The 144,179-nt window shown below is 31.9% G+C and overlaps 9 protein-coding genes, 2 long non-coding RNA genes and 2 pseudogenes across 14 annotated transcripts; 7 read left to right on the plus strand and 6 right to left on the minus strand.

Annotated features, from left to right (window-relative positions):
- Positions 1-11,846: 11,846 nt before the first annotated feature.
- LOC145947351 (acyl-CoA Delta-9 desaturase-like) lies at positions 11,847-15,071 on the plus strand. The gene is made up of 6 exons (XM_083057153.1): positions 11,847-11,972; positions 12,834-13,013; positions 13,912-14,042; positions 14,128-14,333; positions 14,424-14,603; positions 14,729-15,071. Exons 2-6 carry the CDS (start codon positions 12,857-12,859, stop codon positions 15,060-15,062), a joined length of 1,008 nt encoding a protein of 335 aa, XP_082913279.1. The 5' UTR covers positions 11,847-11,972; positions 12,834-12,856; the 3' UTR covers positions 15,063-15,071.
- Positions 15,072-30,135: 15,064 nt separating this feature from the next.
- Positions 30,136-44,272, plus strand: LOC145947359 (zinc finger BED domain-containing protein 4-like). The gene is made up of 3 exons (XM_083057159.1): positions 30,136-31,021; positions 31,162-31,172; positions 44,180-44,272. Exons 1-3 carry the CDS (start codon positions 30,136-30,138, stop codon positions 44,270-44,272), a joined length of 990 nt encoding a protein of 329 aa, XP_082913285.1.
- Positions 44,273-45,216: 944 nt separating this feature from the next.
- Positions 45,217-52,190, plus strand: LOC145947360 (uncharacterized). Its single transcript, XM_083057160.1, has 6 exons — positions 45,217-45,493; positions 47,703-47,964; positions 48,759-48,904; positions 51,283-51,400; positions 51,770-51,871; positions 52,050-52,190. The coding sequence occupies exons 1-6, from the start codon at positions 45,336-45,338 to the stop codon at positions 52,188-52,190; spliced, it is 927 nt and encodes a 308-aa protein (XP_082913286.1). The 5' UTR covers positions 45,217-45,335.
- Positions 52,191-55,372: 3,182 nt separating this feature from the next.
- On the minus strand, positions 55,373-57,350 carry LOC145947354 (uncharacterized). Of its 2 annotated transcripts, XR_014427154.1 has the most exons (4): positions 57,261-57,330; positions 56,889-57,066; positions 56,442-56,616; positions 56,032-56,252 (listed from the first exon to the last, which is right to left on the minus strand). It is a non-coding gene; the product is annotated as an uncharacterized LOC145947354 (long non-coding RNA). The 2 variants fall into 2 exon arrangements; XR_014427153.1 differs by having other exon boundaries at positions 55,373-56,252; positions 56,889-57,350.
- Positions 57,351-64,989: 7,639 nt separating this feature from the next.
- On the plus strand, positions 64,990-67,870 carry LOC145947352 (juvenile hormone esterase-like). The gene is made up of 3 exons (XM_083057154.1): positions 64,990-65,321; positions 66,302-66,501; positions 67,600-67,870. The coding sequence occupies exons 1-3, from the start codon at positions 64,990-64,992 to the stop codon at positions 67,605-67,607; spliced, it is 540 nt and encodes a 179-aa protein (XP_082913280.1). The 3' UTR covers positions 67,608-67,870.
- Positions 67,871-69,923: 2,053 nt separating this feature from the next.
- Positions 69,924-103,687, plus strand: LOC145947361 (esterase FE4-like; annotated as a pseudogene).
- LOC145947355 (uncharacterized) lies at positions 90,944-94,907 on the minus strand. Its single transcript, XM_083057157.1, has 6 exons — positions 94,822-94,907; positions 94,055-94,213; positions 93,860-93,975; positions 91,813-93,774; positions 91,353-91,426; positions 90,944-91,240 (listed from the first exon to the last, which is right to left on the minus strand). Exons 3-6 carry the CDS (start codon positions 93,957-93,959, stop codon positions 91,118-91,120), a joined length of 2,259 nt encoding a protein of 752 aa, XP_082913283.1. The 5' UTR covers positions 93,960-93,975; positions 94,055-94,213; positions 94,822-94,907; the 3' UTR covers positions 90,944-91,117.
- Positions 95,373-97,093, minus strand: LOC145947365 (uncharacterized). Its single transcript, XR_014427156.1, has 3 exons — positions 96,251-97,093; positions 95,929-96,153; positions 95,373-95,564 (listed from the first exon to the last, which is right to left on the minus strand). It is a non-coding gene; the product is annotated as an uncharacterized LOC145947365 (long non-coding RNA).
- LOC145947353 (uncharacterized) lies at positions 100,489-102,823 on the minus strand. Of its 2 annotated transcripts, none has more exons than XM_083057156.1 (4): positions 101,555-102,823; positions 101,177-101,475; positions 100,951-101,091; positions 100,489-100,625 (listed from the first exon to the last, which is right to left on the minus strand). In XM_083057156.1, exons 2-4 carry the CDS (start codon positions 101,447-101,449, stop codon positions 100,611-100,613), a joined length of 429 nt encoding a protein of 142 aa, XP_082913282.1. In that variant the 5' UTR covers positions 101,450-101,475; positions 101,555-102,823; the 3' UTR covers positions 100,489-100,610. The 2 variants fall into 2 exon arrangements, with proteins under 2 accessions (XP_082913282.1, XP_082913281.1); XM_083057155.1 differs by having other exon boundaries at positions 101,543-102,823.
- Positions 103,688-131,668: 27,981 nt separating the features above from the next.
- On the plus strand, positions 131,669-133,458 carry LOC145947362 (uncharacterized). The gene is made up of 2 exons (XM_083057162.1): positions 131,669-132,195; positions 133,305-133,458. Exons 1-2 carry the CDS (start codon positions 131,669-131,671, stop codon positions 133,456-133,458), a joined length of 681 nt encoding a protein of 226 aa, XP_082913288.1.
- A 791-nt stretch (positions 133,459-134,249) lies between these two features.
- On the minus strand, positions 134,250-135,891 carry LOC145947358 (juvenile hormone acid O-methyltransferase-like). Its single transcript, XM_083057158.1, has 4 exons — positions 135,531-135,891; positions 135,225-135,360; positions 134,723-134,867; positions 134,250-134,587 (listed from the first exon to the last, which is right to left on the minus strand). The coding sequence occupies exons 1-4, from the start codon at positions 135,602-135,604 to the stop codon at positions 134,367-134,369; spliced, it is 576 nt and encodes a 191-aa protein (XP_082913284.1). The 5' UTR covers positions 135,605-135,891; the 3' UTR covers positions 134,250-134,366.
- A 479-nt stretch (positions 135,892-136,370) lies between these two features.
- Positions 136,371-136,893, minus strand: LOC145947363 (juvenile hormone acid O-methyltransferase-like). The gene is made up of 2 exons (XM_083057163.1): positions 136,770-136,893; positions 136,371-136,645 (listed from the first exon to the last, which is right to left on the minus strand). Exons 1-2 carry the CDS (start codon positions 136,891-136,893, stop codon positions 136,527-136,529), a joined length of 243 nt encoding a protein of 80 aa, XP_082913289.1. The 3' UTR covers positions 136,371-136,526.
- Positions 136,894-138,951: 2,058 nt separating this feature from the next.
- LOC145947356 (juvenile hormone acid O-methyltransferase-like) lies at positions 138,952-142,665 on the plus strand (annotated as a pseudogene). The gene is made up of 7 exons (XR_014427155.1): positions 138,952-139,037; positions 139,637-139,840; positions 140,720-140,932; positions 141,048-141,219; positions 141,390-141,525; positions 141,896-142,040; positions 142,167-142,665. The product of XR_014427155.1 is annotated as a juvenile hormone acid O-methyltransferase-like (transcript).
- Positions 142,666-144,179: the final 1,514 nt, after the last annotated feature.

Below are 144,179 nucleotides of genomic sequence, written 5' to 3' on the forward strand. Positions count from 1 at the left end.
CGTAACTCGCGATGCAAGTGTCGCGAAAGTTTTCAAATATATCTGCCAACAACAAGACATCAGTTTTTAAGTACAGATCGCTGTATTCACCCAAGGTTTGAATGGAGAACTGCTGCCACACGTTGACGGCGTGTGCGTAGTCGCTCTCGGATACAGTGTCACTGGTTAAAGAACTGTAAAACGATTCGCGTGGTGGTAAACGCGTGTCCTGCAGCCTGTCCACGCAGTCAATGTACTCGTACGGAAAGACACCTTTTCGCGTTAATAATTCAAAATTGTTAGCGGATAATGCGGAAAAATTGGAACGCAAAATTTTTAACTTATCCTTATTCAAAAAAGATGCCAATTTGTCAAGACTAGCATTGAGAAATTTGTATGAATCGATGAATCGTAATTTCATGCAAGCTTTCCGATCTTTATCGTCGTCGGTACTATTGACAGTCTTCGTAAATGAAATGTATATTTCTTTTGTTATTGGAAGCACATCTACGCGTCCTTCATACGCGGTAGCTATTTCTTTTATGATAAAATGTGCGTCATAGCCGGATAGATTATGGAAAACTACAGGAATGACATAAGAGTCTTTGTAGTTTAGATTACAGTTTGAGTGCGCGGGACCCCTGTATCGCCCGGTCAGATGACAATGATCGCGTACGCGTGTATCATCCGGCGCAAACGGTTTTTCGCAAATGTGACATTGCGTGACGCTATGAAATTTTTCCCATTCATCTTGCGTTAATTTTGTCATGTGGACATTATCAGACAAAATACCCTTTACGCGATGCGCTAAATTTTTAAGTTCTTCGGCGAACCATGAAACGCAATCGATACTACGCGAGAATTATACGCGGATAACGAGTTGTCGTACGAACATTGCACGTAATACCCAACGCTAAATACCTCGTGATGTTGGGAGTATGACGCATGTTCCGGCGTCTTCTTCAGCACACACTCCAAGTCGGCGTACACCACGAAGGGAAGTCACTCCTTTCTGTTGTAGTTGTCGAAGTCGAGCCACTTGTCTTTATCGCTTGGTAATCGGATAGCGCAGTCGTTCATTTCTCGACAGTCCGCAATGTGAGCCTCCAATTTTTCGCTCAAATTAAAGAAGTGCAAGCATCTGTGAAAGAAAAAAAAATTACAATTTTATTTACAATTTTATTTACAATTATTATATAATTTGCAATAAATATACATATCGATCGCAGATATATTTCTTGTGGTCATGTTTGCTCAGTTGCGTGCTGACAAGCCGGGATAGATTTTTTATATACGCGAAATGTCCAACGCTGTCGTCCTCCTCCACATACAGCATATTTACATGTTTTTCTCTCTTCCGATCGGTGAGCTGTATCGGAAGAATAGATAATTCCTTGTTTCTCTCAATGCCGTAGACGTTGATTGAGATGTTATTTGCCAGTTCAAACTTTTTAATTTGGTTTAACGTCATCGGAAACTCAATGTCCTGAAGATGTAACACTGTCGTGTAATGGGGATATGAAAATTCTCGTTCCACATGTCTTTCTGCGGGGTACAGAGCGGCCACCACTGACCATGCGAAACATGCATTGTCCGTTGATCGCACGTTCACCACTGCTCTCTTCGTAATAATTTCTCGCGGTAAGTTTAGATAACACCCCGCGCGCATAGGATTGCACTTGTTGACGTTGACCGTAAGATCAAGGATTCGTGACAATGCCCATCCGCTATCACGTTCCTGAAACTCTTCGAGAGACGCCAATGTGGATTCGATGACATGCCGCTCATACCACTCGTGTAAATCGGACGTGCGAAAGAGTTCATAATTTCGCGTGTTAATGCTTTTGTTGGAGCGCTTATCACCTGTCACAAAATCACCGTTGAACACGGTATTTACTTTTGCACAGTTGTGTATTTTTATAACATCTTGCACTTGCTCGAGTACTACACTACTAGCGTCTTCCAAAAATTGTCGCGGTTCGATATAGTCTGCGTTAATCACCGCACCTGTCAGTATCCGATTTTCGAACGCGGTATCGATCTCTCGCCAAACGAGTCTTCCCGTGTTATTATCGCCACTGTAATTACCACCACTGGGTATAAACTGTCTCTGCAATCGAGTCTTTGCACCCTCGAGTCGCGCGATTCTAGCAACCAAAGATTGTCTATATCCAATGGAGAGTCGCGGACGCTTGACACGACTGCGTTCTTCGAGCAGTTTGATAAAGTCCTCGCAGCGCAGCGCCCATTCAAAATATTCGCCCAAGGTGGTGATTTGATGGGACCGCTCCAACAGGTCGCGTTCGTTCTGCTCGATGTTTTCCATTATTTCTTTTATTCACTATTATACCACTAACACTTCTAATACAAGAAAGTAACCACTAAACTTTTTTCACCGCTGCATCTATGCGCTTTCAAATCGTACTATGGTTTGACGCGCTCTCATCCTCCTTATATATATTTCACCTAATTCTATCTTCTTTTCTAACATTTGGCGTATCTCAAAAGATTGTTTCCCGAGATATCGGTTTTATGGATAGAGGAGTAAGGACACAAGTTGCCGAACGTTGGCGCCGATACGTTGCATTCTTCCTTAAAAAATATTAAGAAAAATGTTTCGCTCTCGTTTTTATGGGAGATTTTCCGCGAGGATACAAAGCTGCCGAACGTCAACGCAAATAGGTAGAGGCCTATTAAATCACGTTTAGACATGTTCGTCGCAGCGTCGGCCCTAAAATCTTCATTCCTTTCGTAATGATAAAATGTCCATAAAATGAAAAACATAGTTTTAATGAACTCTAGAACGCTCCGTTGACAAGTTCGAGCAGCCGGACATCGGCGCTTCCATAATAAAATTATATTAACGAGGGTATAAAATTGTTAATCATCGGCGCTTGTTCTATACCTTTTTGGGGAAAATGTCTAAGAACCCTCATAAAAAAGTCGTAAAGATACCATCTACAAATATTGCGCTCAGAAAACTCCCCCTCCTTTGTCGAAACATCCCCCTCCACCCGCGTGACGTCAGCCCCCGCGCCAACAAGATACCTCCGCCCTGCGTGACGTCATACCCCTCGCCAAGGAGAACCCCCCGCGCCCCACACCCCCCTCAGAGCACCTGGGTTAGAACCGGCATAGTATTACTACTTAGCTCAGCTCCTAGGTACGATAGAGCAATATGTTTGTTGTGCAAAAGAATTTTTAGGTTATATACACTCGTCAAAAAAATTATCGCAACACGTAATTAATATGACAATTTAGCATAAATTCAAATAAGCGTATCTCCGCGAAAAATTGTCGTATTTCAAAAAATTTTTTTTTGTTTTAAAGGGTAAAGTTTCTACTTTAAGGAACTTTCGTTCGATTTTGGTTTTATTCTCTCCCCCTTTCTCCATCCCTTTAAAAGGAGGGACGTCTTTTTTTTCAAAAAATTGCATAGTTTGACGAACTCTACGGAGTGTACTAAATTTTTTTCGCAAATATCATCTTAACTATCGTAAAATATGGACTTTTCTCTACAAATTAAAAAAAAAATTGAATACCGTACGATTTTTTTTCGCGAAGTTACAGCATATCAAAGTTACATATGCATTTTTGCCTATATATTCAATTACCGCCAACATTAGCATTATCCGATGGGCACTACGGGAAAGTTGCTGGTCGGATTTTGCCCATCGTGTTTGTGTGTGTGTGTGTGTGTTGGGGCAGGGATATATGTTCGTATTTAAAATTGTATATTTCTGCCTCGTCTTCGGATGACCTCTTGCAGGCGCTCACACATATTAAAGCAGGCTCTAATTGTGGCTTGCAGAATTTCGAACCATATTCGATGTAGGGCTGCTTCCAATTGCTGGAAATTGGCTGGAAATTTTTTTTACAGAATGGATTAATAAATTAATTAATGTGTTTTTTGAAAATAATACTACCATTTTGAGGCCGCCATATTGGATTCTACTAAAATAACACATAGCATTATAAAATAGATATATTAAAGTAATTTTTCCGGCCAAGAGGGAATTTTTAGCTAGACCTCAATTTTGGTTGTAAAGCTGTTCCGTTTGACGCGTAACATACCATATGTATAAGGTATGATATATAATAAGATGGTAAAATAAGGTTTTGAGTATTATAAATAACAATTTTTTCTAAAAAAATAATTATATTATTAATATAATAACTATATATTTTTATTATACAACACTTTTTGCCACGTGAATTGGATTCAATGCACTACTAAAACATATAATACGAACAAATCCGATATACAAAAATGAAGAGAGACGATTCGACACCGACCGACACGTTGTTAAGAACAAAAGTGGCTGATGCAATTCTCTTGTGCCGGCACGCACTAATTGATTGTCGTGCATAATTGCGTAGTCACAAATTCTATACAATTGAGCAAATATTGAGTAAATATAGATAAGAAATAGTTTTTGAATAAAAGAGTTTATAATTGTATGTATAATTGACAATTTAATAAGTACAATAATTGATATACATTTGAGAAAGAAATTACTTGATGTTATAAAGCAATAATTACTCGAGATACGTCCGCTTATAAGATCAATAATTAATCTCTATCTCATTGACAAATTCAAATTTTAGATTTCATTGAGGATTAGTATGTTGTTTCACTTTTAATAGATTTATATTGATTAAAAATTGATAAATGATATTGTTTTCTTCTTGTTTACAGTGTATTATAGCCTATAATTTCCAAAAATATCAAAAAATAATTTTTTTATCCATTATCGAGATTACATGTATGGATAATATTGTATTCAATATTATATATTCAAGAAAAATTTATGTTTTTATAAAGACATAAATAATTGTATCCGAAGTTACATATCCAATATATGTGTGGTTTATTTAAGTCTGTTTTTTCTTTAGTAGTGTTGTTTCCCTTTTACATGATCTTTATGTATATGTATATATAATAATATTATAGTATAATATAGTATATATATAATATAGGTAGAATTGCTTCTCTTCTACATGATTTTACACACACACACACAGACAGACAGACAGACAGACAGACAGACAGACAGACAGACAGACAGACAGACAGACAGACAGACAGACAGACAGACAGACAGACAGACAGACAGACAGACAGACAGACAGACAGACAGACAGACAGACAGACAGACAGACAGACAGACAGACAGACAGACAGACAGACAGACAGACAGACAGACAGACAGACAGACAGACAGACAGACAGACAGACAGACAGACAGACAGACAGACAGACAGACAGACAGACAGACAGACAGACAGACAGACAGACAGACAGACAGACAGACAGACAGACAGACAGACAGACAGACAGACAGACAGACAGACAGACAGACAGACAGACAGACAGACAGACAGACAGACAGACAGACAGACAGACAGACAGACAGACAGACAGACAGACAGACAGACAGACAGACAGACAGACAGACAGACAGACAGACAGACAGACAGACAGACAGACAGACAGACAGACAGACAGACAGACAGACAGACAGACAGACAGACAGACAGACAGACAGACAGACAGACAGACAGACAGACAGACAGACAGACAGACAGACAGACAGACAGACAGACAGACAGACAGACAGACAGACAGACAGACAGACAGACAGACAGACAGACAGACAGACAGACAGACAGACAGACAGACAGACAGACAGACAGACAGACAGACAGACAGACAGACAGACAGACAGACAGACAGACAGACAGACAGACAGACAGACAGACAGACAGACAGACAGACAGACAGACAGACAGACAGACAGACAGACAGACAGACAGACAGACAGACAGACAGACAGACAGACAGACAGACAGACAGACAGACAGACAGACAGACAGACAGACAGACAGACAGACAGACAGACAGACAGACAGACAGACAGACAGACAGACAGACAGACAGACAGACAGACAGACAGACAGACAGACAGACAGACAGACAGACAGACAGACAGACAGACAGACAGACAGACAGACAGACAGACAGACAGACAGACAGACAGACAGACAGACAGACAGACAGACAGACAGACAGACAGACAGACAGACAGACAGACAGACAGACAGACAGACAGACAGACAGACAGACAGACAGACAGACAGACAGACAGACAGACAGACAGACAGACAGACAGACAGACAGACAGACAGACAGACAGACAGACAGACAGACAGACAGACAGACAGACAGACAGACAGACAGACAGACAGACAGACAGACAGACAGACAGACAGACAGACAGACAGACAGACAGACAGACAGACAGACAGACAGACAGACAGACAGACAGACAGACAGACAGACAGACAGACAGACAGACAGACAGACAGACAGACAGACAGACAGACAGACAGACAGACAGACAGACAGACAGACAGACAGACAGACAGACAGACAGACAGACAGACAGACAGACAGACAGACAGACAGACAGACAGACAGACAGACAGACAGACAGACAGACAGACAGACAGACAGACAGACAGACAGACAGACAGACAGACAGACAGACAGACAGACAGACAGACAGACAGACAGACAGACAGACAGACAGACAGACAGACAGACAGACAGACAGACAGACAGACAGACAGACAGACAGACAGACAGACAGACAGACAGACAGACAGACAGACAGACAGACAGACAGACAGACAGACAGACAGACAGACAGACAGACAGACAGACAGACAGACAGACAGACAGACAGACAGACAGACAGACAGACAGACAGACAGACAGACAGACAGACAGACAGACAGACAGACAGACAGACAGACAGACAGACAGACAGACAGACAGACAGACAGACAGACAGACAGACAGACAGACAGACAGACAGACAGACAGACAGACAGACAGACAGACAGACAGACAGACAGACAGACAGACAGACAGACAGACAGACAGACAGACAGACAGACAGACAGACAGACAGACAGACAGACAGACAGACAGACAGACAGACAGACAGACAGACAGACAGACAGACAGACAGACAGACAGACAGACAGACAGACAGACAGACAGACAGACAGACAGACAGACAGACAGACAGACAGACAGACAGACAGACAGACAGACAGACAGACAGACAGACAGACAGACAGACAGACAGACAGACAGACAGACAGACAGACAGACAGACAGACAGACAGACAGACAGACAGACAGACAGACAGACAGACAGACAGACAGACAGACAGACAGACAGACAGACAGACAGACAGACAGACAGACAGACAGACAGACAGACAGACAGACAGACAGACAGACAGACAGACAGACAGACAGACAGACAGACAGACAGACAGACAGACAGACAGACAGACAGACAGACAGACAGACAGACAGACAGACAGACAGACAGACAGACAGACAGACAGACAGACAGACAGACAGACAGACAGACAGACAGACAGACAGACAGACAGACAGACAGACAGACAGACAGACAGACAGACAGACAGACAGACAGACAGACAGACAGACAGACAGACAGACAGACAGACAGACAGACAGACAGACAGACAGACAGACAGACAGACAGACAGACAGACAGACAGACAGACAGACAGACAGACAGACAGACAGACAGACAGACAGACAGACAGACAGACAGACAGACAGACAGACAGACAGACAGACAGACAGACAGACAGACAGACAGACAGACAGACAGACAGACAGACAGACAGACAGACAGACAGACAGACAGACAGACAGACAGACAGACAGACAGACAGACAGACAGACAGACAGACAGACAGACAGACAGACAGACAGACAGACAGACAGACAGACAGACAGACAGACAGACAGACAGACAGACAGACAGACAGACAGACAGACAGACAGACAGACAGACAGACAGACAGACAGACAGACAGACAGACAGACAGACAGACAGACAGACAGACAGACAGACAGACAGACAGACAGACAGACAGACAGACAGACAGACAGACAGACAGACAGACAGACAGACAGACAGACAGACAGACAGACAGACAGACAGACAGACAGACAGACAGACAGACAGACAGACAGACAGACAGACAGACAGACAGACAGACAGACAGACAGACAGACAGACAGACAGACAGACAGACAGACAGACAGACAGACAGACAGACAGACAGACAGACAGACAGACAGACAGACAGACAGACAGACAGACAGACAGACAGACAGACAGACAGACAGACAGACAGACAGACAGACAGACAGACAGACAGACAGACAGACAGACAGACAGACAGACAGACAGACAGACAGACAGACAGACAGACAGACAGACAGACAGACAGACAGACAGACAGACAGACAGACAGACAGACAGACAGACAGACAGACAGACAGACAGACAGACAGACAGACAGACAGACAGACAGACAGACAGACAGACAGACAGACAGACAGACAGACAGACAGACAGACAGACAGACAGACAGACAGACAGACAGACAGACAGACAGACAGACAGACAGACAGACAGACAGACAGACAGACAGACAGACAGACAGACAGACAGACAGACAGACAGACAGACAGACAGACAGACAGACAGACAGACAGACAGACAGACAGACAGACAGACAGACAGACAGACAGACAGACAGACAGACAGACAGACAGACAGACAGACAGACAGACAGACAGACAGACAGACAGACAGACAGACAGACAGACAGACAGACAGACAGACAGACAGACAGACAGACAGACAGACAGACAGACAGACAGACAGACAGACAGACAGACAGACAGACAGACAGACAGACAGACAGACAGACAGACAGACAGACAGACAGACAGACAGACAGACAGACAGACAGACAGACAGACAGACAGACAGACAGACAGACAGACAGACAGACAGACAGACAGACAGACAGACAGACAGACAGACAGACAGACAGACAGACAGACAGACAGACAGACAGACAGACAGACAGACAGACAGACAGACAGACAGACAGACAGACAGACAGACAGACAGACAGACAGACAGACAGACAGACAGACAGACAGACAGACAGACAGACAGACAGACAGACAGACAGACAGACAGACAGACAGACAGACAGACAGACAGACAGACAGACAGACAGACAGACAGACAGACAGACAGACAGACAGACAGACAGACAGACAGACAGACAGACAGACAGACAGACAGACAGACAGACAGACAGACAGACAGACAGACAGACAGACAGACAGACAGACAGACAGACAGACAGACAGACAGACAGACAGACAGACAGACAGACAGACAGACAGACAGACAGACAGACAGACAGACAGACAGACAGACAGACAGACAGACAGACAGACAGACAGACAGACAGACAGACAGACAGACAGACAGACAGACAGACAGACAGACAGACAGACAGACAGACAGACAGACAGACAGACAGACAGACAGACAGACAGACAGACAGACAGACAGACAGACAGACAGACAGACAGACAGACAGACAGACAGACAGACAGACAGACAGACAGACAGACAGACAGACAGACAGACAGACAGACAGACAGACAGACAGACAGACAGACAGACAGACAGACAGACAGACAGACAGACAGACAGACAGACAGACAGACAGACAGACAGACAGACAGACAGACAGACAGACAGACAGACAGACAGACAGACAGACAGACAGACAGACAGACAGACAGACAGACAGACAGACAGACAGACAGACAGACAGACAGACAGACAGACAGACAGACAGACAGACAGACAGACAGACAGACAGACAGACAGACAGACAGACAGACAGACAGACAGACAGACAGACAGACAGACAGACAGACAGACAGACAGACAGACAGACAGACAGACAGACAGACAGACAGACAGACAGACAGACAGACAGACAGACAGACAGACAGACAGACAGACAGACAGACAGACAGACAGACAGACAGACAGACAGACAGACAGACAGACAGACAGACAGACAGACAGACAGACAGACAGACAGACAGACAGACAGACAGACAGACAGACAGACAGACAGACAGACAGACAGACAGACAGACAGACAGACAGACAGACAGACAGACAGACAGACAGACAGACAGACAGACAGACAGACAGACAGACAGACAGACAGACAGACAGACAGACAGACAGACAGACAGACAGACAGACAGACAGACAGACAGACAGACAGACAGACAGACAGACAGACAGACAGACAGACAGACAGACAGACAGACAGACAGACAGACAGACAGACAGACAGACAGACAGACAGACAGACAGACAGACAGACAGACAGACAGACAGACAGACAGACAGACAGACAGACAGACAGACAGACAGACAGACAGACAGACAGACAGACAGACAGACAGACAGACAGACAGACAGACAGACAGACAGACAGACAGACAGACAGACAGACAGACAGACAGACAGACAGACAGACAGACAGACAGACAGACAGACAGACAGACAGACAGACAGACAGACAGACAGACAGACAGACAGACAGACAGACAGACAGACAGACAGACAGACAGACAGACAGACAGACAGACAGACAGACAGACAGACAGACAGACAGACAGACAGACAGACAGACAGACAGACAGACAGACAGACAGACAGACAGACAGACAGACAGACAGACAGACAGACAGACAGACAGACAGACAGACAGACAGACAGACAGACAGACAGACAGACAGACAGACAGACAGACAGACAGACAGACAGACAGACAGACAGACAGACAGACAGACAGACAGACAGACAGACAGACAGACAGACAGACAGACAGACAGACAGACAGACAGACAGACAGACAGACAGACAGACAGACAGACAGACAGACAGACAGACAGACAGACAGACAGACAGACAGACAGACAGACAGACAGACAGACAGACAGACAGACAGACAGACAGACAGACAGACAGACAGACAGACAGACAGACAGACAGACAGACAGACAGACAGACAGACAGACAGACAGACAGACAGACAGACAGACAGACAGACAGACAGACAGACAGACAGACAGACAGACAGACAGACAGACAGACAGACAGACAGACAGACAGACAGACAGACAGACAGACAGACAGACAGACAGACAGACAGACAGACAGACAGACAGACAGACAGACAGACAGACAGACAGACAGACAGACAGACAGACAGACAGACAGACAGACAGACAGACAGACAGACAGACAGACAGACAGACAGACAGACAGACAGACAGACAGACAGACAGACAGACAGACAGACAGACAGACAGACAGACAGACAGACAGACAGACAGACAGACAGACAGACAGACAGACAGACAGACAGACAGACAGACAGACAGACAGACAGAGAGAGAGAGAGAGAGAGAGAGAGAGAGAGAGAGAGAGAGATAGAGAGAGAATTTTTTCCAAAATCAGTTTGATGTCATTATGTCATTATGAGTGTTATGTTCTACCTGGGATATGTATTAATATTTTGTATAAAAAAGTACATGTGTTCGTAAGAAGTGGAAGAAAAAATGAAAAGTTCTTTTACTCTACTTTTGATGTAAACGATGCAATCAATACATTTTTTAAAATACACATAAAGAAATGACTCAATTATCTAAAGTTTATTCAAACTATTTACTTTTTGTGATATTAAATAATAACTTATATAATACATGTGATCGATCCAATGCTACGTGCCAGTGTCGAGCCGACACTGGTTTCCGACATTGACTTGTCATTTAAAAAAAAATTTTTGTATATCCATTTCGAAATTTTATTACTTTTTTTAAACTCAATTTGTTTCTTAAGATAATTTTTGAAAAATTATATTTGTGCTGGTTATGACATATGCAGATATAACACTAATATTAAATTAAAAAGTAGTCTACCACGTAAGGCAGTTGGCTCACGATCCAGAGGTCCCCAGTTCGGAGTCCCACCAAGGTAAGTGTGTTTTTCAAATACGAGAAAACATTTAATCCATTATAAAACGCCTAATTTTCAGATAGAATCATTATATAAGTTGCATGTAGTTAAAAACAAGTTAAAAAATTTCGAAATGGATATATGAATATATCTTTTTTGGCCCAAGCCAAAATTTGTACGCCCATATTGGCCCAAGTTTGGAAAGCAATAAGGGCCCTAGATAAAAGAGCGTGACATCTCGAGATTGGGCCAAGATGGGCGTCCTAACTCGCGCCTCAAATAAAGTTAGGAAACCTTTATACGGCCCGGTTATAGCCTATATAAAATTTCCACACGGGATATGAAATCAAAAATAAGTCATCAAAACGTTGCTAAAAATGTATTAAATGAGATCATTATGATTTTTTCAAAATGACATTTTAATGACGTCATTATGAGTTTTATGTTCTACCTGGGTTATAATTTATTTTATAGTTCGAATTATTATCTGAACTTTGTATGCAAATAAGTTTTTATATACTTGATAAAAAATTCTCCTGGTATGGTGGAGCGAACTGTTAAATTACCTTTACGCAGAACGTAATATATGTTTATTAGACAATTTCAACTCTAAATAACTTCAATAACACGCTCTTAATGTATGAACCTCGAGTCATGAAATAACACACCCTATATATTATATATATGCGAATTTATAATAGCGATAAGTAGGAAAATAATAATAATAAATAATTACGGTTTCATCATAATTGTTTTAGAAAATTACTATGCGGTTTGTCATGATAAAGAAAGATTACACTTATTAGCAAAAATATGTGTTAGATATTTTTAGCGTGATATTCGAACTTATTTGACGTATCTATTATGAAATCTGTGCAGAAGGTTCTAATAACCTGGTATCAATGGAGGTATCAATGAAAGATTCACAAAAACAACAAATCAATTACAAATGGACACCTGTTTGGATAAAAATAATTACATTAATGTACATTCATCTGGCCGGCATCTACGGATTATATTTGGCTTTCTTCTACGCTAAACTTTGGACAATTATTTGGTGTAGATATTTCTTATCTCTATTATTATTATTATTATTATTTAAATATATATATATATATATTTTTATCTAATTATTATTTATATATATTTTTTATCTAATTTGAGTTATATACATTTATTTTTATTGACTTTATTACCAAAAGTCCTGATGTCCTGATGTAACTTTAATATAATATACAGGGTGTTTCAGGACGAATGGTCAACATTCTAGGACATAATTGTATACATTATTTTAAGCAAAAAAGTTTATATAACAAGATTATATAATATACATGTGGCCCTATTCTGGACGGTTATAAAAATACAATGTATTTAGTTTTAAGAACGAATACATTCATTAACTTATTAGAACCAAATTCAATGAAACAATTACATGAAATTTTAAGCTTATGATATATTTGAATAATTGATATTAATAAATAAACAATAATTTCAGTTAATTAATAATTTTAGCATGAATAAATTTTAATTACATCAGAAATTAAAAAATTTAAACACAGAACTTATCAAACGTGACCTAAATTTAATATAATTGTTTCATAGCATTTGGTTATACTTACAATAAGTTAAGAAATGTATTCATTCTTAAAATTAAGTTGCATTTTTATAACCATCCAGAATAGAACACATATTTATATAAACTTTTTTGCGTAAAATAATATGTTCAATCATGTCCCCAGCTAGAAATGATTGGTCGAATCGACGTCGATTCAAGCATCATTTCTCACTGGGTACTAGAATACTGACCATTCCTCCTGAAACACCCTGTATAATATATTCAAGAGAATTATGTAGCGAAAAAATTACTATTTAAATTATTTATAATATATAATTTTTTGAATCATTAAAATTACATTAACTTATCGGCTTATGTTGTTATCGTTCTTTATAATTTCAGCCTTCGCCTTTTATGTCGCCGCGATGGTAGGCACCGTAGCTGGCGGTCATAGGCTATGGACCCATCGAACTTATAAAGCAAAATGGCCGATGAAATTAATTCTGACAATCTTCCAGACCGCTGCTTTTCAAGTAAGTACGATTCTAATTTTTCTTTTTGTCCTTTTCTTCTCTTATCGCGGTTATATTCATTTTTTTCTACACTTTTATGTTTCAGGGTCCTATTTATGCGTGGGCCAGAGATCACAGAGTGCATCATAAATTTACGGACACCGATGCAGATCCATACAATGCGCGCAGAGGATTCTTCTTCTCACACATTGGCTGGCTATTGATTGCCAAACATCCGGATGTCCTTAAAAAGGGTGCTACGATCAATTGCAAGGATCTCGAACAAGATTGCTTCGTCGTCTTTCAGAAGAAGTATGTCGATCGAAACTTTTTGCGAAAATAAGAGCTATTGTTATCTGTTAATGTTTTATTAATCGATTTCTCTTTATTCTCTTTATTCAGGTATTACGCATTTTTGGTACTCCTCTGCTTTATTTTGCCAACATTGATTCCTTACTGGGTGTGGAATGAAACTCTGTCGAACGCATGGCATCTCATCAGCTCTTCGCTCTGCTTAAATCTTAACATGACCTTTTCGGTGAATTCCGTTGCTCATATTTGGGGAACGAAACCATACGATGGGTACGCATTTATTTTGTTAAAAAAAAAAACCGCGAATAAAATTTACGTCAATTGTTTATGATCATCTATGGTCTTGTAGATATTGTGTGTATTCCTGTTTATAAATATACATGTTTATTATATAGTTCAATATCGCCCGTCCAGAATCCTGGAATTTCTTTCGTGACCTTGGGCGAGGGCTGGCACAATTATCATCATACTTTGCCTTGGGATTACAAAGCCGCGGAGCTGGGACCTTACACTCTGAATTTTTGTACATTTTTTATCGACCTTTTTGCCTATCTAGGTTTGGCTTATGACTTAAAAACCGTACACGTTGACGTAGTCAAGAAACGTATTATTCAGAACAATATGCGATTAATGAAATTCGGTCAGTCCAATTTTTCTGATACGATCCCAACAGGGAATTCAGATATTGAATTGATAGTTCAAAAATCGGACAAACAAATGTCCAAATAAAAGGAAATTGCTCATTTATTATATTATTAAGACTGGTTTATACATGTTTATCGTTATATATTATTTCTTTCATGTAGTGAGGTTAACTGAAACACGTATGGTTTTGGAATTAATAAAGTTTCTTGTATTTTAAGACGAATGTTTATTGTTCGTGCTTTTACCCGCGCCAGCTCTCAATAGCCAGTTTTTTGTTTTTATTTTTTAAAACATTTATTTTTGTGTGTTTCATAAATGATAATTTTACTACGCTCATTTTTAATTTATAAATAAAATCTGTATTATGACTTTATTTTTTCAATCTAAATCTCTAAATATCAGCATTTGCATAACTGAATAAAGGTTAAATAATTGCATATAACGCAACAATAGACACAATAATCGATCAATAGACTTCACTTCCTTCGTCACCTCCCCCACCCCCCTTTCTCACACTCTTTGTCGTCTCTAACAACTCTTTCCACTTTATCATGATTAAACTTTTTTTTATTAAACTTTTTTAGTAATATATTGTATTAATCGAAGATCTATTATAAAAATATTTATCAAGCGACGCGGTATAGCGGCGGTCGCCAAGTATATAAAATGAGACTAACGTCAGAGGTATCGCGCCGCTACCAAGTATCTTATCCGGAATTTTTCTGTTAAATGATTTTTCTGTCAAAATATTTTTAGAAATAAAGTCTTAATCGAAAATCTAACAGCACTTTGCTTATATAATGTGAATATAAGCTTTCGATTGCGACCAATTTGAAAATGATTGGTGCGATCAATCCCGAGAACTCGAAAATTTTTACCCAAAAACGCGAAATTTTTCACATTTTATTTTAAGACTTTCAGCTTTAAAAGTAAAGTTTTTTAAAGTGCAAATTTTGATTAGTCTATTAATTAGTTTCATTATATTACATTCTAATCTATCCTTAGTTTTAAGGTGAAAATTGAATCAGCGAATGTATGTATGTCAATATGATAATCTTTATTTATAAGAAAAAATTTTTCAAACTTTTTCCTTTTATAGAATTTCAAAATTTATTTTAAAATTATTTAAGTAAATTTTAATTATTTAATTAACAATAACGTTTTAATAAATGTATCTAATTAACATAATCTTCTCAAAATCTTGCATTATAATAATTTATTTTTAACTGCATATTAATATTTTATAAGATTTATTATTCTATATTTATAAATTAAATTTTTATTGCGATGTTAATATTGCATTTTTAACTTTGTGATTTCTAGAAAACACTGTAAAATCTTCATTAAAAAGTTTAAAAATTAATAAATATAATAATTAATAATTAATTTTAATCATATAATAAATTTGATATTTATATATAATTATTATAACTTTATTATATTTATACTTCGAAAAATACATTTTATAATAAAATATAAATACTATTGATTGAAGAACTTCTTCAGAAGTACAGCGGTATCATCTGGATATTGGTTTGCTAGATTCTCATTTGGTACATAATAAGTACCTCTGAATCTAGAAAAGTATTGTCCTATTTCTATATTACTGATCGGTTTTGGTGAACATTTTCTTATACAAGCTAAAAAAGAATATAGCTTACATTTTGAAGAAAAAAGTCATATAGAACATATGTGATTTATAAAAATGCCACAAATATTCACCTTGTCGCACATAACATAATCTATTATTCTCAGCAAGAATTATGTAATGCGGTTGAATTGAATTATCTCGATGGCCTTTACAACTGTGACAAGTGTAATAATATTCGTCCATATTACAATCGTTACAATTGTAAAAATATTCATGCAAATATGAAAACCTAAAATTTCTGTTGAATGAATATCTGCACAGAGATTCACATTTAAAATACCATCCTATTATTACGCCATCTTGTTGATGTCTTTCTCGAGCAAAATAATATATGCCTGTTACAATCATTCCAACTGCAAACTTAATTTTTCTTTTCCTTCTTTTTGATTGTTTTCTTTTGTCAGATCTAATCTGTGCGTGTGTGGAAAATAAAATATAATAGAAGTTAATTATAATTAAAATAGTTTCTTTTCATATTATTATATAATATTAAAATACATTTTACGGTAATGTGTAATAAATTACCTGTATTCTCCTTGTAATATTTCTGTATTCAGTTGTAATATCCATATACTTAACTCCTTTCGTTAAACATTGGTTTAGAAGATTAGCAATGAAATTGACATTCCACTTGCCATGTATATTATGCTTTTCCAGTTCTGTTTGGAAAAAAGTGACCATGCAATGTGTTGATTTTATCTAAAAAAAAAAGTTTTGAGAACAAAATTTTAGTTACAGACAAGAAGGTTTATTAGTTTAACTCATTGCTTATAAAATATATTGACTTATTAACGTATTATTTACAAGACATGTAATATATGCTTGTTATCTTCTAATTTATATATGTATATATCCGTCATCGCATGTGTAGAATTAGAATTAGAAACGTTTATTGCTGCCCCAATTGGGGATTACAAGGCGCTTTTTCCCTTAAGGAGCGGTCCCAAACCTTTACACACTTTTTACATCCACTTATAATCTATCCTTAACCTATGACTTAGCCTATAAAAATATATAAAAAAATATAAAAAACGCCACGCAACTCCGCCTTATTCTCGCCCTATCTCGTCGCACCATTTACCTCCCTCTCACCTTTCTCTTTTCGCTCTATCTACCCCTACACACACACTCTCACCCTTCCCCTCCTATCTTACGCAATCTTATTACTAGCTTAATTTAATGTGGGACCTCCGCTTCCGGTTACTTCCGCCTTTCCTCCTCCACTTTCTCTCTCTCTCCCTCTCTCCCTCTCTCTCTCTCTCTCTCTCTCTCTCACTCTCTCCCTCTCCCCCTTTCCCCTCACCTCCTTCTCCGTCACCTCTCGCCTCCTCCAACAGTTTCACCCACAATTCCCCTTCTCCTTCCTCTCCCAGTACCTCCCTCACCATTTCCTGCCAGCTTTCTCCCCTTCCCCATTCCATACATTCCTCCCATACATGTTCCCATGTCTCCATCCCTCCACCATACATCCTACACCTCCTTTCCTCCTACTTCTCCCAATATCTATTTCCCCTCATCCCATTCCCCAATCTGTACTTCGCCATCCTCTGCCACCTTCCTTCCGTCCACCCTTTCCTCAGATACTTCGGTACTCCCTCCCCCTTTACCTGCTTGTACCATTTATTATATACCGAATTCTCAATCTTTTCCCATCTCTCCTCCCTCTGTCCTTTCTTTTCCCATTCCTCAACCTCCTCCCACCTAAATTCCCCTCTTTCCCTTCTTTCCTCCACCTCCCTTAAATTCATCCCTTTACCCTCAAAAAACTCTTTTCTTTCTTTCTCCCACTCCGATATTTCCCCTCCCTTTTTAGCCCTCTCCTTAATTTCCTCTAAACATACTCTCGCCAACCCCCCTCCCTTACCCTCCTCCAACCTCTTCTCATATCCCCACGCCCTTCTTCCCATCCTTGATCTTAACTTTTCCCTTTGGAGCTCCTCCCTTATCATATACCCCGGCGTTCCCCAATCCGCTCCTAACATCCATCTCATATACCTTTCCTGCACCCTTTCCAATCCCTCTCTCTCCTTCCACCCCCATATCTCAACTCCATACCCTAATACCGTCCACACTAACGCATCAAAAAGCCATAATCTCCGCCCCCAATTACCCCCAAATCTCCTCTTTCCTATCCCCCATACTTGCCCCAATACTGCTGCCCCCCTCCTCATCTTCTCCCTCACCTGTCCATCCTGCCTCCCATTCCTTTGTACTACATAGCCTAAATACTTGTACTCCTTTACCTCCTCCAACTTCTTTCTCTTCCAATACCAACTAGCTTTCTTCAGCCTCCCTCCCCCCTTCCTACACCTCATCACCTTCGACTTGCTCTCATTCAACTCCAATCCCTTCTCCTCCAAATATCTACCTAATCTTTCCATCATACACCTCATTCCCCCCTCATCCTCTGCCATCATCACCACATCATCCGCGTACGCTAGCGTACTATATATTCTACTATATATTCTATCCTCTCCCAACCTCACTCCTCCCCATCTCCCTTTCCTTATCTCCTCCTCCAAGTCCGCCATCATCCTGCTTATCTGTCTATTTATCAGGTAGTTTAAAACGTAAATATTATCTACTGTCCCCATCCCTCTCCTGAACCCCGTTTGATTCGGTGGCACCATCCCTCCTTCCTCCACTTCGCCCCTCAGCCTCTCAGCTAACACCGTCGCATACACTTTGTATAACGACGGTGCCAGCGTTACTCCCCTGTAATCTGAGACCTCCCTTCCCTCTCCTCTTTTCAAAATTGGTATCACCAACCCCTCACCCATTCTCTAATCCACCCTTCCCCCTTCCATATCCTATTACATAATTCCCACACCCACTCTTCTAGCCCCTCTCCGCCATATTTCCACACTTCTCCTGGTATTCCATCCACCCCCACCGCCTTCCTATCTTTTATCCTTCCTATCGCCCTCCTAATTTCTCCCCTTTCTATCTGGTCTTCCTGATCTTCCACCTTCTCCCTTATCCTCCTGCTTCCTCCCAACACCACTCTCGACTCCACCCCCTAATACATCCCTAAAATAACTGTTCCATTCTTCCATCTCAATCCCTTCTCCCCCCACCTTTCCCCCTTCTCCTCTCTTTCCTAATTACCTCCCATACCTGCCCCTCCGTCCTCGCTTCCATTGCCCTCCTAGTCCATTCCTCATTCTCCTCCTCTTTCTTCTTCCTACATAATCCCTTGTACTCCTTCTTTCTTCTCTTATATTCTTTTCCCTCCCCCCTTTCCTCTTCCATCTTTTCAACTCCTTTGCCACCTCCCCCTTATCTTTTCTGCACTCCTCATCAAACCACCCTCCCCTTTTTCTTCTCTCCTCCCTACTTTCCCCCTCATTTCCCTTACTTAGAACTTCCTGTATTTTTCTCTCCATCCTCTCCCACTCCTCCTCTACCCCTCTCTCTTCTTGTTCATCTCCCTGCCTCTCCCCTATCACTCCTAACCTCTCCCTGAATTCCTTCTTCCCCTCGCCCGACCAGTTCCACCTCCTTTCCCTCTTTTTTACCTTCTTCTCCAATCCTCCTCTTTCCCCTCTGATCCTTACCACTACCGGCATGTGGTCCGAGTCAATCCTATCTCCTATCTCTACCCTCATAATTTCTTCCCTCACCTCCTCCTTCGCTAACACATAATCAATGACTGATCTCCCATTCGGCCCCATGTACGTCCAGCTCCCCTCCTCATCTCCTGCTACCCCTCCATTCACAATTGCCCACCCTATCTCCTCTAATCTTCTCACTAACAATTTCCCTTCCCCATTTACCTTTGCATCCTTCGACCTTCTTTTCTTTCCCTCCTCTTCTCCCTCCACCCCTATCCTTACCCTTCCCCCCAATTCTCCTGTTCTAGCATTAAAATCCCCCCTATTATCGTTCTAATCCCACCTCCCTCCTCCTCCATCCACTTCCTCATCTCTCCTAATTTTTCTTCTAAATCCCCATTTACGTACACACCCACCAATCTCCATCCCTCCCCCTTTTTCCTTATCATCACCTCCATCATTCCTTCCTTATCCGCCCCACCCTTTCCTTCTATTCCTAACCCTTTTCTTACCCCTACTATTATTCCCCCCATTGCCCTTCCTTTCCTATTCTTCTTCCTCGCATATTGCACCTCCCACTTAAATCCCACAGGCAACCTCCCTCTTATCTTCTCCCACCCTTTTTCATCTACCCATGTTTCTAACAAGAACATTACGTCCCATTCCCTTATCGCTTCCCAGAATTCCGCATCCTTATTCTTTAGCCCCGCTACATTCCAAAATGCCACTTTCCATCCTTCCTCCCTTCCCTCTTCTTCTCTCTTACTTTCTTCCCCTCCTCTCCCCCACTCTCCATCTCTCCCTACCCCTCTCTCTCTACCTTTTCCCTTTTTCACCTTCCTTCCCCTACTCCACTCTCTCCCTTCCTTTTTTGCCTCCTGCAATATGTCAACCTCCATTTCCCCCTCGTCCCCACCCCTCCTTTCTACCCCCTTCCCTTCTTCTCCCCCTTCCTCCTTCAGCTCCTCTCTCACCTCATCCCACCTCCACCACTTACCCCTCATCCATATTCTTCCATATCGTACCCACGCCCTCCCCCCTAGCGATCTCTCCTAATCACCACATCATCCTTCTTTCTTTCCACGTAAGATCTTCCTCAATCCTCTCCTCTCTACCCCTCAATCTTCTTTTCTTTTCCATTATTTCCCTCTTAACCCACATATTTCCTACCCTTACCAATGCCATACTAGTCCCATCTCTCCTTCCCTCCCCTATTTTCCTCACCTCCCCCACCGGCCCCTCTACCCCTATCTCTTTTAATATTCTCTCCACTTCCCCTTTTACTCCTCCTTCCCCACCCTTTATACCTTTTACTATAATGTTCCCTCTCCTTTCCTCCCTTTCCTTCCTCTCCCACCTCCATTCCATCATATTAATCCTACCTTTCATCTCAACCATCTCCTCTCCCTTTTCCTCCCCCCTCCTCTCCCCCTCTTCCTCAGCTCCAATTCTTCCACTTTCATCCCTAATTCTAAAATCCTCCCCTCCAACCCCTCCTTCTCCCTCCCCCACCTTCTCTCCTTCTCCTCCATTTCTTTCTTCAGCTCCCTTATCTCCTCTCTTATTTCTTCCTGTCCTCTTATTCCCTCCTTAATCTCCTCTTTAATTTCTCTTCTTATCTCTCTCATCTCTCTGATTATTTCCTCCTTCCATTCCCTCCCCATCTCTCTTATGTTCTCCCCCATCCCTCCTGCCTCCTCTCTCCTTTCTGTCTCTGGCGATCTTATCACCTTTTTACTTTTCCTAAATATCCACTGTATGTTCCCTTTCTCCTCCATCTCTTTTCTCAATCCTATATCTTCTAATTCATCCCTTTTCCTTTTCAAAACCTCTTCCGGCGTCCCCGTGCTACCCCTTCTCTCCCTCTTCTCAACATTCTTTATTCTTTGCACCTCATCCATTTCCCTTCTATACTTCTCTTACTCTGTGTCTAGTGACTTTTCTCGCGCCACCTACCTCTTTCTCTTTCCCTATACCTACTACCTACTACACCTGCTCTGATCTCTCTACACCTGTTCTCACCTTTCCTCTCCCCCTACGCCCCTGACCAATCTCCCTAATTGCTGACTCACTCCACCTGCACCACTTTACTCTCTTCTCACCGCTCTTTTTCCTTCTCTACCAACTCGCCTGCAATCCCCCAGCATGCACTCACTCCAGACTCTCACTGACTCACTCTCTCTCACCTCTTCTCCTCCTCCTACCTCTAATAACCACTCAAAACACACTCTCTGACAGCTCTTCAACCTTCTATCATGCAACCGGAAACGGAAGTTCAAATCATCGCATGTGTATTGGAACCGCTATATGGTTTTTTGACAATGTTTGACGGATAAAGAAGAAGATGTTCTTTGTTCATATGTAAACATACTGTATATTTGGAATTTGTATTACTGAAATATAATGAAAAATTAAAAAATAATATACAAAATATAAAAAATATACATTTATGTACATACATACATCATACATATATAATAAGTGTTAATTGTAATCGATCCACGATTACTCTAACATTTGCAATAAACTGTTTAAAAATATTGTTTGTAAATCTGTCAATTGAGGAACTAATTTCGCTTTTAAAATTTAGCAAAGTTAATAAAAAATTAAGAATAAAGAATTTTTTATATAAAAAGTAAACAATTACCTAACGTTTTTCTTTAATTTTAATTCTTTTTAAATAGATTACATTTATAATTTAGCATATAAAGTTAATTTGTTATTTTGTATGTGTTATCAGAGTTATCAATAAATTAATAATATTTATCAATAAAATGTAATTTATAAAATAAAATTATTTATTAAAAAATGTACTAAATCTTTTTGAAAAAAATTAATACAATCGATTAGTAATCACTGATCACATTCTTATACAAACCTAATATTGCCTTAGAAATGTGATATTGTACATTTTCTTTAATTCATACGCATATGTACGTTCAATTCCTTATAATATTTTTTATACAAATAAATATAATTTATTATTTGAAATTAATAGATAAACGGGCTAATAAGAGCCGAGCGCGGATAGAAGCGCGACAAAAAAAGAAACGAACTTAGAGTTACAAAGTTAATTTATTCAAACGTTTCGGTCCCTGATTCGGGCCATCCTCAGTAAACTGTACAAACATAAAATAAAAATAAAAGGTAAAAAATACAAAATTGAAAAAATGGCAAAAGTTATTTAACAAAAAACGGTGAGGCGATGGTAAACAGAAATTTAGTATAATTATAATAAAAAGGAGGACCAACATGAGATAAAGAATAATTAAAATTAAAGATAGAAACAATACGTACATAAAAGAAAGAAAGAATGATTCATAAGAATCGTGCGGCAAAAAACGGCGAAGAGCCCCGCAGCCAATGTATAATCGCAACAGCGTCACCTCTCATCGTTACCAACGGAAAGAGAACGTTTGTGAGTGCATATTATTGCAAACCTGTGTTGATTAAAGAAAAGTTGATCGAGCTAACAAAGAAACACGAAAGAAAGAGGCAACTTACCGATGCTAGAAAACACAGAGGCCTACGGGAACGTAACATATAATCGCACTTGTTGAACGATACATCGCGACTGGTCTTTAAATGGAAAGATGAGATCGAGACGTTAGATCAGCAATAATCGGTGACAGCGGTGAGCCCATGGGGGTGCCAAATGTTTGTCTATAGTATACGTATTTAGTCGTGCAATTCGAGATTTGGATACAAAAATATCATATACCGGTATCAACAAGCTTAACAAGTTTATTAAAGTGCATAAAGATAGCTTGCCGAAAGACCTTCACACGAACGTTGTATACAAGATCTCCTGCAATAATTGTGACGCTTCTTATGTCGGTCAAACGCGCCGTTTCCTAAAAACGAGAATAAGCGAACACCGCAACCACATCAATAGAAACACGACGCAGCGCTCGGTCATAACAGACCATAGACTTCTAAACCATGAGTTTGATTGGAACAGCGTGGAGATCCTGGATGAGGAGCCGATTCTAAGGAAAAGACTCGTGTCCGAAATGATTCACATTAAATTACAAAAAAATAGCATCAATTTACAAAATGACACGGAGTGTTTAGAGCATATATATTTCCCGATGATAGAAAATATGTATAATATCTAAAGCCAAGCGTGCGCTCATTTATCATCTGTTTTCGGTTGACCTCATTTCTGTGTTTATATTATTGTCTCGATCTCATCTTTCCATTTAAAGACCAGTCGCGATGTATCGTTCAACAAGTGCGATTATATGTTACGTTCCCGTAGGCCTCTGTGTTTTCTAGCATCGGTAAGTTGCCTCTTTCTTCGTGTTTCTTTGTTAGCTCGATCAACTTTTCTTTAATCAACACAGGTTTGCAATAATATGCACTCACAAACGTTCTCTTTCCGTTTGGTAACGATGAGAGGTGACGCTGTTGCGATTATATATTGGCTGCGGGGCTCTTCGCCGTTTTTTGCCGCACGATTCTTATGAATCATTCTTTCTTTCTTTTATGTACGTATTGTTTCTATCTTTAATTTTAATTATTCTTTATCTCATGTTGGTCCTCCTTTTTATTATAATTATACTAAATTTCTGTTTACCATCGCCTCACCGTTTTTTGTTAAATAATTTTTGCCATTTTTTCAATTTTGTATTTTTTACCTTTTATTTTTATTTTATATTTGTACAGTTTACTGAGGATGGCCCGAATCAGGGACCGAAACGTTTGAATAAATTAACTTTGTAACTCTAAGTTCGTTTCTTTTTTTGTCGCGCTTCTATCCGCGCTCGGCTCTTATTAGCCCGTTTATCTATTAATTTTGAATAGTCAGAGCCTTGATATTATATGTTTATTATTTATTATTTGATATTTAAGATTTATTAAAATAAACACTTTGTAGATAAACATTTGTAAAGTATATAAACATGATAATATAAATTAATAAATGTAAAAATAAATTATGAAGTATGTCAACATGTCAAAATAAATTATAAGAAATATCAAAAACTATTAATTTTTACTGATTGTAAGTTTACATATGAATGTGTGTTTATATACAGAACAAACAAAAAAATACTGATTTGTGTACAAAAAATTATATTGTTCTATTTAAAAATGTTTAGATTTAATTTTTGTCTGGAAAAAGGAAACTATGATTGTTATTCTGTGTATGTGTATTTACTATATATATATATATATATATATATATGTTGTTTTCTTTTATCAGATCTAATCTGTGCGTGTGTGAATAATACAATATAATAAAAGTTAATTATAATTAAAATAGTTTCTTTTTATATTATATATATATATATATATATATATATATATATATATACATATGTGAATTTTTATATACCTATGTACATGAGAAAGTCTGAATACATTAAGATAAAAACAAGAAAGAGCCCGTAATCTAAAATTATATTTACTAATTCGGATTCCATAAGATACAAACACAATAATAACAAAAACAATTTAAGAGTGCTGTGTATGCCAAGTCTTCTGGCAATAATGTGAAATGTAATAGTTAGAAGAGATTCCTTCGAACTAATTCTGAAATCTATAACATGTATTAAATTAGAAAAATTATATTCAATATTTAAATGATATAAAACACAATAGTTATGCTCTCGCCAGCGCATAATAATAATCTATAATTATAAATTATAATACTTGACATAATTCGAAATAACTTACGTAATTTATATATTTGTTTTCTAAATTTAATGTATTCAAAAATTGATAGAAATCTAAATCAGAGAATATGAATTCTTCAAGTATAAACATAATTTGCTCCACTTCTGTTAGATTCCAGAAATTGTCATAGATATTGTAGTCTCTCCAAAAAGAAAATTACTCAAAGGACGTCGAGAATATTGAATGCTTCGGATTTTTATCTCTAAGGCGACATCGTATTTCTTGAGCAATATCATTTAACCACATATTAATAATCGAATAGGATATATGTGGTTGAAAATATTGTGCCACTATAGTAAGTAACTGTTCTAAAAGTTGCTTTTCTTTTGGCATATTTAAAAATTTGTTTAGCTTGTATATAAACCGATATTGTTTTAAAAAATGGGAAATTAGGTCAAAGTAATATCTACTTGTCAAATTGGAATTGTATTGCCTGAAATAATTTATGTATTAAGTGTACGATTACACTAAATTATAATGTTAATAGCAATATAGATTATTGAATTCTACTATTATAATCGTGCAGATACAATTCTATTCAATTCATCCGATACATAGTAGTACGTCATTGACTTTTCAGCTATAAAACGCAGAAAACGTTCCAAATGATTTTTGTTACTTATCCGAAAGTTATTATTCGACATACTGGATGCAAAATACTTTAAATTTTTGATACACCATAAACTTGTTCTTATTTGTTCTGTAAAATCTAAATAGTCAAAAATTTTCTCCCGTTCCTCTGTTATAATTTTTTCTCGCAGAAAAACACCTAAAATTCAAATAGAAAATTTAAAAAAAATTATATTAAACAACATCATATTATTAATAAATTTTGAACAATATACTTTTTAAAATATATATACAATTTTTTTAATTACATACACTTTAATATTAAAGAAATATATAATAATATGGATTTTAAGCTTAATTGCTTATCTTTCTCAATGTGATAGCTTAGGTACGGAGTGCCAAATATTACATGAAAAGTACACAAAATAAATCTATTAACGTCACCCATCAACGGATCGCTTGAGAAGAAAAACAAACATTGCGGCATTCGAGTGAAGTTAGCTGTGATACAACAGCGTTAACACTTTAAAATTTTAACTCTGCTTAAGAAATACAGTAGAGATATGATGGAACGAACGGTACGATTTAGCATATTCTTCCATATATACACAGGGTAAGTCTGATAAAAAGTTTACCATGTTTTTCTCGAAAACGGTTAAAGATAGGGGAAGACATTCATTATCAAAATTGTAGGATTTGAAAAGATTTTTTACTAATCTTATAACTTTGACTCTGGATGGTGTTGCTAAGATCAGGGCAAGATCATCTTGAATTTTTTAAATAAAACCACATTATTTTTTTTATATAAACTGATTCTTCGCAATATTCTAGCATAAAAAGTTATAAGGGTATGATTGTCAAAAAGTGAATAGTTTACGAGATATTTTATTATATTATTATATTAAGAAAAAATAAATTTTCGCTATAACGCACCAACATCCGCGTAGAGCTCTTATAGATAAAAGAAAACACATAGTTGTTGTAAAAAATGTATGCAATTTGCAACATATTTATTTTAAAACAACTATGTTTCTTTTACACCAATTGATTGGTCTTATTATTCTGTGCATAAAAGTATTACAGTAAGATTACCAAAAAGTGAATGTTTCACAAGATATTTTATATTTTATGTCAAAATACTGTAAACTTCAAGTCTCATAACTCGAAAAGTACTTAATAAAAAATAACTCATGTGTTTTGGAAAGCTCTCGAGATAAGCTACAAGAGTATGTAATAAAAAATGGGGGGTTCCATTTAAAAAATTCAAGATGACCTTGCCCTGACCTTGACAACGCCATCCAAGGTCAAACTTGTAAGATCAGTAAATCGATTTTTTTAAGCCCTACAACTTTTATAAGAAACATTTATCTGTAAACTTATATTTTTCGAGATTTTTCAGGGTTTCCATACTTTTTCCCCACACTGTATATATACATATACATATATGGTATATGTATATACATATACGGGTGTCCGGTAATAGTCGCATCAACCGTCGTGTGCAGGTAGAGCTAGTTAAACCGAGTAGAAAAGTCCTCTACCATTTTGCGATATTCTCAATAATAAGAGAGAAATAAATTAAAGAAAATCAGCCAATTCGCGCGATGATAAGCGTGCGGCGAGAAGAGACAGCCCACTCGGGGGTCCAGAGTTAGCGCTACTCGTATGGAGTTACTGTCTTTTGTAAAGCGCTCCTCCCCGCTTCATCGCGCGCTTAGCAACCGTGTAACATTATACTGTTTCTTTTCGCCGCATGCTTAGTAACGACATAAAACTGGGCTGTCTCTTCTCGCCGTCGTCACGCGAATTGGCCGATCTTTATTAATTAATATCTCTCTTATTATTGAGAATATCGCAAAATAGTAGAGGACTTTTCTACTCGGTTTAACTAGCTCTACCTGCACAAGACGGTTGATGCGACTATTACCTGACACCCGTATACATATATACAGGGTGTTCCATTTTAATCTCCCCAGGCAAACATCTCGAAAAATATGGAAGATACGGAAAAATGTTTCAGACAAAAGTTGTAGGACTTGAAGGGGGACAGACGATGAAAATATGGATTTGACCATGAGTGACCTATTGAAGATCAGGTCAAGGTCATCGATGTTTTCTTAAATGAAACCCCCTATTTTTTATTGCATATTCTTGTAGCCCTTGTCGAGACGTTTTCAAAACACTACCTATTGATGTCTCTTACGCAAGCCGTTCCCAAGATACGAAGCTTCAAAGTTGACATATCATCGGCATTCGCATTATCTAATGTACACCGCGGGGAGGTTGTTCAATCAAATTTGTACATTAAGTGGCCTTAAAAAGGACAGACTTTGTGTGTGTATTAGTGATGTAACGAATGTGCGATTTTGGATATTCGCGAATGCGAATGCGAATGCGAATATTTGTTGCCGACATTCGCGAATGCGAATGCGAATGCAAATATTGACTTGCGCGAACCTGCCGGTGCTAGCTGTAGCCGGTTGGCCCGCGCGTAAGATTCGTGGGACGCGCGGGCGACACGGGGGGCGTGACTTTGTTTACCGTCGTGTCATTTCGCGTTCATTCTTATTTAGTTTATTTAGAGTGCCCGCGAGTGGCACATGTTTTTAGTTTTTACGAGTTTTATTTCTGTTTGTGTACTATATTATTTATTTATTACGTAATACTTATATTACGTATAGTGCCTAAAGTGCTTATAGGTAAGTTCTTATAATTGTTACGTATTTAATAGGTGATAAACCTCAAAGTTTTACCTTAAAGTAATTTATTTCATGTATTTATTTATTTAACTTTTAGGATACATCATCGAAAATGAGCAAAAGTAATTCGAAATCCAATTTGGACTTATTTTTTACTCTCTGATACTGATTACGCGAAATGTAAAATTTGCAACAAATTAATCTCGCGCAAAGGGCGTACAACTAGCGCAATGAGAAACCATATAAAATCAATACACAAAGAAGAGTTTAGCAATCTAAAAAAGATCGAAAATAAAAAGCGAGAAGAACTTACTATTTTGTCTATTTTATCACCCCATCAGACGTCGAGAAAGAATGAATTTAAACAAAGTTCTATTGTTGAGTGCATAGAAAGGATAAAAAAATGGGATGACAAGAACTCGAAGTCTCTTCAAATTGATCAATTGGTCAGCGAAATGATCGCATTGGAAGATTTACCTTTCAATTTCGTCGAAAGTTTAGGATTTGGTAGATTGATACAGCATCTTTGTCCTCCGTATAACCTCAAGACACGTCAATATTTTACAACATTTTTGTGTGATAAAATATATTCGAGAGTAAAAGAGAAGGTGAAAGAACTACTAAAACAATTCGAGAAGATGTCATTTACAACAGACTTATGGTCGGATTCTTCTTCTGGGGTGTCCTTATTAAGTTTGACTTGTCACGGAATTACACGCGATTATGAAAGAAAATTGATAATTTTAAAAGCAGAGGTGTTCAATGATGGTCGCCACACAGGCGAAAATATAGCCGCGAAAATTGAGAAAATGTTATCTTTCTGGGGTATCCCTATGGAGAAAGTTCTTTGCATAATTAGAGATTCGAATATGAAAAAGAGTATGTCTTTATTACATGTAAAAGATATAGATTGCACAGCCCACCAAATACAACTTATAGTTAAAGATGGAATAAACGCACAAGAGACGATAGTTGACTTAATAAAAAAATGCAAAAAGATAGCGATGCATTTTCATCATTCAAACACCGCTCAGGATGAATTAAAAGCATTGCAAGAAAAACTTGACCAGCCAAAGCTCCATGTATTACAGGATTGTTCTACAAGATGGAATAGCACATTCTATATGATACAGAGAATTTTGCAAATTAAAGACTCATTATGTCTTTACGCATCTTCTAACCATAAGATCCCTCAGCTTACATCGCATGATTGGGTTGTTCTAGAAAAACTGATTAATTTATTAAAACCATTCGAGGATATGACAAGGGAGCTCAGTAGTGCTAATGTTTCGATTTCGTCTGTGATTCCATTAATATCTTCTTTGAAAAAAATAATTGACAGTCTAGATGAAATAGATCAAGAAATTGGCAAAAATATATGTGTTTTAAAACATGAACTAGTACGTAGATTTTCTCATTTGGAAAATGATGTTTTATTCACAACAGCAACTTTATTGGATCCGCGATATAAATCAAAATTTTTTGGAAATCACGCTTACGTTAAAGATCATGTTATAAAAAATATTCTTGACATGTACAAAGAAAGGGAGTTTTACATGAATTCAGTTCAGGAGCCTATCGTTAAACGTAAAAAAGTAAGTAACGAAGAACCCCAACCATCTACAAGTACGGAAAATCTAAGAAAATGCACATCTTTAAAAGAGTCAATGGCTTTACTAATGGATTCAAGCGATAGTGAAGACAAACAAATTACCAACGAAAGCAATCATTCTGAAGTTTTGTTAAAAAGATATATCGCGGATTACTTATCAGAAAAACGCATAGACAGTGATGTAGATCCACTACTGTGGTGGAAGACTAATAAAAAATATGAATTTTTATCCGATATAGCAAGACAATTGTTATGCGTTCCACCCACTAGCGTCCCTAGTGAGCGATTTTTCAGTGGGGCCGGTCTACTTTACACGCCCCACCGTAACAGATTGGATGGAGAAAAAGTGTCAAAACTTCTTTTTTTTTAATTTGATATGCCTTTACTTGAATTTAATTATTAATTTTTTTTATTACAGTTCATTGGAATGTCAGTAAAAGTCAATTCCAAAAATTAACCTATATAAATGTGCTTGTGACTTGAGTATCAGTACAAAAATTATTATTTTGTGTGTTAATTTTATTACAAAGTTCTGTAAAATGATCAAAGACTTTATCTTTTAGTTATTTATCAAGAGCTATAAATATTGAAACGTCAGATTATTCTTTCTTCTGACTTAAATATTAGTAGAAAAATATAAGTATCTCATTTATTTCATTATTTTAATCAGAGAGTAGGAGAAATAAGATAATTTTGTTTTTGTAAGATAAGTTTATTTTATTACGGAGTTTCATGAAAATTGTTTAAAGACTTTGTTTATTTATTATTCAGAGATAAATATGAAATAGTATAAAAAACAATATTGAATAATTTAAACTCAAAAAACTGCTGAATTGTTTAGTTCCTATCCTAGCCAAATAAGATCTAGTCAATTTGTGTAAGTAAAATAATGTTTTTCGTTTTTGGTCAACAAAATTATTAATACATTGTAAAATTTACAATGTAAATCCTTAAGGCTGGCCAACTTAATAAAGAAAAATTATTTAATTGTCTAGTTTTTTTTACAACATTTTATATATTTTTTCCTCTAAAGAGACAACTTTTATTAAAGTAATATTCGCAAAACATTCGCATATTTTCTGCGAATACGAATACGAATGCGAATACTTTGAAATCAGCGAATATTCGCGAATGCGAATGCGAATACGAATATTCGTTACATCACTAGTGTGTATGTGTGTATGTGTGTGTGTGTGTGTGTGGTTCTTTAGTAAAACTTTTCTCTAATTATTTTTCTTCTGGTTATTTTAATGTAAGGGAAAGGATAAGAAAATGGTAGAGAAAGAGAAATAAAAGTTTTACTAAAGAAGCACACACACACACACACGCACGCACACACACATACAAAGTCTGCCCTTTTTAGAACCACTTGATATACAAATTCGACTGAACAACCTCCCCGCGGTGTATGTATGTACATACATACATCGGTAATGCAAATGCCGGCGGTATGTCAATTTTAAAGCTTCATATCTTGGGACCGGCTTGCGTAAGAGACATCAATAGATATTTTGAAAACGTCTCGACAAGGGCTACAAGAATATGCAATAAAAAATAGGGGGTTCCATTTAAGAAAACATCGATGACCTTGACCTGACCTTCAATAGGTCACTCAAGGTCAAATCCATATTTTCATCATCTGTCCCCCTTCAAGTCCTACAACTTTTGTCTGAAACATTTTTCCGTATCTTCCATATTTTTCGAGATGTTTGCCTGGGGAGATTAAAATGGGACACCCTGTATATGTATACAAGAGAGTGTGTGCTTCTTTAGTAAAACTTTTATCTCTCTTTCTCTACCATTTTCTTATCCTTTCCCTTACATTAAAATAACCAGAATAAAAATAATTAGAGAAAAGTTTTACTAAAAAAGCACACACCCACACACACATACACACATACACACACAAAGTCTGCCCTTTTTAGGGCCACTTGATGTACAAATTTGACTGAACAACCTCCCCGCGGTGTACATTGGATAATGCAAATGCCGATGATATATCAACTTTGAAGCTTCGTATCTTGGGAACGGCTTGCGTAAGAGACATCAATATGTAGTGTTTTGAAAACGTCTCTACAAGGGCTACAAGAATATGTAATAAAAAATAGGGGGTTCCATTTGAGAAAACATTGATGACCTTTACCTGACCTTCAATAGGTCACTCAAGATCAAGTCTATACTTTCATCACCTGTCCCCCTTCAAGTCCTACAACTTTTGTCTAAAACATTTTTCCATATCTTCCATATTTTTCGAGATAATTGCCTGGGGAGATTAAAATGGGACACCCTGTATATATAATCATTTGACATCGATTTTTTAAAAATTATGGAAATGCTTGGCTTTAAATTTTGTTTAATAAATAAGATTTTTATACATAGTGATTGTATGATTAAAATTAAAATATGTTAAAAAGTGGCCGATTTTTGCCTCTAAGCCGACATGTATTTGTATGATTGCTTATAGTATTTGACTATAGAATGACGTGATGACATTCGTTTGTTGTCAAAGTATGAAGAGAAACCTCAAAAATGGGCCATTTATGACCACTATTTTTCTTTTTTATTACAACATAACTTGCCACAAAAATAGATATGAAGGTATGTTGTCAAAGTCGCTGAATACAAATCTGGCTAATCTGGCGTCAGAATTACAAATTTCAAAATGGAAGATCCATAATAACAGCCATTAATTAGTTAAAAAGTAGTTAAAATAGGTTATTTTACGTATAAGATTATCTAATAATTCTACTTTACACTTTGTATATTAGAGTATTTCAAATTGAATTTGGCTTCTACTGTATTAAATATTATTACATTCTACTGTATTAAACAAACTTTACATGTATAATTAGATATACACATTTACATCTCTAAAATTCGATATTTTCTTTTAATATGATACAAAATTTCTAACATTAATCCTTCTGTCAATACAGAATTTTTCACATTTTTTACATAATTTTTTATCAATGTAGGATACCATCTATTTTTTTCTACACATTGGTCTATGATAATTAAGGCCATGGATGGAAAAAGGGCATAGACTTATGTGCTCTTTTTCTCTAAATCATCTAAATCGATTCAGGTATGTTTTATATATATATTTATATATATATATTTTATATGTTTTATATACACTCGTCAACAAAATTAACGCATATGTATTTTAAGTCAAAATTTCGCATAATTTCAAATAAGCATAACTCCGCTAAAAATGATCGGATTTGAAAAATTTTTTTTCACTGTCAAGCTTGAAGTCTCTACTTTAAAAACCATTCGTCAGATTTTTAATTTATCCTCCTCCCCCGTTCGCCACTGCTTCAAAAGAAAGAACGTGTTTCGTCTCAAAAAAATTGCATACTTTGACGCACTCCACAGGGTGGAATACATTTTTTTCGCAAATCTTATCATAACTATCGTAAAATGTGGACTTTTTACTACAAATTTAAAAAAAAAACGAAGTTCGTACGATTTTTTTTTCGCGGAATTATTACATATGAAAGTTACCCATACATTTTTTCCATTTAATGATTCCAAACCCTCTCTGCTGTGTGTGTGTATGTGTGCGTGCGTGCGTACGTGCGTATGCGTGCGTGCGTATGGTTAGGAGAGGGAAATATAGGAATGTTCTCATTCAAAATTGTATGTTCCCGCCTCGTCTTCAGATTACTTCTTCTATACGTTCACGCATATTAATGCATGCTCTAATTGTTGTTTAAGGAATTTGAACCCAAATTTACACGCACGCAGGCACGCGTGGGCGCACACACACACACACACACACACACATGCACACACACACTATGCGCCAAATCCAACCAGCAACCTCGTGGTGCGTGTCGGATAATACTAATGCTGGCGGTAAATGGAAAAAATGTATGGGTAACTTTCATATGTAATAACTCCGCGAAGAAAAATCGTACGAACTTTGCTTTTTTTTTAAATTTGTTGTAAAAAGTCCACATTTTACGATAGTTATGATAAGATTTGCGAAAAAAATTTATTTCACCCCGTGGAGTGCGACAAAGTACGCAATTTTTTAGAGACAAAACACGTCCTTACTTTTGAAGCAGTAGCGTACGGAGGAGGAGGATAAATTAAAAATCTGACGAATGGTTTTTAAAGTAGACTTCAAGCTTGACAGTAAAAAAAAAATTTTTCAAATCCTATCATTTTTAGCGGAGTTATGCTTATTTGAAATTATGCGAAATTTTGACTTAAAATACATATGCGTTAATTTTGTTGACGAGTGTATATAATATACAAAGGACATTGTTTCTTTAATGTAACAATATTATATAATAAATACGAGGCGCATTTTTAAAGTCCGTTTTGAAATAAAAAAAAGATCTTAACATATAAAAATAATTTATTATGGCCAAAAAACTTCTACAAGCTTACTTTATTTTTTTACATAATCATCATTGACTTCCACTCATTTTTGATATTGGTTCAAGTTTCAACAGCTTCCTAATTCCATTGTTTTAAAAGTCTACCGCCTGTGTCTTGAACCAGTTAGTAATGCTGTTGTTTAGTACGCTTTTCTTTTTGTTTTTTCATTTGCTTTAAGAAATTGAATAGACAATTCTGAAACCATAAACCGCTAATTTTCAATAATGTTTGTATTTACTTCTTCCATTAAACCTTTTATCATCATTGTTGGGCGATCGCTACGCTCTTCGTCATGAACATTTGTTCGTGATGTATGTGTCCTTCTCTAAACAAACGACACCATTGCCTAACTTTACTGTCACTCATAACATTTGGTCCAAAGACCTCACAAAGTTGTCTATTAAATTTCCTAACGGTGAACTAAAGAACGGCGTTACTATAACTGGTTCAAGACACAGGCAGCAGATTCTTAAAACAATGGATTTAGGAAGCTGTTGAAACAATATCAAAAATGGGTGGAAGTCAATGATGAGAAAAAATAAAGTAAGCTTGTAGAAGTTTTTTGGCCATAATAAATTATTTTTATATGTTAAGATCTTTTTTTATTTCAAAACGGACCTTACTTTAAAAATAATAATAATTATATACAAGAGTAGACTGAAAAGATTTGAGCCTAACATAGAAACAAGTATTTTTTCGGTTAAATTCAGTTTTATTTTTCAACATAGTCTCTTTTTAAGTCGATACACTTTTTTCAGCGATGCTCCAATCTCTTTATATTAACCTGTCCTAATAGTAGTTGGCGTCTTGCTCAGCAAAATAGGCTTCTACGGACGTGATGACCTCGTTTGATGAAAATCTCTGACCTCCGAGCCAAACTTTGAGTTTAGGAAACAGAAAAAAGTCGCTGGGGGCCAGATCTGGTGAATACGGTGGGTGATCAATCAATTCGAATCGCAATTCGTGAATTTTGGCCATAGCGACCGTCGAAGTATGTTTTACAAAAACACTGACATCGACTAACACAAACGACTGTCAAACAATAACTGAGCGTCTAATTTGGCTGAAATTTTCAGAGGTATCTTTCAAAGCATGTACAATTATAGTATCAGAATAGTTTTGACGAGTAACGACATTTACATGTTGAGGCTCAAAACTTTTCCGACGACCTATGTATATGATACAATATGCAATGTATATACATATATATTACATATATCGTATATATATTAAATATATATGTATATTATAATATATAATATATTATATAAAATATATAATATATTATAATATTATATAATTATTTTAATATTTGTAACGGAGCCTTTCGCGAGCTCGGGATAACGCAGTCGGGATCAGGGCTCGTGAAGGGTGAGACAACGAACGCGGTAATTATAATTAAACAAATGAACTTTATTTCATGTATGTGTAATTATGTACAAGTGTGCGTGTATGGGTGGTGTGAAGGCATATGTATACGTCGCACGCGTCGGTAGATATTTGGCGATCAGCTGACAGCTGTATCTCGTGCTTTAAATCTCTGCGGTGTGTGTGTGTGTGTGTGTGTATGTGTGTGTATCGGTTTGCATTGATTCGTACGGTGGTGTGTATCGGTGTCGGCTCGCGACGCGGTTGTGTTTACACTACCGCTAGGCGCGGGTGTCAGCGCGACGCGAGGGGCGGCCGGAGTTTTTGCTGGTGCGTGCGTCAGCGCGTACAGAGAACCGCGTCGGGCGAGAGCGGCCGCTCTCTTCGATATATCGAAGAGAGCGCGGTCGACCGGCACGCTTAAAATGCGAGGCGGGCGTCGCGCGGTGTGTTCCGTGGTGCGGGGATCCGCGGCGGTTCGCGGCTATCGTATGGACGGCGTTCCACGGCCGTCCACTTATGCACTTGTGAACGCGCGAGGCGGGAACGCAACGGCGGTCGAGAAATCTCGGCAAAGGTGGCGGAGCTCCACCTAACTGTCGCCGATGCGCTTGGTGCGAGAGACGGGATCTATGTATCTCGAGACAATCTCGGGAGAGGCAGCGGACTCGTCTACCTCGGATACATAGGCTCGTAGGTTTTTCGGAAACCGGAGTTTTGAGTACGAAGACTATCTTCGCAGAGGCAGCGAAAGCGTCTACCTCGATCTCTATTCTTCGGTGGAGAGGATTCGGTGATACGGCGGAGTCGGAACGGTATCTGAGAGAGCTCTTATCGCAAGCTCTCTTTTTATACGGATCGAGTAACGGGATCGGAGGCTGGATCGAAGGAGCGGGAGTAGGGGTGATAAGACTCGGTTTCTTTCGGCGTGCGTCGGGCGTTTTCGGTGAACCGTGTTTAACGGTTTGATTAATTTTTGGCGCTTGGCGCCTGCTGCCCTGCCCGGCCGGTGTTCGCCGGGCGCAGCCTTCCAACGGGTGGGCGGTCGGGAAGGACGCGGAGGTGTCGTTACATATTTATTTAAACAATATATAGAAAGTTATAAACTAAATAATTATCAGGGTAGTTAAATTAATCGACCAAAACTAGCCAATAAATTTGTCTATGTTACGACTTTTTCGACCGTATGGTTGTGATCCTTTTAAAGTATAACTGAGATATTAATAAAATTTTTGGTCGATTAATTTAACTATCCTGTTGATTAATGTACTAGCGATATAAAAATAAAAAACATTCATAAAATTTAAATTTGCTCCTGGATCTAATTATGGAGCCCACCCGTATAGATGAATTTTCCAACTGTTTAGTGTACGCCGGCGGATAACAAGGCGTTATTTATAAATAACTATACAAAAGCGAAGGGGAAAAGTATTGTTTCGAGGAGTCTGAATAGCTTATTGTTAGAGGTAAGAGCAGTCGCCCGGCAAGCGAAAGACTCGGGTTCGATTCCCGATTCAGCGACTTTCGGACCAATATTTTTCTCGCTTAAAAATTTAATTAATATCTCAGTTATACTTTAAAAGGACCACAACCATATGGTCGAAAAAGTCGTAACTTAGACAAATTTATTGGCTAGTTTTGATCGATTAATTTAACTACCCTGTTGATTAATGTACTAGTGATATAAAAAATAAAAAACATTCATAAAATTTAAATAATTATATTTAATTAAATAAAATTATATTTAATAAATTTAATTATATTTAATTAAAAAAGATATCATTTTTTTACGATTTTATTCTATTTATGGAAAAGGAGCACACATAAATCAATTTTTTTAAACTCATAAAAAATCATACAAATATCATCTTCAAATCGTGATCTCTGTTTTCAGAACGTTTAAAGGATATATTATACATCTTTAAAAAAAATTGTTTTAATCGCATTATTTTTCATTAAGTAATATTCTAATGAAAACTTTGAAGTCGATTTTCTCGAAATAGTATTTTGGCGTATGTGCCCTTTTTCCACATTCATGGCGTCCATTTTACTTATAGAAATTGTTGAGCATCGAACAGACGTTCCATTTATGTTTTACGAAATTTTCGAATACAAAGGCCTTTCAAGAGAATTTTGTTTTAAGCGAAGAAAACATCCGACACAGTCTTATAACATTTAAAGACGCTTTGTATACTGAGGTATCTATCATTGACACACAAACACACACACACACAGAAGGGATAAACTGTGATAATCTTTATATTTATTACTAAAATAGTTTATAAAATCATTCTGACTAATGTATCTCGAATAAACCTAATATAATATACATATATTTTGTATGTTTATATTATGACTATTTACTAATGTATATTGAAGGAACCTACTGTATCTCGGCGAATTTATCACGGTAAAAAAATTTCCGCTCTCTTTATCTTCTTTGTTTACTCATGTATGATTTATGACTTCGAGCAATTGCTATTGTCATGATATGATGAATCATGGGTTGTTTATATTTTAAGATAGCCTTAATTATTGGTAAGAAAAAAGACAATAGTGTTTTCTATGTATAGATATTCTGGTGAATAAAAAAGTATTAAATAATAAATAATAAATTATAAAATATAAATAACAATAAATAATAATAATAATAAATAATAGCAATAATTAATAATAAAAAATATTGCATGAAAATTGTAATAATGTTCTAACTGTGCTTATTTCGAATTATCATTAAAAAATCGGTAAAAAAAGAAACAAGAAAAAATAAAAAAAAAAATATTAGTAATAGTAGTGATGGTAATAGTAGTAGTAATATATAGTAGTAATTCTTAATATTTTTTAAATTATAGGTCAAAGTTAAAAGTTATAAATTATATCTTTTTATAAAGCAAATGAAAAGCAAGAGAGAGAGAGAGAGAGAGAGAGAGAGAGAGAGAGAGAGAGAGAGAGATCGGCTAATCTAACGGGATGTTACATATAGGTCTCGATGTGCCATTGTGAAATTGTGGGAATTTACGCGGACATTCAACAGCAGCGTGAAGTGAATTTTGTCTGTAATTCAGTACAGCATTATTTCATCGTTGTTTAAGACTGACCTATGATAAAGACAGTGATGATGTTAGCGGCGATAATAATTCTATGTACGTTTTAAATCAGAAATTAATTTTTTATTATAAAGTTAAAACTCGTTTTTAGTCTTTTAACTTACTCATTTATTAGATATACAATTGTGACAGAAGATTTCAAAGAAATCTTTGGCAAATGTTTCTTTAAAGTTGAAACTTTGTCTGTACATCAGTGTACATAATGAGAAGTTCTATGAGTCTTGAATTTTTTACACTTATTCTATTGTATTTATTAAATTTTATAAAAATTTATACCTATATTGAAATTTATATAAAATTATATGATATAATAAAATTTATGATAATAAATATTTAATATTATTCTTATTTTTATTTTATTTTTAAACAAAGAAACATTAAATAGAACAGTTCTAAGAAAACATACATTAATTTTTTATTAAAATTTATATAATTTTACTATTATAAAAAAATAATAGTAAAATGCTTTGCTTTGATTGATCAATTCGCTAATGTCAACAGTAATTCTACCTGCAAACAAGTCCGAAATCGTTAGTATAGTACGATTTTTATCCAACGTTTACGATAATGCTCCACCCATAGACATATAATATGTAGACCCGAACGTTGCCTATCTCTCCCGTAGTGAAATCGTATTGACAGATTAGAAAGAGACGGATGCTCAATACCGTAGATCTATCTTTGTCTAAAAACGCAGTGGAAGAGAACGAAACTTGCGATCATTGGTGAAATGGTCCCTGATCCGCCCCTAATCCATTCCACTCTTGAGAATACAAAAGATTGCAAAAGAAGGACAGATCTAAGGTGCTAAGCATTTGTCCTTTTCTAATTTATCAAGACAGCTTCGGCCAAATGCTCGGTCTATACATATATTATATGTCTATGGCTCCGCCTAATTGTAAATATTCTGTTGTCCATGTGTCACAAACATATGAAAACTTTCTCTTTTCAAAATAAAAACTTTCTATTGTCATTTGACAACTTAAGTGACCCGTAAACAGACAATAGCTGAAAATAAAGAAAAGTTTCTTTTTTGATTATATTTGAAGCTTTACAGGATTTTGGTTTGTATACTGCAACTTGTATACTGCAACTTGTATACTGCAACTTGTATACTGCAACTTGTATACTGCAACTTGTATACTGCAACTTGTATACTGCAACTTTCATACTGCAACTTGTATACTACAAGAATTTAATTTATGACCTCCAGTGTACATAGACCGGAACAAATCGAAACTTCCGGAGCGAGTCAAATCATTTTTTTAATTAAAAATTGCTATATTTCGTAAAATATTCGTTATTGTATATTTTATAGTACCTAAAAATAAAGTTTATTGTTTGATATATAAAGTGTTTTTGTTTGTGAGCTTATCGTGACGTATGTTTAGAATTTAGAATGTCCCATACTGCGAGTTCAAAACAGATATTTTGAAAAGACGTGAAAACTTTTATTTCATTCTCAGATAGCTGACAGCGTATAAGGTTAATATTGGTCATTAATCATTATTATAGGGAATTGGATTATAAAAAAGTGGCAGATTATAAATTCAAAAATAGTAATTGGATTTAAAGTTATAACGTTTTAAGTGAAATGCCACGAAATATCGGAGCGAGTCAAAACGCTATATAAGTCGAAAAACCTAATAAAATTACTACTACTATTATATATATATATATATATATATATATATATATATATATGTATATATATTGTATACATATACAAATAATTATAAAAGTAATTTATTGTCAATTTCAATATAAATTAGATATTTATATAAAAATATTTTCTATATTTTAATCACACACATGTATTTTTAAAAATGTATGAAAATGATCGGATAACCAAATGTTCACGTGATGGTGTAATATGATAAAGATTATTCCACCTTCAAAATGACAAGAAAAAGAATATTTTATTGTGCCACAACTGTTAAATTAAAATTATGTTAAAAATGTATAACTTGGTTAAAAAGTTAATAAAATATATAATTTAATTTGTTATTATATTGAATTTACATTAAAATTTTTTCATTTAATAAATTTTGTTAATAAAATTTATAAAAGTTAAAAAAGAAATTTTTACCCTTTTGATCTCTCCCAAAACTTTTTACATGAAAAAACAATTTGGAGTATTGTTTGTATCTATATATTATAGTATAATAATTAAAGAGTATGTTCAAAAAACGCATTTTTCTTAGCGTAATAACTCAGTAACAAACCATTTTAGAAACATACATATTTAGAAAACAATTTTTGTAAGGAACTTTAAGCTTTTATATTGGAAAATCAAAAATTGTCGCAGACTTTATTGAGAATATTCGCGCGCGCGAAATATATTAAGTTATACATTGAATTTTAAAAATAGGTTAATTATTTATTAAAAAGTTAATAATTCGCACGAAACTTATCCTTACTTTAATTATTGTTTACTTTTAATTACTATTCTTTACTTTTAATTACTATTTTACTATTATTTTATCATTTTATTACGAGTTTAATATCCGAAACATATCGATATATGAATAATAGAAGTTAATGACAATTGCTACTTGGAAAAGAAAGAAAGAAAAGATTTTGTGACAGAGAAGAAGAATTAGCAAAAAAGAAAAAAAAACATAAAATATGCCATTTTTCTCAAATTTAAAGAGGTTTGGTTTACAATACAATTACAATTACAAATATATTTGCATGTATACATTATAAATTATAATTTTATATTATAACCTGAATTATATACATATATTATAAATTGAAAATCGGAAGATAAACAAAAATTCATTAGAATTGTCGTCGTCATAATTGTTTAATTTTAAAATATGAAATTGTATTAACAATAAGTTGAAGAGTATTAAGTTGAAGCGTAAAAAAGTTTATATTTTATAGTAATAAAATCTTATAATAAATATACACCGCAACACTAGTGTTTATATATAAATAACATTATAGATTACAAGAGAAGCCATTTATTTCTTATTTAATAATAAATAAATTGAATCAGTATTGACAAGAAGTTTATAAATTTCTTTTGTATAATTTTAATAATAGAATTTTTTTACTAATATTTTGAATTTTAAATTAGAATTGTAGAATTTCAAAGGGGAGATCTCACATAAGCATAATCTTATTCTAAGTATATGTGCATTTCCGTGATTTCGAGATTATCATTATTTTTTTTAACGGAATCATTATAATTTTTTTACATAAGTCGATTCCTCGTAATATTTGGCAAAAAATTGTTAGAGTTGAATAACTGAAAAATGAATGGTTTTATGGAGATATGGTATATTTCATTCTGACACATATTTTGTCAAAACATATGAAATATCTTGTAATATATTCATTTTTCGATAATTTGAGGTGATGACGTGGAGGAAAGAAATTAACACAGTTTTTTTCCTAACAAAAGATATTTATTCTGTATAACTAAATTAAGAATATAAAGAATTCGAATGAGTCTTAGTACTGCTTCTTCGTACGATCGAGACGAGAGCTAAACCCGGAATGTCTCTCGGTTTCTTCGCTTGTACTTTTAGCGAAAAGAGAAAGTCACAATAATGTAGGCAATAAAAATTGGGAAAGGTCTGGGCGAAAGGGATGGAAACTTTTTCGTATAGAACGTGTTGAACATATGTGGAAATGCCATTATTTAATATGCAAAAATTTGCACGTTCGGGATTCAAGATTTAAACGCCATAAACCTTTACCCTTTTCTCGCTCGGACCTTACGTTGCACATATGTACGCCACAAATCTTACCTTAATAATTTTCTACATACAATGAGATAAATCAATCAGTGCAGAAGAAACATACTCTTGTGATTAAAAGTAATTTGCAATGTGCAACTGCATATTTTTCTGTTAAAATAACACTATATTTAAGGGGTAAAACCACTCTAGGATTTTCAAAAAATCGATATTTTTTTTTTTTGCTTAAACGATACTTTAGGGTCATAAAAACAATATGCCATTTGATTTATAGTGGAAAACAAATTTTAAAAGGTTCAATTATCGATTTTGCCGCAGCGCCTCAGAGCGCGCGCTGAGCACTCACGCGGCGCGCTGTGATTCATCGCTTTTGTACTACTTTTACCTTTCGAAATAATAAGTTTACCTGTTACTTACTAAAATACTAAAAGCATCTAGGAAGGAAGAGGAAGAGGCGAACATCGACCTGGTTGGCCAAATGTATGGTGCAGGCATCGCAGATTAGAGGTAAACAAAAATTTCAAGGATTAAAGTGCTCATAAAACTTTAAACGCGTTTTTCTCGAAACCACTTTTTTCAAACTGGGAGGACGGATTTCTCGGAGACTATTGCATGGATCGATTTGAAATTTTTACAGTAGCTTCACAACAATATTCTCTTTGGAAGTACGTAGCCGTTTTTTGATTGAATGTAAACTTTTTTTTTTATAAACAATTTAATGCTCATTTTTAGGGCAAAAAATTGATTCATTTCTTAAAAAGTGCACCATTTCCACAAAAATTGATTTAAAAAAAAAACCCTACGTACTTCCAAAGCCAATTGTATATAGATTATAAATTTTTTTTGTTTTTTGTTCCAGGACTCATACATGCCGAGAAATCCGTCCTCCCGTGGCGGTGTTTTCAAAAAAGCTGTTTTCGACGACGGGCTCTGTCGCCGCCATTTTGTATGAAAATGACAATAAAAAAAATTGTTTTTCGTACTTCAATATGTGTTAAATAAACCCTCTGAAAAGAAATTCTATTCCGTTTGTCATACTCCCAAAATAAATTGTCAAATTTAGGTCTTTTTTTCTGCCTCTAGAGTGGTTTTACCCCTTAAAAAAAAAATTATAATGATTCTGTTTAAAAGGTAATGATGACCTTGAAATTTCAAAAACTTCTTCACCTGGAATAAGAGTATGCTTATGACTAGATGTCGCAGTCCTACAACTTTTGTATAAAACATTTTTTGATAGAAGCCTTGGTTTTCGAAAAATTGCAGTGCATTACTTAAAATGGACAATAGCTTATAATGGCATAGAATTCGCTGCAGACAAAAATGCAGTAAGTTTATAATATAGATAAATCAATAATGCAAACAACTAGATGAAACTAAAGAATAAAGAAGCATCTACCCGAAAATGTAAACTCAGAATCGTACAAATTATAACGTCACAAGTGACATCATGTAATGGCACTAAAATGTTTAATTAATTTTTTTTTCAGTATCTGAAATAATCTCGTTTTACGCATTATTTTATATTATTTTACATACACCATTCACATTTTTATATCCGTGTCGTCAAATCTGCCACAAAGTATGACATAGTCGACATCCCTCACTCTCAAAAAGCCAGCAATTACCCTTTCCTATACTCTTTATTTAATGAATGAGATATGAAGAACGCATAGAGAATGTGGAAATTCTTTGTTTTCCTCCAATGAAAAAAGTGGGCGTAGCCAAAATCCGAATAGACACGATCGAGAATGGACTAAAGAGCGTTGTGGAAGCTCGAATGAGAGAAAAAAGAAATATATATTGTATCTTTATTTCTTACTTTTTTCTCTTTTTTTACCCCCAGTCCAAGCATTGTTAGACGTTGTTTGAATACTCAGTCTCTGACTACCCATGGTGCAATAAGCCTCGTGCTCTCTACCAAACGTAGTTAGTGCATAGAATATCAATCGATTCGTTAGGAACAAATTAAAACTGCAAGTTTTTTTGTGTATTGTGCTATATATTTCGCAATAATAATGGTCAAGATAGAGAATTTGGCTAATGAGGTAATTTGGACAATTCTGGCAAATAAGGATATTAGCATCAAGGACATCATAAATTTTAGTTCCACGTGCAAACAATTTCAGTACATAAGCGGAGACAACATTCTCTGGAAGAGAAAGATTACTCAGATGTAAGTGTTTTATCTGTAAACTTTTTTGTTATTTCACATGATTGGTACATCGCATAAAAAGAAACATTGCAAAAATCAAAAAAATTTACGCGAAAAAATCCTCTTTTGAAACATTTAAAATGATATCTGGCATTTAAAAAATTTCGAAATATGAATGTAATTTAAGAAATTGTATGATTAATTTGTACCATTAGTTTTTTTCAAAAAATTCACAAAATTTTTGTTAATATTTAAATAAAACTTTCTGAATAAAATCGCGTAAATTTTATTAATTTTAAAAACACAAGATGATAGAAAGTCTGTTATAGCTTAAAAGATTTATGAAAACTTAAAAGCTGTATAAAAAAATAATAGATTAATTTATTTGTCATCACTATCAATAACTATTTGTGCAAGATGTAAGAATAATAGCACAACTGTTAATGAGATGATTTTTCGTGCGAGAATAAATAAAAAACAAACTAGAAAACGCAAGAAGTAACTATTTTATACGAACTTTTGAGATTATATTTCAATTAAATAAGAAATATTAACATGCGTAAAATATTTTATATTATTATTAGTTTTAATAGATAATATATACATTATACATAATAAACACAAAAACCATGTGGTTAATAAATTATTAAGCCCACGTAGAAATTTTATACGAAACTTCGGTTTGATGATTGATGATTCACGTTGGATTTACTAACAAGTCAGATTATTTAAGGATCTACACAAGTAAGATTATTTAATATTATAAGAATCTAAAAAATTATTAATATTTTATTATAACAAAATAGTGTGTGTGTGTGTGTGTGTGTGTGTGTGTGTGTGTGTGTGTGTCCATCCACGTTTTTATCAAAATTTAAACGTTTCAAAAATTTTTTAAGCTACAGCGTTCCAATTTGGCATACAAATAAAGTAGTACAACACTGTCAATTACTGTCATTTTTATAAAAATTTATACTGTAATTTCATACTTTAAAATTATATTTTTTCAAAAAATGTTTGCGGTTGCTCTAACTTTCATAAATTTTGACATATCAAGATAAAATATGTTACATGAATAGAGTTTATTAAAGAATTATTGGTATTGAGTTTGGCGAGGATTGGTGAAAGGATTTATTTTATGGATTATTTAATATAATTTTGAATTTTTTAGAAATGTGCATTTTTAATTCTCGCAAATTTTGAGATATCAAAATTTTTTTGATATCTCAAAATAAAAATAAATGTTTTGTACAACCTTTTGATTAAAATAATTTCTTTAGTATTTTTAAGTAGTTTTCTCACAGTTAATTTTGTCAATACATATAATAATTTTTTATTATAAAATAAATAACGCGCTAGCGCGCGTGGCTTGGCGTTTATTTTTTACCTTTTCTGAAAACGTAAGTTTTTAGGGATTATATCATTATTTTTTAATGTTATAAAATTTTGTTTTTTATTTTCTATTTATTTAATTACCTTGTTTATTTAAAGTATATGTAACATTTTGTTCCTTATATTTTTTATATTGATACTTATTTGTAAATTCGGAAATATGTAAAAATCATTGTTATCTAATTGCATTTGTCGAGAATAGAAATACTGTAAAATATAGAATGCTTATTAAACTTTTTTTTATTCTCTCTATCTCTCTTCTTTCTTTCTCTTCAATATTATTTGTGTGTGTATGTGTTTTTGTAATTTATTGGTTGTGCGTGCGTGCGTGCGTGCATGTGTGCGTGTGCGTGTGTGTGTGTGTGAGAGTGAGTGAGTGAGTGTGTGTGTGTGTGTGTGTGTGTGTGTGTGTGTGTGTGTGTGTGTGTGTGTGTGTGTGTGTGTGTGTGTGCGCGCGTGCGCGCGCGCGCGCGCGCGCGTAATATAAAATTCGACGAAAATATATTTCGTCATGTTATAATAACAGTAGCATGCAAATTTTCTTACTACTTATAATGCTTTACCACAATCACGCCATACAATATGAGTTATACTAAAACATTGCATAAAACAAAATAAAATATATTTTTGTAAATATGTATTTGAAAATAGTGTTTTGTGGAAAACGTTTCACATTTCTTACAGACTTAATTAACATCTTAACAATTTCGATATATAAGATTATTGAACATCGTCAGTTTCTTCAATTTGATTTAAATACATACGAGTCGTTGTGTTCAATTTTTTTTAGTATGATTTTTAGTATGAAAATTAGTTAAAATATTTTCTGTTTAAATTTTAGATGGCCTTCTATAAAGAAATTCTATTACGACAACATGGGCAAATTACATCTCGCCAATATTGACGTTGTAAAAGAAGGTTTTAAATGTAGGACAGAATTATTGCATTATGTGTCTCGCATGTCTAAGATGTATTATTACTGTAATGATCGATATCAAAACGGAGATATTTTCATGAAAGATATGAATGATTTAAAGCTCTGTCCGGATGAAGAAAAGCACTGCATGAATTATTTTTTCATATTTGATGAACTTATTAGAATCGTATATACCCAAGATCCACGGTAAGACTAAATGTGAATTTTAAAACCATTAACATATATAATAGATTAATGTATTAATCGCATAATAAATATTTACATATTTTTTAGCCAATCCAATTTAACAGAAAGATACTACAGCATACAAATATTTCAATGCCTTAACAGATATATTTTTAAATTAAAATGTCAAAAATTTAAAAACACACCCAAAAAACAACGGTGTTTGGAGGATATAATTATCATGATATTACAATGGTATCATCCTGATAAATATATTACTAACTTACTTATAGATGAATTCATAGATAATTTAGTGCAGAAAGTATTAAAGTGTCTAAAAGATGAAAATCCCACGCATCCTTTATTATCAATATCAGTTGAACAATTCTCGATTTGGAAAAGTAATAATTCTGATAAAAATTATTGGAGCGAAGAGGACGCAAAGACGATTAAGCGTATACTCGATAAGACTATTATAACATTTGATTCCTATAAATTTTGAATGGAATTGAATCAAATAGATACGGACGCGTATGATTACACGGTATGTGATTTTTTTACACATATGATATTTTTTATTAGTTATAAATTATAATTATTAAAATTCTACATATAAATTTATAATGTAGGTATATGTGTATTGTATACAGGGTATTTCAGGAGGAATGGTCAACATTTTAAGACGTGATTGTACATATCATTTTAAGCAAAAAAGTTTATATAATAATTCTTTACATGATATTGACATTATAATTATCCTTATTATATCTTAACGCTTTTATTGTTTTTCTACAGATTAAAGAAAGAAAATTGAATTATAGCCATATGTATTGGATGTTAATGTATACCTGCGTGGCGAAAAAATTGGGCTTATATTTTGAAATATCAGCACACTTTCCGATGGGCTCTTTTTTTAACATCCATTTGGTTTGGCAACCCAGGTAATATATATAAAATTAACTTTCAGATTACTTTGATTCTGTTTTTCCTGGTATCTTATTACACGCATAAATAAATACACTCTAATAATTACATATACAGGGTTTGTCAAAAGTGTGGAAACCCCTAAATAATTTTTGTAAAAATGAAAATATCAAAAAACGGTAAAACATGTATTTTGATTTATCAAAAAAGCTACCCTATGACATGGATACCGATCATCCCCCACCCCCTGGTACGCGGGGGTAAGAGGGGGGTTGAAAATTTTAAATTGGATTAAGGGTCGAGTGGGGGCTCGTTTGAAAGGTCTTTTCATAACAAACACACCCTTAAAATTTTAAGTCGCTACGACCCCCTCATTCAAAATGGCGGCCGTTCAAATTTCGAAATTTCATGCACTTAGTGTTATCCAGGATCAACTGCGTGGAAGTGGCATGAATTTGATCCCTTGTGTGTGTGTGTGTGTGTGTGCGTGTGCGCGCGCGCACACACACACACACACACACACACACACAAGGGATCAAATTCATGCCACTTCCACGCAGTTGATCCTGGATAACACTAAGTGCATGAAATTTCGAAATTTGAACGGCCGCCATTTTGAATGAGGGGGTCGTAGCGACTTAAAATTTTAAGGGTGTGTTTGTTATGAAAAGACCTTTCAAACGAGCCCCCACTCGACCCTTAATCCAATTTAAAATTTTCAACCCCCCTCTTACCCCCGCGTACCAGGGGGTGGGGGATGATCGGTATCCATGTCATAGGGTAGCTTTTTTGATAAATCAAAATACGTGTTTTATCGTTTTTTGATATTTTCATTTTTACAAAAATTATTTAGGGGTTTCCACACTTTTGACAAACCCTGTATACATATAGATATATATAATATAAAAAAAGGGGACTTATAAATACCTCTAAAAGTTAATATTTTCCAGAAATTGTTAAATTATATTGTTCAAACATTCTAAAATGTGGATGAAAAAGTTATATTAATATAATAATCTTCAATTATGGTAGTATGACTTTTCTCTAGAACAGCAATTTTATAAGTGTGAGCTTATATTTCGTAGATTAATTCTTTGGTATTTCTACTTCTATATACATCTATATGTCTATATACATTTACGTCTATATACATCTATGTGCAAAATGATTGACTGAAGTCGACAAGTGAATTATATGATCTCATTTGTAAAATTTTAGATTAACTTGATCTGTTACAAAAATTAAAATCAACAATTAATTTTTTTTAATACTTGTAGTCGATAGGATGTCGATAGGAGAGAGAGATATACGGGAAAGTAACTCTCTTAACTCTTTATTACCTTTAAGTCGTAGAAACTCTTTATTATCATTACTCTTTTAAATTCTCAGAGAGAGAGAGACGCGTTCGACCGAGCGGTCGCCGTTTATAAACACAGTTAAAACGCTTATTCTTTTAAATGAAGCCAATCACGGCATGGCACGTTTCGTCAAAAGTATACAATAAAGATCGAGGCAACGGACAGATAAGCATACACGAAAACACAACAATGACCCGACACGAAAATAATAACATAATACATATACTGGTGACTTATTCCACGGATATCCCGCTACATCAGATACCGCTAACATACTTGTTCAAAATAAAGATATTATATTGTATATACTTATTTTATTAGTTTAAGAAAATATATTAAATATAATAATATTAAAACAAAATCAAGCGAATTTTATACTTTCTGAAGAATTTTCACTTATTGCAAGATGGTGATGATACTAGATGTTTCTCTAAAGTCAAAAAATTTCCCTCTAAAATATTTTTTGGAATATATATTGTTTTCGAAACATTCAAATGTGCACATATAATTTAAATAAATACATATTTTGTAGTTCATATTTATAACATATTCATTAACTTTATATAACACTTACTCATAACATTTATTTACTTTACGAAACTCATGTATATACATATAATTTGTTTGAAATTATATATCTTTTTAATCCAATCATCTTTTTTTAGCGAAAATGTCGATGTATTAATCTTCGAGCTATAAACAATTAAAGACAAAGGCGTATTATGAGTTCACATTTAGCGGCGCATCTAGAGGCAATCGCGTAAAAAAACTATTTTGTACCACATTTATAGCATATTTATGCTATTCTCGATAAATGTGCCCTTGAGTACATTTATTTGCGCCTCTAACTTTAGAGGCACGCATCTATCTCTTAGATGTGCCTCTTTATTAGAGGCACTTCTAAGAGATAAAGCAATAGTTTCTTTTTACAAAAAAGATTCCATATAAATTAAAAAAATTATCATTAAATGGATATTTGTTTAGAGCATCTACATTGTACATGTGTAAATGAGCATGTTTCTTTATTGTTTATATAGGAATTGTGCAGAAAGTACTAAATGTTTTCGCATTTGGATACATGAAGATGAAGTGAAGATTTATGCCATAACAGAATGTTTACAGGTGCCTTATCCAAAAAAGATAACTTCAAAATTTGTAAGTAATTATTTATATACCATTTTGATTTAATCTTGTTTTCGACAGAAATTATTGTCTTGTTCATAAGTGGTTAATTCCATCAAATTTTTCATACAAAAACATGTCTAAATACATATCTAAATACAGGAATGTATAACAGGAACTGTTTATAACTTTAGTTTTAGTTAGTAAAGATCTTGTTATGTGACTTGAGTTTATTTAATAACTTATAAATAAGAACTGCACCAGTAGCTATCGATTATAAAATTTGGCAACTCTATCTAAATCTATTTTTTATTTTTTTCACACATTTGTAAATGAAATTTTGTGATTACAGATGATTTCGTGATTAATTCAAAATTTAATAACTATTTTCTTCTTTTTAAGATAACGGAAGTTTTAATGGAAATTTTGGGTTACTATTGTTTGTGGCCAATGGACAAACCCTTTCATCAAGCAATATCTTCACCGCTGAGAAACTATGAAGTGGTAAGAAAATTGCATTCACTCAATGTAAATATTACACATTAAAGACATTTTATTATTTTAAGTAACAAATTAGTATATAATTAAACATATAATCTTACTAATTATTTCGAATCCAAATTATTACATCAAAATATTTAAATAATATAATAAAAACATTAATTATGTGTTAATTTTTCAGTCAATATGTACTCCATCAGATCAAGAAGTTTACGAACAAAGATCGCCTGATGTAAAATATGCAATTGGATTGACTGTTAGACATAGACATATATATAAGCATAATATAATTAAAGACATTGCTGGTGTCATAATAGGATGACACAACGAATGCCGAATTGAACGTTTTCAGGATCCTTCGCGATACTGTAATCAGTATTACTTTAGAAGCCAAAATTACCGGTATAACATCGATAATTGGCAATCGCAACCATACTACGTTTTGTTACTTGATAATGACCTGTGTTATGTGCCACAAAGTACGTATTATTATGCTTTATTTTAAGTTATATTTGTATTTTATTCTGTGATATATTTATTTGTATTACATAGAATGATACATTTTTTATTTCATTTTTTATTTTTATTTTATTTTTTTCTATTTTAGGCGTTATATCGATATGCACCTCAGAATGAATCAATAATGTAGAAATTGGAAAATATTTCTGTAAATTCGAAGGTACTCATTATGTGCCAAACGAAATGCTACGGAAACATTATCCGAGCGATGCCGCAGTCGTTCGCGAAATATTGAGTAATATTTAATTATAATATAATATTAGGAATATATTAATTAGGAATATAATAATTTAGTATTAGAAATATTGAAATGAGTTTTAAATGTGTATATAGCAGGCCATTTCAAATCAATGACTTTTTTCCCCGTCCATTATTTATATGCTTCATTTTTTTCATGTTTTTGTAACTATTGAAAGTAGCTTCCATGAATTTTTTAAAATTTTTATCTCTTGATTTTTAAATTATACATTTAAAAAAAATTGATTTTAAAAATTTCAAATATCTATAACTTAAAAAAAAATATTATTATAAAAAAGGTGGTTATCTTTTTCTTTGAATATATTTTTCTAAACAAATATTGATAAATTAAAAGAAGAAAAGAACCACGCACTAATTATATTTAAAAAGTGGCCGTTAAAATCGATCAAAAGTATGGAAAAGTGTACTTTGTGTGATGCTGATCAGAAATTCAAATAGACACGACCTTCAAATATGCTAGATTTTAAGCTACGAGCCCATAAATGTAATATTTTTGCTCATTTTTAGATAAGAAATAGAAAACTGTGAGTTCGCAGCTCAAAAACTAGCATATTTTGAAGATCATGCCCATTTGAACTTTTGATTCGCATCACACAAAGTACATTTTTTCATATTTTTGGTCGATTTTAACGACGGCCACTTTTTTCACATAATTAGTGTGTGGTCCATAAAAAAGGAAATACTTATTTTATAGATCGGAATGGTGTAAAATACCAAAAAGTGCGATTTTAAAAAAAAATTGAAAAAAAAATCGAAAAATAGTCTAAAAATATCGAAAATATCTGAATCCTCTCTTCGTCAATAGCTACAAAATTTTGTTTTTAAGTCTAAAATGTTATAAATTTTTTTGAAAAGAATTTAAGAGGTCTTATTGAGGAAAAAAAGAATATTTTGATAGAGATAAGGCTCAGTTATATTCGAATAAAGGATTAAAGGAATAGGCTAATAAGAGCCGGTGCGTCGGAAATAAGAACGCAAAATTTTGTATACTTATTCTTTATTTCTTTAGAATGTTTCGGTCCTTTTTTTGGACCATCTTCAGCTTAATGTGTGATACAATCTGATGTATAATATAATATTCATTATTATATTATATTATAGAGAAAATATCTGAATCCTCTCTTCGTCAATAGCTCAAAATTTTTGATTTTAAGTCTAAAATTTATACATTTTTTTTTTAATGCGACTTTGGCCCGATATTTTTCTCACAAATATCTTTTTAGGGGGGTCAGAAAGGAATATAGGAATTAAAATTATCAAGCAAAATTCGTGCCCCGTGCACATTATACAAGTTTTAGCGAAAAAAATTAATTTTCGCTATAACACCCGCGTATGGCTCTCATAGCCAATTTATATCCAATTAATATATATTTCTTGAAAAAATTCGAAAAGATCTCATTGAAGAAAAAAAAAAATTTCGGTTAAAATTGACTAAAACACTATTAAATGTTATAAAATTTATTTATAATTTTTTCAATATTTTTTTGAAAAATACATTCATAAACAAAAAATTACCATTTTTTTATAAACAATATTTTTATTTCTCTTCAAGTTATAGATATTTGAAATTTAAAATCAATTTTAAAAAAATGTATACATATAACTCGAAAATCGATAGAGATAAAAATCTTAAAAAATTCAATGAAGCTACTTTCAATAGATACACAAATATGAAAAAAAATGAAGCAAATAAAAAATGGTCGAAGAAAAAAGTTGTTGATTTGGTATGGAATGCCCCATATACAAATACACATATACATATATTATTCACTCAATCGATCAATCGAATGAATCAAACTTTTCTCGGAAGTTTAAAAGAATAATATTGCCTGTATTTCATTATGTCAACTGATTTTTGCGCTGTGGGCAACTATTATAATTAAGATTGTATATCTATATTATTTTATTCTATTTTATTTTGCATTACATACATATAAACGAGAAAATGGAAATAAAAAATAGATCTATATTACGATTATTACTGTAAATCAGAGCAGCGGGACTAGGTTGTAATGAACGAGACACTTACCTGTAAAAAATTTGAAGGAACACATACACGGCAATACACACTGATAATCGTGCGTATTAATAAGTGTTACGGAATCATACGACAATACCGACTCCGATCACGCCATGGTTCATCAGTCGGTCAAAATTACCGACAGTGCTACCTCGTAGTAGCGCTGTCGCTGTAAAGACAAGCGAGTAGCTAGCTTCCGTTTTGCTTCTTCTTCCTGGCAACAAGAAGTAACAGACGTGTTTTTTCTTTCGCTCTCCGCTTTAAGTAGCTTTTGTGCCAAAAGATTCCTCAAGGGCAGCAACAAAATAAAGACATCATCTTTGGATGATTCCTTGGGAGCCAAATTCTTGCCAATTTCGATCTTTGAGATCCTATACATTGAGGGCAGCAACATACCAATGGGAAGCTATCGAGTTTCATCATCAAAGGGGCGACTTTAGTGTCCGCCATTGGCAGTGCCTGTTACGGCGTAATTTCTGAGTACCAGCTACAAATAATACTTGCTATCACTGGTTAACATTGGTTACCGTGATTGGGCAGCAACTTTGGGCTCTGATCAAGCCGAACGGTTTCTCTTCATCTCCAGGTAACAAAATTCTTCATAAAGAAAATAGTTGTCCTCGTAAATACGGTTTACTAAGGCAACGAAGATGGATATTGCCCGAGCTTCAACTGTCTCAAGGAAATATTAAAGCCTATTTGATTAATCTTTTTGGTTTATTGTTCGAAGAAAGTTATTTCATTATAAAACTTGTTCTTTATCTCATATTAATTATTCTAGTATGTATTAGAAAGTCAGAATCTGTTGAGACACCTTTTGATTATCCATATATAACTTTACTTATTATTATTCTTTCTAATTTCCCACACAGTACATGTAAATTCCGAGAATGTTCTGAGAATATCACAAAAGTATATTGCGTATGTTCTAGGAACATTCGAAATACATACTGCGATATACTGAGTATGTACTAAGAATGCTACTATGTCCGATTTTTCCTGCTTCTCAGTACATACTGAAAATATCTTTTAGTATATAATAAGTATATCTATAGAATGTCTTGAGTATGACATTGGTATATACATATATGTACTAATAATGTACTAATAATATACTCAAGACATTCTATAGATTAACTTATATTTTCTATATTTTATATATAAATATAAATGATATATGTTACCGTAAACACCCCATATTTGTTTTTTCATATACTTACTAGTAAAAATATGCAAATTTTGACTACTAAGTATACGGAAAAACAGATTTCGAGTGTTTACGGTACATATATATATAATCCATTTATATTTATACTATAAATTTAACTATAAATTTTACTATAAATAAAAAAAATTTGTGTAAAATATTAACATTTTGTTCACACATAAAATCTTTTTATTCAAATTTCTTAAATATATGTTATAATTGCACATATATTATTTGAACGTATAATTGCACTTTTATATTTTTTTATATAAACATTTTACTTATTATTATTTATTATTATATATATGTATATAATTTTTCTTATTTCACAGAAAGTATTAGATCACGAAGTTGATAATAATGTTCTTTCTGTGCAAACGCTGTAACATATAATAATAATTTCACATAAGAATACATTTAATAATATCTAACATATATTTAATAAGCTATATGCTATATGTTGTTACTGAAATTAACTTTTAAAATCATTTTAAAAATTAATTGCAGTATAATAACTTAGCTCTTACTTAATCGCACACTATATAATTAAAATATGTTATAAAACTCACTTGATTTTTGCGAATCCAGAGTTTCACTTTTATTTTTTACATATCCCATCTCTATATATATATGTGTATATGCGGAGATACTTTTTCTTTAGAAAGATTCTGCAGAGATCACAAAGTGATAATTGATATAATAAACGACAATTGATAATGACGTCCTTTTTTTGTGCAAATAACGCTGTAACATATAATGAGAACTTCATATAAGAATACATATATTAATATATATTAGTTGTTACTGCAATTAACTTTTAAAACGGTTTTAAAAGCCTAGTTAACATATTATTTTATATGTATGCAATATCTTTCATTCATTATCAATGTGTAATATACAAATATAGAGTATTGGCATACATTAGTCTTTTAAGATTGTTTTAAAAGTTAATTGCAGTAACAATTAGCTTACTTAATCGTACACACTATATAATTAAAATATGTTATAAAACTCACTTGATTTTTGAATCCAGAGTTTCACTTTTATTTTTCACATTTACATCTCATCTATATACATATGTATATATGTGTATGCGGAGAACACTTTTTCTTTAGAAAGATTCTGTAGAGATCACAAAATGATAATTGATATAATAAACGACAATTGATAATGACGTCCTTTTTTGTGCAAATGCTGTAACATAATAATAAGAATTTCACATAAAAATACATATTTTTGATACATTATAATATTCGATTGTGAGGTTATAATTTGCATTAATGAGGTTAATTTGTGTGTTTATAATTATGAAGTATTAATAAATCATTGAATAGCTTTTATAAAATATCCTTTTTACATTTAATTTATTTGAAAATAAAAAGGATTACCTGCGATTAATCACAATCGTAATATAATTGCATCAGATTGCACATAGCACTTGCACGTGGTCAGTGAACAAGAACAAGGAAAAGACAAATGACGGCAATAGCGGAAATTACGTATCCAAAATGGCATACATATCCGCTCATAAGTAAAAATGCGCGTAATTCAATAGTATATTATGAGAATATACGAAAAATAATATACTATAAGAGATATTAAAAGTACATTCTGAGAATATACGAGAATATACGAAAAATAATATACTACACAAGATGTTCTGATAATATCCTGAGAATATACGAAAAATAATATACTACACAAGATATTATAAAGATGTTCTCAGTATATTACGTACAGTACGTACATTCACAGAATGAATATAGAATATTCGTACGATATCATGTGCTGTGTGGGTTGTCACATATTGAGCCTTGATTTCATTTATTATATGATTATATTACACATGTTGAGCCTCGCTCTCATTTATTATATGTTTTGTCTCACATATTGAGCTTCGCTCTCACTCATTATATGATTATATTACACATGTTGAGCTTCACTCATTTATTATATGATTTATTACACATATTGAGCTTCGCTCTCATTTATTATATGATTTGCTATACATATTGAGTCTTGCTCTCATTATAATATGATTTAATATTCTTATCGAGATTTAATTCACTATTCAAAAGATTTTATTGCACACGTATAGAGAAGTATTCATTAATCTATTATGTTCCATTTACAATAATTTAATATACACCTATATGATATTCTTACACCAACAATGACCTTGTTACACTAATTCTATTTGATTCAATATGTTTGTCACATGTCAACATTTCTATATTATTCATCATATGTATTAATTATCTATGAGGTTTGCCAAGGCTTAACATTATTATTTTAATTAAAGGACTTTGATGTGCTTATGTTCATTTATTACATTACTTAATTAGAATTGGATGTACCTTATCATCGGCATATGTATATCATCATAAATATTAATTAATACTTGAGAAGAGATTGATTCGAATTGATTACGTTAAAATAGTTACTTTATCAGTATTATGCGATTGATGCGACTTGATTTACGTTAAAATAGTTACTTTATCAGTATTATAATTGTATTGTTTTACATCCAGTATTGTTTTACATGTTTAAAGACAAGAGGTTTATTTGCTAATTATTCCAACAAATTTTGTATGTTCTATCAAAATACACTTGATTTATGTTTCATGCTTTTTTTAAAGGTTATGATTGTTTATTATTTCTTTATGTACTAATACTGTTTCTTTCAGACATATTCGTATGATTATTTCGTTTTCCTTTTTAAAGCCGCCTTTAATTCCAGACTATTGTTAAAAGCTCGACACGGAAACTAGAACATAAACGGCATTATATATATATAAGCCGATTGATGAACAATAAGCCACCTGCTTTATTCAATTTGATGTTTTGAAGATTCGAAGTTTGATGTACCTATTCAGCCTTATTCCACCACTATATTTTTCACAACCATTTTTTTCACAACTTTGAAATTTTGTATTTTGTAAACGAAGCAGTTTAGGGCATATGTATATACAATGTTTTCTTCATATAATATGTCAAATAATCCATTTTCTCGATAATTTCTAGATATAGTAGTTCTGAGAATATTGGAGTTTATCGAAAGAAACACATTAAAACTGTGAGTAATCCCTTCTGAGAAGATGCGTTGTGCAATCGATAATAAGTAAAAACACTTTGCCAGCTATATTCTTCTTTTCTTGATTAGTTTTCATAAGTGTCTTAAATATATTATTATACCAAAATGCGAAACCATTCGATTCTTTCATTGAGACATTTTCTTGTAGCAACGAGTAATCTGCTCTCGCAATATTCTGACACACTTTGATTTTCATTTTAATTAATTTCATGTTTATCAGACTGATAAGGAAATAGTTGTTACTATTAAATTTGTGCAAAATATAACATTTTATAATTTTCTTTTTCAAATCGTTAACGTCAATTTGTTGCATTGCGATTTTTTTACTTGTGTGTGCTAACAAGGTTTGAACAAGAGAACAAAAGAATTTCATGCGACGTCTGCTTTGATTATAATATAAATGTTATAATTACATATTTTCTTTCTCTAATCGCTGCCTAAAGTTTTAAATAAATTTTTCAGCATCATATTGACTGGCCTCATCATCTCTTTGAACAGGATTTTGCAAAATCTCACTTCTGTTTGGAGAAATCTAGTAGAATATCGTAACGGTTTATTAAATGCTTCACAAAACTATATATGTGTCTATCACTTGTTTCCTATTTTTTAAATTGAATTCGAATGCTTTCTGAGCTCCAAGATAATTGCGTTCCTCAATGCTTTCCATTCTCGATACTATTTATATAATTGTTTGTCAGTAGTAAGTGGGCATGTGTATGGCCCGTCATAACAAACCCCCACCACTCGGCCACTGGCGCCGGCCCCACACCACTCGGTCACTAACGCTGTCAGATATGGCCCGTCAAACTAACCCCCACCACTCGGCCGCTGACTCTAGAGAGGGGAATGGTGGAGGGAATGCCGATTGGTCCCGCCGGTGAGACAAAAAAAGGGTAATAAAACATATTTGCATAGGTCCCGGTGCGTCGAAGGAAATCTTCGATAATAAATACGGTAAGAAATAATTGAAAAGGAAGAGATTACGCAATATTATATTTAAGTAGACGACTAATGACATGACAGAGGGGTGACAAAATTATCCGACAAAATAACGATAAAATGCTAAAGTCGCCGTGGTATACCGAAATCATTGTAGGGAGTATGACATCCCCGTCTACCTCTTGCGGTAGAGCGAATGGGCACCGGCGTCCATGTATAGCGCTGAAAAAAATTAACACAAGCATTTATTTCGGCCGAGCGCTTACTCAGCGTCGCATTGCCAAATATCGTCGGTAACAAAGGAAACAAAAAGATATACAAAAAATACAATCGGCCAGCGTCCGTAATTATAGCTAACCGATTACTCAACGTCACATTGACGGGTACTATCGGCACCTCAGGTAACAAAAAGAGTTCTAATAAAAAACACGTGCATTAGCATTCTAGTAAACAATATAGTTAGGAAGTGCATGGACATTTGTTGGATAATAAAACAGATATGATCAGGCATGGGAGTCTGAGACGCAATATTGAGACAGCTGATGTTATCGAGGTCGTAAATTACCCTAAAGTTTTTTAAAAGATCGAGTTTCTGTTTTGCTATGAGGTTAGAGAATGTGAGAAAAATAACAAAAAGTACAAGTAAAAAGTTTCACACACATTTATTATTACTAATTCTTCATATAAATTGATATTACAAATACATAAAGTTTAAATCGATACATAAAAGTATTTTATTGAAATTACTGAATTACATATGATATCAGTTAGCAACTACGTTAACACGCCTCTTACTTCAACGAAGAAAAATTTTGCGAAATAAATGTACGACTAATCGGTCGTTGTGTTCGCAATTTTCGGTAAAAAGAGTAAGAAACTGATTAAGATCGTAACCGACAGACATATAATATAGAAATACACAGCTATATTGTCCGCAAGTTTGTGAAAAAAATCTTTGTAGTTGTCGAGTGTTCCATCGGTGGATGATGGAGTTTCATCGAAGACGAAGGAGAAATCCGGGCTCCAAGGGTGGTATTCCATAGCTGTCGAAGTAGGTGCCTGTTCCGTGTTCATCGAGGAAAAAGGCGACCCAATGTTCTTCAGGTCGATTATGATCGTCTGTATTAGCGACGATAGCCGTCGACCTCGTCCACACCCTCGGAACTCTGTTGGCGGGATAGACACCCGCATGCCTGACATTGATATGGCTCAATGCTCGTAGAATTTCGCAAGAGTTCATTTTTTTGGTACAACGACGAACGCGTGGATCCTGGTATTATTTGAATAACTTCGGTTTTTATTTCTCCCGCTATAACGTTTTCGCTCGTCAATTTGAGCTTTGCAAGTCTTTCTTCTTTTTCTTCTTTTTTTTCAATCGCCTGCTCGGCTCTCGACAATTTTTTTATCTCTAATACATTATCCGTTTAAGCTTTAATATTATGAATTAGAACGGAATTGCCATTTACGTTGCTAGCAGAATAATCCTTGTCGCAGCTGGTTTTCACGCTTTCATAGCTGACGTCGTCGTCGCTGTCACTCAATTGATAATTTTCGGGGGAACTACAAGTATCGGGTTGACTTACGCTGAGAGTATCGCTGCTGCCGCTATTATTTTGATCGAGTAGCCAACGTTTCAATTTGTAAACGTTATGTAACGCGCAATGAAAGATTTTTCGAATTCCGTGATGAGCGCAATATTGTCCGCACTCTTCATCTAATTAGATTTTTAAATGCTGGAGAGATACCTTCCAAATTATATATCTCTCTGGAAAGTAGATTTCGCAAGTAGTGTGCTTTTTCACTGCCTCTAACGTAAATGTGACGCGTGTGCCTTATAATTTCACATAAATGCAATGTAAAATATTTTGGATTAGTCTCGCCGTCGAACCATTCGATCCCATGATAATTTCGTGTGAGTCAGCAGTTTTGTCGTCTTACTTTTTCGGGTAATTCAGTGAACGGATGCGGCGGCATCATAATCCAGTGGTCGACGATCGACGCGTTAATCGCAACAACCGCGACTTCCTTGGGAAGAAACTTCTCGCTCGCATCGCGGAAGCCTTGTATGTCGATGACTATATCCATATTGCGAAGAAAAAACTTATACGTTTTTGTTGACGAGGTTTAAGTTTTTCACGATCCGTCGACGAGAGCGTCTCAAAGGAAACTGATATTTTTTTTCGTTACATTATAAGTTTTTTTCTCTTGAAACGCATCGGTGAATGAAAGTAAAGGAGGGTGGGGATAAGAAAAATACGTAAAAATTTTTAATCGAATATGCTGCAACGAGAAGCATACCGTGATAAAAAATTTAACCGGAAAAATCGACAATGACTTGACGAGACGAATCGATTTCTATTACATTATCAAATTCTGCGTAAACAATACAGTTAATTGTCTCGGTGAGCGCCTTTTCGAAACGTACCTCTAATCGTAAACTACCGTGTCTCACCCATAGACTGGGCTAGGCGCAGCCGGAAGCCGGACCGCTATTCCGCTACTCTAAAATATTCTCGTTACCGTGGCGCGAGAAATCGCGCCTGGCGCCCAATTATTTCACGAACATACCGGGTTACCGAATTGCAGTATATTACCGAGCACCCCGGTTACCGAAGGTTCGCATATTTAACGAACGCTCCGGATACCGGAATTTCTATCGTTAACGAATAACTAATCATTACCGTTGAACTTTTGAGATTGCACGAACCCCCCTTCGCGATCGGCGTTCGCGAGGCGGGTAAAGACGTCGCAATATATACATCACGGAAATCATGCTAATAATATTATTTGCTCGCATTAGATATTCTGCTGGTCGATTGCCTTCGTCATTTAACGACTTACGAAGATTGCTCCTTGCATTTTATTCATCGTTTATTTCGTAACATCACGCGTATTCAGTGATGTTAATATAATACCTGATATAAGGATATAAGAGAAAAAAAGAGAAAAAAGGAGAGAGAAAGAGAGAGGGGAAGAGAGAAAAATTATCTGATATTAATTTTGAATTCTAGAAGCTTGGAAATTTATCATCAATTAGATATAAAGTAAACCGTAACAATAGCGGAAATGAAACTAAAATATGTTGACGTATCAAATTTAATTATTATTTTATTATATAACAAATTCTTTTTAACATTTGTCATATGTAATTATATAAAATGTTAATTTAAAATTTTTAGCAATGTATAATATATATTTCTTAATTTTCTCTACTCGAATTTGTATAATGTATTTCTCATTTACTAATATAATGAAAAGTAAATATATAAAAATATAAATATAAATAAATATAAATAAAATGAGAATTTAAAGTATTTATTTTATTCTTAATGTATGTTTTAATACGTCATCGTTCTATATTTTATTTACTATTATGTTTATAAAGAAATGTATGTGCTTATTGATTCTTTCTAATTAAATCTTGCAGTTAAATTTTTTATAGGAAACTCTTAATAAATAAAAGTCTAAATGTCTTTAGCTGTCGATTATTTTTTTTCTCAATTATGTAATATGAGATAATCACAAACACATTGCATAATTCTTCGTACGTAATATCATCGATCTATTCTGAAAATGAAAAAAGATGTTATTATGCAAATATAAACACGAGTAAAGTCATTCACCAATACACTCTGTGGTTTATTTTTGCAAATTTTGTATTGAAAAATTTTACATTTTTCAATAAAGACATTATACTTAATTGTAATTAATATCACAAATAATATCAGGTTAATATTTGAATCATGAATTGAGATTCGAGATCAAATCTTGAGTTTTATGTCAAGAATGGTATTAAATATACCAATTAATATTTTAAAATATTTAACATAAAGATCTTTAATGTTACACATAATGTTACAAATTTTTGCAAATTTTTTCTATTTCGATAAATCAAAATGGCTAAATTAAAAATAATTTTAACTTAATTTTGTAAAAAGCCAATACAAGTATGACAAACGAGTTTCCTTAATCATAAACATCGTCATAATTTTGCTCATCAGGAATAATTTACTCATACGTATAAGTCGCTTACAAGAATAAGCACGCGCATAAATTACCTACGCTTCGAATAATAACATAAAATATACATGTACATACATTAATCAGCATTACAAATGGCTGACGCATCAATGCGAAATTTGTTGTCTCTACACTTGAACATTTACATATTAAATATAAGGTTCATTTTTCAGAACATTTTTGCGTAAAAAACGGAAGAGCAAAACACAATTGGAAATCTCATTAAACTATATTATAAAACTACAGTATTATAAAATATTTAATATTATAATAAATATAAATACCATATCAAATAAGACTCGTTAAATAATAAATATTATATAATAATAAATATAAATGCCCGTATTAAATTTATTTTCGATATTCAATTCTGCAATATAAGTAAAACATCTATATTTGTAGAAAATTTATACACTATAATTTTTAGATTTTATATACAATTCTCGTGATGTTTATAATATTTATTTTGTACAAATGTGTAATATATATTTATTATATATTCGTACAATTTTACGAATAAAATTTTAATAATATTAAAGCATAATCGAAATAATTTTTATTACTTAATTTTTTCTATTACTAAATTTTTGCCTACTTTCGCTAAATTCGGCTCTCTTATTAATAATATTTTTGTCTCCACTTCTAAAAACATTGACTAATTCTAAAGAAACCAAACAATTTAATTGAACGTTCTGAAACAACAATTTCATATTGTGTCTCAAGACAGTTTCATAAAAAGGACTAGTAAAAGTCAGGCACTGATATTAGGAGCAATAAAATTCTTTTTAAATTTCTCTATACCTATTGTTTAACTTTCTGGTCCTTTCTTTGGATCATCGAAGAGTGGAAACGTTCAAAATAAGTATAGAAGATTTTAAAAAGAATTTTATTGCACCTAATATCTGTCCTTGACTCTTACTAGCTTCTGGATACCTTAGTATCCAAGACAATTTATTGATCTCAAGACAAGATAAATTTCTTTATTTCACCAAAGTGTCGTGTCCTTGAAACGCTTAATTTGTCCAGCATCGTCGAGCCTTCGCAAGATCAATTTCCATGCATGGATGAATCAAAATCATCGCAATTTAATTTTTTTGAAGCCGCCTCAACTCGCGGCCGCCTGGAACGGAGTACGAGCAGCTGTGGAAAACGCGGAAATTTGTACGCAACGGAATAGCTACACATATCAGGAAGAGATCGTCGGCGGCGAGGACTGTCTTTACCTGAACGGCTATACGCAGCGCGCTTCCGAAACGCCGTCATCCACCGCCCATCGATATCCGGTCATGATCTGGTTTCACGGTGGCGGATGGCTCACCGGGGCTGGTCATTCCGAATTTTACGGGCCCAAGTTTCTGCTGGATCACGATTTTGTCCTCGTCACCCTCAATTTTCGGTGAAGTTCGATCTTGATTATTCTTTAACCTTGAAGGGGTCGCTATTAAATGACATTATTGATTGCATGATTGACATCTGTCATCTATTTTCAGACGAATTAAAATATAAAGACATATAGGGGTCATTCTTAGATTACGTTAGGCTTTTGGGAGAAGGAAGTTGAAGTAGTTCTTACGTAAGATTTTTTAAAATGTTCCTCTGATAAGATAAAATCTAATCAAAATTTTTCTTGTCAAAATAATCATAAAAGTTTTCATTTTCATTTATTTTTATCAACTAATTTTAATTATTTTATAAAAATAATGAAAATGTAACTTTATATTTTGAAAAAGAGACTTACACTTTAGTACAATAAGTGTATTCAAATTTTATACCACGTGGATGACTAATGTCACTCTAAGATTAATTGTGTAATTTAATTTTTTACACGCAGAGATGTGTAATTTCTTATATTAAAATTATGTAAAAATATTATATGCACAATGAATGATGTTTGTTTTTACACAATTATTGGGGAGGAGGAGTAAGAAAGTTATTACAATTTCTTTTATATACGAGGCGCATTTTTAAAGTAAGGTCCGTTTTGAAATAAAAAAAAGATCTTAACATATAAAAATAATTTATTTTAGCCAAAAAACTTCTACAAGCTTACTTTATTTTTCCACATAATCATCATTGACTTCCACCTATTTTTGATATAATTTCAACAGCTTCATAATTCCATTTTCTTAAAAGTCTGCCGCCTGTGTCTTGAACCACTTAGTAACGGCGTTTATGATGATTATGTGGAAAAATAAAGTAAGCTTGTAGAAGTTTTTTGGCTATAATAAATTATTTTTTATAGTTTTATATTGTTAAGATCTTTTTTTTATTTCAAAACGGTCCTTACTTAAAAAATGCGCCTCGTAATTCAAAGAGAAATCGATTTTTAAATAACAGATGTGTTATGCGTAATAACACGTCGATTTTTTGCATTAGACTTGGACCGCTGGGCTTCTTGAGTACGGAGGACCTGGAATGTCTGGGCAATCTTGGATTGAAAGATCAGCAGCAAGCCATGCGATGGGTGCAGGAGAATATCGTTTCTTTTGGCGGTGATCCGAACAGAGTGACTCTCTTTGGCGAAAGTGCGGGAGGCGCAAGTGTTCATTACCATATGGTGAACCCTCTTTCAGAAGGTAAGGTCTTTGGCAAGATTTTCATAATAAATCACATTAATATGTATATATATTTGCATCTATATGTGTGAAACACTTTTATTCTCTCCGGTCTTTGTGTGGTTTTTAATTCCTTATAATTTATCTCTTTAAAATATTTAAATGACATTTATCTTTAAATTTATTATATTCTTTCTTTAATTATATAAATAATTGATATCAATTATATATAAAATATTATATTATATAAAATATTATATTATATATAAATATTAAATCTATTATTATATTATAATTATTATTAATTATATAAAATATAAAAAATATTTATCTTTTAATACATTATATTCTTTCTTGAATTATAATAATGCATATAGTTTAAAATATAAATTAAATATTAATATAAAAATATAAAACGCAAAGGAGATTTATTGGTACCGATCGTCTTTTCTAGGTAGGTAAATGAATTTTTTAACATATTTATCTCTGATAATAACGAATCATTGTAGATGATGTCATGTATAATATTTTCAACAATAATAATATTTTATTAAGAGAGTTTATATAATATAATTAAAAAATATTATATAAATAAAACATGAATATGACAGTTATCGTAATGTTAAAATTAAAATTAAACGGGACAATTTAATATATGTAAAACGAAATATTATAATTAAAAAATACAATTTTTTTTAATTACAATTATAGATTATTTAAAAATAAACAATTTATTTTACTATACTTCTAATTTACTGGAGTTTTTCTTTCGTTAATATTAAATGAATGAATGTTGAAACGATCTCAATCATGTTTCTTAAATCTCGAAGTAAAAGGAAGAAGTATAAATAATTTCAATTATCGAATAATTTAATACAATTTGTTTCTTACTAATTAATTTCTCTGTCGATTTATAGGCTTCGTATATTTTTCACATAAATATAGGTGTCTTAGAGTGTGCAAATGTAACATTTAATTAGATGCAAAGTATGTATATATATAATCTAAGAACTTGAATTAACTGCTGGAATTTGACCTGAATATTTAATACTTTGACTGCTTGTTAAATGTTTTCTCGTGCGGCCTTCTTACGCATTTCTTTATTCTTTATTTCGACAGGTATCTGAAGGCATTCGTTAAGCTGCCAATCATGTGTGCATAGCGTTGCTACGTGTTGCATGAAATTTATAAATTTTTATTTCCTTCTCTCTCTGGCTCTTTATCTTTTATACCTAAGTCTAATAAGATATATATTTTTTTTTTATTTATTTATTTAATATAAAATTTTTTTTATTTCTTTAAAATAGAACATCCTGTATATGAATCACATTTATTATTTGTAATATAATCTTATTTAAATTATTAATAATTATTCTAATGTAATCTCTGATTTAAATTGTTAATTACTATTTTGATGTAATCTTTATGTAAAAAGTCGAGCACATAAATCAAGTCCAGTTTGTAGTGTGAAGTTGGCGTCTCATTTTGTGGAAACTCATAAATAAATAAGAGTTCTGGCTTTATTTACAATAGTTCTAGAGTTCCTGATAGTTTAAACAAATAGTTCTGGCCATTAAAGCAAAAAAATCGATTCGGACAAACTGAGACGCCAAGTTCACGCAGCGTCTCACCACTTTGTCCTACGGCGTTTTCCTTATCAGTAATTATCAGAAATGAAAAGATCTATAGTTCTACATGAGTTCTAAGAAGAGTTCTACCTTTTAAAAGCAAAAAACACTAATTAAACAACAATAAAGACAACCGGATACCAATAGCTATAGATGTCGAAGTGAGATGCCAGTCGATTTTCGAGAGTTCTGCTTATTCTAAAGCAGTTCTCGTATAGTTTCTGACATGTACAATACATTTTTAAAGAGTTCTGATAATTAAAACAATTAAAAAGTTTGTTAAACAATCATTTTGCCCGAAAATGCATATTTTCGAGTCTAAAGGTGAGACGCCAGTCGATTTTCAAGAGTTCTGCTTATTCTAAAGCAGTTCTCATATAGTTCTGGGCATGTATATTGCCTTTCCAAAGAATTCTGATAATTAAAACAAGTAGACATTTTTTAAAACAGTTATTTTGCCCGAAAAATGCATATTTTCGAGTCTAAAGGTGAGACGCCAGTCGATTTTCAATAGTTCTTCTTCATTTAAAGCAGTTCTCATATAGTTCTGGGCATGTACATTACATTTCTAAAGAGTTCTGATAAATAAATCACTTAGAACTTTTTTAAACTAATTATTTTGATCGAAAAATGCATTTTTTCCACTTTAAAGGTGAGACGCCAGTCAATTTTCAAGAGTTCAGCTTCATTTAAAGCAGTTCTCATATAGTTCTGGGCATGTACATTACATTTCCAAAGAGTTCTGATAAATAAATCACTTAGAACTTTTTTAAACTAATTATTTTGATCGAAAAATGCATTTTTTCGACTTTAAAGGTGAGACGCCAGTCGATTTTCAATAGTTCTGCTTCATTTAAAGCAGTTCTCATATAGTTCTGGGCATGTACATTCGCTGCGTGAACTTGGCGTCTCAGTTTGTCCGAATCGATTTTTTTGCTTTAATGGCCGGAATTATTTGTTTAAACTATCAGGAACTCTAGAACTATTGTAAATAAAGCTAGAACTCTTATTTATTTATGAGTTTCCACAAAATGAGACGCCAATTTCACACACACCAATTTGTAATATTAATATTTTGTATGCACGTGAACTATCTACTTTTACTATTTAACTTAAAATGTCATCTAAACACATTCATGCACAGCTGTTAAAAGCGTAACAGTGAGAGACAAGCTCTATATCTCTGCGCGTGCATCAGTTTCAGAAAAATTATATATGTATGCTTACATACTGACATTGATATGGTTGCATGATCCGTGAACAGTCACGCGAAGTCATTTTATCCCACTTTGGAATAGGCGTGTCCCGATGCAAAATTAAAATAAACTCGAAAAAAATTATGATGATAGATCACGTTTTCATCAATCTGCATATATATATACCGGGTGTCCCATTTTAAAGGATCCACTCAAATATCTCAGAAACACTGCGTTAAATCAAAAAATGTTTCCTACAAAAGTTGTAGGGTTTCGAGGGGGACATAACATAGTAATATTCATATGACCTTGGGCCACTTCTCCAAGGTCAAGTGAAGGTGAGAATAAATGTTTTAAATGGAAACCCATATTTTTATTATAACATCTTTTTCTACTAATTAATTTGAACAACTTTTATCTGAAGCATTTTTTTATTTTCTTCAAAATTCACCTTCTCACCTTCAAATTCTCACCTTCACTTGACCTTGGAGATGCTGCCCAAGGTCAAATGAATATTACTATGTTATGTCCCCCTCGAAACCTTACAACTTTTGTAGAAAACATTTTTCTATTTAACGCAGTGTTTCTGACAATGAGATATTTGAGTGAGTCCTTTAAAATGAGACATCTGGTATATATATATTCATGAAATTTATTAAAATATTTATTTATTTATTGTGACCGATATTATTTGTTTGTTGATACTTTATTTATTTAAATAGGCGCCGTAGGAATTTTTCTGACAAGATAATTTTTATTTATGAGTAATATGTGTTTTAAATAATCTAATTCAGTTACGAAACTGTGTGAATAAATATGTTCACAAAGTTCTGGCGATGCGAGAAAAACCAGTTTAACGAGACGTGCATGTTTTTCTGTATATGTAATTGACATTTTTATTCACGCTCGTGCATCGCACCTCTATCGATTGAAATTAAAAAAAAAAAAAACAGGAAACAAGTTGCAAGAGACTGATTAACTAAAGAATCGTCATCGCTAATTATGATATCGATAATAGAAATTTTCCCTATTTCTTGAATACGATATTCTGCATATTTTATCAATCATTCAAATGTTGCGCTATTAACGAACAGATGATTAATTCTGAGAAAAATAACATATGTTTTAGAAATCTGCATAAAAATGAATTTATTTTGTGTAGAAATAATTTTATTAAATATAAAAATAAAAACAAATTTGTATTTCTACATTGAACGATTAATATTGTAATCAAAAAACGTGTATTTTAGATTTTCGGTTTTCAATAAAGGCTAAACTGATCGAGTTTTTAATAAACGCGCAATACATTATAGACCGTGAATTGAAAATCACACAAATCGCTCGATTCTTTTAATCTTGACTTGACTTTATTTTTAATACTTTATTAGTTAATACTTATTTAATATTTATTATTTAATTTTAATATTTTAATGTTTTAATATTTTATTATTTAATATTTAATTATTTCAATATTTTTTCCTTTATTTTGATATTATTTTGATATTTAATTATAGAGTTTGTTTATCACTCTATTTAGCACTGTTGTTAATTAGTTTTCTTATGTCATACTTCTTTATTACCATTCAACAAAGCCTTATTTATCTTCCTATGAAACATATGTTTTTATTCCTGGTTTTTCTATAATTTAAATTAATTAATTATCCCTTGTTTTATCTCAGCATTATGGTTATTGTCCAATGATACCCTTTAAACCAGTGATCGAACCCAGACACACAGGTGTTATGGCGGAAGATCCATTAATTTCCGTGCGACAAGGCCGTATAGCTGATAAACCTTGGATAACAGGAATTACATCAGAAGAAGGAACCCTTAAGGTAGCAGATAAGGGACTACTAACTTTCTACATAGATCTCCAGTTCAAAAACCGAGAGATTTACATGATATTATCATTTTAGAATTACAATTATCGGAAAACTGCGCAGGATAATTTTTCTTAGAAACATTTATAAAATTTTGAAGATAATTTTTAGAATAAGATCGGAAAACTACTTCTTCCTGTAACTTATTTCAACAAAGCTTGCTTGCATAAAACCTTATAAAAGTATTTGTTTTAGAAACAAAATCTAGATAACATGTAAATACAGTTTTAACATCACACTTTTAACCGTGTTGCAAATTATTACATATTAATAAATTATTGGATAATTCTTCGACACAAGCATTATTAAAATTTCGATTAATCTTATTTTATGATAACGTAATATAAAATTTCTTATATAAAATTTTTTTTAAGTTGAACAAACAATTTATGCATAAGATGCTCCTTAGGTATTTACGGACGAGATCAGGGTGAACATGTGAAGAAATTGAATAGTGATTTTCACAATGTTGCACCTCTCAGCTTATACTACGAAGAGCGATACCGTCTTCGAGATACACAATTTCGAGATGAAATAAGCACTAGTATTCGCGAATTCTACTTCGGCAATGAAGACATCGATGAATCCGATGAAGCTAGATTCAAAGTCATCGATGTAATTTAGTTTTTACTAATTACTATTTAATTACTAATTAATTTAATTAGTTTCTGTATTAACCTAATAATTTTGCAGATGTACAGCGACGCGTGGTTTAATCACGGCACTCACGAAGCTATCCAAGACTTTATTGTGAATCAAACTTCATCAGTCTATTATTACTACTTCGCGTACAGAGGGAGCATCTTTTAGCTCGATATTCGACGATAGAGAAAGGAATTATGGAGTGTCACACGCGGACGAATTGCAGTATTTGTTCCCTGTGGGTGAACAATTGTTCGTGGAAACGGAATTGTCCAAGGAGGATAACGAGATAATTAGTATCATGACCGAACTCTGGTACAATTTTGCAAATTCCGGGTAAGTGTTAATATTTTTAGCGATAAAATTTATTACTGAATACAACCAGCTATCTCACAATTCGGATTTACATCGTGATTTTATTATGACTTATATATCAGAATTTGGTAAATATGCATAATAACGGACCCAGCCCCAATCACCTTGACCTTGACATGTTGTCAAGGTCATAGGCCTGAGTAACCTCCAACAAATTTTAGCCGTCGCTTGCTGTTTAATAAAAAGTTATTAACAAAAAAAGTTTACTAAATAAAACCAATATTTGTGACACCATATACATTAAATATACTGTACTGTGAATGTACTGTGGGGAGTGGGTGCAGGGGAAGGGGCTCCGCCCCTCACCCGCTCACGCGTTTACTTTACTACATATAATATTACTATGCCCTTCAAGATAAATCATAACAAGACATATCATAACAAATCCCTCTCAGTTGATTTGCGTCATTCTTGGTGGCTAGATAGAAATTAAACGGAAAATGTTGCTTTACGAATTTATAAATCTAACCTGTAATAAACAGCGTTTCGATGCTTTCTTCGATATAATGAGCAAAGCATATCCATTGTAATGACATTATAATAACATTATAATAAATACTTTTCCATTATATATAGAAAAGTTGCAAAGAAAATATAAAATATCAGAAACGTATGTGCACACACACACACACACACAGGGGGGGTGCAAGGGGGGGCCTTCGGCCCCCCCTCCCGCACCCTCCCCGCCGGTAGGCAGGGTGGACCTCGCTTTACAACTTACAGCATGTGTCCATTGTAATTGAACTCTTCGCAATGCGTCCCCTACTGGCGGGAGGGTGCGGGAGGAGGGCCAAAGGCCCCCCTTGCACCTCCCCGCGCGTGTGTGTGTGTGTGTGTGTGTGTGTGCACATACGTTTCTGATATTTTATATTTTCTTTGCAACTTCTTTTGTTAATAACTTTTTATTAAACAACAAGCGACGGCTAAAATTTGTTGGAGGTTACTCAGGCCTATGACCTTGACAACATATGTCAAGGTCAAGGTGATTGGGGCTGGGTCCGTTATTATGCATATTTACCCAGAATTTTATATATATATATAAATTTTATAAAAATGTGAAAGACCAATGTGTGTATATAATAAAATTAATATTTAATCACGATAATAGTTAGCGTAATAATGTCTATTTTTTGCATTATTTTATCATGATTATCTTATAATAATTATACAATGAGTTAATAATGGAGTTATAATAATTTTTTCTTTTGATTATATACGTTGAAAATGATGCATTAGTATATAAGGTACATATTATAATAAAATTCTTTAGAAATCCAACGCCAAAGGTCACGAAGGCAATTCCCATAAAGTGGAAGCCGGTGAAAACAAATTATTCACCAGAGTATCTATACATAGGAAATTCGTCTAAGATAATTATGGAAAACAATCTTCTCTCGGAAAGAATGACATTTTGGAATCAGCTAACACATCGGATGAAGTTACATAGTGCAGATTTAAAAAATTTTAAGGACGAGTTGTAATTTACAGTTGTAATTAACATTTTTATAAATTGTTGTACGAAGATCTTTCAGTGATTGCAAGAACTTCAAAATGTTGAGATCTCTTAAGAATTTTTAAGAATTGATTTTCAAAATTAATTTTATAAGAATATATTTTTAATCTTAATTGAAACTTTATAAACAATTTTAATTATGGGTTATTATAAAATTTTGTATTAAAATTATTTTAATAAAGATATTAAATCTAATGTATATGTTCTCAAGTTGCATTTTCTTTATATTTTTTCTACAAGGCTTAGGCTTATTCTTTTTTTTTTTCTTTAAGTCTAAGTCTCTCTTCATAAACATCAATGCATTTTATGAAATCATTTGGTATCAATGCACATTTTCTTAATTTCTTATTCATAGATATAGTCGTAAAATTAAGAGTCATAATTTTTATAATCTTCCTATTAACAAAAATTAAAAGATAAATATATATCTTGTGATTATTAATTTTCTCAAATAGTAATAACATAATCTGTGCACAATTTTTCTATGTTATTTCAACGTGAACAGTTTCCATTTTTTAAAGAGTATATGATATTTTTCTTAAATTTTCTGAATAATCTAAACAATAAAATATAATTATTATAAATTCGCATATTTATGATTATATATTTATAATTATATATCTAATTATATATTTATAATTATATATATGTAATTATAAAAATATATATAATTATTTATAGAGCATCATAAATGTTACAAAATTTCTAAAAAATATGTCTGTTAAAGAGTCTTGTGTATTACTATTAACTGCAAAGTATTATATTAATCTGTAATATATAAGACAAAAAAATCAAAAAGGATTTTAGGCCGGAATAAATAGAGCAATACATGGTTCTAATTTTTCATCAATACTTCGTGCAGCATCGGCATGAGGAAATATTGAACATCAGTTCTAGTTTTATATTTTCTTTTAAAAACTGAGATATACGAAGTAAAATGCTCTCTCCGTCAAGACCACAAGGACATTGTTTTCTTTTCTTCTACACAACTTCTACCTACAGTCAACCAAAAAGTATATCTTGTTCTCTATTGTCCTTCCTTGTCCCTACATAATATTATCTTCAAATATGCAACGCATGATTCATCGGACAGCAATCGCTCGAAGGCAAAAATCATACCTACGTAGGTACAAAAAATGCAAGCATATTTTTATCATGATTTTTCGTACGTTAGGCTTTCTCGATATACATTGGAAACATCGTGAATGGAAAATATCGACTCATTCGAGCAAGAATAGAGCTATTTAGCAGATAAACTATATTTTGCCGATAAACATATTGGTTTGCTTTCTTTATTTATAATAAAAAAAAAGAAAGCATTAAAATATATTCCTAAGGCAGTCGTCTTGCGACAGTACAATTCAAAATTTTATAAGTCAACGTTAAAACATCTGATTATTTATGGTTATACAAGTGAAACCTTTAAGTATTTCTGACCTTCACACACAAAACAATGAGCTGCGGCGCATCCTTTTCAATCGCTCTTTCACGTCGAATAACCGTGAAAGTAAACATCTTTTTATTATTGCATTTCTAAAACTAAACGGTTAATAATTTCAGTTTTTTACTAATATTTCTAGAGTGTAACATATTCCTAAAGTGTAATTTATTTCTTCCATATATCTGTCTTATATTATTTTCTTGTTGTTCCTATTAATTATTAAAAGCTAAAACATGAGATTTTCTTACTTTTTGTGTATGTAATATCTGAAAAAAATGCAATTTTTGAGCGATTATCTCGCGTTTGGAACGGTCAAGTATTTTTAAATTGTACAAACGTGTAGATATCATATTTAATAATAAATAGCTAAATTTTCAAATTTTTCTTATTAATTGCGATTCACAAGAAAACTACCTTAAATGTGCGGCTCTTGTGTGACTCATCGTGACAATAGTAATTACTCGATGTCAGAAATCGTACATGAGTATAAACAGAAAAAGTAAAGCAGAAATACTTTTACCATGATAATTCGCATCGAGATACATTAGATTTTTCGATACACATTAGTCATATCATAAATATATAAAATATATAATACAGATACATTAGGATTTTCGAGACACATTATTTAGAATGTTTTAACAAGTTATTTCGATCTCTCTCATTATAATTATCATCATTGTTACAAATTCGTTATTATTGAATTATGAAAGAAATTTCTTCGTAAAAAAATAAGTAAAAAATTGCTTATTCAAGTAGTGCAGTTTTTTCATTCTTATTCTCAAAATTATTATCAAATTGTAAAACGTAAATGATTACTATTCTTTTTTCATATATTTTTTAATAAAATAATATTTCTTAAAAAGTAAAAAGAGAAAAACAGAAAAAAATTAAAAAAACATTACATAAATTTAATTTTAACAACACAATCAAATATGTATAAAATTCTTATTTATTAAAAATAATTAAAGTCGAGCGATTCTATAACTTTATAAAGATTATGTCAAACGATTAAAAAGACTAATTTTAAAAAAATGCGATTTTATTCAAAATTCCTAACGTATGCAAATATAACATAAAAAAAAGATTTATCAATTTATCGAATTTATATAACAAATTTTTTATTAATTAAAATAATTTTTATTTTGATTATTTATTTGTAATTTATGAGCACAGTGCTTTTCTTAAAAAGCCGCTTGGCTCAACACACATCTTACTTGAAAATTTCTGCTTGTGACCTCTCTTATTGCATTTTTTGATATTTTTGCCTGTTAGAAATATACGCTCGTAAAAATTTTCTTTGAAAATCTTTACTTTCTCCATTCATTTATCACTTTATGTATACAATGAATACACAAAAGCTGAAAATGAAAGAAAACCTGTTATAGACGGCAATAATCTTAGACCTATGTCCTGCAGATGGTCCATATTTGTACGATTCTTTGCCTATGTCTACGAAATTTTACTTAACGCGATTCATTCTTGATATTATAAGCATTTCAGAAGATTTAAGAAAAGTAAAATCAATTTTTCAAAATTTTTAAATATTTCCTTATGCGATCTGCTATATTCCTGTGATATTCAGCAATTAGTCGGCATCAAAAATCAAATATTAACTAAGTAAATAGAAAAATGATATGTAGAAATTATTGTACAACCCCATAGAGATTTGTTTGAATACAACATTAGATTCCCTATATCGACTATTTCAATTTTTTAATTACATATTTGTGTAATAATTATAATATTTGTTTATATATAATATGTGACGGCAGACCCTTGTCACATGTTTTAACCGTTTCAGCTTTTCACGCGTTAAACTCGAGGCCTTTCGGCTCGATCTGTTGCGCTCGGCCCAACTGGGAATGCCCGAGGCAGTCTATTGTCTGACTCATTTGGCGCTCAGATGGAACCATTTGGAAGGACTAAAACGCCAACTTTCGAAAAAAATGTCTTCTTTTTGTACATAAAACGTACTCAGCTCTCGACTTATAGCTAAATCACCAAATCCTCGGATCTAGCGATAAGTGTCTTTATTAATAAATGGTTGTATCTACTTTACGCAGTATAATCTTTGATGTATCAACCTGCCTCACGCACAACCTTATATAGACATGTACAATATGTTATATAAATATGTTAAAAAAAAAAAAAATTAACACTACTGATTTTGACATACATATATCACCAATGGCATGAATAATGTTAAAAAAATTTTAGCCGTCGTCTGTATTTTATTAAAATATTTTCGCGTTTAATATATCTATTTATATACGACTAAAAATTCATTTTTACATATATGAAATTTGATTTTGGAAGATAATATAAAATAATTAACATCAAGCTATGTGCGTATTCGTAAATTATTATTAAAGATTGTCGAATATAAGACATTTGCAAAAATGTATACGTTTAATTGTAGCTGGAGCCTATCAAAATTTCGTACTTTACTTCAATAAGGTCATTTTATGCTACTGAAAATTTGCTGAAAATAAAACTTTTGTTTAAACTATATACATATATTGTATTTACCAAAACTACATATAATAAAATCTTAATTTTTCCTTCATTTCGAGTCAATTATAAATTAATAGTACATAATTAACTTACTTATATACTTGATTAATTCAATTGATTTTATTCAATCCGTTCTTGAAAAGCTAATTTTTAACAAGCTTTTTCAAATTTGTAAAAATATTTTTATAATTCTTTTTACAAAATTTTACAAATATAATATTTTTTTTAGGGATTTCACACACACACACACACACATATTTTCTATAAGTTAGTGCATGTGTCGAACATACACCATAGCTATCTCTCACTTTGTTGTTTCCCCACTGTTCGCTAGTTTCCCCGCTGTTCACTGTTTGTACCTGAGTGGAAGGAAGTAGAGTAACTCTGCCATAGCCTGTCCCAAGCCAGGTTAAGAAAGGAGGAGGGTTGGGCGTGGGGCTAACAACCCCACCCAGTAAAAAGACATGTTAAAAAAGCTAAACAAAGCCTCGGAACACGGACGGACTTACGAAGCCAAACGCGGACAAGGAATGAGGAGGATCTGGCGAGATTGCGGGAAGAGTGGCGACGAATAGTACGCCAGGCCGAGGCCCTTCAAGGACTGTAGAGCCAATGGAAGAAGAAGAACAAGGAGGAAAGAGTATATAAAAAGGTCAAAATTTCTCGGGCCTTTACTTCTATAACTATAACGCATAACGTGTCCTAGCTACATCATAGCATTCTATCGTGCAAAGTATATTGTTACCGTGTGTTATCAGAAATTTTCGTAATATCTATTATTATATTCTCTTACAATAAGTGAACTTCGTTCGGTGAACAAAAATCCAAAAAAAACAATAAAATATTGTAGTAGTGTTGTGTTTCGTGTGTTCTTTTTTTGAGTGTTAGTTATTTCCATTCATAAAAAGATATGGAATTCAATCCGGAGCTGGCCATAAAAGAACAAATGCTGAGATATGCTGAAGAGCTAATGAGAATAGTATCACAAAAAAAACTATTCTTTGTTCCAACAAAATGTATGGAAGTGAATTGTGCTTTTGGAAATATCACCAAAAATTATTTATTGCCAAAGCTTGAGAGTAAATCGACAATAATAGGTAAGAATATAAAGAATAAATTATATAAAATTGTGTGTATAATAATAAATTTTAAGACAAAATTATTTTTTAATTCTCAAATATTGCGTATTACTTTAAGGTACCGATAGTTCAGAGAAAATGATACAATATGCGAGAAAAACATATAAAAGCAGCAAAGAAATTGATTTTGAAGTATTTAACATTCAAACTAAGAATCTACCCAAGAAATATATAGGTCAATTCGATCACATTTTCTCTTTTCCGACGATACTTTCTCGCAATGATATTCTGTAAGTATAAATTAAATTTTATTATATAAAGAAAAAAAGTTTTACAAAAGTTGTTTTAAATAAATAATATTTTTATAGAACCTTTTAAAAATTTTCACGAAATTGCTTTTTTTTTATTTTTATGTTGATATTTATGCAAAATATTATATATAATGATAAAAAGTACAACATATTGAAACAATAAGCTCTATGTTAATTGATTTTGGTGCAACATTAACATAAGATTAGTATTAAATAAATTTGTTTAGTCCAAAAGTATTATAACACATACATAACTGTTAGAAATTAATTATATATATATATTTTTTTTTTTTTATTTAATAGACAAGAATTTCGCAATATTTATAATATGCTGAAACCTGGAGGATACTTCTATGCAATGATGGTTATAAAACATGCGTTTAAACTTTATGAAATATTACACTACAAAAAATGGCCGTGTTCGATGTGTGTTCAACGTGTGTAGAAATAACACATAACACACTTTTCTCACGTGTACTGAACGGCTGCTGTGTTGATACTACACACTTTGAATAGAATAATACGTGTACAATACACGTAAATGTGTAGTTTTAATATGGTTAGGTGTTATACACACTTCTCGATTACAACTCGTTAACAACACGTTAATTCAAACACACTTAAAGCGTGTTGATATAATACAGAAAGTACTATGTTACACATATCGTACGGTACAACACACGTTGATAATAACGCACGAGCGAAACTAACACGGAAAAAAGAAACACATTTATAAGTGTGTAAAAAAATTAATTGAAAAAAAATACAAAGAACTAAAGAAAATATATAATGACTAACTCTGTAATGGGTGACTAACCATGTAATAAAAATGTATAATATATAAGCTAACTAATATATAGACCTATCTATATAACATGCTACCTAACTAAAATATATATATGTAAACACAACTCTATACAAATATATGTATAACAAAATATTATAATTTATAAAATCATTAATAATTGATCAGATCAGTATTAAAAGTTTGTATTTTGTGTTTAAATTCGTATAAAAGAAATAAAAATTTAATATAAACATATAAATAAATTAATCCTACGGAAAATCCATACGAAAAATGAATCAAAAAATTGGAAATCCCGCTGTAAAACAATTTTAGGGGTGTTCGACGGCCGTAGAAGTAACGTGCAAAATGTTGCATCATGTACATCGTATACACATAATGCAACGAATACGCGTAAAACGTGTAAAAACAACACGCATAGATGCATACATTCAACACACGTGTGTTCTTATTTTACACACGATGAAACGTGTAAAAAGTGTCTACAGAATAACACGCTTAAAATGTGTAAAAGTAACACACTTGTTTTTGCAATGTACACACTGCAAAAAATGGCCGTGTTCGATGTGTGTTCAACGTGTGTAGAAATAAGACATAACACACTTTGCTCACGTGTACTGAACGGCTGCTGTGTTGATACTACACACTTTGAATAGAATAATACGTGTACAATACACGTAAATGTGTAGTTTTAATATGGTTAGGTGTTATACACACTTCTCGATTACAACTCGTTAACAACACGTTAATTCAAACACACTTAAAGCGTGTTGATATAATACAGAAAGTACTATGTTACACATATCGTACGGTACAACACACGTTGATAATAACGCACGAGCGAAACTAACACGGAAAAAAGAAACACATTTATAAGTGTGTAAAAAAAATTAATTGAAAAAAAATACAAAGAACTAAAGAAAATATATAATGACTAACTCTGTAATGGGTGACTAACCATGTAATAAAAATGTATAATATATAAGCTAACTAATATATAGACCTATCTATATAACATGCTACCTAACTAAAATATATATATGTAAACACAACTCTATACAAATATATGTATAACAAAATATTATAATTTATAAAATCATTAATAATTGATCAGATCAGTATTAAAAGTTTGTATTTTGTGTTTAAATTCGTATAAAAGAAATAAAAATTTAATATAAACATATAAATAAATTAATCCTACGGAAAATCCATACGAAAAATGAATCAAAAAAATTAGAAATCCCGCTGTAAAACAATTTTAGGGGTGTTCGACGGCCGTAGAAGTAACGTGCAAAATGTTGCATCATGTACATCGTATACACATAATGCAACGAATACGCGTAAAACGTGTAAAAACAACACGCATAGATGCATACATTCAACACACGTGTGTTCTTATTTTACACACGATGAAACGTGTAAAAAGTGTCTACAGAATAACACGCTTAAAATGTGTAAAAGTAACACACTTGTTTTTGCAGTGTAGTGGTCCGTATATTTTGTCGGTATCGTGTTTATTGTTTGGGAAAATTGAGGATAATTGTTACGCGTGTCAAGATTACGGTCAGAGTTGCCCGTGCGAGGGCCCGGATCACCGGAAAATTGTGAAGACGGCTTTCGATACGTTACTTTGGTACACCCGTTGCGTGAAGACGCTCTCGCGCTACCGTTCGGGCTCTCGAGAATAGAAATTCGCGGACGCCTTCGACGATCTCCGTATCATACACCGAAAAATTGAGTATCGATATCTCTTTGATTATCGCCGCACTCTCTCTCATATTTCCTTGCGATCCTTCTACCACATTGCATTCCCCCTAAGAAATCCGACATTTATATTACTCCGTTCTTATTGTCGCGAATATTGTTACCGGCGTATGCTGAACAACTGTACAACGAAGCTATTCTCCTTTTTAGTATAATATGTTCTACTTTCTTTCTATATGTAACGTGAGCTTGGGATTTATTACGACACTCTCTCTCCAGATTCCTCTCCCCCTAAGAGAACGTCGCTCTCCGCAGAGCTACCGAAAATTCGCGTGTCGCGTATTAGTGCGTTAATTGAGACAGCGCGATTACGTGCGCCTGGCGCCCAATATTACCTGCTACCGTTCGGGGTTTTCCCTGATACCGAGCTACCGTTTCTCTTTCCTTTTTTTTTTTGGCATTTTGGGGCGATTATTCGAGATTATCGTCAATTTGGCCGTGTGCCCTCGAACCACGGCGGATTCGAGCGGAAAACACGTTGCAACACATTTAAACTATTCTAAAAATTTTAATATTATTTTAAATTTTCAAATTATTCATTAATCTGTGCTTATGTAATGTATTTTATGTTTTTAATATTTAATAGAATTTGCACTAATAAAATAAGATTTACAACTTTACAAATTATATAGTTAACAATATTGCAAATTACATAAAAACAGTTTTAAAATATATATATTTTTTATTATAAAAGTTTACAATTATTAATACATATGTAATATATTATCAGATTTACATATAAATAATCATATATTATGTACAATTATATTATATACATATAAATATATTTATATTTATATATCGCTCATTTGCTGCAACAATGACATAACTTAGAAATCAAAAATTTTCGAGTTGAATACAGAGAGAAAAGTTGCTACATTTGTACTACTATTAAATCATGTCTCCTGAAAAATCACATTTTTTTAGTTATGTCATTGTTGCAGCAAATAAGCGCGTTATACATATGTATATATAAATTTTTTTTATTTATATTATATTATATTATATTATATTATATTATATTATATTATATTACATTATATATACTATCACATAAAATAAATGAATAAGTTCATATTGTAGATAGATTAAAATAGTAGTTGATTGATACAGATAATTATTGTATGTTATAATATATAATGATGAGCTATTATGTTATGATATATTATAATAATCTGTTATGTAGAAGATCTAATATATAGGGCTTTTATACGCGAATATTTCTAATGTGTCATATGCGCCAATGTTCTTTTCACCTAGGCAATTGTACGGCAAATCTTCGTTAATTTTTGGCATTATATCCCATTCGTGTTCTAAATGCCATTTCAACTCTTCTTGTTCCTCAGATTTCAGTTGCTGTATAAAGGGAAGACCGCAGAAGATATACGCTGTAAAATAAATAATTCTCATGAAAAACATATATACATACATAAAAAGTTAATTGATTTACTGATAATATAATTCACACCACCGTTAAATAGCTACATTAAAACAAATTTGATTTCTTAGATAAGATTTTAATATCTATATTTAATATACGTATGGTAAAAAATTAAAATACTTACGTATAATGTAATCTTTTGATTTATGTGCAACATCAAAAGTAAAACGACATTTCTTGATTTCAAATCCCACGTTTTTAAGCATTTGTTTTATATCTGACTTAGCATCAAGTGCGTCATGAAATTTCGACGTATATTTCTTCATGTATCATAAAAATACAAAAATAATAATTAAAAATATGTAACAGGAGACTTACAATTAGAAAATAATATCTAAAATATTAACAAATGTATATGTACCTTAAAGTATTTGCCATAAGATCACTGCAAAAAATGGGCGTGTTCGATGTGTGTTCAACGTGTGTAGAAATAACACATAACACACTTTTCTCACGTGTACTGAACGGCTGCTGTGTTGATACTACACACTTTGAATAGAATAATACGTGTACAATACACGTAAATGTGTAGTTTTAATATGATTAGGTGTTATACACACTTCTCGATTACAACTCGTTAACAACACGTTAATTCAAACACACTTAAAGCGTGTTGATATAATACAGAAAGTACTATGTTACACATATCGTACGGTACAACACACGTTGATAATAACGCACGAGCGAAACTAACACGGAAAAAAGAAACACATTTATAAGTGTGTAAAAAAAATTAATTGAAAAAAAATACAAAGAATTAAAGAAAATATATAATGACTAACTCTGTAATGGGTGACTAACCATGTAATAAAAATGTATAATATATAAGCTAACTAATATATAGACCTATCTATATAACATGCTAACTAACTAAAATATATATATGTAAACACAACTCTATACAAATATATGTATAACAAAATATTATAATTTATAAAATCATTAATAATTGATCAGATCAGTATTAAAAGTTTGTATTTTGTGTTTAAATTCGTATAAAAGAAATAAAAATTTAATATAAACATATAAATAAATTAATCATACGGAAAATCCATACGAAAAATTAATCAAAAAAATTGGAAATCCCGCTGTAAAACAATTTTAGGGGTGTTCGACGGCCGTAGAAGTAACGTGCAAAATGTTGCATCATGTACATCGTATACACATAATGCAACGAATACGCGTAAAACGTGTAAAAACAATACGCATAGATGCATACATTCAACACACGTGTGTTCTTATTTTACACACGATGAAACGTGTAAAAAGTGTCTACAGAATAACACGCTTAAAATGTGTAAAAGTAACACACTTGTTTTTGCAGTGATGGGTGCGACTGCACCCATTCTGTAGACACTTTTTACACGTTTCATCGTGTGTAAAATAAGAACACACGTGTGTTGAATGTATGCATCTATGCGTGTTGTTTTTACACGTTTTACGCGTATTCGTTGCATTATGTGTATACGATGTACATGATGCAACATTTTGCACGTTACTTCTACGGCCGTCGAACACCCCTAAAATTGTTTTACAGCGGGATTTCTAATTTTTTTGATTCATTTTTCGTATGGATTTTCCGTAGGATTAATTTATTTATATGTTTATATTAAATTTTTATTTCTTTTATATGAATTTAAACACAAAATACAAACTTTTAATACTGATCTGATCAATTATTAATGATTTTATAAATTATAATATTTTGTTATACATATATTTGTATAGAGTTGTGTTTACATATATATATTTTAGTTAGGTAGCATGTTATATAGATAGGTCTATATATTAGTTAGCTTATATATTATACATTTTTATTACATGGTTAGTCACCCATTACAGAGTTAGTCATTATATATTTTCTTTAGTTCTTTGTATTTTTTTCAATTAATTTTTTTTACACACTTATAAATGTGTTTCTTTTTTCCGTGTTAGTTTCGCTCGTGCGTTATTATCAACGTGTGTTGTACCGTACGATATGTGTAACATAGTACTTTCTGTATTATATCAACACGCTTTAAGTGTGTTTGAATTAACGTGTTGTTAACGAGTTGTAATCGAGAAGTGTGTATAACACCTAATCATATTAAAACTACACATTTACGTGTATTGTACACGTATTATTCTATTAAAGGTGTGTAGTATCAACACAGCAGCCGTTCAGTACACGTGAGCAAAGTGTGTTATGTCTTATTTCTACACACGTTGAACACACATCGAACACGGCCATTTTTTGCAGTGTAATACTTTTCATTCGCCCGCTCCCTCTGCGAAGTAACCGAGAATCTACGCACGATACAGCGGAACGTGTAATCTCGATCCGGAAAACGGTCGCTTCGCGTAACCCGAGTTTCTCTTCGGTAACAGAGGTCACCGCGAAAGTAGACTTCGGTTTAACTTCCGGACGCGGGAATGATCGCTATGAGGACATCAAAGAAATCACACACACAGACGGGAATGACTGTCGACGACCCGGCACCTCTGAGTGGGCTCGCTTGTACAAAAAAAACGGAATCGGTATCCGGCCCGCCTCAGCCTGTCCCCGAAGCGAATTTATCTCCAATTTATAAAATTCGCTCGGTAACGATACGGTATTTCGCGAAAATTCCTAATAACAAAACAAACGGTAATTGCCGGTCATACGCCGGATCTTTTCCGCGAGCTGAGGCCGGCGTTACTCCGATCTTCTACTTCTACGGGTTACCCCAAGTGGCGGCCTTACAAATTGATTTCGCCGGCTGTGGTCGTCCCTCGGAAGTCAAAATCTGGGAGGTGCGCCCTCACTCTCGATCCTTCGATCCTCGCGCATCGATTCACGCATTGGCTTCCCCCAACCGATCGCGCTTCCCTCGCTGGGAGGGGTGTTAGATAGCGTCCCGCGCCGAATTCTTCGATCCAGTTGCCCCTCTTCGGTATCGGGGTAGATTTTCTAAACGGTGATTTCGCTGGTAGGCCCGTCTTAATTAAGCCCGCTAATTGCCCTGGCGGTCCGTCCGGCTGGCCAGGCCGACAACGGATCCTTTCCTGGGTCGGCGGGGCGTTCGGGCCGTCCAGGCCGTCCACCTGCCCTGCAGTAGCGGTGGCGGTCCTCGTGGCCTTGCGTCTTTCGGGCAGCCACTCCTCCTTTTCCTTAAGCGTCGGTAATATTGCTGTAAATTTTAAAGCAGCATCATTTCTCGGCGGGAATCGCGCGGCGGTAACCGGGCGCAGAAGAAAGAGAATACATGACCTTTTCCGGGAAAAATTCTTCGTGTCGCGCGCGAGAGGCTCCCCCCTTGCTCCCTCCCTACGGTATCCAGCATCTTCTTCTTTCTTGCTTTGACATAGTTTTCCTTCCGCCGTTCACTGGGGACCCTATGCGACTCGCTAACTACAATGAACTGTAGACGCGAACGAGACTAAACGAAACAAAACGAAAACGAAAGATGCGAAAACGGTACAACGCAGAAGTCTGCCGAACAAAAATCGGCGCCCTCCCAGACAAGAAGAGGCGCAACCCCCGGATCCCCTCCGCGGTCGAGTTACCGCCCTTGTGACGGACGCGTACCAAAGCGTCACGTCACAGTGTTGACAAATTAAATATATTAAAATAACTGTAATCAGTGGCATACATAAATACTATATTTAAAGTATACAAATTAATATAAATTTCACGAAAAAGAATTTAGAGAAGTAGCACTACATAATTATGTAAAACTTAATTAAATTTTATTTTTATTTTTACGCATATTAATTCTTCGCTGGTTTAGTTCTTTATTTCAAAGTAAAAACTTGTTATATTTTTCTTATAACTTTTGCTATGCAATGTGTGATTCCAGAATATTAATAAGAGAATAATCATGAAATATATACGTACACTTATTGAAATAATATATTTATTTTAAATATATTTTTATAATTAACATATTTTATAATTTAATAATGTAGTAGTGAGCATAACGAGAGAGATAGAAATAGCTTGTAAAAAATGCATTTTACGCGCTGCTGCTGAATGTCAGCGTAAACTCACGCAATTTCACTGTCGCGTCGAGACACACATGTAACGTCTCGCTGGATCAGCCGAACTCTTACTTCTCTTTTGCTAATAACTTAAAGATATTAAAGACTATTACCATTATTACTTATTACTGCTACTAAAATTCTTGACCATATTTTTCATTTTTTTATTTTTTTTACCGATTTTGTAATAATTGTTTCGAAATAAGCACAGTTAAATATTAATTTTTTTCTTTTTTAACAATATTAAAAGTAAAAAAAATATTTAATGCCTTAAAAAACATAAGAAAAGTTTATATATATATAATTTATGCTAAATTTATAAAATAACATTGTTTAATTTTCATATTATTTCATAAAAAATTTTTTATTTCTGTATTGTTCAGATATTCTCTTCTCGGAAAAATTATTCATTAAAGTCTTCTTAAATTTGGTTTTGTTATATATAATAATAAATTTAAATAATAAAATACAATAAATTTGGCCTTGTCACACACACATATAACAAATATTTATGTTAGATACAATTTATAAAGTTATTACCACTTATTTTATATATATATATATATGTGTGTGAAACGTATATTGTGAGAACATTTTCAGTGAACAATTGTACATTATGTAGACCAAACGTCATTATGAGGACGGTCCTCATAATATTTTATACGCAACGTATATTATGTGGACCGGACCTCACAATTCCTTTACCGACTTTTGTATATTATGAGTACCATTTTTATAATTATACAAAACGTGCATTAGGAGGACTTCTTAATTTTTGTGTTTTGTATATTGCGAGGACCATCCAATTTAATTTGTAATAATTTGGACATGATAAAATTTGACAATCATGTTTTGTTCGTGCAATTTAATGCACATGAAAAGATATTACATACGAAATAATTTTAACACGATTATTTATGACACATTTCTATGTAAAAAATAATTTAAATAATTATTAGAAATAATTTAAACTTAAAATAGCGATTTATGTGATAGTACTATTTTGATAACACAAGAAATTATCGATTGAAAAAATGCAAATCATTATTTGTCATTGTCGTTTTAGTGTAAAATACATGCCGTTTCTTTTACAGTGCGATAGATTGGTATTAAAATAATATATTTTCTAATTTACGGCTAAGAGTTTGAGATCTTAATTTGTGGAATCTTTTTGATAACTTGAGAAATTGCTGAAATATGAATAATATTTATGGCAACAATATTAATTATAAAATATAAATTGTATATTTAATTATCATATCTTTATAGAATTTTTTTTTCATATTTATAAATAAATTTATATTACTAAAAAATGAAATGATAATGTAAATAATATTGCATAATTTTTGTCAAACGGCGTAATTATTCAAACTAAAAATCGCAAATGATTGATCTCGAGCAATGTCAATTCATCATATATGCACGTAACATGTAATTACTTCATTCAAACATTTCAGTCCCCGTCTGGACTTTCTCTCTTCAGTGAAATTATAAAGATTACAAAGAAATGTATGTTATGTTGATAAACAAATAAAGTAAAAAATAAGATAAATAAGGTAAAAAATGATCAGTTCAAATTAGAAAAAAAGTAATTTTTTTATAATATAATTATAATATATTTTTTCATAGTATATGTTGCTTTTCACTACTGGAAACAATGTTATAAAATTAGTAATAACAATGTAATAACATGCTGACAGGAATAGTTAGCGAAATATATTTATAATAATTATACCAATATAACAAAAAATTATACAAATATAACAAATTTGTGCAATATATTAATACCCCTAAAGTGATAAATTTTAATACTCCTATCTTTGATATTTATCATTGATACATATTTACAAATGGTACAAATAAATATGTGCCAAAATAATAAAAATGTGAGAAAAATACAAAATGCAAAAATGACGATAATCACATCACATATCAAAATATGAAAAATTCGGGCTCGAGTTGTTTAACTTAAGTTGTTTAACTACTCACAAAGGATATTTTACAACTGTCCGAAACCGATTTGATTTTCTTTTAAATATGTTAAACACAAAAATCTAAAAGACACGTATTTTTTTATATGTTCGGATATTAAGATTTAAAGGGTAAAACACTTCTATAAAAAAACGGTTTTTCTTTTAGGGTCGAATATCGTCGAAACTATGAGATAGAAAAAAATGTTAAGCGAAAGTTTAATCTTTTGGAGAATACTTTAAAGTAAAAAAAAACATTTTTTTACTTTTATTTGTATTTTTAGTTTTTATCTAACATTTGACAAGAATTATGCAGTATTTACGTTAACACATTTTAACATTTAGTTATAAAATCATTTATAAATATGAAATACGACTTTTCTATAAAAATTATAATTAAATATACAATTTATTTAATAATTAATATTGTTTCTATAAAAATTATTTATATTTCAGCAAAGTTTCAAGTTATTAAAAAAAATACTCGTTCATAAATTAAGATCTTACGTTTTTTGGGAGTAAATTAGAAAATATTTTATTTTAATATAGTATATTGATCTACCGCATTGTAAGATCAGCATGTGTTTTGTACTAAAACGATAGATAATGATTTGAAGAATAAAACCTCTTCAATCGATAATTTCTCGAGTTAAAATAATACTATTTCATAAAGCGCTATTTCTAAATTCTTTACGTCTAATGTAGAAATGTTATAAATTATCTTTTAAATTTATTTAATGTCTCTTCTAGGTATTTCTTTTATGTACATTAAATTGAACGAAACAGCAAATGGCTTTATCATTTTATCATATGCAAATTATAGCAAAATAAATTGGATTGTCATCGCAATATACAAAAGACAAAAATTAAGAAGTCCTCGTAATGCACGTTTCGTATAATTATAAAAATGGTACTCATAATATACAAAAGTCGGTAAAGGAATTGTGAAATTCGGTTCACATAATATACGTTGCGTATAAAATATTATGAGGACCGTCCTCATAATGACGTTTGGTCTACATAATGTACGATTGTTCACTGAAAGTGTTCTCACAATATACGTTTCACATATATATATTATATTATATATATGATATTTAAATATATATGTATAATATATTTAAATCAATATTTAAGTCAAATGTTTTTGTCATTACTTACAATTCGCAGCAATATATTATTGATATCACAAGATGCAATATGGCGTTTGAAATAGATAAGAAGGACATAAGAAATAAAAGGAGCACGTAATGGGGATAATATATAATAGATTTCGAAGTATTTTTAACATATTTATTATATTTGTTTTGACAATTAATTTGAAAAATGTACTAAGTAGTTGATAACAAAATTATATTCTTTATATGAAACATAACATAACATTCTTAAGATATAACATTCTTTCTTTGTATTTGCTTATTTATATTTATAGATATAAAATTAATAAAGCAGTTGTTTGTTTATATTTAAAAAACTTACTAAATTTTTATTAGAATACAACAAAATATGTAATTATTTGTGATTACTACTTAATAATGTTGATCAATTATAATTGACAATAAGAAGATAAGAAAAATTAGTTAAAATACAAATCTATATTACTATTTGTATACACCTTACTTTTTAAGTATTTTAAAAAAAATACTTACATAAAAAATTAAAAAACTTTAACTGTAGAACAAATATGTAATTCTTTAAAATAAAAATTGTAGAAATATAGTATAATTGAAATATATAATTAAAATTGTTCTTACATATATGTATATAAATAATGTAACATTATAAAATATCTTGTATTTTTAAGAATTAAAAACAAAATATTTGAAATGTTCTTACATTATAATAACATACATTATTAGTATATTACAAAATATATTTTATAATGTAAGAATATTTTAAATATTTTGTTTAATTCTTTTAATGCATAGTATATGCCAAACATAAAATAAATCAAGTAAAGCTAAAAATAAAAAAACAATTAGGATTTTAAAGCCCTTTGCTTCTGCTTCTGATTCATTAGCCACGCTTTTATTGTGACAGCAGTTCTGCGTTTTAAAGCGATTGGATTCTTTTTAATTAATTCTTGAATTTCGTGCAACGAGGGTAACTTTTTCGAAATATAACTTCCGAACATATCCAATACAATCTTTTTTTCGGTTTCATTCCAATATACTCTTTTACATTTCCCATATGGTGATGCTAAGTAGAAAATAGAAAATGATAAATAAAATAAAAAGCAGAAAGTATATATTACATATGTATATATATTATTATATCACAGTTCTTACACTGTATTTTCTATAAAACTTACTAGAACGCTTTTTTTCTGAGAGAAGGATTTTTCTGTATCAGTATCACTGTCGCTTGAATAGAAATTATTCACATCTAAAATTTTATATTAATTAAAATTAATAACAATAAAAAAATAACATAAGTCTGTATTATGTAAATTTTTCTATTATTAAAATTATATTTGTACATATTATAACTTTGAAAAGGCAAACTTTTATACTTTTTTCTAGATTTCTTATTTCGTTGATTTTGTTGTATAGAAATGTTATAATGTTAAACAGATAGAAATCTAAGAAGATAAGTCATATTTTAATATTTTATACTTATAATTTGTTGATAAATAAAATTTATTAATAATTCGATTATTTACATTATTACAAGTTAAACCTTTTTGAAGTAAAAATTAATTTGTAAACTCTATGTAATATTTTAGATTTTTTATAATTAATTTGTTTAAGAATTGCAAATAAACTACCTACCACAATTTGAAGTACTTGGAATCATATCATTTTTGAAAGCATTATTTATTTCTTTATCATTTCTTTCTTCATCATTGAGATTATTTTCATTTTCATTTTTGCCACTTGCAGATTCTAATAATTTGGACATTCGTAAAATTTCTCGATGAACTACTGGCATTCTATAATGTTCACGATGAATTTTTTCTTCATGTCCCATGAAATTGGCAAGATCCGTAATTTCAATGTCCGTTAAGTTTAAGTTGACTCCTAATGTTGCTACATGCTTACGCAGAGTAGTACCTCGTAAAGTTTCAGGCTGATTAGCTTGACATTCAATTGAAAATCTGCGCATTAGATCACATGCTTTTAAGTATGCATGTTTACGACAATCCATATTAGGAATACCAAAAACATAAGGATTTGACAAACTAACACCGGCTTTTTTTCTATATTGAAGAATTAGTTCTACACATTTTTGTAATTCAGAATCCAATAAAACAGATACAGTACGGCTCAGCTTTCCACGTATTGTAAACCGCACATATTCCATCGCTATTTTTTGGCATTCTAATGAAAGTGCATTAAATTCATCTATATTCATTTTTGGATCAATTTTTTGATAATTCTTATAATCTTCAATTAAGGTCCTTTCCATTTCTCCTGCTCTTCGTCTATTAAATAGCTGTATTGATATTAATGTACTCTCAGAAAGCTTAAGCCAATCTTGGAATAAAAACGTTTGTTTTAGATTTTTGAAAGCTGTAGTACGTTGCATTTTCAAAAAGTTATCCAATTTCTTAATGTCGTCAATGGAAGAAAGAATAACTTTCTTTTTTCTTTTTAATTGTTGTTGTGTTTCTAAAGCAATCTTATTGACTGCTGGGCCATATTCATTATTTAACAACGTTAAAAAATTTTCTACTTGTTTTTGTTTTACAACATTGTCTTCGAATATTGTTAAAGAAATTAACGTTTTTCCTGCAGTTTTTAATAATGTGCCTAATGAGTTTGCTAATGACGGAATTTTGTAAGTTTTTGTGGAAGAATCAAAACCAGCAAGAACATTTATGACGTCGATGCATATTCTATAATATTTTGGATGATAGACTGATGATAAATCATCTATATCTTGACAATGCTGTTTAATTTCTAAAAGGAAGCGACCAAGTTGCCTCAATCGCTGTCGTATCATATCATGATGATGTGGAGATGGATATTTTAGACAAAGTTTATTTCCATGTTCCATAATTAATTGATCATAACGAATAAGACGTGTTATTCTATCGTCACGACATCGTGGCATTACTATTTGGCGTGAAACATTGTTGGCCTGGCTTGCGTATCTACCCATGATTTGCCGACTAAGCACATGACAAACTTTAGTACCTTTACGTTTTTGATCAATACAATGTGCTGTATGGTGCCTTAAATTCAGTTTATTGAAGAATCCTTTACATTTTGGGCAAGCGGTGTAATCTCGTGCAGTGTTTTTAGATTTTTCAGCAGGTCTTCTGCAAATTATCAATTCACCAGTATTTACGTCATTGCTAACGTTATAATAAAAATCTCCTTCCTTTCGCAACATGTTAATCAAATTTTTTCTTTCGTTACATTGTTTTGGTAAGTCACTGAAATCTTTCACTCGTTTTTCGTGTTTATGTTTTCTTTCTAAGTGCCGACTAATTTTTAATTGCCATGTTTTGCAAAATAAGCAGAAATGTTTTCTAAAAATACGTTTAGATCCTTTTGATGGAGCTGATTCGATATACATTTCTTCATCATTGCGCGATGATTTGCCGTAAATATTGGTTGTTAATGAAACATTAAATCCTGAATTAACGGAATTATTGAAAGAATTACTTTTTCTTAAAATTTTATTTGCAGATGTATTTAAGACATGTTCATCATCTTCCTCAGATGAATGTTTGGATGGAACATATTCACTGTGTGAATCAGAAAAGTCACTGTTATCTTGAGAATCTAAAACAATTAAAGTACTAACGTTAATGTTAATTGAAATTTACTTGTTTAAATAATACTAAATTTAAATAAAAAAATTAATTACGTTTTATTGGAGAATGAACCATAAAATTTTCATCATGTAGTTGTTTAGAATCATTGAAATTAGTTTTCTCTGTTAAATTGTGTAATGTATCATTTATCATCCCTTCATTGTTGTTCCTAAAGTTTTATATATATTAAAGAAAATTATTAATCACATATAAGACATTAGCGCATTCTTAAAAAATGACTTCCTTACCAATCTAATCCAAAAGTTGAATCTTCTAATTGTTTATCCTCAATATCTTCGCATTGAGGTACTACTAATTCATTTTCATTCCAACTCCAAGTCAATTCATTATTTAATGACTCCAATGACTCATTTATAGCTGATATTTCACTTTTCGTTAACAGCTCACTATTATTTAAACAGAATATATATATATATAATATTGTTAATAATAGTTTTATAAGGAATAGTTCTTTTTAAACACAGGAATGCAAAATATTATTTCTCTAGTTTTTATGCTGAATGCGATACCGGTTTCAAAAATATTCCATCACAATTTTGAAAAAACTCAAGGTCAAGATTGTATAAAAAGAGTTTTTGATGTACTTTAAGATGTTAAAACTATGTGACATAAAAGTTTTCTCTTTTTTAAATATAGTTTACTATTAAGACTATTAACCTTTAAAAGAAATTTTTGTGTACATTACTGTTAATAAGATTTTCAAGATTATTTTAATTACTTAAAAAATTTCTAACACGTTATACATATATTATAGTTATATTATAGTTATAACATAAAGTGCGTCCAAATAGTTCTTTTTTTACAATTTTAATTTCTTAAAATTGTAACATGATAGAACATTTTTGAAGCCGACATCGTATTCAGTATTAAAAAATTATAAGAAATGATATCTAGCATTTTTGCGTTTTTTTTTATTAAATTGTGTAATTTGTTTTGATTATTATTAGTAATAAGTGTGTGTGTGTGTGTGTGTAATACAAAACTTTTTATTTACCTTTCATTCAAAGAAGTTGCTACTTTTTTCTTAGCTGGTAATATTAGTATAGATGTAGAAAAAGGAACATTACTAATAATTTTGGGTCCATTATTTGGAACTTTATCAAATACAGTTTTTACAATAGTATTTTTATCTATAATATTATCTATAGTATTATTTATAGTATTATCATATATATTTTCTACAATAAAAATACATTTGGCATTTAAGTTAGAATAATTGACATCTGTAATTTCAGATAGAAATTCAAAATAGAAATTTATTTATAATTTCATGTAACAGAAAAATTTAAAAATTCGAAAAGCGCACGTATTAAATATATATCTGATATTATTTTGTATATGTATATATTCTGATATTTCTAATGTTTTCTGTGTTACATGCCACATAAAATTATCAATAAAATTCTATCTGGAATTTTGTCACGAATTATGAACTTTCTAAAGTGATCTTGAAACTGTATTACTAATTCAATGTTTTTAAGTTGTACAAAACAAAATATAAAGAAAATTATTATTGTTTGATTAATAGTTTACCTTTATCCAGTAAATTTGTGTTTAAATTTATTATCAAAGATTCGTTGCTATTCGTGTACGATGCTGTTGGAGCATTATTATGTGGTCTTAATATGCATTTTGTAGACGCGCTCTTAACAATATTATAGCTTTCCAAAGATGTCTGAGATTTATCTAACTTTTCCTTATCTTTTAATATATCTTTTATCCTCTTGTCTTCTTTTTCTAGTAAAATTTGTACATAAAAAAGTAATTAAAATATATAATAATATTATTACGATAATATAACTACTTCAATTAATTTTTTAAGAATACTTTTTTAGAAAATAATAGTTCATATTTAAATCGTAGTAATGTACTGTTATAGCCATTATTTAAAATATAAGTTTTTGATATTATTTATTGTTTATAAATATTTTTACCACAATTTGATCTAATTAATATATATAATATATATAAATATATTCAGAATAGAAATGTTATCACAATTTGCTTAACATTTAAAAATATTTCTTGTTGATAATTATCAATATTGTAAATTAAACTTTTAGTTTATATAATTAATTCAAAATTTTAATTGTACACTTACTTTCTGATGTAACTGACACGTTAATAGAACTTATAGCACAAGCTGATGAATCAAGTTGCGTTTCTGATACATCAGTTAAAACAGAAGATTGCATACTAATTGTAAGATTAGAATTTTCAATTTCTTTCATAAAAGTAAACTTGTCTTTTTTAAGATCTTTGATTTTTACTTGCGGAACGTTAGTCTTCAGGTTTTGTGTTAATTCATTTAAAATTTAATAATTACCTGCAAATATAAATAAACAGACTGTATTACAGCATAAAATTCTTTAAATAAAAATCGATTTATTTTATTTAAGATAATCTAATGTAATTTAACTCACAATGAATAGCAATAAGTTGCACAGTCTCCTTATTAGATTTTTTGATAAATAAACATTTATCATGCTTTTTCTGCTTTTTCTTCGTAAGATCAGTATATTTGCAAACTTTATATTGACCATTATCTGATAAAATAGCAAACTTTTTTTTATTCATTTTATACAAGAGATCTTACTTTTTATATCATATAATATTGTACAACCTTATTGTCTATATAAAGGTTAGGTTAGGTTAGGTACACTGCCTGAGATATACTGCGATGCGGAGGGAATATAGGCGAATACTCATGGCGCCATAAACCAGCAGGGGCTGATTGCAGATTTAAGGCCAGAGCACAGACTTTTGCATAACGCATTACGCATATGCATAAGAAATTTGATTGGTCCATAAACGTATGCATAAGAAATTCAACCAATCGAATTTCTTATGCATATGCGTTATGCGTTATGCAAAAGTTTGTGCTCGGGCCTTTACTGAGCTAATTACCAAACGTTTAAATATAGTACGCTAGGCTTAGAACATATATAAATGAAAGGGGAATAGCAGTCTGAAATGTGTCCCAAGGAAGTGAGACAGAAAATATGGTTGCCTCTCTCTCGTGATTAAGTAGCCGCGCATGTGCACTTTCGAGCAATAAGCCACTACTTACTACAATAAGCGGCTACTTAATCACGAGAGAGAGGGAACCATATTTTCTGTTTCACTTCCTTGGGACGTTTTTCTGTCGAGAACAATAGGCATTCCCCTTCCATTTATATATGTTCTAAGACGCTAGGGCGATAAAGAATACGCGCGTGATTTATTAGAAAGCTCATTCAAAATAATATTAAAATAATATTGAATTACAAAAAATATATTATTTACTTTAAATATTATGTTAAATTTTATTTACTATTTCCTCTTATCGCATTGCATAATTATAAATTTAAGATGAAATATAAATATATTTTAATTGTTTATCAAATAATTGTTTATGTATTGTATTATGTTATGTCTGTATATATACAGTCCTATGAATAATATAATGATAATAATTGAATATATAGCAATAATAGAATATAATAAAATATAATAATATAGGTATAATATATAAGAATATAATAATAAATTATATAAATATAATACTAAATAGGAATATAATAATAATTAATATATAATTGTATAAATTTATAATTATATATAGTAGAAATAACATAAAGACATATACATATTCAATTGTATTTATAAAAATGTGCAAAAAATAAAACACTATATAACACTATAACAAATATAACACTAAAAATAAGTAGCTAGTAGTAGAAAAAAATGTAGTATAAAAAGATGAGAAAGAGAGAATAAACAAATGAATTATTCCTTAATGTTAAAAAATTTTAAATGTAATTCTTTTAATGTATTTCATTGGATACATGATACAATTTTTGATATAAAAGAAAATAAGATGCTCTCTATATTGCTTGATAAAAAATGCACTAAAATAATTGTGTTTTCTCACAAATAACCATAGTAATAAAATCTTAAAAAATAACAATAAAATGTAGAAAAATGCAATATAAAATTTTTAATTAATCTAAAAAAAATTCAATTTGAAGAAATTATAGTAGTAATCTATCTATTCTACTAAGCATGCTTGCAAAGCAAGAACAAAGGAGGACGAAGGAACGCTAGAAAAAGCAGGACAGAGAGAGAGAGAGAGAGAGAGAGAGAGAGAGAGAGGGAGAGGGAGAGGGAGAGGGAGAGGGAGAGGGAGAGGGAGAGGGAGAGGGAGAGGGAGAGGGAGAGGGAGAGGGAGAGGGAGAGGGAGAGGGAGAGGGAGAGGGAGAGGGAGAGGGAGAGGGAGAGGGAGAGGGAGAGGGAGAGGGAGAGGGAGAGGGAGAGGGAGAGGGAGAGGGAGAGGGAGAGGGAGAGGGAGAGGGAGAGGGAGAGGGAGAGGGAGAGGGAGAGGGAGAGGGAGAGGGAGAGGGAGAGGGAGAGGGAGAGGGAGAGGGAGAGGGAGAGGGAGAGGGAGAGGGAGAGGGAGAGGGAGAGGGAGAGGGAGAGGGAGAGGGAGAGGGAGAGGGAGAGGGAGAGGGAGAGGGAGAGGGAGAGGGAGAGGGAGAGGGAGAGGGAGAGGGAGAGGGAGAGGGAGAGGGAGAGGGAGAGGGAGAGGGAGAGGGAGAGGGAGAGGGAGAGGGAGAGGGAGAGGGAGAGGGAGAGGGAGAGGGAGAGAGAGAGAGAGAGAGAGAGAGAGAGAGAGAGAGAGAGAGAGAGAGAGAGAGAGAGAGAGAGAGAGAGAGAGAGAGAGAGAGAGAGAGAGAGAGAGAGACAATAAAGAATATGATCCTCTAATAATACTACTATTTTGTGAAGACTCCGAAAATCTAATATTTAAAAGCGACTATTTAAATTAATGAAATTAGTTTGAAAAAAATACATCTATTATTTTATAGAGTTAGAAAGAATTTATAAATACAATAAAAAGATATGTCGTTTCAATGAATTTTGCTATGCCTAAATAGATATTGGGAATTTACACCCATAAGATAAGTGGTTCGTGAAATAGGAATTTCTGGATACTTTGAACCGATAAAAAGCTCTTTTATCCTCTGAATCGTTATCACCGCTTTAACACAAAATTCTAAAAAATACACCGGCTTTTTTACAATAAATAACGGCGGTAAGTCTATATAAAAATAAAATTCTGTCTAATTTACATTTAAATAGCTTGAGATAGCGATTCACAAATTTTTACCGAACCACAAAATTTAGAATGAAGACAATCTAGAAGAAGCAATAAGGAATGCTTATGTATGAAAATTGTATATTCGAACATCTATAAATACTATATTGTATACATATTGTATAATATGCATATTATATATACTATATGTATACATGTCAAAAAAATAGCATAGTGAGAAGACGGAGTAAAATAAAGCAGAGTAAACGAACAGGCAAAAAAGAGATTACGGGAAAAAATAAAGAAAAGTAAAGAAAGCATAAAAGATAATAGACAGAATGAGATAATATCATTTATGTATATCATAAGTATGATTGAAAAATAGCAAAAATAAGTATCTATAATAAGAAATTATTCTTGGGCCTCACAATAAACATTATGTATTTTTTTTATTTTTGACGATATTTTATTTTTAATAATGTATATTTATATAGTTAATTCTGTCAGAAGCTCTAATTTGTATTAAAGATACTAAATACACAAAGATATTTCAAATTAAAAAATATAATTGTATTTTATCATAAAATAAAGTATCGGTCCTCAATATATACGATCACTGTATAAAGACAAAAATGCTTAATAACTTTGAAAAACAATATACATATATAAAATTTCATTGATATACTCATCTACATGTGGATGTATATCTATGTATGCGAAAAAATATATGTATTAGTGTCGGTCCTCACAATATACCATTCACATATATATATATATATATATATATATATATATTTATATGTTTATAATACAAGACTCTTAACAGACATATTTTTTTAGAAATTTTAATGCTTTTATGTTTTTTTTAAATTAAAAATAAAGAAAGCAAACCAATAAGTCATCGAAAAAAAAATAGAGCTAGCATTATGTAAGAACAAAGAAGAACAATAGAGAACACTTTTGTTTTAATTGTGCAGTTTGGTAGAAGAAAAAAAAATTGTAAAACAATGTCCTTGTAGTCTTTTCGGAGAAAGCATTTTACTTCGCATATCTCTGTTTTTGAATGGTAATATAAAATTAGAACTGAGATTTTCAATATTTATGACTCATGTCGATCCTATACGAAGCATTGATAAAACCAGAACTATATATCGCTCTATCAATCCGGCCTAAAATGCTCTTTGAATTAGCAAAAATATAATTTCTGTTTAACTAATTAATTTATTAAATCATCAAGTTGGTAAAAAAGAAAAAAGATGCGAAATAAAATAATTGTATATTATAATAAAAATATGTATGTGTGTTGCAATATAAATAAAAGAGAAACATATTATTATACTTATTTAATTATATTATTTATTTTATAAGTATAAATTTGAATTTTTATTTATAAGATTTTATCATTTTTTATTACAATTATTACAATCAATGAACAATAATCATTAAGGACAATTAATAATTAGAGTTATAATAATTTAATAATAATTATAATAATAAAGAATTAATAATAATAATAATAATAATAAAGAAATTCATATAACACTGCTGTTATACTCATCAAAAAGGCAAAAGTAAATGCTTGTTTATCGAGGACACGCGCGCGGTGACTTCTCACTCTTCTTTGAAATTGTATAAAAATCAAAATTTTAAGCTGCAACCGATTACTGTAGCGACTTCTTCAGCATCTCTTTTAAAATTTAAACTGCTTAAACTTGAATAATCTACACAGAATAAAAAATAAAAATTACTGTATTAATCAATATTATAAAGTTTTGCTTAAATCATGTGCATATATAAATATAATACTAACAATAAATCATTATAATTTAATTAAAAACCATATTGCAAAAAATAAAAGTAAAAAATATATTTAAACTCGCTATACTGTGTAAAGATACACACACACACACACGCACACAATTGTTTCTAGAAATATATTTATTTTTTGTTATTTTGCAAATTAATATTTTATAAATGTACATCATTCATATGCAAAATATATATAAATAAGATTTGTTTCAGTTGCAGTATATTTTAAATACATACCTGTGTTGATTGTGTTGAATAAGTAGATGTGTTTGCAATTATTTTTACATTTGACAACTGCGATGACTTGCTTTTTCTTGGGATAACATGTTTTTCTAAAAATTTTAGAGACTCGTAATACCACAGATTAGGTCTATATACCTATCAAAATATTTATTAAAATATTTATTTAAAATATACAATATAATGTTTAACTTCATGATTTACATATTATTTTAATACTCACATTTCTAATGCCTATTCCACTCTTAAGTGATCTTCTCACTTTTGCATTTTCAGTGTTAAATTGGTTTCTAAGGTTATGTATTTTTACACTGCATTTTTTTTCACTCGAATTTGGTCTAATTGTGGACACTATGACACTGATTCGTCTTAATACTTCATTTCTTAAATGTTTGTTGTGATAATTTTGATTACTAGTTTCATATAAACAAGATTCATCTTTGTATGCATTAATTAAAACCTCTACTGCTTCTTTAGTCCATCCTATTACCGACATGATGTCTATTTCTTATAACAGAATTGCTGTAATTAAAATACTTTGATTTATATATACACTTAGTGTTTTTCTATATTTACTATACATACTTACTAATTTTCTTACATTTTCTTTAAAACTCACTTCTCTTTCTTTTTTAATCATATTTTTATTTCCCGTGTCACCGGATGGTGACTATTAACGTGCCTTCAACCTGTCCTTTCAGGTTATGTGACACATTTTTTAATCATATATACTTTGAAGGTTATGCTTCAACTAAAAAAACATCTTGGATCTGTTGAACGGCAAATAATCGTATGAAGCGAAAACTAACAACACTGCCATCTTAATAGCACGCAACGCAGCCCACAGAATAGTGCGCAGCGAATCTATCAGCAAAACTAGCAACAAAACACGCACCGTGTGCCGTAGGCTTTAATCAACGGAACTCTTTATATAATCGATAGAGAACTTTAGAACTCTTTGGGGGGCAATCAGAACTAGCTCATTTTTTTCAAATTTGGAAAACGTGGGGTTAACTTCACTGAGGTTGATCTGGCGCGATCCGACGGGCGAAATACACAGGTTAATCGCGGGCGCCAGAGATTCTCCGCGCGTTCTCTCTCGCTCACTCGCACGCTCGCTTACTCTTGCTCTCTCGCTCGCGCTCTCTCTTTCACGCTCGCCGGTGGTCGCGAAATGCGCTCTTATTTTATTTATTTCTGTTACGAATTTATTTCGAAATATATATGTTTTCGTGTTATATATAATATGTATATACAATTCGCGCATCTTTCTGAACGTGTATTGCCGGAGGTCACTTGCTAAGTCAGCTCCTGCGCATGTTATTATTTTTGACGACAGAATACACCTCGTCATCGACGTTCGAATATATTCTCAGTTAGTCTTGCCAAAGCCACGAGAGGCGATACACATAAATAAATTACTCTGTTCCGTATATATTCGACCGCCTTTATTTCTTTCAACCTCTCTCTCTCATATTCACTGCATAAAAAAAACCCAACAGGTTATGGGCCCAGGTATGCGCGTGAATTGAGAGGTTGTCGTGATTTTGTTAAATAAATTAGGCGAGTGCAGTTAGTAATCATTATAGTCAGATCTTCCAACAGTGGTGACAAAGAGAGGCACTTTCCTCCACCATGGGTGACTCATTTGATCTGAAAAACATTACTAAATTCAACGGAACAAAGGAGGAGGGTCAATAAGGGCGTTTTTGTGCCCCCTCTGGATTTTCATAAAACAATTTTTTTTGTCTTGTATGATCATTAGGAATGTCAAAAATAATCATTAGGTGAGAAAAAAATTCGATCCATAAAGCCAAAATTAATTATTAGTTTAGGTGTACCACTATGGTATCTAAGCCCTTTTTATGACTAATAAGTAAACTAATGAAATATTTTCGGTCATTATAATGCTTTGCCATAATATTTATGTCATTTTAAACTATAACATGCATTGCCTTAAGATGAAGGTGAATATAGCTCATGGTAAACATCATGCGTGAAGTTGTCGCATGAGTCGAATGCAGCAACTTCACGCACGACATAATTCGTTGTCTTTTATCCATATTATTGTTAACCTCTACCAGGATCTTATATTATTACTTTGTTTAATCAATATTTCAATAATTGAAGTTCAATTGTAATCATGTCAAAAAGAATAAGTGATTCAAGTGATCTGAGTTCTAAAAAGTTAAAAGTCTCGATAAAAAATAATAAAATAAAAAGATAAAAAAATTAAAACCTCTACAATGATCACAACCTTGACGCGGTGTAGAGGCTTCAGTCTGTAGACAACTAATAGTGATCATTTATTTGTTATGAACACCCCATGTCAGGAGTAATCAAAAATTTTTTCACTATGAATTGTATTCACCTTCATCTTGAGGCAATGCATATTGTAGTCTAAAATGACATAAATATTATGGCAAAGCAGTATAATGACCGAAAATATTTCATTAGTTTACTTATTAGTCATAAAAAGGGCTTAGATACCATAGTGGTACACCTAAACTAATGATTAATTTTGGCTATATGGATCGAATTTTTTTCTCACCTAATGATTATTTTTGACATTCCTAATGATCATACAAGACAAAAAAAATTGTTTTATGAAAATCCAGAGGGGGCATAAAAACGCCCTTATTGACCCTCCTCCTTTCCAGCTGTGGAAATTCCAAATGCTGGCAGTGTTCGAAGCCAGCGATCTCAAGGGAGTAGTCGAAGGAACCTTAGCAAGACCCGCCGAAGAAGGTGTAACGTACACAGCCTGGACGCACAAGAATGCGAAAGCAAAATGCATTCTTGCTTCCTCAATGGAGTTTTCCCAACTGGAGTATTTGATCACTTGTCAAACAGCAAGCGAAATGTGGCAAAAATTAAGCAGCATTCACGAGCAACGAAGCGCAACAAACAAATCCATACTCTTATCACAATTCTATGAATATAAAATGGGAATAAACGACAAAGTAATGCAGCACGTTGCAAAAATCGAGAGCCTTGCAAGACAACTAAGCGACGTAGGAGAAGTCTTGTCCGACGTGGCCATAAACACGAAGATTTTGATGACACTTCCCGGAAAATTAAATCCTCTCATCATCGCCTGGGACAGCGTTGCTGTAGAGAACCAGACCCGCGCGAACCTAATAGAACGCTTAATAAAAGAGGAACAACGCCTGACAGTCATGGATGCAGCAACGGAGGCGCTTGCAGCAACAAATGCCGGTAAATGGACTGTAAAATTACATAGTAACAAGAAATTTGATAATCCGAGTATATATAGTAAAATTAAGAAAGACATCGAATGCTCTTATTGTCATAAAAAAGGACATTACGCGAGAGAATGTCGTAGAAGAAAAAATTCAAAAAAATATGAGCGTGATAATAACGGTCGTGTTAATCAAATGTCGAACGAGCAAGAAGGTAATTCAGATAAACATGGCGCGTTTGTAATTACGAGTTCGAATGTCGAAGAAAATGTTTTGAACGCGGACACTCAATATACTTGGCTGCTCGACAGCGGAGCTAGCAAACACATGTCTTTTCAAAGGCATTGATTCGGCGAATTGACCGAGACGAACGAAATAGTCTGTTTAGGCGATAACTCTATTTGCGAAGTGAAAGGACGCGGTACAATAAATATTCAAAAATATGTAAACGGAAGATGGATTAACGGTCGTATCGACGATGTCCTTTACGTACCCGACTTAAAGAGAAATTTATTTTCAATTGGCGTAATCACACAAAAAGGTTTTAGCTTGCGTCTAACTTCGGAGAGTGCTCTCATTTATTCGGGAAACGATTTAACAGCTTACGGGAGAAGCGCGAAAAGAATAATCTATATAGAATGATATTTAAAGTTGTCACAAAACACGAAGCAAATGTTACTATTAAAAACGATTTGAATTTATGGCATCAGCGACTTGCACATATTAATTGCAGTGCATTGCGCGAAATAATAAACAAAAATTTAGTAACCGGAATAAAATTAGAGAATGATAATAAGTTTTTCTGCGAATATTGCGTACTAGGAAAGCAGTATAAATTGCCATTCAGAAGAAGGGCGCAAATTAGAAGAAACAAAGTAGGCGAATTAATCCATGCGGATTTATGCGGTCCGATGCCTGCAGATTCGGTGGGAGGCTCGAAATATTTTTTGCTCCTCAAAGACGATTATTCGTGTTATCGCGCGGTATATTTCTTACGGCATAAGAGCGACACATTCGAGCGTTTCAAAGAGTTTGAAAATGCATTCCATAATAAATTTGAATATCGAATAAAAGCTCTGAGATGTGATAACGGTACCGAATTCTGTAATAGTCAATTCAGAGAACATTTAGTTTCACGCGGAATAAAGTTAGAAACATCGGCACCGTATATGCCACAGCAGAACGGTCGAGCGGAACGCGAGATGCGTACAATAGTAGAGTGTGCTCGTACCATGTTGTTTGCGAAGAATTTATCTCATAAATTATGGGCAGAAGCAGTACACACCGCGATTTATATTCTAAATAGATGCGCCTCATCACTATTAAACGAAAAGACTCCATTCGAATTATGGACGTGACAAAAACCGGACTTGACACAGATTAGAATTTTCGGAAGCGTAGCATACGCGCACATCACTAAAGAATTCCGTAAGAAATTTGATGCAAAATAAAAAAAATGGATTTTTGTTGGTTATCAAGCCGATTCGAAGAATTACAGACTATACGAACCGACGAAAGACAAAGTTGTAAGCGTAAGAGAAAGATCTCAATATCGATAAAGCAGAAATCCTTCGATTCGGCGGACTTTCTGAGAAATTAGCATTAAATTCGGAGTAAGGAATAAGGGCGCCGTAATCGAGGATGACTGGCGAAAATCGTTGTATGCTTGCGAAAAGAGAAAAGACTGAAAAACAGAGTCAGTCGAGCTTGAACAAGGTTGAGAATAAGAGCGAGAGAAGATCGAAGGACTGATCTGAAGCGTGATAATCGTTAAACGAGTAGTTGTATTGAAAGGTGGATCTTTGCAACAATTTGGTATTCTTAATTAATTAATTATTTTGTTTTTGTTATAAGGGATGCAAACATCCCATTTTCGTGGCTATTAAATAAATAAATAAATTTTGTATTGTTAAATAAAAAACCTGCAAACTTTCTTATTATACCTAGCTTACAGCTGGGCTTAATATAAAATAAAATCAGAAGTGGGATTGAATTCGCGAGTAAAAGACAATTGAGTTGTCCGGGAATAAAAGAAGTTTCGAGAAAATTCGGGCACGTGGTAACAGCTAGAGCGGGCTCACAACCGGAAGTCGACGTGGAAGGTCGGAACCAATCCGGAGCAGCCACGACTACGGAAAAGAAGAGAATGACGTGGAAGATATTTTAATGGATCAAACTGGACTCGACAAATTATCTATTAATCAATTACGATCATTGGCTTCGCGCTTGAAATTGCCAACGAAGGGAACACGTGCAGCGATTTTAATAACAATCTCCAAATATTACGACAAATACGGGTGGCCGAAAAATATACAAATGGATCACCGATCGGATAACGGGAGCGAAAGAGGAGAAAATGCTGCGAATTTATTAGAAATTCGGGATGAAGATACGCAAGTAGCAGGACCGTCAGGAGTTTCCCTCGGAAATGCAGCTAGCACCAGACCAAAAGACAGCATGAGCGCACAAAAAGTAAGCTCTCAAATTAATATTCAAGAAATCGTGCAAGCCGTGGTGCAGGTAATGGAGGAGCGTCAGCGATCATCCGACGGAACAAGGGGCTCGCCCGCCGCTTCTGGAGACACGGGCTCGATAGTGGAGATCAACCCCTCCGCAATAAATTGGCAGCAACTGAAATTTGCAACAAAGCTAATTCCAACTTTCTCAGGAAAGGATGAGGAAAATATAGTGAAATGGTTGGAGCGAATTATGTGTGCGGCACGTATGTATCGTCTTAACGATGAAGTGATCGTGCTGGCAGCAATCTCGCAATTGAAAAATCGTGCTCAGGAATGGTATAATCGTCAGCCTATGGATTCGGTGGCGACCTGGGAAGATTTCAAATTCCACATCCGGAGACACTTCGAAGTCAAGGAGTCCTACACAGTAACTCTCGCCAAGATCGGGCAAAGAACGTGGAACATGTTCAAGGAGAAATTTATCGACTACGCCGAAGAGAAGTTAAGCCTAATGCAAAATCTTTCGCTAACAGAAAAAGAAAAGATCGAACTACTAGCAGACGGCGTAAAAGATCCAACTACAAGGAAAATGGTCCTAAGTACGTGGATATCAAATGTTCCGGATTTTATCGATCACGTACGCAGAATAACAGAGGATTCGACCTTATCGAGGAAGAACGGGCCAAACACACGATTCGGAGAGCATAGTCGTTTTCAAAACAAAAACGCTACCTCATCCCTTGGCACCACAGACAAGACATGTTTCAACTGTAAACAGGTAGCATCTATCCAAAGATTGCAAATTTAAGAAACCGACTTGTTTTAAATGTGGAGAGGAAGGTCACATCAGTCCAGCCTGCCCGAAAAAAGGAGCGATCGCGAAAACGAGTCATCTGATCGAGAGCCAGGAGTCGGAGACAGCGACCGACCAGACATCGACTTCGACGGACACAATTCACGTGAGTGAGCTAACTACCCAGGCGGAGGACCGCCCCTGCGTGAAGGTACAAAGCTCAATTGCAAATACAATGCTAGAGTCATTAGTCGATACAGGCAGCTATGTAAATTTAATGCGGGAATCAATTTATAAGAAATATTATAGCGATAAAAAATTAATTAAAATTACTAATAATATTAAATTAAAAGGAGTTAACGATTATGTAATAAATATTTTGGGCAAAGGGCACGATCAAATAAAATTAGAAGGAGTGCCAAATTGGTTTGATATTGATTTTTTAGTAGTCAAAGACGGCACTATGAAATTTGATTTACTTTTAGGAAGACAATTTTTTCAAAAATCTAACATAACTTTGATTTATGGTAACAGTAATTATAAATTCGAAAAAAATAAAGAAGTAGAGGAATTTGTCCATTCAATATTCAGCATTGACATAATTGAAACACAAAATATAGGCGATAAGATCAGTGAAGATTTAGATCAGGATATACCTTTTGTATTAAAAAATAAATTGTTAAAAGTGTTTGAGACTGTGGATAATTTAAAGATAGAACCGGTAAAGGATGATTACTGTGCTAAAGTTCATTTAAAAGACGACTCTCTCTTTCGATACGCGCCGAGATGGATGTCGGTATATGAGAAAAAAGAATTGGATATTATTATTGATGATTTACTGAGCCGAAAAATAATAAAGCCGAGTATATCGCCGTACTGTGCTCGAGTAATATTAGTGCCAAAACGGGATGGAAAAAAAAGGATGTGCGTGGACCTTAGGCCGTTGAACCAGCGTATTTACCCGCAAAAATATCCATTTCCAATTATTGAGGATCAATTAGATAGTTTATACGGTAAAAAGTATTTTACGAAACTTGATTTAAAAGATGGTTTCCATCAAATCACGATACATTCGGATTATACGAAATATTTTTCATTCGCGACCCACAACGGACAATATGAATATCTGAAACTACCTTTTGGATTCTCGGAAGCCCTCGCGGAATTCCAGAAGCGAACTCTAAATTTCATGAATTAATTCGCGATGGTAAAGTATTAGTATACATTGATGATCTATTAATCGCAACGGATAATGCAGATGAAAATTTAATTATACTGCAGCAGATATTAATTATTCTTAAAAAATATAGCTTAGAGCTGAATATATCGAAGTGCTTATTTTTAAAACGAGAGATCGAATATCTTGGATATTTAGTTTCGGAAAATGGAATAACTTTATGCAAAAGACACGTACAAGCTATATTAGATTATCCACAGCCCAATAATAGTAAAGAACTCCAAGGATTTTTAGGATTGTGTAATTACTTCCGTAGATTTTTAAAAGACTATGCGTTAAAATGTAAAGTGTTACAAACACTACTTAAAAAAGATGTACCATTTAATTTTGATGCGGAATGTAAGATTGCGTTCGAGCAATTGAAAGAGGAATTAGCATCACCACCGGTATTAAGTATTTATAATCCGTCGGCTGAAACCGAGTTACACACAGACGCGAGCAATCTTGGTTTCGGGGCTATCATAATACAAAAACAAAGCGATGGCTATTATGGACCGATAGCGTATTTCAGCAAAGCGACTACCGATTGCGAAAAATTTATCATAGTTTTGAATTGGAAACATTAGCGATAGTAAAAGCCATCGAGCGATTCCATGTATATTTACAGGGTATAAAATTTAAAATTGTCACCGATTGCAATTTATTAGTCTTAGCAATGAAGAAAATTAATATTAATCCCAGTATAGCGAAATGGAGTTTATTTTTACAAAACTATCAATTCGAATTGATACATCGCACATCTAATAAAATGATACATGTAGACTGTTTGAGTCGTAACATAATGTTAATTAATAACATCTCCATAGAGGACGAAATTTTATATAAACAACTAGCCGATCCAAAAATAAAAGAAATTGCGGCGGACTTAGAACTTAAAGATAATAATAAATACTTTTCTTTAGTTAACGGTTTAGTATTTCGTAATTTTCAAGACAGACAATTATTTGTAGTTCCGGAAAACATGATTAATAATATTATTAGAATTCATCATGACGAAGTAGGTCATGTCGGAATTGACAAGACAATTCAAGGCATTCTTAAGCATTATTGGTTCGCGTGTATGAAGGTCAGAGTCAGACAATATTTGGATAACTGTGTTAAATGTCTCAGTAATTCTATTGCGGCTGGAAAACAAGAGGGAGAAATGGAAATAGTTGATATTATCCCGATGCCTATGCACACCCTGCATGTAGATCATTTCGGGCCTTTACAGGAAATTCCCGATAAAAATAAATACATTCTAGTAATTGTAGATCCCTTTACTAAATTCGTTTGGCTATATCCGTGCAAGTCGATCACCTTCAGGCTTTAATGAAAAATAAGATTTTAATTAAACTTTCTTAATAAGTAATAATAACTAATAATAATAATTCTCTTAATAGGTTTAATTATTAAAGATATTTAATAAATAACCTTTTTAATAAGTATAATTATTATTTTTTATTATATACAGAAGATAGATGATTATACAGGGTGTTTCAAAGCGACCGTATCAGCAGTTTTTTTAGGAAACAACGCATTTTCGTGAAAAATGTTTCATACAAAAGTTGTAGGGCTCTAAGTGGCGCATTATATAATAATATTAGTATGACTTTGAATAGCACCGTCAAGGTTACATAAAAATCACTTTGAATTTTTTAAATGGAACCCCCTATTTTTCATTACATATTCTTGTAGCTTACCTCAAGAGCTTTCCAAAACACTATAATTGAGTTATTTTGTATTAAGTACTTTCCGAGTTATGAGACTTAAACTTTACAGTATTTTGACATAAAATGTAAAATATCTTGTGAAACATTCAGTTTTCGGTAATCTTACTGTAATACTTTTATGCACAGAATAATAAGACCAATTAATTGGTGTAAAGAAAACACATAGTTATTTTTAAAAAAAGTATGCAATTTGTAACATATTTTTTTAAAGCAACTATGTGTTTTCTTTACACCAATTGATTGGTCTTATTATTCTGTGCATAAAAGTATTACAGTAAGATCACCGAAAACTGAATGTTTCACAAGATATTTTATATTTCATGTCAAAATACTGTAAACTTCAAGTCTCATAACTCGGAAAGTACTCAATAAAAAATAACTTAATTATAGTGTTTTGGAAAGCTCTCGAGGTAAGCTACAAGAATATGCAATGAAAAATAAGGGATTCCATTTAAGAAATTCAAAGTAATTTTTATGTGACCTTGACGGTGCTATTCAAAGTCATACTAATATTATTATATAATATTAGTATGACTTTGAATAGCGCCACTTATTGTTAGAGCCCTACAACTTTTGTATGAAACATTTTTCACGAAAATGTGTTTTCTCATAAAACTGCTGATATGGTGGCTTTAAAACACCCTGTATACTTAAAAATAAAATTAACATAACTTGAAAAATAAAATTTCAAATATTAAGTACTTAAAACTAAAACAGTTAAAACAGATTAACCGGGCGAGAAACATGAATGAGGCGACACGAAAGATGCGATCTTTTCGAAATCGAACCGATTATGATTCAAAATTGTCGAATTATTCATACTTTTCATTCGAAAACGAACTCGAATCGAATCCGCAATAATTCGATTCGATTCGATTCGAATTCGAATGATTCGCACATCTCTACTGAAAATCTCATATGGAATTTTTCGTGGCTGATTCGGAAAGCGATCATTAAATATTTTGCGCCGCGCATATGTGAACATTTTTAGTCAGTCTTACTTTGTCTTACTTACGTTTCACTAAATATAACTTGATAACGTTCACGTTACTTTAATAACTACCGCGTTAATTAAAAGTTTTGTGTTATTATACACCCACATACACACTCACATACACCCACACACGTAAACACACACCCACCCATACACTCACACACACTTACACACAGCAGAGAAAGTTTGGAGTCGTTAACTACCGCGGGAGTGACGAACCATGGGGTCCTTATCTCTGCTGACACACACACACACGCATCACGCACACCCTTGACATTGATGTACACATACACCATACACATGATGTGCAAAATCCGACCGAGCAACCTTCCCGTGGTGCACATTGGATAACGCGAATGCTGGCGGTATTGCTAAAAATCTTGCAAAATGCAGGGGTGACTTTGAAATGCGATAACTCGGCTCCTAGGGATGATAGAGCAATGTTTCTTGCGGCGTTTTAAAGGGAAGGGTTCCTACTTCAAAGCCAATATGGTGGCATTTATGGTTCCATCCCTGCTTTTTTCATGGACAACTACAAAGTCAAGAAATTTCCAGAGTTTTTTCGCCATCTGATTTTAAGCCTCACACGAAAAACAGTTCGATGAGACGAATAATGCTACATTACCCACTTTAAAGTCGAGGCTTCACCCGTTAAAATGCGCCCAGAAACATTGTTCTACGACCTCTCTAAGCCGAGATATGGCTTCTTAAAAATCATCAAATTTTGCAAGTTTTAAAGCGCTCCTCTAATTGTTTCGCGTAGTATATATATATACAAGGTGTTTACAAAATATTTGTACAAAAAACTTATAGGGCGTGTTCCTGATGTCAAAATAAGAAAAAAGTTTATATACACTCATAGTCAAAAACGAATAGTTGTGAAGTTATAATAAAACAAAGTTTATATTGTTTTTGTTTTTAATTAAATAACCATAAGTAAACACTTAAATTATAACAAATGCTCAAAATGGCCGCTGTTCCTTTAAATTTTAGGCTAAACATGCGTGGTTTATGCACAATGGAGCACCAGCACATTTTAAACATCAAGTAAGTATTACGTCCTGTGGACTCCACGATTCTTTTCTTTCAAAGAATGCAAGGCGATGATTGAAAAATCACAGGCGTGGGAATAAGACTATGATCTGGCAGGCGAAGCAGCTGACCGGAGACGGTTAATCGTAAAAATAAAAAAAAGATATATACATACCAGATGTAACTCGCAGTGCCCGAAATTTTGCTTTGACTAGTTGACAACTCGCGCTTGAAAAGCAATAAAAATCTTTCTTTTAAAGGAAAATTTTACTTAAAAAGTAATAAAAACTTTTTAGAAGGAAATCTCCACTTGAAAATCAATAAAAACTTTTTAGAAGGAAATCTCCACTTGAAAATCAATAAAAATTTAGAAGAAAACTTCCACTTGAAAACGAATAAAATTTTACCAGACTAACAACGATAACCGAATCCAAACAAATGCCGCCTGACAGATCACCGAGATAATCTCGAGAGGATAATAAAAATATAAACCTCAACAAATTCTCCATTGGTCAAAACCTAGGGCCCTAAACAAAAGCCCTGACCAATCCCGGTAAACTTTTAAAGTCAAGAGACGCCTCCGGGACTGAAAGGGCGTTATTGAAAAATTCCCTATTCGTCAGGAAATATTAACAAACTAACGGGAAGGAGGAGCAAGAAGGTATATATACCCGCGACATCTCTCAGAGAATCTCAATCTTTTTCTCAAACCTACGCACGCGGATCATTCGCGAAAAGTTATACCACCATCCTTCGAGTCCGTAAATTGTTCGAATCTCGAACTCGTGAGCATTCGCAGTGACACTTGTGAGATCATCGTGTGCTCAGTGCTCACCGATTACGACAATTTTCGCGAGTGAACAACCGTGAGTGGAACACCATCCTCACGGAGGAGTCCTTAGCCAGATTCACATCTGGGATAATCAGAATAGTTAACACCTACCTACGCACTCAATAAGTAGTAAGTGACCCTCTTAAATTCCTAATTTTATTTTATTTTATTTTATTTTTTTTATTTTCTTTATTTTAAAAGGAATAACTCTCGGATCTTTCAATTATCTAATTTGAAGCGCAATCATTTACTTCTCTGAAAATTATCTTAGAATCCCATTAACTCTCCTCTTTCTCCCCTTTTCCCAAAATCACTCAGGATTCTTTGTGTTAGCGAAGTAATCCGTGATTTTTCCCCTTTCTCAAAATCATTCAGGATTCTTTGTGTTAGCGAAGTAATCCATGATTTTTTCCCTTTCCCAAAATCACTCAGGATTCTTTGTGTTAGCGAAGTAATCCGTGATTTCTCCCCTTTCCCAAAATCACTCAGGATTCTTTGTGTTAGCGAAGTAATACGTGATTTCTCCCCTTTCCCAAAATCACTCAGGATTCTTTGTGTTAGCGAAGTAATCCGTGATTTTTCCCCTTTCCCAAAATCACTCAGGATTCTTTGCTTTAGTAAAGTAATCCGTGAGTTCTTTTCCCACCTCTCTTCTCTTCAACCTTATTTAATTTAAGGAACAGAGAAATAAATGAGGAAACATTTATATAAAAATATTTTACATTATCCCTTGATCTAAGAATTTCCGAGAAATATTCTTGATAAATCCCCCTTATCAATTATTCCTTATTTCGTTCGTTCCCATAGTGAACGAACTCCGCAAACGACCCTCGCGAGCGGCAGCTAAATCAGCGCGAAACCGTCGAAACCGTCGGTTGAGGCGAGAATTGGCTCGGGCTACTGCGGCACTGCGCGATGATCTCCATCTAACTCGCGAGACACTAGAAAGATGGACTCAGGAGCACACTAGCATATCTAACAAATTTTCGATGTATACATAGATATCCATGTTAGATAAAAATAATTGTATTACCAATCGGGACCCTAAAATTTAAATAATTACTCTTTCCCCTTTCTGCCCCGATTGAAGATCTCCGTACTAATGTATCACCCGCGACCCATACACATACACTCACACTTTCATTAGCAACTAAGTCCGTCGATTATATTATTATGTATATAATCTCTTTCGTCACTACATTAGGAATAAACTTATAAATTTCAACACAAATGATTTTCATTTATTAGCAAGCCCGTTCCCACTCATTCCCGTAAACCGAGATCGCACAAAGTCCCATCCTGCGCAAAAGAGATTAAATTCTCTTGCCGAAAAGGGACCACCGAGCGAACGGCCCTTTAAATAGAGTAAGAGCGACCCTTGCGGTCGTTGACCTATTTGGGCCCAGACGTTCGTTCGGGTCGAACAGACGGATTGTCTGCCGTCGTTCGAGATAAATTTAGTTACGTCCTTCCTTTTGACTCTTCCTTCCTTGAGTCTGGACGTAACATAAGAAATGTGCTCAATAATAATTATTCAAATAGATGGATTGGCAGAAGAGGATCAGTCGCCTCCACGTTCCCCGGATTTAAATCCTCTAGATTTTTATCTGTGGGAACATTTGAAACATCTGGTGTATTCGGAACCTATGGATAATGAAGAGATGCTACGCCGACCATGGACCTAAGAAGATATGGATGGAGTGTAAAGTGCTCATATAGGCAAGGGGGCTGTGAAATTTGCGGTAAGGGGAAAACGTTTTCTGTCTCTTTCCAAAAACAACCTTCGGCTTTATAACGAATGTAACCGAAGATATTCGAAGTGTGCATTGCGTACAGTTTATGCATCATAACTCCTTGTAGACGCTAAAAACATCGATTGTTGTTTTCTTGAAATTTTGTTGAAAAAGAACAATGCCATATTGTGTGGTTTCCAATTGTACGAATTGTACAACCCGAAAAAAAATTCTATTTAGTATTTTTATTCGAGAGTTAGCGAATATGGGATATATAAGATATATATAGCCTTTCGGGAATTATCGGATATGCGACGGAAACACACGAAGGTTACTTGTAAAAAGAGACCGCACTATGCACCCCCTTTACCGCAAATTTCACACCGCAGAGGCTTTACACTCCATCCATATCTTCTTAGGTCCATGACGCCGACGCATTATTAACGCTTGTGAAACTATACGAAATCATCCGGGAATCTTTGAAAAGGTTCGACAATCTTTACTCCGCCGTGTCAATATCTGTCTCCAAACAAATGGCGACCATTTTGAGTATTTTTTATAATTTAAGTGCTTACTTATGATTATTTAATTAGAAAAAAAACAATATAAACTTTGTTTTATTATAACTTCACAACTATTCGTTTCTTACTATGAGTGTATATAAACTTTTTTTCTTCTTTTGACGTCAGGAACACGCCCTATAAGTTTGTACAAGTATTCCGTAAACATCCTGTATATATGTGCGTGCGTGCGTGTGTGCGTGTGTGCGTGTGTGTCTACCACAGCATCTATATATAAACTAGACTGCTAACTCCCTCAATTTCGCTTATGTAAAATGACCGCAGAAAGTATATACCAAAATATCTCATTCTGCGCAGAAAAACTCTCTTTCTGCGCATGTACATATAGTATACGTAACGTGTACTATAGAAACATGCACGCACACATACGGAATCCAGCCTATATATGTGTCAATACATAATTACTTACAATTAGTACATAAGAAGTCGAGTCATATATACATAAGAAGTTAGCAGGCTAGTTTATATATGTATAGATGTCTGTGGTGTCTACACATATACATGTACACACAATTCTATAATTAATAATTATAATTATTATTGATAGTAATTATATGTTTAAACTATAAACAATTGGGTAATTTAATTTATAATTATTATTAATATTAATTTTATTAGAAATCATTAATTAATTATAATTATAATTATTTATAATATAATATAATTATTTATAATATATAATTATTTATAACAATTATAATTACATATTTATTAAAATTATTATAATTATTGATATAATGATCGATAATATAAATAATAATTAATAATACAATAATCATATCATAATGTTATCATTAAGAGTTGTCTATATTTGAAACATTGGGGAGATGTAAATTTTGATCTTCGAGAAAGCAAAACATTCTATGTGAACTAAAATTGTACTGTACATTTATTTTGTTTTCTTTTATTTGGAATTATTTTTTCTGGTTTTGTATCTCATTAATAACGTTTATTTTGTATGTAAATGTAAAATATGATATACAGGGTGTAACTAAACAAACGTATACGCAGCACACCACCAGGTGCAGGACAATAAACTAAATCAAAAAGTCCTGAGCCATTTTTTTATCTGAGCTTTAGTTTTTACGCTATAAATTGTTAAAGTTTGCCAATCAGCGCGTGGCTACAACGGAAGGCAGCGTAGGCGCCGCCTACTGGGTGGGGAGCGCGAGATCGGAGAGTAGCGAGACAAAGTGGGGCGAAGCGAATGTAGCATGTCTCTGCTCTTTTTTGTACGTTTTGCGTATCTCTTAAAATTTGATTATTCTCGATACTCTCGGCAGTGTGGAATATTTAATTTTTCCATCCGGTTAGCTGTCTCCATATTTGTGTTTAGAAATACTTTTTCTTTGAAGAGAAAGGTCACATGAGTTGTAGTCCGGAGATCGAGCAGGCCACGTACTAGTACGGAATCCTTCCCATCCTTGAGGAAAATTTTTATCGAAGTAATGGCGGATACTTTTGAATAAGATTCATTGAAATTAATATTAAAAGTGGTTCTGATAATTGGACTTAAATATTCAATTTATTTTAAGCGCAAAGTATGTTTTTATTTTTAACATATTTAACAAAAAAAAACTTTCTTGATGTATGAAAACATTATAATACATATGTATGTAGTAATGACTACTTTTATTAAAATTTTTAGTCTTGATGTGTGAACATGATATAAAAATTAAACCCTGAGAGTAGAATACAGTATTGAAACTGAGATAGCGATTTTCACAATTTCGATAGATTCTATTAAACTACGCAATAAAATAATAATTATAAACATTTTTATAATAATAAAATAAAAATAAATAATAATATAAATAATAATAAAATTAAACATATTTATAATAATAAAATAAACAGTAAATAATAATATAAATATGATAATAAAATAAAAATAAAGATTTAAAAATAAATATTTAATTTATAATAAATATAAATTTATAATAAAAAATAAATTTATAATAAAAATAAATATTTTCATAATAAAAATAATTCTTATGTGTTAACAAAATAATTATTTAACTAAAATTAAAGAAATTGTTCGAAATGAGTTCCTCCCACTTCGATACATATTTCTGCTCTTTTTTGTACGTCTTGCGTAGCTTTTTGTATATGATGATTTTCAATTCTTTGAACAGTGTGGAACACCAATTCTTCCATTACGTCTGCGGTTTTGATGTTGTTATTTAGAAACACTTTTTCTTTAATCGCTCCCCAAAGATAAAAATCACATGGGTTGAAATCCGGAGATCGAGCAGGCCACGGAGTTATTGAACCTTTTCCAAACCATCATTATGGAAAATTTTCATTAAGATAACGGCGGATGATATCTTTGAATAAGATTCATTGATATTAATACTAAAAGTGATTCAATAGATAATTAGACTTAAATGCTAACTTCTAAGTGCAAAGTGTATGTTTTTACTTTTAACATATTTAATAAAATTTTCTTTATGAAAACAAATTATACACAATACACATGTATGTAATAAATACTGTTATTAAAATTTTTAGTGTTGATGAAGCACGATATAAAAATTAACCTTTAAGGATAGACTATAATATTGAATCTGAGATAGCAATCCTAACTAATTTTGATAGATTCTTCTAAACTGTATGCAATAAACATTTTTATAGTAAAAATGTCTTACGTGCAGAATGGGCAGGTGCGCCATCATGCATGAATATCATAGCTCGTCTATTTAATGCTACATCTTCCAAATTATTCTCTGCCGGCATTAATAAATCTGGCAGATCATTTCGCAAGAAATTGAGATATTCTTGAGCATTTAAACGTTCTGGTAGTATAAAAGGTCCAATCTAAGCTCAATTAATAAAGTTATATTAATAATAGGAACAATATTAGTAACAAAACAGTAGTATAATTAACGATTACAAATTAGAATTCTATAAAAAAAATGTTTATTGTATTGATTATAAATAAAAAAGATATGTCAAATCGAGAGAGACATTAAGGGCCAGTTTTTCAATAATAGTTTAAACTTATTGTTAGATCGAAGTTTAAACTTTGCGCAGAACACATGTGCACATAGTTTCAACTTCGATCTAATTTTAAATTATTATTGAATAACCGGCCTTAAGAGAGATATTAAAAAATAAGTTCCATTGAAAAAAAAAAGATTAAAAAGGACTGAATAAAAATAATTTTAATTCGATTAATTTAAATTTTAATTAAATTATAATCTTAAAATACTTACGATTTGATCTCCCAGCAATCCACACCAAACATTTACAGAATATCGGTATTGAAAAGAACTTGACCTAGTGAGAAATGGATTTCCATGGCTCCAGTAATGATAATTGTGGGTATTAAACATTCAGTTTCTCGTAAATGTACATTCATCAGTATACAAAATCCGACTTCCGTAATTATGTCTCAAATTCATTTGATTTAAATAATATTCAGCAAAATTCACACGAAATGGATAATCTCGTGGAAGTAAATGTTGTACTTTTGTATAGTGATACGGGTGCTGCTCATTTTCTTTAAGCACTCTATAAACATTCGTATGCGATATATCAAACTAACGAGCAACAGATCTTGTACTTAATGTGGGATCATTGCGAAAGACAGCCATAAAAGCATTTTCCATCACAAGATTGCGTATTTGACGTGGACGACCTCCGTTTCTATTATTCGGTAAAACATTACCAGTTTCTCGTTTGTATTTTATAAACGGAGAACAGGCTGCACCTGCCGCAGTGCAATATGCTAATTTATACCCGAATCGACATCATCCAAGTCCAAATGTAATAGCTGGTGCTGTTCGACCACTACGAGAAACTGGTAGCGTTTTACCGAATAATGGAGATGGAGGTACACAATCTTGTGATGGAAGATGCTTTATAATTGTCTTCCGCAATAATCCCACATTAAATACAAGATCTATTGCTCATCAGTTTAGTATATCGTATATGAATGTTTACTGAATGCTTACAGAAAATGAGCAGCATTCGTATTATTATACAAAAGTACAACATTTAGTTCCACGATATTATCAGCCTCGCGTGATTTTCGCTGAATATTATTTAAATCTAATAAAAACCAAATTATAGAAGTCGGATTTTGTATGTCGATAAATGTACATTTACAAGAAACATTTTAGGAATGTTTAATATCCACATTCTCTTATCATTGTCATTACTGCAGCCATTTGGAAATCTATTTCTTACTCGAGAGAGATCTTTTCAACATCGAATTCCGTAAATATTTGGTATGGATTGCCGAGAAATCAAATCGTAAGTAGGTATTTTAAACTGAAATAAAATTAAAATTTAATTGTAATTTAAATTAATTAAATTGAAACTATTTTTATTGTTTCCTTTTTAATCATTTCTCTAATGTAACTTTTTTATTATCTTTCGTCTGTCTATCGATTTCAATTATTTTTTTATTTAATCAATGCAATAAACATTTTCTTTCTAGAAAAATAATGTGTAATCGTTATATTACTGTTTACTATTATTACTAGTATTGTTCCTATTGAATTATTTTTCCTATTGATATAAACTTATTGACAGGACTTAGATCGAACTTTTTATATTATCACGCTTGAACTCTCAAAAGTAGTCTCGATTTCTTACAAAAGGATCTGCCAGATTTGTTAGTTCCGGCAGAGAATAATTTAGAAGAGGTAACATTAAATAGATGAGCTACGATATTCATGCACGATGATGCACTTGCCCATTCTGCACCTAAGAATTATTTTTATTATAAAAATATCTATTCTTAATATGTATAATATATCTTTACTCTTATTTTATTATTATTATATTTATATTATTATTTATTTTTATTATTATAAAAATGTTTATAATTATTATTTTATTGCGTAGTTTAATAGAATCTATCGAAATTGTGAAAATCGCTATCTCAGTTTCAATACTGTATTTTACTCTCAGGGCTTAATTTTTATATCATGTTCACACATCAAGACTAAAAATCTTAATAAAAGTAGTCATTACTACGTACATATGTATGATAATGTTTTCATACAAGAAAGTTTTTTTTTGTTAAATATGTTAAAAATAAAATTATACTTTGCGCTTAAAATAAATTGAATATTTAAGTCCAATTATCGAAACCACTTTTAATATTAATTTCAATGAATCTTATTCAAAAGTATCATCCGCCATTACTTCGATAAAAATTTTCCTCAAGGATGGGAAGGATTCAGTACTAGTCCGTGGCCTGCTCGATCTCCGGACTACAACTCATGTGACCTTTCTCTTCAAAGAAAAAGTATTTCTAAACACAAATATGGAGACAGCTAACAAGATGGAAAAATTAAATATTCCACACTGCCGAGAGTATCGAGAATAATCAAATTTTAAGAGCTACGCAAAACGTACAAAAAAGAGCAGAGACATGCTACATTCGCTTCGCCCCACTTTGTCTCGCTACTCTCCGATCCCGCGCTCCCCACCCAGTAGGCGGCGCTTACGCTGCCTTCCGTTGTAGCCACGCGCTGATTGGCAAACTTTAACAATTTATAGCGTAAAAAATAAAGCTCAGATAAAAAAATGGCTCAGGACTTTTTGATTTAGTTTGTTGTCCTGCACCTGATGGTGTGCTTCGTATACGTATTTGTTTAGTTACACCCTGTATAAAAATAGTCAAAATTAGATATTAGGAGAAGCAAGGTCTTTGAATTTTACTAAAAAATTATTTATTAAAAGATTGTGCTCGATAATATATTTAAAATGTATCAAAGTTTTGAAATCATATTTGTCTGATAAAAAAATTTTTTTAGTTATTATCGCTATTATACTGCTTAATATATTTGTCAGAGTTGCAAAGTTTATATTTAATAAATATCTTTACATGTTGTTTTATACAATGTAGAATAAAAATGTTGACTCTTTTTTTATTATTATTTCCATTATTTAATGCAAGAATGCGTCAAAAGCATTTACATCTGTTTTTGTGCGATAAATATTTCTTACGTATTTATTAAAATTAATATTATTTATCAAGTCATATTTCGAGACGTTCTCCAAATGAAGAATTTGTTTTAGACAATTTTCAATGTCACCACTGGAGATAAGGTAAAACGACAGAAGTCCCTCGTATATGTTATATGGACTAAAAACAAAATCGTTCTTCGGCTTGAGCTTTATATATTTATTCAGACTTGTGATTGCAAACTTAAAAAGTGCTTCCTTCATTATATTCTCTGGCAAATAGAAAAAAAAAGAATATAGAGAAAGATCAAATAAAATTGATTAAAAAATTATATTAGAAATACAAATTCTGAATAAATTATAATTAAAATTTATAAATTAATTATAACAATTAGCAATATTTGAAATTAAATGGATGTAAATACAGTATGTAATAAACTAAAATTTTTTCGACATTTATTTTGAATATATATATAGAAGAATTTTTATAATATTTTAATAATTAAATATTTGACTCAAAATACGATAAAATCAATATACATATAATGATAATCAAAAAAGGAATGGATTTTTACATATGTTTACTAACATATCTATTTTGTTAAATGTAACGAACATTTTGAATAGTATGTTGATTATATTTCCAGCAAGTAAAATAAACGCAAAATTCAAAATCGATCGATTATTATTGATGAAATTTAATAGTAATATTTAATACTTAAAAATATATGTATAGAAGAAATTATATATTCTGCAATAATTCTATACTATATCTAAACATCTGACATTTATTCAAATATATTTTTAATACGAAGTGAAAGTTGTAACCTTAATATTAAACTTATTTCGTGCATATCTAGTATGCAAAACGATTCGCTAAAATATTGTTAATACCGGTAAACATCAAAATAATATACGCGACTCTACTTGAATCTAAAGAATTGCGAGACTTGCTATGCGATGCTCGCGCTATTACATGGGAATATAAATTACCTAAGAATAATTTGTTAAAAAATAATAATATTAGCACAAAAGAAATATTAGCGCTCTATATCTTAATTATCTGTTTATGAAATCGGCAATCAAAATTATTTAATTTTGTAAAATATCTTTCGACTCACCAAATTCCTCCTGTTCATTTTCCAGTTCCATTTTTGGCTGTACAGTAATAAAACCGTGGCAAACTTTCTTTGTGTATTTGTGCCTCGATGTAACCACTGCTTTTATATATGTATTTATATTACGCTGCGCACGCGTAAATTGTCATCGGATACGTGCGAAAAATTTTGGTCTTATCCATTATGACTATCAGAATCGTAACATATAGAGACACACGAATATCAACACACATATTCACATATACACATAAACGGAATATCAAAACAAATCATTTGAAATTAATGTGCAGAATTCAAAATTTATTATATTAACATATAAAATTTATCTATAATTATATAAATATTTGTTATCTCATACATCATGATACATATATGAAAATACAAAGAAATAAATAGACATCTATTTATATTGCAAACGTCATGTAAAAAAAAAGTCTAAAATCTATCGATTCTGTTAATGTTGAACCATAGAAAAGAAGATTTAGAATTAATATAAATTATCGAAAATATAAAGTATAATGCTATTACCTATAGCAATATTTTAGCAAAATTGAAATAGAGTTAAGTTTATCGCATGGTTACACAAATTTAAGGGAGGGAATCAATTAAAGTTTTTTTTATTACATTATAACAGCACAATTGACATTTCTACAAATTTTGTATATTATTAAATATGTTATTTAAATATGTACGCAATAATATATAATGTTAAATTTCGACTACATATATTATTTTATCGCTTCCAAATGTTTCTTATATAGAATTCGAAAAATATAATTTAATAACATTATTAGTTTTATTAGTTTATCGAAATTTAACATTTACATATCATCAGACAATAATATCAACGCTTTTTAATGTTAGTTATATGTATGTTTTTCTCTACAGATAATTAAAATAAAATAAAATTGTAAAGCAATGAAATTCAAATGCAAGAATAAATTAATGAGAAACATAAAACAGGCTATATTTCCGAAAAACTTTGAAGGATACGAGATCTTCTGTTTTACTCCAACTCTTCAAATAAAATCATAAATTTAGCAAGGAAACATAAATTTATGTAACCAAAAAGATTGATTTATTTCATCTGTCTCGGAATTTTTAACAGTAGTTGATCATTGAGTTTATCTCGCGTTTGAAATATAATGTATCTTAACTCGAATCGACAAAACATTGACTTGAAACAAATAGTTTCAAGAATTAAAATACTTTTAAATAATTATTCGTAAACGTTTTATAGTAGTTATATTTTCTAACGAATAAATAAGTTTTATATTATTTAAAATATTTCATTATTTTAATTTTTACAATATATATTATTAATTAAAAATTTAATTAGCAAATTGACGCTTTAGCTAATTTCAGCTGATTCTGAAAAATATTAATCTAGTTTAAACAAAATTTATATTATTTTTTTAAATATAAAATTTTTATAAATATAAAATAGAAGAATGGCGCAGCTGGTAGTGCGCACTTGTGTTGTTCTAGTGTTGTAATTAAATCTCAAAGTAATAATATATTATAAAAATTAAAATAGTAATATATATGTTGTAAATAATATATTATAATTCTTTGTTCTCGATTAATATTTTTTGACAGAATTCAACTGATAACTGTCAAAAATAGTAACCGAGTTTAAGTAGCTAATTTCTATCAAAAAATATTAACAAATTTTTTCATCAATAAAATCATAATTAGTCTCGATGTTGTGATTATCACGATTATCAAAAGATTCTTGTAGAAAATTCTATTTTTTTGTTCGCATTTTCTGTTTTAGATTTAAATACTGAATTTTTATGCATTGCATAATTAATTATTATATATTATTTTTTATGCATTGTGATTGCAATGCATGCATAAAAATATGTGAATTAATTATGCAATGCATAAAAATTCTTTATTTAAATCTTAACAGAGAACAAAAAAAATAGAATTTTCTACAAGAATCTTTCGATCAAAATATCTGCGCTTCCATTAGATTCGTGCGTCTGTACACATCTACCACGCTCAACGTCTCGCGCAAGACTGACCGCAAGACTCTGAGAAGCGTTGTCGCCAAGCGCACCCCATACGTCCTTCGCGCTGCGCGTTTCGCGCGAGACTGATCGTCAGTCTCGCAATCGCAACATCTCGAGAATCGAGAATCGAGAATCAGTCTGGCGCGAGATGCGCACCATGGTGGACGTAGAGGCTGCGCTTGGCGATACCGCTGCTTACCAGAATCTTGCAGTCAGTCTCACGCGAGATATGCAGCGTGGAGATGGTGGATAAAGTATTATAGCATATTATTTACAACATATTACTGTTTTAATTTTTATAACATATTATTACGATGAAATTTAATTATCAAATTAATTTATTAATATTTTTTGACAAAAATTAGCTGATAAAAGCGTTAATTTGATAATTAATTTTTAAAATAATAATATATTATAAGAATTAAAATATAATAATTTTATAAATAATATGTTATAATAAACTCAAATATTTTTTGATAGAAATCAACTGATAACTGTTAAATACATATATTATAAAAATATGTTATAAAACATTTCATAAAAGTTAAAATAATAATATGTTTCAAATAATGTTATAATATTATAAACTCGATTAATATTTATTACGCAGTTATCAACTGATGTCTGTCGAAAAATATTAATCGAGTTTATAGTGTATAACGTATTATTTAAAACATATTATTATTTTAATTTTTATGAAATATTTCATAACATATTTTTATAACATATTTAAGAGTTATCAGTAGTTATTAGTTCTTGAGTAGGATTACTTGTGAGCTGTCTTTTTAAAATCGTTGAAAGATTCAAAACTTTGTCTTATCGTTTATGAAAAGTTTGGATTTAATTAATAGTATTAATATTGTTTTTACAATAATAAATTTTTAATATATTAATAAAGTATTAATATTTTTTTAATAATATTTTTTAATAATTATGTTATTGATAACTCGTAATGAAGAAATTATATTCTACAATTAATTTTATATAAAACAGAAATATATATATAACAAAATAATATATGTCGATGGTTGAAAAAAACACAATTCGATCCTAAATTGAGTATCATCGCGTTAATTATATGTATAAAGCAATTCGTAAAAAAAGCTGACATTATTAACAAAATAAATTAATATTATTACGGTAATGTTGATGTGTGTGTCGAGTGTAATTTATGCGTAGTTGAGCTAAATGTGAAATATTGTTGTTTTTCTTGTATATCCTGACCTGATATTTTTTTCTACAATTCTCAAATCTAAAACCGTCCTCTCGCTTGATTCTTGATTCTGTACTGAATACAACAATTCTATCAGATTCGTATAATTATTATGCACATATACACACAAATACAAACACATTCATATACACATAAACGAAACATATCATTGAATTTTAATGCCAAAGAATTTTAATTTATTTATAATTATATAAATATATGTCATCTCGTACATCGTGATACAATTATGAAAATGTGAAAAATAGAGAGACACCTATATTCGTACGATATATATATAGCGTACAAACTCTTTCAAATGAAAGAGGAGTCAAATATCAATTATTGCTGGATCATAAATAGGAAGGTTGTAAATATAATATAATATAAAAAAAAAATTAAGTATAATGCTATAGCAATATTATAGCAAAATTGAAGCATTTGAGTTAAGCAGATTGCACAATTATTTTAAATATAAAATTAATTAGCAATTTTGAGCCTGGCGTAGACGGTCGAACGCAAAAATAAAAAACAAAAAGAAAATTAAAATTCTTACTTAATTTATATTAGATAATGTGTACAGACTAAATTACATATTAGCGGACGTTTCGGACCCATTTTTGGGCCATCTTCAGCGCAAATGACATAATTCGTAGAAAGTTATAACATAAAAAATAAAAGAAAAAACGATTACTGTAAAGTTACACATCGAGATACTTTCTTTCATCGTCTTGTCCGAGAAAAGCTTTCCGTTCTTAAGTTAAATTAAGATCATCCATAATAGGTCTCTAGCCACATTGTTCCAAGGTTCATGAGCCAAGAAACGACTAGACAGAATGAATGCGTGATACCCCTCTGATAAAAAATATCGATAGAAAACAATAGGAACCGATACGATCTGTAGAAAATCTTATCGTTTCTTATTGTTTTACTTTTTAGATTTCGAAAGAAATGTTATCGTTTTTTATCGTTTTCTTTCATTCTCTGTAAAAAGCGGATTTAGTCGTTAGAATACGATAAAATTCTTATTGTGATATATTGTTTTGCTTCCTCATAGAGGAAGCTTTGTTTTCGTGAAAAATTTTTTTTTCCGGATTTCTATGCCAATGTGTTTAGAATGTTCCAAAACATCGAAAAATCACATTTTTACAAAATGTCTGTATGTATGTATGTATGTATGTATCCATGTACGGATTTTTCAAACGTCCATAACTCAAGAACTGCTTGAGCTACAGCGCTTTAATTTTGCACACAAGTAAAGTAGTACAACACTTTTATTTACAGTAATTTTTAGAAAAATTCATAAAGTGTTTTAGATTTTAATCCAATTTTAATTTTTTTTAAAAATGGCGTGATTTCTCTAACTTCCGTAAATTTTGAGATATCGGGTTAAATTTTTTTATACAAATAGATTATCATTAAAGGTTGGTTGGTATTGAATTTGGCTTGAATCGGCTAAGTGGTTCTTTTTTTATAAAATTTTGAATTTTTTAAAAAAAGGGCGTGATTGCTCTAATTTTCGTAAATTTTGAGATATCGGTTTAAATTTTTTTACACGAATAGATTATCATTAAAGGTTGGTTGGTATTGAATTTGACGAAAATCGGTAAAGAGATTTATTTTTTATGAAATTTTAAATTTTTCAAAAAATGAAAATTTTACGAAAGAAACATACGAAAGGAACATACAAAAGGAAGTACATACATACATACACACATATATATACGTGACAAAAAATGTTATTTTATATGAAACAAGTGTGCAAATTAGAAACTTGCACATTGCTTCCTCACCATTCTATTTCGCTCATTAAGCTTCCTCTATGAGGAAGCCAAAATTGAAAAACTAGCTTGCTCATAGAGAAAGATTAATGAGCGAAATAGAATGGTGAGGAAGCAATGTGCAAGTTTCCAATTTGCACACTTGTTTTATTGTTTTATTGGAATTTATCAAAAATGATTGAAAATCTATTCGTAATCAATTGTATATTTAGAATAAAAAAAGTTTTAAGTTTTTTAACGTACAATTACGAAAAAACCTATAATTTTTAATCATGCATCAACCATAAACAATTGAAAACGTATTTTATAAATGTATTATCGTAAAGTTACAACAGAAAACATCCCTGATAAAAAATCGATAGAAAACAATAGGAACCGATACGATTTGCAAAAACAGTACATTGCAATTACATTGCAGTAATATTACAATCTTGCAAGTTGCATTGTAATACTGTAGGGACATTATAGAAACATATAACTGTAATATTTTATGAAAAATCTTACAGCAACATTCCAAAAATATTATAAAAAAAATAGTATTCAGTCAAATCGTTAGTTCCTTCATTTACCGCTATGCGACGCGCGATTCACTATCTATCTCGTACTTAAGTTATAGTCAGGAGAATTATATAAAGTTGATGAAATTAGCTCTAAGACTAAAGGTACAATTGTCTCTTAACTTTAAAATGTCGAGTAAATGCTAGATTTAACGCTTGATGTTATAATATCAATAATGTTTTATAACATCAGCATAAACTAGTATTTACTTAATTTAAAGTTAATAATTATAGAAATATATATATTTTACTACATTAAATTACTATAAGTAAACATAATGATGAAAGCGCGTAATATATCGAAATAAAAAGTTTTATTTAATATTATTTTTAATATATTGCACCGTAATAATACCATAGTATTACATTGTAATTTTTTTAAAAGCGGAAATTTTACTGTTGCCACATTCTTGCAGTAATATTGCAGGAATATTTCACAACTCACATGCAATATTATAATGTTAGATCTATGCAATATGTTTCTACAATCATTCAATGCTGTATGGGTTAGCGAAAAGAAATAATAAGAAACGATAACATATTAATAGGATACTTACGAAAGGAAACGCTAGAGAATCAATCATACATTTACGATATTCTTTCGTTAACTTTCGATTCATGTACGTCCATCATATTCATTAGTGTCCGATTTTAAAATTCATCGAACAGGCGATCCAATTAAACGCAGTTTGTTAGATGTATGATTAATGTATATAATTCGGTATGATAAAACGGTCGCAAGAAAGAATGTTAAATTATTCCAAACTGTTTTAACAAAGATCGTCCGTTAACTCAATCAGTCAGTCGGAATTAAAACGTAAATTTATTAATTTAAATTAATTACGAAAGATTCTTATGGTTTATTACGCAATTTGTGTGTAATTATTCTTAATTTATTCAAAACATTTTAGTACTTTCTTTGGACCATCCTCAGCTTATTGTATAAATAGTGAATGTTGTTTTTTATACATCATACCGAACACGTATTATTAAACGATAAGCTAAAGATGATCCAAAGAAACGCCCATGGAAAAATATATATTCAAAAATATATTCTAAAATATATTTTATACATATATAAATATATATTAATACATATATAAAATATATAAGTGCATATAAGAAATTAAATCATTTTTTGCCGCTTATAATATATTTATAATATATGCAAAAGTATATATGAAATATAAGTCTGCATATACAAAATTATATAATTTTTTGTTATTAAAAAATATAAATAGTATATATTTATGTATATATGCAAAAAGATATTTATACATATGCAAAAATATATTTATATATACAGGGTGTCCCATAATTCGCGAACCACCCGTCAGTTGCAGGTAGAGTAGGTTAAACTGAGTAAAAAAGTCCTCTACCATTTTGCAATTTTCTCAATAATTAATGAGAAATAAATTAAAGAAAATCAGCCAATTCGAGCGATGATAAGCCTGCAGCGAGAAGAGACAGCCCACTCGGGGGTCCAGAGTTAGCGCTACTCGTATATAGTTACTGTCTTTTGTAAAGCGCTCCTCCCCGCTTCATCGCGCGCCGAGCAACCGTGTAACATTATACTGTTTCTTTTCGCCGCATGCTTAGTAACGATATGAAACTGGGCTGTCTTTTCTCGCCGTCGTCACACGAATTGGCTGATCTTCTTTAATTTATTTCTCATTAATTATTGCGAAAATCGCAAAATGGTAGAAGACTTTTCTATTCAGTTCAACATGCTCTACCTGCAACTGACGGGTGGTTCGCGAATTATGGGACACCCTGTATATATATACTATATCTTTATACAGTTTAAGTGATATCACACATATATGGAAAAATCCAATTATAATAATATATACAAATTATTATTCAAAATATATAGCATATATATATATGCATATAATATTTATTTGTTATAGATTATATTCAAATTCAATATAATAAAACTATATTTTTACTTACATATATTTTTTAAATATATATATAAATTATATTATGCAAATATGTATTTATATTATACATATATTTCAAAATATATATAATATATTACATATATGTCTACATATATTTTTACATATATATTTTTCCATGGGGGACAGAAACGTTCTGAATAAATAAAGAATAATTACACACAAAATATTTGCGTATTAAAATGCCGACGCATCGGCTCTTATTAGTTCATTTCCTTCAATCTTATTATATTATATATCTTTTCATATTTTATATATTTTTTTATATTCTAGTTATTTATCCATTATCATAAAACCATGGTACAACTAGCGCAGTACGATTTATTTGATAATATGTGAAGAAACAATGCATCACTTATAATCAACGAGTTCGCCAAAGAGCTAAAAAATATATCTGAAAAATGTATGGATGTTGGTTGTGGACCCGGAGATATAACAAAGGATACTCTTCTTCCGGCACTTGATCCAAAAGCAACAATGATTGGTAAGATAGAATAATAAATTACGAAAGATTATAACACTCGCACGCGCACACAAACAAACACACAATAATGTAATAACAATTAATATTAATTAATGTTAAAATATATTAAAATAATAATTAGATACTTAAAAAGTCGCTAGTAAAATTTTAAAATAGGAACGAAGTAAAGTCGACCCAACTAGCCAAAATTATATTTATTTAAAAAACACACAACGTTTCGACCATATGGATGTGGTCCTTATCAAGTGTAATACTGAAACAATACAGTTTTAAATCATAAGTGTGAGACGGTTTGATATGTCAAAAGTTAGAGATTTTTTACATACTTCATTAGTAGAGGTGCAGCCAAATTAACGATAACGTCAACTTTTCCATAATATAGTTACAACATATTTAAATAAACATAACATAAATTCAATTTTGTCAAAACATTTGAAAGAGAGAAAAAGAGAAAACGATCCTATCGTTATGATGATTCGTCAAAAACTAAATATATAAAGCCAAATATTATACGACCTTTATAATTTTATCATAAATGTTATTGAGATTCTCAGTGTCTTTATGTAGGTTAATTGTATTGCTAACTTTTTTGATAAAAAACATCTCTGCGATTTCTCTCTTTCTAACATGTTTTTCGCTGTGCAATATAACGGGTGATGTCCAATCAAAATCGTGTCCATATGTTAGTCTATGTTTACTTATAACAGAATGATTTGTCGCATGTAATTTTATATTGTTACACTCTACGTATAAAGTTAGACCACTCTACGTATAAAAAATTAAAGAAAGATCCTATAAAGCAGTTAACTAACAAAATTAACTCATTGACAAAATCTTGGCGTAGCAATGATTTAATAGACGAAATCACCTATAAACAACTGAATTGCACTAATGGCAACCTACCACGTTGTTACGGACTACCCAAGATTCATAAGACTGGTTTCCCATTGAGAATTATTGTATCGTCACTTGGTAGTCCGCTATACAATGTCTCGAGTTACATACACAACTTAATATATAACTCCATTAAAAAACCAATGTCCCATACTAAAAATGGGTGGTCATTTGCTAAAATTATCAAAGACATGCCTATCAATGAGGATGACGTAATGATCTCATTGGATGTTAGTTCTCTATTTACAAACATCCCCAAAGAATTAGTTATAGACGGCATTAAAAAACGTTGGAGCGACATTGCGATAAAGACGAAATTTAATTTACCCCAAATTTTATATGTAATAGAATTGATTTTGGATTCCACTAGTTTTAGTTTTAACGGACATTTCTATGAACAAATATTCGGTAGTCCAATGGGCTCCCCACTATCACCGATTTTGGCGGACATTGTTATGGAGGATTTAGAGACGCATTGCTTGAGTTTGCTTAATTTTGACGTACCGGTTTATTATAGATACGTTGATGACATTTTTGTCATTTTGCCACGTGAAAAAATTGATGAGATGCTATCGACATTTAACAACTATCATCAACGGTTGAAATTCACATACGAAGTTGAAATTAACTCTTCGATTAATTTTTTGAATACGAGCGTCATACGGAGCAATAATATACTTATTACTGATTGGTATAAAAAACCGACATGGTCTGGAAGGTATTTAAACTTTCTTTCTAACCATCCGTTGAAATACAAAATCAATACTATTTACAACCTCATAGATCACGCTATTCTATTATCAGACAAAAAATTCCATAGTAAAAATATTGATACAGTGCAGGAAATTTTACTGAATAATTGCTTTCCAATGCGCATCATCAAAAAACATACAGATAGAAGAATTAGTTTTCTAAAAAATCGTACTGATGATAACAGTACATTTGAAGCGTATGATGGGCGTTCAAAAATTTCTCCTTACATTTCGTTGCCGTATGTCAAAGATGTGAGTGAGAGCATTGGTCGTTCGCTAAAAAATGCCGGCGCTAATGTCGTCTATAAAATAGCCAATAAATTGGACACATTAATAAAACGAGGCAAAGATTCATTGCCCAACAATGATAGAACTAATGTTGTATACAAAATTAATTGTAATAATTGTAATGCCTCATATATCGGGCAAACAAAGAGACATATGCGCACTCGTGTAAAAGAACACTGTAACAATATAAAATTACATGCGACAAATCATTCTGTTATAAGTAAACATAGACTAACATATGGACACGATTTTGATTGGACATCACCCGTTATATTGCACAGCGAAAAACATGTTAGAAAGAGAGAAATCGCAGAGATGTTTTTTATCAAAAAAGTTAGCAATACAATTAACCTACATAAAGACACTGAGAATCTCAATAACATTTATGATAAAATTATAAAGGTCGTATAATATTTGGCTTTATATATTTAGTTTTTGACGAATCATCATAACGATAGGATCGTTTTCTCTTTTTCTCTCTTTCAAATGTTTTGACAAAATTGAATTTATGTTATGTTTATTTAAATATGTTGTAACTATATTATGGAAAAGTTGACGTTATCGTTAATTTGGCTGCACCTCTACTAATGAAGTATGTAAAAAATCTCTAACTTTTGACATATCAAACCGTCTCACACTTATGATTTAAAACTGTATTGTTTCAGTATTACACTTGATAAGGACCACATCCATATGGTCGAAACGTTGTGTGTTTTTTAAATAAATATAATTTTGGCTAGTTGGGTCGACTTTACTTCGTTCCTATGTTAAAATATATATTATAAAGGTACAGATACGCAAACAAAACATACGGTGACAAAAAACGACTCAAATTCGAAGTGTTGGATATTCAAACGAAAAAATTGCCCGAGGAGTATATTTCGAAATTCGATCACATATTCTCATTTCATGCTTTGCATTGGTGCCATGACATTCGGTAAGAAAAATTATTGAATAAAAATAAATTAATATTTTTTTTCGTAGAAAATAACTTTTGCATATAATTTTACTAATATATTTTGACATAACTATATTTCAAAAATTAATTCTAATAGATATATATTTTCAAAATTACAATAATTATGCAATATTTTGCAATTTTAATCGAAATGGCATCAACAGGATACACTTGGATAATCAATTTTATTTTTAAGTAATAAATATTAAATGAGATATTGAAATATGATATAGAAATAAAATATAGAAGTCAAAGAAAAAAAAAAATAATCATTTATTTGTTCTAATAATTATGTTTAATTATCATTCAATTACTATTTATTATGAATTTATTATCAGTTCTAAGATCAAGTACAAACATGTATCATAGATAATTATTAAATATAAAAACGCAATAGAAAATGGTCAAAACAATATACATTGTATATATGCAATAAAAACATACTTGGTGTTATTTAGAATTGTAACCATGTCGGAGAGTAAAAATAATATTTACAAATTTATAAAGTATATACATTGTTTATGGAATCTGTCAATCTATAAAAAATATTTTTTTTTTTATTTAGATACGTTCCATCAATTTTAAAAATAAAACTGTATTAAGTATTTTATACTATATTATATATCCTATATAATATATTTTGTACCTTATGTAATATAAATAAAATATAAAATATTTAGTACACACACACAATATACTTACTTCAATACATACTTCAATATACTTGTAAAATAAATTTGTTAATATTATTATTTTAGATTAGTCTATAAAGAAATACAAGTAAATATTATCAATACAATCGTTTTGTAAAAAGGGGGTTTAAAGAAAAAAATAGGAAAGAAAAAAATTATGCCCATTTTTGCCGTAGATCATGGAGAGATATCTGTACAACTATGAAACATTTTTTTGTGCATAAACTATTAGTACAGAATATAAAGTAGGAATATCCGTCTCTTCTTTTCCATTATGCAGCTTAGAATTACCTTGACTATCTCTGTATTCTTTAACTTTTATTTCCGTATATCTACGTGCTAACTCATTCATGAACTCCTCTCTTAGATTATACGACATATTGTCCAAAAATGTAAAAGTATATTGTGAAGTAATTATGGCTATTGAATTTTAAAAAAATATGATTAATTTACAATTACAAATCAAATAAATAAGAAGAAATAATATTTAAAAAATTATATTAATCACATATTCTGGAATTCAATTTTTGCATGCATGTCAAGGAAAATACTTACGTTGAAACTTTTCTGTATTCTCATAAGTGTTCATCTCCCGATTACTGCAATGATGAACTTGAAATCCGATATCTTCAAGTATTTCTATTAGCTCTTCGCGAGGTCGGGCCGAATAATGAAATGCTCCAACATACTTTTTTTTGTCCTGTGTAAAGATAATTGACAGTCTACAGTTAAAACATTGCAATAGAAGCAATACACACACACATGTAATATTTAAATATTTATATATAAAGAAAGTGATTTTATAAATAATGCCGTCTGTTATATATTTGATATTGATATCTTCGCAGACCGATCAGTAAGTAAAACAAAAAAGTGTATCCAAAATTAAATGTTAAATAATACAAGAATGTAAAGCAACTAAATCTATTTTATAAGTCAGTCATTTATAAGTGTATGTACACTCGGCGGATTTTAAAATATTGCTAAAGATATTTTTACAATCAGAAATTATGCTACAATATAATTTTACATCATATTTCAATGTAATAATATTCACCCCCATATACGATGCATATCGCATATCTTGCGCCAAAATTTCTAAGGCCTCAAAGATAGCTGTGCTACGTGCTATACTTAATATCAGCATAGTTTTACCAGGTCGAAGTATACGATAAATATTCTCAAACGTTTGGCTGTTAAACAATGAAGATGAATGTTAATTATTGTAATTTTGAAAATATATATCTATTAGAATTAATTTTTGAAATATAATTATGTAAAAATATATTAGTAAAATTATATGCAAAAGTTCTTTCCTACAAAAAAAAATGTTAATTTACGTTTATTTAATAATTTTACTTACCGAATGTCATGGCACCATTGTAAAGCATAAAATGAGAATATCACTGCAAAAACAAGTGTGTTACTTTTACACATTTTAAGCGTGTTATTCTGTAGACACTTTTTACACGTTTCATCGTGTGTAAAATAAGAACACACGTGTGTTGAATGTATGCATCTATGCGTGTTGTTTTTACACGTTTTACGCGTATTCGTTGCATTATGTGTATACGATGTACATGATGCAACATTTTGCACGTTACTTCTACGGCCGTCGAACACCCCTAAAATTGTTTTACAGCGGGATTTCTAATTTTTTTGATTCATTTTTCGTATGGATTTTCCGTAGGATTAATTTATTTATATGTTTATATTAAATTTTTATTTCTTTTATACGAATTTAAACACAAAATACAAACTTTTAATACTGATCTGATCAATTATTAATGATTTTATAAATTATAATATTTTGTTATACATATATTTGTATAGAGTTGTGTTTACATATATATATTTTAGTTAGGTAGCATGTTATATAGATAGGTCTATATATTAGTTAGCTTATATATTATACATTTTTATTACATGGTTAGTCACCCATTACAGAGTTAGTCATTATATATTTTCTTTAGTTCTTTGTATTTTTTTCAATTAATTTTTTTACACACTTATAAATGTGTTTCTTTTTTCCGTGTTAGTTTCGCTCGTGCGTTATTATCAACGTGTGTTGTACCGTACGATATGTGTAACATAGTACTTTCTGTATTATATCAACACGCTTTAAGTGTGTTTGAATTAACGTGTTGTTAACGAGTTGTAATCGAGAAGTGTGTATAACACCTAACCATATTAAAACTACACATTTACGTGTATTGTACACGTATTATTCTATTCAAAGTGTGTAGTATCAACACAGCAGCCGTTCAGTACACGTGAGAAAAGTGTGTTATGTGTTATTTCTACACACGTTGAACACACATCGAACACGGCCATTTTTTGTAGTGATGTGATCGAATTTCTAAATATATTTCTTGGGCAATTTTTTCGTTTGAATATCCAACACTTCGAATTTGAGTCGTTCCTTGTCACCACACGTATTGTTCGCGTATTCGATTATATTTTCCATAATATCTGTACCTTTATAATATATAATTGTTATATTAATTAATATTAATTATTATAACAATGTATGTGTGTGTGTTTGTGCGCGCGCACGCGAGATGTTATAATAATCTGATTTATTATTTTATTATTTTTTTACCAATCATTGTTGCTTTTGGATCAAGCGCCGGAAGAAGAATATTCTTTGTTATATCCCCGGGTCCACAACCAACATCCATACATTTTCCGGATATATTTTTTAGCTCTTTGGCAAACTCGTTCATTAAAAGTTGTAATATTTTTGTTATTATCAAATGAATCGTATTGCGCTGGTTGTATCATGATGTTATAATAATGAGTAAATAACTAGAATTTAAAAAAATGTATAAAATATGAAAAGATATATAAAAAGATTGAAGGAAATGAACTAATAAGAGCCGATGCGTCGGCATTTTAATACGCAAATATTTTGTTTGTAATTATTCTTTATTTATTCAGAACGTTTCGGTCTTTTCTTTGGATCATCTTCAGCTTATCGTTTAATAATACAAGTGTTCGGTATAATGTATAAAAACAACACTCACTTTTAACTTTTAATACAATAAGCTGAGGATGGTACAAAAAAGTACTAAAATGTTCTGAATAAATTAAAAATAATTACACACAAATTGCGTAATAAACCATTAGAGTTTTTCGTAATTAATTTAAATCAATTTTACATTTTAATTCCGACACACTAGCTTTTATTAGCTCATTTTCTTCAATTCTTTAATATTAATATATAGAGTTTTTTTTCTCTATCATAATTAGAATATAACAAAAAATTCAATATGATATGGAATAAAAAGAATATTTTACAATACTTTATCGGTATATATAGTTACAAATAAAATTTTTTTCTAAATAATAGTATTCTCTCACTTAAAAGCAACGATTGATTAAGATTGTTTGTTGTCATACGAGGATGAGTATGTATTTGAGAAAGGTGGGAGAGGTAGATGCATAACTTGAATTAAATAACAGTCGAAATGTCAGTGGTATTTTTAGTCGTTTGGTTAGTGATTATTCAATCAATAAAGAATATTAAAAATAAGTCATTTTTGGGTCCTTCGAGGAACCTAAACTATTTTATTGGAAGCTGTTTTTAGAATTTTATAGAAACTGAAGCTAAGAATTATTTGTTTACCATGTCCGGGAAATGTTATGAAAATCAAGTTTTATTATCGATTATATTATTGGAACAGTCATATATGAGTGTTTTTTAAGTTTTACCCTTAATGTGTTTTCAAAATAAAATCAATTGTATATTTATTTATTAAAAAATAAGTACTAGATGTAGAGAATTTAATGTTTTGATATACATAATTTACATTACACATACAGTGTGTGTTGAAAGTCTGAAAATGGTTGAATATTTGATAAACTTAGCATTTTAGAAAAAAATCTTTCAAACAGAAGTTGTAGGGCTTAAAAATATCTATTTACTAGTCTTGTCTGTCTCATTTAAAAGCTACTAGTTGACTTTCAAATAATGTTGAAAAACGAATAATGCAAAATTATAATTTACATGAATCTAAAATTATGTGAAACTCGAGGTAATAAGTTCAAATAAATGGTCAAAAGAAGTAGAAAAAAAGTAGAAAAGAATCTTTACGAGTTACCCGAGTAAACTTGTCTCCGCCGCGATTGGGATAAAAATAATAAAGAACTTGTGAGAACGTGAAAGACATTTCTCAACCTATTTTTATATGATACTCGAGATAATCAATTCATTTTGCGCCTAGTTCAATATTATGATTATGCAAAAGAACTAGTAATAATTATTACGAGTTATTTGAATAAATTTGCCTACAAATTAATTGCGACTGCGTTAAACATGCACTTTTTTGTAATAGAGATTACGAAAACGTGAAACATATACTTCTAAACTTATTTGTATACGTATCAAGCAAAGCGGTATCAGTGCGAAGTCAAGTATATAATAAAATGCTAATATGATTTACATCAGTGCTCGTAATTAGTTGCCCTTGTTGGGCCGATATCTGAAGCGACGCCCCGCCACTAAAATTGTATCACGATTTCGCGGAAATTGCAATCTCAGCATATTTTTTTTGTAGGGACACTCCTGTCAGGAATGTTGCTTGATATGTATACAAATAAGTTTAGAAGTATATGTTTCACGTTTCCGTAATCTCTCTTACAAAAAAATGCATGTTTAACACAGTCGCAATTACTTTGTAGGCAAATTTATTCAAATAACTCGTAATAATTATTACTAGTTCTTTTGCATAATCATAATATTAAACTCGGCGCAAAATGAATTGATTATTTCGAGTATCATATAAAAATGGGTTAAGACATGTCTTTCACGTTCTCACAAGTTCTTCATTATTTTCATCTCAATCGCGGCGGAGACAAGTTTACTCAGGTAACTCGTAACGATTCCTTTCTACTAATTCTTGTGACCATTTATTTAAACTTATCTCGAGTTCCACATAATTCTAGATTCATGTAAATTATAATTCTGCATTATTCGTTTTTCAACATTATTTGAAAGTCAACCAGTAGCTTTTGGATAAGACTGACAAGACTATATATAGTAAATATATATTTTTGAGCCCTACAACTTTTGTTTGAAAGATTTTTTCTAAAATGCCTAGCTTATGAAGTATTCAACCATTTTCAAACTTTTAGCACACACTGTATATGTGTAATGTAAATTATGTATATAAAACATTAAATTCTCTACATCTACTACTTATTTTTCAATAAATAATATTTTTCAATAAATATACAATTGATTTTATTTTGAAGACACATCAAGGGTTTAACTTTAAATACACTTCATATATGACTGTTCCAATAATATAATCGATAATAAATCTTGATTTTAATAACTTTTCCCGGACCTGTTAAACAAATAATTGTTAGTTTCTGCTTCTAAAAAATTCTAGAAACAGTTTCCAATAAATAGTTTAGGTTCCTCGAAGGACCCAAAAATGACTTATTTTTAATATCCTTTTGTAGTATCCGGTAATAGGGACAGGGGTCACAGGGAGGAGATATAAAGGATTAAAATTTAAACTGTATGTCCTTCGTTCCTCTTTGATATTCACTCAGTGAGTCTTTAATTAACAGATTCACTTTTATCTGGCTTCACAACTATAGCAATTACAAAAGAAATAAAGTAAAACGGAAAACTCGGAATGCTCACTGGGGTATATATTCAGGGTAGGTAAACTGTCCTTCGTTCACATACGTCTGACGAGCTAGGCAGTCCTTCGCTAATTGCTGGTTCTGCGCTCCCTGCTCCGAAAGTACGGCAAGACGCTATAATATAGATTCCTTACGCTAGATGGAAGGTCGATATAGGTTTCGATTCGCATAATTCGCGCTTACACTTTTTTGATTGAATAATCACTAACCAAACGTCTAAAAATAACACTGACATTTCGACTGCTATTTAATTCAAGTTATGTATCTACCTTTCCCTCCTTTCTCAAATACATCCTCTTCTTCGACAACAAACAATCCTAATCAATCGTTGCTTTTAAGTGAGAGAATACTATTATTTAGAACAAAATTTTATTTCTAACTGTATACCGATAAAGTATTGTAAAATATTCTTTTTACTCTACATATCATATTGAATTTTTTGTTATATTCTAGTTATGATAGAGAAAATAAACTCTATATATTAATATTAAAGAATTGAAGGAAATGAGCTAATAAGAGCTAGTGCGTCGGAATTAAAACGTATTATAAATTTATAAATTTAAATTAATTACAAAAAATTCTCATGGTTTATTACGCAATTTGTGTGTAATTATTCTTAATTTATTTAGAATATTTTAGTACTTTTTTGTACCATCCTCAGCTTATTGTATTAAAAGTTAGTGTTGTTTTTATACATTATACCGAACACTTGTATTATTAAACGATAAGCTGAAGATGATCCAAAGAAAAGACAGAAACGTTCTGAATAAATAAAGAATAATTACAAACAAAATATTTGCGTATTAAAATGCCGACGCATCGGCTCTAATTAGTTCATTTCCTTCAATCTTATTATATATCTTTTCATATTTTATATATTTTTTTATATTCTAGTTATTTAAACATTATCATAAAACCATGGTACAACCAGCGCAGTACGTTTTATTTGATAATATGTGCATGAAAACAATGCATCACTTATAATCAACGAGTTCGCCAAAGAGCTGAAAAATATATCTGGAAAATGTATGGATGTTGGTTGTGGACCCGGTGATATAACAAAGGATATTCTTCTTCCGGCACTTGATCCAAAAGCAACAATGACTGGTAAGAGAAAATAATAAATTACGAAAGATTATAACACTCGCACGCTCACACAAACATACACACAATAATGTAATAACAATTAATATTAATTATTGTTAAAATATATATTATAAAGATACAGATATTATGAAGAATGTGATCGAATACGCAAACAAAACATACGGTGACAAGGAGCGACTCAAATTCGAAGTGTTGGATATTCAAACGAAAAAATTGCCCGAGGAGTATATTTCGAAATTCGATCACATATTCTCATTTCATGCTTTGCATTGGTGCCATGACATTCGGTAAGAAAAATTATTGAATAAAAATAAATTAATATTTTTTTTTGTAGAAAAGAACTTTTGCATATAATTTTAATAATATATTTTGACATATATATGTTTCGAAAAATAATTCTAATAAATATATATTTTCAAAATTACAATAATTAACATACATTTTTGTTGTTTAACAGCCAAACATTTGAGAATATTTATCGTATGCTTCGACTCGATAAAACTATGCTGATATTAAATATAACGCGCGACAAAGCCCTCTTTGAAACCTTGGAATGTTTGGCACAAGATGTGCAATATGCATCGTATATGGAGGTGAATATTATTACATTGAACTATGATGTGAAATTGTATTGTAGCATAACTTCTGCGTAATTGTGAAATTTCAATCTTTAGAAATATTTTAAAATAATTCGAGTTCACACTTATAGATGAGTGACATAAAATAGATTGAGTTCTTTACATAAAAACTTGTATTATTCGACATTATTAATTACAGTATCAAGTTTGGATACACTTTTTTGTTTTACACACTGATCGGTCTGCGAAGATATCGATATCAAATATATAGCACAAACGGCATTATCTATGAAATCACTTTTTTTTATATATAAATATTATGTGTGTGTGTGTATTACTTTTATTGCAATTTTTTAACTATGGATTGTCAATTATCTTTATACAGGACAAAAAAAAATATGTTGGGGCACTTCATTATTCGGCCCGACCTCGTGAAGAGGTAATAGAAATACTTGAAGATATCGGATTTCAAATTCATCATTGCAGTCTTCGGGAGATGAAAAATCGTGTGAATACAGAAAAGTTTATATGTAAGTATTTTCCTTGACATGCATGCAGAAATAAAATTCTAGGCTATGTGATTAATTTAATTTTTTTATATTATTTTTTCTTATTTTGTAATTAATAAATTAATCATATTTTGTTTACTTCGATAGCCATGGTTACTTCACAATATACTTTGATATTCTTGGACAAGATGCCGCATAATCTAAGGGAGGAATTCAAGAATGAGTTAGCACGTAGGTTTACGGAAATAAAAGTTAAAGAATATAGAGAAAGTCAAGATAATTCTAAGCTACGTGATGGAAGTGAAGAAACGGATATTCCTGCTCTATATTCTGTACTGATAATTTATGCACAAAAGAATGTTTCATAGTTGTATAGATATCTCTCCATGATTTACGGTAAAAATAATTATAATTTTTTTCTTTCCTATTTTTTTCTTTCTACCTTTTGCTTACAAAACGATTGGATAATATTTACTTGTATTTCTTTATAGAATAATTAAAAAAAATATATATTATCAAATTTATATTACAAAGTACGTTGATTATATATTTTATATTTATTTTATATATGGTACAAAATATATTATATAAGATGTATATAATATATGGTATTAATCATTTAATACACAATTTTCTTTTTAAAATGAATATGTACGTATCGAAAAAAAGAAATATTTTCTATATATTATACATATATAGATCGACAGATTTCATAACCATTGTATATATACTTTGTAAAATAAATATTATTTTTACTCTCCACACAACGTAGTTCAATTTTAAATAACACCATGTATGTTTTTATTGCATACAAACAATGTATTTGTAAATATATTCATAAGATGGACTAATTTCTATTGCGTTTTCTTTAATAATTATCTGTGATACATGTTTGTACCTTATTTTAATATCGCTTTATATCGTGAGAAAGTGCATTCTACCTTAGACGAAACAATGGGTGCATACTTTAGAGGAATCAATTTTTCCGATTTTTAGTGGCACAACAACTGGCTTGGTTCAAAAAAAATTGAAGAGCATCGAATGCCAAATCCATCCACATATATTAATATTGTTTCCATGATTCAATTTTTGGGAAAATGAGATGACAACGTCGTGATATAGGAGCCACGCTGTTGCATTATTTTTCTTCAGTTGCGCTGATCTGTTAATATACAACATAATATTCGGTGGAACTACATAAAGAAATAGATGTCCGAAGTGCCGTGTGCACAAAACAGAATCAAACAGTGCGTCGAAATAAATCATTAAGCAATGTTCACGAATATATTTTCTGCCTCTTCTTAAGCCTAAAATAAAATCGTTCACATTGTGCTTATTTTTTATAATCATCTGATTTGGCTTTATCAAGAACTACGAATAACTTTCTCCGGAAGATATACATTATCATCATCTGTGTTAATAGATCAACTCTTTCCGCTTCTGGAATTTCATATGTAAAAATCAAAAGTTTTTTCGTCTTCTAATTGAACTTCTTCGTTTATATATTTCCTCTGCAGTATATTATCAATTTTTTCTTTTACTTCTACTTCTTCCAAAGTTATCGGACTTTGTGGAAGGTTTAAAGCAGTGAAAATTATGTATACATAGAGTAACATTATTACGTTCTACGAATTAAGCTGCGTCATTCTGAAAAATATTAGAATTAAATATTTGTCTCAATCTTTGATTATATAAAAAATAATACGAATTTATAATTAATGTGGAGTGGTTATTTATGTTAGCTCTGACGTCGCTTCTTTCTTTTCTCTATTCCTTGATAATATACAGAATCAAAAATATATCAATTTATCAAAATTGTAATTGTAACATACGTGCTTGGAGCGAAGTAAACTGCACTGCGATCTGATCTGTGATTGTTGATACTACTGAACATAATTAAGGAACTAGTGTATAAATAAAATTTTTTCAATAACATGTATAGAGCGATCTTATTTAATATTCGACTAAACGATTTATCGGTTAATATGGTTGCGGTTAATCAATTAATCGCTGAAACTGATTTATTATTAATCGAATAAATTTTCTCTTCGATTAGGCCCTTCGCACATTAGAGAAATAAATATTAAATATTAGGAATAGGAATTATTTTAAAATAATAAAATGAAATCGAAAAAAATTTGATATACAAATACAAATACG

Source organism: Prenolepis imparis, unplaced genomic scaffold (genome assembly GCF_030444845.1).
Source record: "Prenolepis imparis isolate NDT839.2.m4 unplaced genomic scaffold, iyPreImpa1.0 SCAF_69, whole genome shotgun sequence".
NCBI lineage: Eukaryota > Metazoa > Arthropoda > Insecta > Hymenoptera > Formicidae > Prenolepis > Prenolepis imparis.

Coding starts and splice junctions, on each gene's coding strand:
- LOC145947351 (XM_083057153.1), top strand. CDS start 12,857: ATGGAGGTATCAATGAAAGATTCACAAAAACAACAAATCAATTACAAA. Junction 14,334..14,423: donor TTCGTCGTCTTTCAGAAGAA/GTATGTCGATCG, acceptor CTCTTTATTCAG/GTATTACGCATTTTTGGTAC. Junction 14,604..14,728: donor GGAACGAAACCATACGATGG/GTACGCATTTAT, acceptor TTTATTATATAG/TTCAATATCGCCCGTCCAGA.
- LOC145947359 (XM_083057159.1), top strand. CDS start 30,136: ATGCATTTTCATCATTCAAACACCGCTCAGGATGAATTAAAAGCATTG.
- LOC145947360 (XM_083057160.1), top strand. CDS start 45,336: ATGGTCAAGATAGAGAATTTGGCTAATGAGGTAATTTGGACAATTCTG. Junction 45,494..47,702: donor AAGAGAAAGATTACTCAGAT/GTAAGTGTTTTA, acceptor TTTAAATTTTAG/ATGGCCTTCTATAAAGAAAT. Junction 51,401..51,769: donor AAAAGATAACTTCAAAATTT/GTAAGTAATTAT, acceptor CTTCTTTTTAAG/ATAACGGAAGTTTTAATGGA.
- LOC145947352 (XM_083057154.1), top strand. CDS start 64,990: ATGAATCAAAATCATCGCAATTTAATTTTTTTGAAGCCGCCTCAACTC. Junction 65,322..66,301: donor CTCGTCACCCTCAATTTTCG/GTGAAGTTCGAT, acceptor TTTTTGCATTAG/ACTTGGACCGCTGGGCTTCT.
- LOC145947355 (XM_083057157.1), bottom strand. CDS start 93,959: ATGATAAATGATACATTACACAATTTAACAGAGAAAACTAATTTCAAT. Junction 93,775..93,859: donor GGTTCATTCTCCAATAAAAC/GTAATTAATTTT, acceptor TAATTGTTTTAG/ATTCTCAAGATAACAGTGAC. Junction 91,427..91,812: donor TCCAAGTACTTCAAATTGTG/GTAGGTAGTTTA, acceptor ATAAAATTTTAG/ATGTGAATAATTTCTATTCA.
- LOC145947353 (XM_083057156.1), bottom strand. CDS start 101,449: ATGTCGGTAATAGGATGGACTAAAGAAGCAGTAGAGGTTTTAATTAAT. Junction 101,092..101,176: donor GTGGAATAGGCATTAGAAAT/GTGAGTATTAAA, acceptor ATATTTTGATAG/GTATATAGACCTAATCTGTG.
- LOC145947362 (XM_083057162.1), top strand. CDS start 131,669: ATGCCTATCAATGAGGATGACGTAATGATCTCATTGGATGTTAGTTCT. Junction 132,196..133,304: donor AAACCGACATGGTCTGGAAG/GTATTTAAACTT, acceptor TATATTATAAAG/GTACAGATACGCAAACAAAA.
- LOC145947358 (XM_083057158.1), bottom strand. CDS start 135,604: ATGTGTAAAAGTAACACACTTGTTTTTGCAGTGATATTCTCATTTTAT. Junction 135,361..135,530: donor CAATGGTGCCATGACATTCG/GTAAGTAAAATT, acceptor ATTGTTTAACAG/CCAAACGTTTGAGAATATTT. Junction 134,868..135,224: donor GATATGCATCGTATATGGGG/GTGAATATTATT, acceptor ATCTTTACACAG/GACAAAAAAAAGTATGTTGG.
- LOC145947363 (XM_083057163.1), bottom strand. CDS start 136,893: ATGAACGAGTTTGCCAAAGAGCTAAAAAATATATCCGGAAAATGTATG. Junction 136,646..136,769: donor TCCAAAAGCAACAATGATTG/GTAAAAAAATAA, acceptor TATATTATAAAG/GTACAGATATTATGGAAAAT.